This window comes from Tamandua tetradactyla, chromosome 2 (assembly GCF_023851605.1).
Source record: "Tamandua tetradactyla isolate mTamTet1 chromosome 2, mTamTet1.pri, whole genome shotgun sequence".
NCBI lineage: Eukaryota > Metazoa > Chordata > Mammalia > Pilosa > Myrmecophagidae > Tamandua > Tamandua tetradactyla.
In genome coordinates this window covers 154,024,711-154,168,889 of record NC_135328.1, presented here as the reverse complement: position 1 = coordinate 154,168,889, position 144,179 = coordinate 154,024,711, and the positions used below count along the sequence as shown (strand labels likewise).

Below are 144,179 nucleotides of genomic sequence, written 5' to 3'. Positions count from 1 at the left end.
TTGTGAAAACCTTGTGTCTGATGCTCCTTTTATCTAGGGTATGGACAGAGGAGTAAAAGAACATGTATACAAAATAAATAATAATGGGGGAATAAGGGGTAAAATAAATTGGGTAGATGGAAATACTAGTGGTCAATGAGAAGGAGGGGTAATGGGTATGGTATATATGAGTTTATTTCTTTTTACTTTTTATTTTTTGGGGGGGGAGTGATGCAAATGCTCTAAAAAATGATCATGGTGATGAATACACAACTATGTGATGATATTGTGAGCCACTGATTGTACACCATGTATGGACTCTATGTGTGTGAATATTTGTCAGTAAAATTTTTTTTAAAAATGAGTGAAGTCCTAACATGTTACAATATGGATGAACCTTGAAAACATTATACTAAGTAAAAGAAGCCAGGCATAAAAAGACAAATGTTGTATGATTCCACTTACATGAAATAACTAGACTTGCCAAACTCACAGGGGCAGAAAGGAGACTAGAGATTAGCTGGGACTGGGGGGAGGGAGAATGGACAGTTAATGCTTAAGGGATACAGAGCTTCTGACTGGGTGATGAAATAGTTTTGGAAATAAATAGTGTTTTTGGTTACATAATCCTGAGAATGTAATTAATACAACTAAATTGCACACTTAAAATGGTTGAAATGACAAATTTTATATTAGATATTTGCTACCACAATAATTTTTTAAAAACTATAAACATAAAAGACAAAATTATAACCTGATTAACCTTTAGAATTGGAAACTAGGAAAGACACCAAAAAAAAACTAAAGATTCCTACTGGCCAAAGCAAAAAAGGAAATATGCTAATTACAAGACTCCCAGTACCTTTAAGAAAAACACAAATTGGTTATTTAGGAAAATGCCAGCTTTTTTGGTACTAAGAATAGCTTTCCCCACGAGTTCTTCATAGAGAATACCATATGATATTATGGATAATGTCCTTGACAACATCTTTACAATAAATACAATAATGAGTTTTGTAAACATATACACTTGCAATTCACACATTCAACTGCAGACAGCAAAAATCCAAAGAACATGTGAGTTCAAGAAGTTCTGTATGAGACCAAAACAAGGCAGTTCAATTCACACCTCTCTGAAGAGCTTGTTTGAATCAACGTATGTGTGTGCGTGTGTCCGTGTGTGTGTATACATGTGTGAGGGCATAAAAATGAATGGGTTGCATTTCCTTCAGGGAATCCTCCACATGTATTGTAATAGTGATTACACAGAAAGTCTTAGTTGTGATTTCTGAAATGAACCTGGGGTGCAGATAGTCTGTGTTGCTGACTAAAAACAGAGCACCAGAGAGAAATAGGGGATAAAATTAAGGACCCAACAAAGATTTACCTGGATGGTAAATCATCCTACCAAATGGAACAATATGGTTTTGTTAATATGATCACATAAACATTATTTTTAAATGTTAAAAAGCAAAATTCCAACCCATGAAAAAATTATTTTAAGAACAATATATAAAATGCAAATAAACATGCCAAAGCTATTCTGTATACCTTCGATTGTTTTGAAAATAAAAACAGTGATTCTTACAATTTAATTGCAAATAGAAAATCATTTTAATAATCTAATAAATAATGACCAGTGCTTGCAGTCAGAATACAGAGAGAAGCAAATGAGGCTGCTCCCTTTAAAGTATAGCTTTGATCATGCAATACAACATTGTGGTTTGAAAGATTTTCTTCTCTTCTTTATAATGGAAATAAAGTACCTTATAACTAAATATCTTTATTAGGTATTAAAGGAAAGCAATGAGAATAAAACAGACTTGGAATGAGGTGGGGTTGTTAAGGAAAAAGTATTAGTAAAACATGCACCAAAATATACGAAGACATCAAATAAAATACTATTTGGAATGTCATCCAGGTAATATTCAGTATGCAGCTTAAAAGAAAGAAGAAAATATTCAGATGCTTCTATTTAAGTCAGAAGTAAAATGAAAAACTAATATACCTCCTGCCAGAAAGGCAAGAATTCAGTTTGGCTCATCAGTAATTATTCCTGGATTTCAAAATAAAAGCAAAACTATTAAATCCATTTGATAATCATCTATGATAATTTTTGCTCATGAAATGATTGTCATAATACAGATTTGAAATTAATGGTGGCTAAGACCCAAGAGCTTTGCAAAAGTAGAATGTATTGAGTACAAGTCTTAATGAGGGCACAAATGGGATGATGATTAGTGAAAATGGGCTGTATGTCTTCATAAGACTAATTACAGAAACTAGAAAAAGTTCACTGGAGAAAAATGTAGATCGACTTTTTAAACATTTTAACTGCTGTGACATACTGTGAGGAAATTATTGATATCTAAGTTACAATGCTGATTTTGGGCAAATTCCTCAATTTCAGTTTTAACTAGAATTAAAATATTTTCATCAGAATACTCCTTCCTTTACTTATAGTCCCATTCACAAAATGCCTTTGAAATTAGAGCTGAATAGTAAATTAATCACTATCACGTCACTAGAATATAAGCTCCATGAGGGCAGACTTGTCTATTTGCTTTACTGCTATATTTCCTGCACCTATTACAACATGGTTCATAATTGCAGCTCAACAAATATTTGTTCAAAGAACAAAAGAATTTTTCATAGAGGATGTCATTTAGGCACAGAAGCAAAGTGCCCTCAAATCTGGGAAATATAGTTATCCTCTGGGAGTGAAACTAATGGTAAATAAGATGTACTAAAAAATCATATCTATCTGTAAAATAACCCAAAACAAGTCCTGAAACCTAGAGGGCCCAGCCTCTCCAGAACATCAGATAGTTCCATCTCCCTACCCCATGTTAGTGACAGACCCTTCCAAAAATTTAGAAAAAAAAATTTAGACTGGCCATAGCCCAAACACCCCTAAAGAGAGGGCAGGAAAGATCAAAGGTGATGGTGGAGTTATACATGAAGATAGGATTTAACAAATGAATATGAATGCTGAATCATTAAATTTATCTCTTTTAATCTCCAGTATCCTACAGCAGCTAGAAGTAAAAACCTAAAATTGTGGAATTGGAAACCACGTCAAACTCTGAAATATATTCTACAACTAATTGTGGTGCTGTGCTTTGAAATGTATTGCCTTTTTGTATATATGTTATTTTTCACAAAAAAAGAAGGAAAAAAGTCAATTGTGATGATAAAAAAATATGTAAGCTTTCTAGCCTCCTATATTCTGGAGCAGCTAGAAGGAAAAATCTGAGAGGAGCATATGGGAGCCCATGATAAACTCTGGGATCTGTCCTGTAACTACTTGTTGAAGTGCTTTGAAAACTATTCCTTTTTTATTTCTTTGCTTCGTATATATGTTATACTATACAATAACAAAGATAAAGAAAATAACCCAAAATATTACCTATATGTGTGAGCATGAGATTGTTTGATTTGGGACTCCTAAATATACTGGGGTGTAGCATCAAGGAGTCATGCTATAAATATGATGGTAATCAAGAAAAGGGAAGCCGAATTTACTATAGCATATGCTACTGGAAAAAAACTATGCAACAGAATGGGGACTTGGGAAATAGGGAATCAGCAAGGTTTTTTTTTCTCTAACTCTTTTACTAGAAAGTAAGCTCCATGAGGACAGAGATTCTTTTGTTTGTGTGGGTGAATGGATGGACTTTTCATTCATTCATTTATTCATGTATTGAAGAATCTGTCCATGTTAATCCAGCATCATTTATTCATGTATTGAAGAATTTGTCCATGTTAATCCAGCATGATTCAGGAGTGAATGATTGAATGTGGCAGACAGAGGGCTTCTGGCCACCAGAATGATACATTCTATTGTGGGACAGAGTTGGCTGAGCCAAGTTCACCATGACCCAGTTCAGTTAGCAAACACTTATTGAGCACCTACTATTAAATAGTTCTCAAATGGCATGCCAAGACTAATGGGTATTATGTTTGTTAGGATGTAGGATCTGCTGGCTGTGCTAAAAAAAATAAAATAAAATATAGCAGTGACCTAAACAGGATAGAATTCCATTTCTTCCTTATATACGACTCTGGACTGTCCCAGGAAATGTAGGGCCAGTGTGGTAGTTAGGTTCAGGTGTCAGGTTGGCCAGGTGATGATGCCCCCTTGTTCTGTTTCCGTGGACTTAAATCATCAGTTTGTGAAACTCATGTATGGCCAATTACATTTTCAATCAGCTAAGGGGAGTGCCTTCCACAATGACTGAGGTTTAATTTAATTTAAAAATTTAGCTGGAGGCTTAAGAGAGAGAGAGGTCAGAAGAGACCTCAGCAGCTCAGCATACCTCATCTCAATACTTGCAGTTCAGCCCAGATGCTTGGAGATGCATGCAGAAAGGAATCACCCTGGGGAAAGCCACTGGAACCCAGAAGCCAGGAGAGAAGGCCAGCAAATGTTGCCCTGTGCCTTCCCATGTGACAGAGAAATTCAGATGAAAGCTAGCTGCCTTTCCTCTGAAGAACTATAAATTTTTAACTTAGTAAACCCCCTTATTAAAAGCCGATCCATCTCCGGTATACTGCATTCTGGCAGCTTTAGCAAACTAAAACAGTTAACTTACTAGTAAGGATAAGTCAAGCTATGAGGCTTGAAATCTCAGTGGCTTAATATTTAAACATTTTTTGGTTTCTCAATCCACCCAGCCCCCGCCATCACCTCCCTACCCCGACACCGACTCCTGCTCACCTAGCAGTTGCTGTAGGTGTAAGCGCTCTCCAGGGTCACACCTCTCCCTTCAAGCACTCAGGGCAGGAGCCAGACTGCTTTCATCCTCGGCCCAGCACACTGGCAGGGCAAAGGCCAAGACCTGACAGTGGGCTGGTACAGTAATAACGGGCCCCTTTTAGATTCAGACAGCTCACCACTCCCAGGGGCAGTGGAAGAGAGAACAGCCCGACCTGCCCACGCCCATGCTCCTTGTCCCACACCCCAAAAGGGATGCCACTGAAACAAAAGGGGTCAGGGGACTGCAGCATGAGTCCGCTACACCCCTCTTACTTGAGAACTAATACAAAACTGCAGCAGACTCCAACCAGGGGGGACCTGTTCCCCCTCATCTCCCTCTCAGCGCCAGCTCAGGCCTCTGGCCCCTACGTGGAGATCACGGAGCAGCCCAAGCCGCTGGGTGTGTGCTTCCACCGCAAGTGCCAGGGCCGCTCAGCGCGCGGTATCCCAGGCCTTTGGAGCACGGACCCCACCAAGACCCACACACCATCAAGACCAGTGGCTACTCAGGGCCAGGGACAGCTCGCATCTCCCTGGTTACCAAGGACCCTCCTCACCGGCCTCACCCCCACGAGCTTGGGGGGAAGGACTTGCCGGGATGGCTTCTATGGGGCGGAGCTCTGCCCAGACTGCTGCACCCACAGCTTCCAGAACCTTGGGGTCCAGTGTGTGAAGAAGCGGCACCTGGAGCAGGCCATCAGCCAGTGCATCCAGACCACTGATAACGCCTTCCAAATGTCCATGGAAGAGCAGCCAGGGGACTACAACCTGAATGCTGTGCGGCTCTGCTTCCAGCGGCAGTACGAGAGCCAGCCCTCAGGCCCCTCGGCCCGCCGCCCGTCCTCTCTCATCCCACCCTTGACAACTGTGCCCCCAACACTGCAGAGCTCAAGATCTGCCGAGTGAACAGAAACTCCGGGAGCTGCCTGGGTGGGGGGTGGGGGATGGGGGATGAGATCTTCCTTCTATGTGGCAAAGTGCAGAAAGAGGACATCCAGGTGTGTTTCACGGGACCAGGCTCCTTTTCCCAAGCTGAGGTGCGCCAACAAGTGGCCACTATGTTCTGGACACCTCCCTATGCTGACCCCAGCCTGCAGACTCCGTGCAGTCTCCCGATCTGGGAGCTCAGTGTGACCATGGAATTCCAGTACTTGCCAGACAGATGATCGTCACGGGATTGAGGGGAAATGCAAGAGGACACACAAAACCTTTAAGAGCATCATGAAAAAGAGACCTTTCAATGGCCTCACTGACCCGCCTCCACCCTGGTGCATTACTGTTCCTTTCCACAACTCAACCTCCACCCCCAAGCCAGCTCCCCAGCCCTATCCCTTTACACCACCCCTCAGCACCAGTAACACTGAAGAATTTTCCCGAAGTCCTGCCCCCGGTCCGGGTCTCTGCCCCAGGCCCCAGTGCTGCTCCCACCTGCCCCCAAGACCACCCAGGCTAGGGAAGAGACATGACAGAGGGCCTACTACAGCTGCAGTTTGATACTGATGAAGACCTGGGGGTCCTACTCTGCAGTACACAACTAGCTGTGTTCATGGACCTGGCATAGTTGAACTCTGAGTTTCAGCACTTGCTGAACCAGGGTGTTTCCATGGCTCCACACACAGATCAGCCCATGCTGATGTGTACCCTGAGGCTATAACTTACTTGATGATGGGGTCTCAGAGGCCCCCTGACCCAGCTCCCACCACCATGGGAGCCTCGGGGCTCCCCAGCAGCCTGCTCTCAGGAGATGACGTCTTCTCCTCCATGATGGTCATGGACGTCTCAGCTCTTCTCAGTCAAATCAGCTCCTAGGCGGTGGGGGTGGTGACACCTGCCTTACCCAGAGCACTTGATTGAACCCCCACAGCATTTATGGATTCCAGGGGTACCCAACCTTCTTTAGGTGATGTCATCCTCAAAAGAGAAGTACAAATTTATTCATTTATTTGAAGTATCTGTATCTCTTTCTTTTTGGAGGTGCTTAAGCAGAAGCAGTAACGTCTCTGGAGAGGGGGTAGTTGGGAAGCTCAGACTCTTTCTTCCCTTACCCTGATGTCCAGGCCCTTTTCTCTGTAAGGAACTCTAGGGGCCCCCATCCATACCCTCCAGCTTCTAGTACTCTCCTAGAAAGATGGACAGTCTGGAGCTATGGCCTTAGGGGCCACTAAGCCTTACTATCAAGTGTCTTCCTCCATTATATGTCGAGTCAAAATAATGCTCCTCTCCTGGCCCCTCTGTGGCACTGGCATTGTCTTTGTGCCTAACACCAGCATTTGAGAGGTCCTGCCCTGCTGAGGTCCCTCCCAGCTCCTTTGTTGTTCAGCTGCTGCTGAAGGGAGCTGGTAGGACAGCACAGGCTCTCTCCAGGAGCCAAAGGAGGTTTGGTCTGAGATCTCCCTGTTCCTCCTTTCCTCAAGTGCCTTAATAGTAGGGCAGGTGGTTTGGAGAATGGTGGGAGTGCAGGCTGGTCGGTCTCCAGTCAAGAGGCATGGTTTTTACTGAAGAATCAAAGCAGTTGGACTCTTACTCTTTCCACTCTAAACTAATAAATGTATTGTGAAGCTGAAACAAAAAAAACTGCAGCAAAGCAGTTTCAGAGTCTTAAGCTCTATTCTGTATCTCATCAGAACCCAGGAGGTGATGGAAACTGTCTCATGACAGCCACAAGGACATGTGGGAGATGGCCCCACAGCAGCTCTACACAAGCCTTTTGTGTTCCAGAAGGATCACAAAGTGTCCAGCAAAACTTAGATTAGGTGCAGTTCTAGCCTTTTCCTCCAAAGTCTACATGGATATGTGCAAGATCTCCAGGGTGCCATGGCAGAGCTGTTTCCTACATGTGTGTCTCCACCATGTCCACCTGCACCAGAGGAAAGGAATCAAGCCTGCAAGTTATGCTTCAGCCCAGAAGTGATAACATGTGTTTTGGTTTGCTAAAGCTGTCGGAATGCAATACACCACAGATGAACAGCTTTTTTAAAAAAACGGGAATTTAATAAGTTGCAAGTGTACAGTTCTAAGGCTGTAAAAATGTCCAAACTAAGGCATCCAGAGAAACAGACCTTGACTCAAGAAAGGACTGATGATGTTCAGGGTTTCTCTGTTAGCTGGGAGGGCACATGGCTATGTATGCTAGCTTTCTCACCCAGCTTCTCATTTCAAAAAGCTTCCCCAGGGTGTTTTCCTTCTGTGTCTCCAAAGGCCTCTTGTCTGCCTCAGCTCTGAAGCATTTTCCAAAGTGATTCCCTCTTAAAGGACTCCAGTAGGAGACCCATCTTGAATGGGTTGAGATGCATCTCCATGGAAACCACCTAATGGAAGTGTCCTACCCACAACTGGGTGGGTCATAAGGATCCCATCTAGCAATATTGAATCAGAATTAAAGTACATGGTTTTTCTGGGGTACACAACAATTTCAAACCAGCACAACTAAATACAACCCTGCCTAACCACAGAAGGGAAATGTGGGGGAGCACAAGGATGTTTGGTGAACTGTGATAACTGGTTCTGCAGTAGTAGTTATGCCATTCAAGCTGCAGGGACCAGGACCCTCCCAGGGTATGTGCCTTGTTCACATCGTCTGAGGTGGCTGCATGCTAGCCAGCAGAAAGGAGAACAACCGTAAAGGCATACTCAATTATGTCAGCTCATATCCACTAGCCACATGGCCATGCTGCTGCAAGGTAGGTTGGGAAATGTAGTCCTCATTTTTGGTGTACATGCACCTGACTACAGGTTCTATTACTGCAGAAGGAAGGAAGGACAAATACCAGGGACAGCTGGCAGAATCAATCACAGGTGTCATGGATGTGTTGGGATCCTTTGTAAAATGTTCTGCAAGCAATCTGGTGCCAGTAAAAGTTAAATATTGAAGTTTGTAAATGATTTTTTTACAATTTACAATTCACATCTCTCTGTCTTTCATTTTGATGTGATTCTGAATGAAGACAGAAGAGTTGCAGCTGGCACATCTGGGTAAATGAGCCTAACTTTGGTGGGGCCACATGAGTCTCATCAGGCAAACATGTCACAGCAAGGGGGGGTGTGGGGCAGGAGGAGGAATGCAAAGAACCACTCTAATTAGGGAGATGGAAAGTCACATCATCCCAGGCACATGTTCAGAAACGAGAATTAGAAAGCTGTTTGTGCAACAAATACAAGCAAGTTGGTGTCATCAGCCTTTAAAGCACAAAGGGATGGGGTGGAAAGGCCTGTGTGAAATGCTCTTAAGGATCACGCAGCTCCCTTGACAGACCGGTCATCCTCACCAAGCAAACCCCAGATGACTACCAGTTCAGCTTCCCAAGGACCCAAAGTCGGAAGAGCTATGGAGTCACTGTCAATGAATGTTGTTGACTGTAAGTAAACCTGTTAGGTTTGCTGATCATGATATTGTGAGTTAGCTCCAAGAGAGTTCACTGATGCACTGAAGTTTTGAAAATTGCCATGCTGAATACAAGTCCCTAGAATGAGCTCTGCCTGTGCATGCAGGCTCCCCTCTAAGAAATTTCTGTTGTAGGTATGCCTCATGGCAGCCGAAGTAGTTAGCTTGATACTGTTCAACTCCATACCCTGAATAATCGTGTTCACACCAGAATAACTGCCAATGAAAAGGCGCAATTTGATTGCCCACACAACTATCCCTTTGGGAAAGGAAGTGTAACTGAATTCCCCAAGTGTTACAGAAATTTTTAGGGTATATAAGCATACAAATTCCCAAATATCTTTTCCCTAGCACTAAAATAATAAAAACATTTGAGTATTTCTGATTTAACATCTCTGATCTGAGAGTCCTTTTTTAGGGAGATTAAAAGGACAGATATCATGCCAACACAGAAGAATGGAAATAAAATAAACTTTATGGAAAAGCCAAATCAGAAATACATTGTAAATATAATAAAAGGTGCAATGCATCCTACCTATTGATTTTTTAAAAGTAATCTTCTCGTGTTCTGTGGAAATTATAGACATAGCCATTCTCAATGAATGTATAATTTGGATAGAAAAAAGCCCAGAGTTGGCAGAGTACTCATCTCTATCAGTTGGTCTTTGGTTGTTTTCTAAAACGAAATAGAGCTGAAACAATTTCAAAGCTCTGAGAAAGTGAGTTGCTTTGAAGAGATACAAAATAAAAATGAAACACCTGCAAAACCTACAGAGAAACATCTGTAGCATCATAAGCCTCCAGCTACACTGGCTGATATTTTGATTCCAGCATTCCAGTTCAATGTTTCCACTTTAGGAACATAAAAAGTCTTTCTTTTTCTCGTGTCAAAATATTCTTCATTGCTTAGAGCTAGCTACAACTCAAGTCTAATGGTCCAAGTGCAAAGACCACAAAGAGGTAAATAATGGCAAAGAACATCAAGCTTTTCTTTATATTATGTATTTTATTATTACTGGTTCTGTTATAAACTCAAACTTTTGACAGAGAGCAACTCAGTATCTATACAGACAACCCATCTAACCCCATCTCAAAGTCCTGTAATCTCTTTTTTTTTTTTTTTTTAACATGGGCAGGCACCGGGAATCGAACCCGGGTCCTCTGGCATGGCAGGTGAGCATTCTTACCTGCTGAGCCACTGTGGCCCGCCCAGTCCTGTAATCTCTTAATATGAACACCCTTCTCTTTCATGCCCTTAAGCTATTATGTTCCAAGAGGATGTGATGGATCTTATCTGATCACCTAGAGTGTCTCCAACCTTAACTTTTTGAAATGTTTCCTATTACTATCCAATAGAAACTTCCATAAGAACTACATCAAATAACCCCCTTTAAGATATCTGATTGTCCTCATCAAAGCTTCATACATACCATTCACCATTTAGTTCCTGCTTATCTTCAACAATAACAGCTACTAATATTGTCTCTTAGGGCTTTTTATTTGGTATTGGGGGTGGGAGGACAGGGGTTCAAGTATTGCTTGTTTAATCTCTATAGTCTCTTAATCTAGGGCAATCCCTTGCCTTTTTCTTTCTTTCATGACTTTGACGTTTTGAAGAGTTTTATAGAATGTCTCAAATTCTGGTTGTATCCGATTGTTCCTCATGATGTCATTTGACTTATTCCTCCATTCATTGATTTTCTGCAAGTTAAGTCTAGAGTGTTGTCATATATATAATTTCAAATTTTCTAGTAGCCACATTTAAAAAATTTTAAAACAGGTAAAATTAATTTAAATACTATATCTTATTTAACTCAATATATATTATCATTTCAACATTTAATCGATGTTTTAAAAACTATTAATGAGATATTTTACATTATATTTCTCATGAAAAATCTTAAAAACCTGGTGTATATTTTATATTTACAGCACATCTCAATTTGGAAAAGCTATATTTGAGTGCCCAATAAACACATATGGCTGGGAGCCACCATTTGGACAGTATAGGTCTAGATTAAATTACAGGTAAAATGCTTGGGCAAGAAGGCTTTCTAGGCAATGATATGTAATTCACTCTGCATCACAACTGACCACTACCAGTGGTATTAACTTTGTTCACTGTCAACACAGTGATGACAAAATCTTTTAACAAAGAAGTAACTTCCAACCCTCCACCCCCCCACCCTGTTTGCAATCAGTAAATAACCTTGGGGGTACTTTGGTAACATGCAAATGTTCTTTTGTAGCAGCTGGAAAATTTTTAATTTAGACTGGATATTAGATAGTTTAAGGGATTGTTTTGCTTTTTCTTAGGTGTGATAAAGGCATTTTAGCTAGGTAGAAGAATGTCCATTGTCGGGTGTGGATGAGACAGAGGTCACATGCTCGCTGTAGAGATATAGTAAAGCTGTCTCTGTGGGACTAGGCACCTGATGTCCTGAAAAGACTTAAGTGTTGCAAAGCTGCTTGAGTTTGGGGCAGAAGGAGGCCTTGGGAAACATATTTAACTTTTGAGCATCCAGGGACAGGGAAGCAGATGGTTCAGCCCAAGCTTCCTCCTTCCCTGTTCTTCAGTTACACTTTTGTTACTCTCTTTATCTCATAGCCCTATAAAATAAACAGTACTGACCCTCTTGGGGTCTTTGAGTCTCCATCAGAGCTCAGAGTCCCACCTGGCCCCAGCTTTAACTATATCTTTATCTCTTGTCTTTCTTAATTTTTCCCCATCGCTTCCCTTCAGTCCCGACACTGAGCCGTGCTGGTCACAGCAGTTCTTAATAGGAAAAGGTGCAGAAATTTTTAGGAGTGAAAGCCATGACATTGGCAACTTTCTTTCATGCTGTATTAGCAAAAAATTTATATTGCACACATAGAGAGAGAGATGAAGCAAATACGTCAAATGTTAACAAATTTTGAATCTAGGTGGAGAGTATATGGGCATTTCTTGTACCATCTTTTCAACCTTTTGAAAAATTACAGAGTAAGAAGCTACAGAAACCACTTCCTCCACTAGAACAACTATTAAACAGGCAGGAACTATCTGAATAAACCATTTTGAAATTCCAGAGTCCAGCAGAACACAGTGCAGCCTCCAGATAAGAGCTGGAGGGAGAGGCTGGTGAATTGCAGTACATACCAGTAAACTGCACTTTCTGCCCATCCCCCAACTTCACAACGGGCAACACTGGGTCCGGCCTCTGGCACAACTGCTATGACTAGAGTGGGACTTCCCCAAGATCCAAGGATGTACAGGCTGATTACTGATCACTGCTTTTGATTAGCAACTTCTAATCACAGTGGGCAGCCATTGTTCCAGACTGCCCCAGACAAAGGCAATGGAGGAGGCTTAGACAGCAGGCTTCCTCAGAGCTCCAGAGGACAGTTAAAGAGCTGCATTTGCTAGACAGGTGCCTGGTCAAGAAAGCACGGCTTTGGGGAGCCATAGGAGAAGCTCCTGGTGCCCTTCCTTGCCCCCTCTTATCCTTTCCCCAGGAGGATTTAGTATTCCCTTTGTGGATCCCTAGCCTTGTTACGGCTGGGAAAGACTGAATTGGGAAACTCCTCTCCAGTATGTCTCCCTGCCAGAATTTGCCCTCCAGGGAAAAGCCACTTGAGATAGTAAAAGGGAAGTAAGAAGAAATTGAGTCAGGTGGCCTAGAATGAAGGCTTACCCACTTTAAGTACTATAGTGTAACAACCAGGAGAGGGAGAAGGTCTGTGACCTAGAGAGTAAAAGAGGCATTCAAATTCCCATGAATAGGAAAATACTAAGGCCACTAGCAAAGCACAAGCCCAAGACAAGACACAGGCCCCAAAAAGACAGGGAGAACTCTGAAATATGCGTTTAACATAGGCAGACTATCTTGATAGGCGAGCTGAACTCTGAAGGAGAGCACCAGCTAATGAAAAGTGAATTTGCAAAGACTGAAAGGTGTTATATGCTTAGATTTGCTTGGTTTTCTTACCTCACGGTACTTAAGGAAATCCCTGACATATCACTAACTGGAAATAAACTCAAGAAACAGACATTACAGGCAATAAATTCCAGAGTTAATATTTTAACTATTGAAGTGATTAATTCAGTGATTTAAAAAAAACCTCCCAACAAAGAAAATACAAACATTCTAAGAAGAATTAACATCAATCCTACTCAAACTCTTTCAAAAAAATTGAATAGAAGGGAACACTTCCTACCTCATTCTATGAGGCCAATAGCATCCTCATACCAAAGCCAGATAAAAGATACTACAAGAAAATAAAATTACAGACCAATATATCTTATGAATATAAATGCAAAAAACCTCAATAAAATATTAACAAACTGAATCCAACAGCATATTAAAAGAATTATACACCATGATCAAGTAAGATTAATCCTAGGTATGCAAGAGTGGTTTAACATAAGATCAATAAATGTAACATATCACATTAATAAACTGAAGGATAAAAAAATACATGATCTATCTCAATTGATGCAGAAAAGGCGTTTGACAAAATCCAGCATGATTTCCTGATAAAATCACTTAGCAAACTAGGAATAGAAGGAAATTTCTTAAATATGATAAAGAGCTTATATATGAAAAACCCATAAGTAATGTGCCAGTTTGAATCTATTATGCACTCCCAAAAAGCCATGCTTCAACCCTGATCCAATCTTGTGGGAGTGGCCATACATTTTAATCCTGATTCAAGACTGAAGGTGGAAATATTTGATTAGATTATCTCCAAGGAAATGTGGTGCACCAAATTGTGGGTGTGACCTTTCGATTAGGTGGAGATGTGACTCCACCTACTTCAGGTGGGCCATGATTAGTTTACTGGAATCCTTAAAAGAGGAAACATTTTGGGGAGAGTTAGAAATGACAAAGCCAATAGAAACTTCAGAGCAGAACTGACACAGATGCCGACACTTGGAGAACAAGAGATACAGATGTTTGGAGATAGTTGAAACCCAGCAGACATGGCCAGGGGATGTTAAGCAAGCCAGAACCTGGAAAGAGCCAAGGGAAGCCAAGAGATAAAATCCAGCCCCAGAGAAGCAAGGTGAGGAACCCCCACAGGAACAGAGCTTGAAAGCAATGGAGCTCAGGAGCAAGGGACCAGCAGACACCAGCCATGTGACTTCCCAGCTGACAGTGCTATTCCTGACCCATCAGCCTTTCTTGAATTAAAAATGCTTTCGTTTGGAAAATTGTATAAGCTTAGAACTGTAAACTCGTAACATATTAAGCTCCTCTTTTAAAAAAACTTCCCAATTCTGGTATATCGCATTCCGGTAGCTTACAAACTAAAACGGTAATATCATCCGTAATGATGAAAGACTGAAAGCTTTCCCTCTAAGATCTCAAACAAGACAAGGATGCCCACTGTCACCACTGTTATTCCACATTTTACTGAAGTTCTAGACCGAGCAATTAGGCAAGAATAAGAATTTAAAGTCATCCAAATTGGAAAGGAAAAAGTAAATTTTTCACTATTTGCAGATGGCATGATCCTATATACAGAAAATCCTTAAAAATCTGCAACAAAGCTAGTAGAGTTGATAAATGAATTCAGCAAAGTGGCAAAGTATAACACCAACACCTAAAAATCCATAGTTTTTATATGTACTAATAAAGAATAAATTTTTTTAAATTCCATTTACAATAACAACTAAAAGAATCAAATATCTAGGAATAGATGTAAAAAAAGGATGTAAAGGACTTGTACATATATATCAGTTTGCTAAAGCTGCTGGAATGCAATATAGCAGAAATGGGTTGGCTTTTACAAGGGGGATTTATTAGTTTACAATTTTACAGTTCTGAGACCATGAAAATGTCCCAATTAAGACATCAACAGGATAATACCTTTTCCAAAGAAAGGCTACTGGCATCCAGGGTTCCTCTGTCACATGGGAAAGCACATGGCTGGAACCTGCTCATCCTTCACTCAGGTTTAGCTTCTGGCTTCAGTGGCTTTCTCTCTGAATGTCTGTGGGGCCTCTCTAAGCAACCCTGGGGCATTTCTCTTTAAGCTCTCTCTCTCTCAGTGTTTCCCTATCTGAGCTCTCTGGGATTTTTTTCTGCCTTTTAGACTCTCATAAAGGGCTCCAGTAAAGGAGCTCTTGAATTGTGTGTTCTAACTCAATTGAAACCACCTAATCAAAAGGTCCTACCCATGACAGGTCTGTTCCCACAGGGATAGATAAAAAGAATTCGGCTGTTTCTGGGGTACAAAACAACTTAAAACGAGCACAACAACAGAAAACTAAAAAACATTGCTAAAAGAAATCAAAGATGACACAAATAAATAGGACATTCAATGTTCATGGATTGATGACTAAATATTGCTAAGATGCCAATTCTACCCAAAATGGCTTACAGATTCAACACAATCCCAATCAAAATTCCAGTAGCCTTATTTGTAGAAATGGAAAAGCCAATTATCAAGCTTATATGGATAATTACATGGAATCTTGGATAGGGCATGAAATCCTATTGGCTTGTAAAATTGTGATGCCCCAATACATACAAGAGTAATTTGGACACAGAATAAAAAAATATTTGCAAACACCCTTTGGGGGACTGGGGAGAAAGGTGGAAATATTAAACTTCCCCATCTGGGGAATTTCTGATATTCTTGCAAGCAGTGGGGACAATCAGTTCAATAGGCTGAGCCCTCAAACTTGGGGTTCACCCCTATGAAACTTATTCCTGCAAAGGAGAAGCTAAGCCTACTTATAATTATGCCTAAGAGTCATCCCCAGAGAACCTCTTTTGTTGCTCAGATGCGGCCTCTCTCTCTAAGTCAACTTGAAAGGTGAATGTACTATCCTCCACCGTCAGTGGGACATAACTCCCACTTTCTTGAGTTTGTTTCTAGTTAGTGATATGTCAGGGATTTCCTTCAGTCCTGTGAGGTAAGAAAACCAGGCAAATATAAACATATAACACCTTTCAGTCTTCGCAAATTCACTTTGCATTAGCTGGTGCTCTCCTTCAAAGTTCAGCTCTCCTATCAAGATAGTCTCCCTGGCAATGTGGGATGGGACTCCCAGGGATGAACCAACATCATGGGACTGAGAAAGACTTCTAAACCAAAAGGGGTATGAGAGAAATGAGACAAAAAGTTTCAGTGCTGAGAGATTTCAAACAGAGTTAAGGGGCTATCATGGAGGTTATTACTATACATTATACAGATATCCCTTTTTAGTTTATGGGGTATTAGTGTGGCTAGAGGGAAGTACTTGAAACTGCTGAACTGTATTCCAGCAGCCTTGATTCTTAAAGATGATTGCATAACTAGACAGCTTTTACAATGTGTTTGTATAATTGTGAAACTCCTGTGTCTAGCACTCCTTTTATCCAAGTTATGGACAGATAAGTAAAAAAAAGTAAAATAAGGATAAAAATAAATAAATAATGAGGGAGGGATAAGGGGTAAAAAAATATTGGGTAGATTAAAATACTAGTGGTAAATGAGCGGGAGGGGTAAGCAGTACAGGATGTATGAGTTTTTTTTTTCTTTTTATTTCTTTTTCTTGAGAGTGCAAATGTTCTAAAAATGATCATGATGATGAATACACAACTGTGTGATATTGTGAGCCACTGATTGTATACTTTGAATGGACTGTATATATGTGAAGATATCTTAAGAAAAATTTTGAGATAATTTTTATCTCAAATAGGAAAGATAAGAGGCCACAAAGAGTCAAAGTCATCTTTAAAAAGAAGTACAAAGTTTGAAGACTCACACATTTGATATTAATATAAAGCCACAGAAATCAAAACAGCATAGTAGTGGCACAAAGACAGACATATAGAACAATGAAATCAAACTGAGAGTTCAGAAATCAACCCTCACATTATGACCAATTGAATTTTGATGAGGGGGCAAGGACCATTCAATTGACAAAGAATAGTCTCTTCAACAAATGGTGCTGGGAACCTGGATCTGCATAAGCAAAAAAAATGAAGATGGATCACTACCTCATACCATAAACAAAAATCATGTCAAAAATGGATCAAAGACCTAAATATAAAAGTCAGAACCATAAAACTCCTAGATGAAAATGTAGGGAAGCATCTTCAGAGCCTACGTGGTAGGCAATGGTTGCTTGGTCTTTACAGCTAAAGCACAAGCAACAAGAGAAAAAAATAGATAAACGAAACCACATCAAAATTTCAAACTTTTGTAAGAAAAAAAGGTAAAAAATAATGAAATGATAGAGGCAAGGGGGATATATGATGTTTTGGGTGTTCTTTTTCACTCTTAATTTTACTTTTATTCTTTTTTTTTGTAATGCAAATGTTTAAAAAATTGACTATTTGTACAGGATAGTGTGATGCCCCAATAAATCCTAGAGTAATGTGGCCAGAAGATTAAAAAGTATTTGCAAAGTTCCATTAAAGCACTGGGGGAAAAGGTGGAAATGTTACACTTCCCCATCTGGAGAAGACATGATAAATTCTCACAAGCATTGGGGACTAACAATTTGATAGGCCAGGCCCTTGATCTTGGGGCTTGCCCTTAGGAAACATATTCCTGGAACAGAGAAGCTAAGCCTACTTATAATTATGCCTAAGAGCCACTCCCCAGAGAACCTCTTTTGTTTCTCATATTGGCATCTCTCTGTAAGTCAACTCAGCAGGTGAACTCACTGCCCTCCCCCCTATGTGGGACATGACTCCCAGGGGTGTAAATCTCCCTGGCAACATGGACAGGATGCCCAAGGATGAACCTGGCCCTGGAAGCATAGAACTGAGAAAGTCTTCTTGACCAAACGGAGAAGAGAAAATTAACAAAATAAAGTTTCAGTGGCTGAGAGATTTTAAATAGAGTCGAGAGATTATTCTTATGCAATATATGTGCACCTCCTTTCAGTTTTTGGTGTATTGGACTAGCTAGAGGGAAATACCTGAAACTGCTGAACTGTAATCCAACAGCCTTGATTCTTGAAGATGACTGAGTAATAATAGAGCTTTTAAGGTCCGTTGGTATGATTGTGAAAACCTTGTTACTGACACTACCTTAATCTAGTGTAAGCACAGATAAGTAAGAAATAAAATGTAAAAAATAAACAACAGTGGGGGGTCGGGGGTGATGGAATGTTTTGGGTGTTCTTTTGTTTTTATTTTGATTTTAACAAAAACATGTACAGAGCTCCTATTTGGAATGATAGAAATGTCTTGGTAATGGATGGGGAAATGGTAGCACAGCATTGCGAACATAATTAACAGCACTGAAATATATGTCTGAATGTAGTTAAAAGAGGACTGTTACATTGTGTGTATGGTATTAGGATAAAATTTTTTTAACCATCCATGAAACTGCCTATACAAACAGTGAACTCAAAGTTAAACCATGGACTACAGTTAAGAGGACAACTAGAAAAATGTCCTGTCACCAATTGTAACAAATGTACCACACCAACGCAAGCTGTTAAGAATAGGGCAGTACATGGAAATCCTGTATTTTGTGCATGATTTTTCTGTAAATTCACAATTTCCTTAATAAACATTTTTTTAAAAATCAATCGTGATGACTAATACACAGCTATATGATGATACTGTGAACCACTGACTATATAATTTGGATGATTGTATGATATGTGAATATAGCATATACCTCAATAAAATTGCATTAAAAATTTTTTTAACTTTTATGCATCAAAGGATTTTATCATGAAAGTAAAACAACAATCTACCTAATGGGGAAAAATATTTGGAAACTTATCATGAAAATAAAATGACAATGTACATGATGGGGAAAAATATTTGGAAACCACATATCCAATAAGGGTTTAATATCCAGAATATACAAAGAAGTCCTACAACTTAACAACAAAATGACATACAACCCAATTTTTTTTTTTTTTAACATGGGCAGGCACCGGGAATCGAACCCGGGTCCTCTGGCATGGCAGGCAAGCATTCTTGCCTGCTGAGCCACCGTGGCCCGCCCCAACTCAATTTTAAAAATGGGCAAAAGACTTGAATAGACATTTCTCTAAAGAAGATATGCAAATGGCCAAAAAGCACATGAAAAGATGCTCATCATCATTAGTTATTAGGGAAATGAAAATCAAAACCACATGAGATACTATTTCCTACCCACTAGAAAAAGCTACTGTTAAAAATATGAAAAATTACTAGTGCTGGAAATGATGTAGAGAAATAGGAACATTCATTCATTGTCAGTTGGAATGTAAAATGCTACAGCCCCTATAGAAGACAGTTTGGCAGATCCTCAAAATTTAAGTATAGAATTACCATATGACCCCACAATCTCACTTCTTGTTGTTTACTCACAAGAATTGAGATCAGGGACTCATATCGCTATTCACACACCAAAGTTCATACTGGCATTATTCACAATTGCGAAAAGATGCAAGTAGGGTAGGCCACGTTGGCTCAGCAGGCAGACTTCTTGCCTGCTGTTCTAGTTTGCTAGCTGCCTGAATGCAACATAGCAGAGACGGATTGGCTTTTAATAAAAGGGGATTTATTTTGTTAGTTCTTCAGAGGAAAGGCAGCTAACGTTCATCTGAGGTTCTTTCTTATGTGGGAAGGCTCAGGGTAATCTCTGCCTGCCTTCTCTCCAGGCCTCTGGGTTCCAACAGCTTTCCTCGGGGTGATTCCTTTCTGCATCTCCAAAGGCCTGGGCTGAGCTGCAAGTGTGGAGATGAGGTATGCCAAGTGCTTGGGATGTGTTACATTGCACTGTCTCATTTAAGCACCAGACAATTAAATTAAACATCATTCATTGCAGCAGGCATGCCTTCTAGCCGACTGCAGATGTAATCAGCAACAGATGAGGTTCACGTACCATTAATCTAGCTACCACACCTGCCATGCCGAAGACCTGCCCACGTAAAAAAAAAAAAAAAAAATGCAAGCAACTCAAATGTCCATTAACCAATGAATGGATAAATGCATACAATGGAATATTATTCAGCCATACAAAGGAATGAAGTTCCAATACATGCAACAACTTGGTGTACCTTGAAGACATCATGTTGATTGAAATAAGGCATACACAAAGGAAAAATATAGCATGATCTCACTGATATGAAAAATATTTCCAAATATTTTTCCCTATTAGGCAGATTGTCGTTTTACTTTCATGATAAAATCCTTTGATGCACAAAAGTTAAAAAAAATCTTAATGCAATTAAAACTTATATGAAATAATTAGAATCAGCAATCTCAGAGAGTCAAAATAAAGAATATAGGTTACCAGGGGACAGGGTGAAGATAGGGAATAGGAAGTTAATGCTTAAATTTTACAGCATTTCCATTTGGATTGATGGAAAAGTTTTAGTAAAGATGATGATGATGGTAGCACCACATTGTGAGCCTAATGAATAGCACTGAATTATATAACTGAATGTGTTAAAAGGGGAAATTTTAGATTGTGTATTCATCACTAAAATAAAAATCCTTTAAAAAGTCCATGGCACTGTTCAACAAAAACAGTGAACCCTAAGGGAAATCATGGACTATAGTTAAGAGTACAATAAAAAGAAAAATATGCTTTCATCAACTGTAACAAATGTACCAATAATATAAGATGTTAATAATAGGATGGTACATGGAAACCATGTATTTTATGCATGATTATTCTGTACACCCACAACTTCTTTAATTAAAAAAAATAAGGTCAGGGATAACATTTCTTAAATAATCATAAGAGTACTTATTTTATTACTATTGCAGTCTGAAGTCTGTCTGAAGTAAACTCAAGCTTCAGACCCCCTGAGCCCATCTGTGTCTTTCTTTCTCTCCTTCTTCCTTTCTTTCTTTCTCATCATTCCTTAATATCCTTCGAGCTCCGTTTCAATAGGAAGCAACATTTGGCGCCCAACGTGGGGCTCGAAGAAGAAGACTCCAAATCAATATTAAGGAACCAAGGAAAAGTCTCATATAGAGGCACGTGTGTCCAGCCGATAAAAGAGGACTCGAGTCATATTGGTAAAGTAAGCATTTTCCTTGGATCATCAGGGTAACGGGTAATCATAATAGGCGGCTGGAGGAGTATGTGCGTGTGTTAAAGCTACTGGGGTGCCTGTTAAAACATCTGAATTAGTAAGCTTATTTGATCTCATTCAAAAACATTGTTGTTGGTTTCAGTCTTAAGGCCATAATGTTTTAAATCTTAAGTAATGGAAATTCGTTATGAAGGCTTTGCAGTAAACATAACAAAACGGGGAAAATATTCCTGTTTCTATTTGGTTATTGTGTTCAGTCAGGCAATGAACTACCTGGCTCATGCTTTGTCTTAAATTCTAAGTTGTGTTTCTTCTCAATCTCCCACTACCACTTCTTACCCTGTTTCGACAGTTGCTTGAGCCGGACTCGGCAACTGGTGCCCAAACAGGGAGATAATAAGGGAACTCTTAAAGCATAAAGTGAGGAGATGCTCCAGGGACATCCACTACAAATACTACAGGCGGGCCTTTTTGGGTTGAGCAGTGGCCCTTATCTGTAAAGAGATTTGAGGCTCTGACTCGGTTGATTTGGGAACAGTTTGGAGCAGGACGTTTAGAGGAGTCTTGTGGTTCTTGGAATTCTCCAATATTTATTGCAGGAGGGAGGTCAGGAAAATGGAGAATATTGACTGATTTGATAAAAGTTGATACTGTGGTTCAGCCTATGGAGTCATTGCAGCCTGGCTTGCCCACACCAGTTGTAATTTCTAAGAACTGATTTATTATGATAGATTTTAAAAATTGCTTCTTTGCCATGCCTTTGGCAGAGCAGGATAAAGAAAAATTGGTTTCTGGGCTTGTTCTTGATGGGCTGCCTTTATATAGGGATTCATGTACACCTGAGTCAGAAAGTATTCAATGAGAAAGGTGCCATACCAAACGGGGGTCAGTGCTCATTGATGGTTCCTGTGGCAGGTTGGTCCCCAATGGGGTGTGCAGTTCGGGACTGTAGTTCTGACTCAAGGTATTCTGTTAGGTTACCTTTGTTTAGTCTGAATGATTATTCTATGAGATTTATACCAATACTACAGGTAAAGTCTTGTGACAGAGAGTGGGAATGGTAGCCTCATCTTCTTTTGTTGGCTTAAATTCTCGACAGGCAGTGGTTTGGAAACTGGCCATGAGTTTAGCTCCTATTCATATTTTAAAAAGAAATATATTTTATTACTATTGCAGGGACAATATTAAAAGTTTTTCATGCATTACCACATTAATCCTCAAACAAATAATTCTCAAACAAACCCTAGAAGGTAGGTGCCATTATTATCCTACTTTCCATGACAAAGAAACCAAAGCTCCAGTGGTTAGGTGATTTGTACAAAGTTACAGGTATAGTTTAAAAACTATGGGTAAGTGGCAGCATAGGAGATGACCCACAGGGATGAGCCTTGCCCTGGCACCATGGAATCAACAATGCCATCCTGACCAAAAGGGGGAAAAGAAGTGTAACAAAGTATCAATGGCTGAGAGTGTTAAAGTTGTCAAGAGGCTGCTCTTATGCAAATTTCAGTTAGACATTGCTACCTATCATGACTTGCCAACCCCCAACCAAAACCATTCCAGTCAATCCTAAAGAACACCTAGGGTAATATATAAGATTCTACAAAAATTCCATGCCCTAGGATAACTTTCTGAAAACCTACAACGTCCAAATGGGTCCCTGGAGCAGATAAGTCCTGAAACCTACAGAGGCCAGCCTTTCCAGAACATCAGCTAATTCTATCTCCCTACCCCTTATTATTGACAAGCCTTCCAACGTGAAAAAATTAGAACGAGCATAGGCCAAATATCCTTAAAAAGTGGGAGAAAGATCAAAGGTGATGGTGGAGTTACACAGAGAAGGTAGGGTTTAATAACGGAGTATGATTGCTGAATCATTATATTTATATTTCTTTTAGTCTCCATTATCTTAGAGCAGCTAGAAGTAAAAACCTAAAATTGTGGAATTGTAACCCATACCAGACTCTGAAATCTGTTCTATAATTAATTCTTGTGCTGTGCTTTGACATTTATTGCTTTTCTGTATGTATGTTATTTTCACAAAAGAGAAAGAAAAAAGTGATGATAAAAATATATATATTTCTTCTAGCCAATGTTCTGGAATAGCTAGAAGGAAAAATCTGAGATGATGGTATGGTAGCTCATGACAAACTCTGGGATCTGTCCTGTAACTACTTATTAAAGAGTGCTTTGAAAACTAAAAAAAAACAACAACAAAAAAAAAAAACTATGGGTAAGATTTAAATTGAGTATGTCTGACTCAAAATCCATGTTCTGAATCATAAAAATATATTGCCTTCTCAAGCATTCAAAAGAAATAATTATAGCTTAGAACAGTAAGGTTTCTAGGTCTTTTTAAGCTCAATGTTTACTCGAAAAGACACAACAGCAGTGGGATGTGAATTTGGAGAGACTAAAACCCTAATTCAGGACCACAGAATACTAGGCTAACCCACCGTGACTTCAACCAAGAATACCCAACCACCGGCAGGAGCAGAACTTGCCCAGTCTTCTTACATCATGTACTTTGGCATCTGCTCAGCCTAATGTTTCCAATAAATATGACGATTTTCTCTAACCACCCATAGACAAACAGCCAGCATAACTAATTTCAAATACTACTGACCCTTTACGCAAGTTTGGATTTCAACTTACTTCTCTGATTGGTTATAGAATAATAATGATGATGATGATACTATTTATTGAACACTTACAAGTAAATAGAGCTGGGACAGCAGCATAAGTCCAGAGCCCATATATTTTTTTTAAACTTTTTTTTATTAATTAAAAAAAAATTAACAAGCAAAACATTTAGAAATCATTCCATTCTACATATATAATCATTAATTCTTAATATCACATAGTTGCTTATTCATCATTTCTTAGTACATTTGCATTGATTTAGAAAAAGAAATAAAAAGACAACAGAAAAAGAAATAAAATGATAATAGAGAAAAAAAAACTATACGTACCATACCCCTTACCCCTCGCTCCCATTTACCACTATTTCAAACTGAATTTATTTTAACATTTGTTCCCCCTATTATTTATTTTTATTCCATATGTTCTACTCTTCTGTTGATAGAGTAGCTAAAAGGAGCATCAGACATAAGGTTTTCACATTCACAGAGTCTCATTGTGAAAGCTATATCATTGTTCAATCATCATCAAGAAACATGGTTACTAGAACACAGCACTACATTTTCAGGCAATTCCCTCCAGCCTCTCCACTACATCTTGAACAACAAGGTGATATCTACTTAATGCGTCAGAATAACCTCCAGGATAACCTCTCGACTCTTTGGAATCTCTCAGCCATTGACACTTTGTCTCATTTTACTCTTCCCCCTTTTGGTCGAGAAGGTTCTCTCAGTCTCTTGATGTTAATTCTCAGCTCATTCTAGGGTTTTTCTCAGTCCTTTGATGCTGAGTCTCAGCTCATTCCAGGATCTTTGTCCCACATTGCCAGGAAGGTCCACACCCCTGGGAGTCATGTCCCACGCAGAGAGGGGGAGGGTGGTGAGACTGCTCATCATATTGGCTGGAGAGAGAGGCCACATCTGAGCAACAAAAGAGGCTCTCTTGGGGGTGACTCTTAGGCCTAAATTTTAAGTAGACTTGACCTATCTTTTGTGGGGTTAAGTTTCATGTGAACAAACCCCAAGACTGGGGGCTCAGCCTATAGCTTTGGTTGTCCACACTGCTTGTGAGAATATCAAGAATTCAACTTGGGGAAGTTGAGTTTCTCCCCACTCTCACCATTCCCCAAAGGGGGCTTGCAAATACTTTTCCAGTCACTGATCAAATCATTCTGGGATTCATCAGGGGATCACTCTGGACAAATCAACAAAATCTCATGTCCTACCTGAAATTCCAAGCACTTATGACATTCAATCAAACTATCTACATGAGTTATATTAGGAAATCAGAGCCCATATTTTTAACAACTCTACTTCAGGATATAAAGCACCATTCCCAGAGATCTTTGTGTGTACTGGAATAGAGGAGTGGAGATGGGATGAGGGCAGGATTGGCTGCATGAGCATCTGTGTAGAAGCAACTTCATCTTATTACCCTTTGGGGAAGCAAGAGGAGGGGAAGAAAAATTAATATTCATTGAGCACCTTCTACATGTTGGTGTTGGACTATGCTATCTAAAATTTATTATCTTGTTTAAATTGTCCGACAGCTCTGGAGTAAGTATCTTGATTTTACAAATGAGAAAATGAAACTCAGAAAATTAAGTAACTTATCTAGAGTCTTACAAATCCTGCTAACATAGAAAAAGCCAATAAATACTTGTTAAATGACTGTATGAATGAATATATATATATATATATATATAATTATATACAAATATAAATTTCATACCCTAAAAAAATAAAAATACAGAGGCTGTCATACATAACCAAAAGAAAAAATTTGCCAGCCAAAAGAAAAAATATAACCAAGTACCCAAGGATCCTATATCATAACTGAGGCAGTCCTGACTTTGGGGCATATTTGGAGCTCCTGATGGAAAGGAGGGAGTGAATGAGGAAGCCAGAAGGAAAAAAAGGGAAAGAGCCTAAGGCTAAATCTGCACATCTGAGCAGACACAAGAAACCCAAGGTAACCCAAGTGAGTTCAAAAAACAAGGGTCTCTTCAGGTAAGTATAAGACACCTGAGACTCAGAATTAGCGCACTGAAGCTACAAAAGTCAGCATTATCCCATAAAGCAACTATTTAAAAAGTTGAAAAAATAATCAGACTTTAGCTAGAGATATGAATGAAGCTGATTTGGATAGGACTAGCATGAATCAGAATACAGGGTAAAAGATGTTACGGTACATATTTTAAAACTTCAACTTCTGTGTGAGACCAAATGAAGGGACAAAATTTACATTTTGGGTATAGCATTATCTAATGTAATTTGTATGATCAGTTTAGTTGAACTCCATAAGTACATGGTATCTTGAATAGGGCGTGAGATCTTGGTTTGCCCCTGTTATTCTGATGCTGCAACATATCCCAGAGTGTTTTGGGAAAAGAATAAAGTATTTGCAAAGACCCCTGAGGGCACTGGGAAGAAAGAAGGAAATATTCAATTTCCCCATCTGGGGAGTTCCTGATATTCTCGCAAGCAGTGGGGACAACCAATTCAACAGGCTGAGCCCTCAATCTTGGGGTTCACCCATCTGAAACTTATTCCTGCAAAAGAGAATCTAAGTTTACTTATAATTATGCCTAAGAGTCACCCCCGGAGACCCTCTTTTGTTTCTCAGATGTGGCCGTTCTCTAAATCAACTTGGTATGTGAACTCACTGCCCTCCCCTCTACATGTGACATGACTCCCAGGGGTGTAAATCTCCCTGGCAATGTAGGACAGAACTCCTGGGATCAGCTGGGACCCAGCATCATGGGACTGAAACAGACTTCTTGACCAAAAGGGGGAAGAAAGAAATGAGACAAAATAAAGTTTCAGTGGCTGAGAGATTTCAAGAGGTTATCCTGGAGGTTATTCTTATGCATTATATAGATACACCTTTTTAGTTTATGATGTATTGGAGTTACTGGAGAGAAGTACCTGAAACTGTTGAGCTGTGTTTCAGTAGCCTTGATTCTTGAAGATGACTGTATAATGATATAGCTTTTACCATATGACCGTGTGCTGGTTTGAAATGATGTATGTCCCCTAGAAAGCCATGTTTTAATCTAAATCCCACTTTGTAAAGGCAGAATAATCCCTATTCAATACTGCATGTCTGAAACTGTAATCAGATCATCTTCCTGGAGATGTGATTTAATCAAGAGCGGTTGTTAAACTGGATTAGGTGACGACATGTCTCCACCCATTTGGGTGGGTCTTGATAAGTTTCTGAGTCCTATAAAAGAGGAAACATTTTGGTAAGTTTCTGAGTCCTATAAAAGAGGAAACATTTTGGAGAATGGAAGAGATTCAGAGAGAGCAGAGAAGAACAACATAGCCATGAGAAGCAGAGAGCCCACAAGTCAGCAACCTTTGGAGATGAAGAAGGAAAACCCTCCCAGGGAGTTTCATGAAACAGGAACCCAGGGCAGAAACCTAGCAGATGATGCCTTGCTCGCCATTCTAGTTTGCTAGCTGCTGGAATGCAACACACCAGAGATGGATTGGCTTTTAACAAAAGGGGATTTATTTTGTTAGTTCTTCAGAGGAAAGGCAGCTAACTTTCCACTGAGGTTCTTTCTTACATGGGAAAGCATAGGATGGTCTCTGCTGGTCTTCTCTCCAGGCCTCTGGGTTCTAACAGCTTTCCCTGGGGTGATTTCTTTCCGCGTCTCCAAAGGCCTGGGCTGAGCTGTGAGGGCTGAGTTGTGAGTGCTGAGATGAGGTATGCTGAGCTGCTTAAGCTGTGCTACGTTGCACTCTCTCATTTAAGCACCAGCCAATTAAGTCAAATGTCATTCACTGCAGCAGGCACGTCTCCTAGCCGACTGCAGATGTAATTAGCAACAGATGAAGTTCACGTACCATTGGTTCATGTCCACAGCAACAGAACTAGGTGCCTTCACCTGACCAAATCCTGTGCCTTCCCATTTAAGAAAGAACCTCAGTGGAAAGTAAGCTGCCTTTTCTCTGAAGAACTAACAAAATAAATCCCCTTTTATTAAAAGCCAATCTGTCTCTGGTGAGTTGCATTCCAGCAGCTAGCAAACTAGAACAGATTTGGTACTGGAGAGTGGGGTGCTGCTGCAGTTTGCAAATACCAGATATTTTGGAACGGTTTTTTGATGGCTAAGGGGAAGATTTTGGAGGAATCGTGAAGAGAATGATCGAGAGGTCCCGGAGTGCTTGAAGAGACTGTTGGTATAAAGGGAACCACTGCCAATCTGGACAAAGGTGGACACAAAAGGGAGAGATTGGAGTTTGCAGAGTAAGAACCATGGAAGCTTGAGTCTGAAGCCAAGAAACCTCGGCCAGGAGAGTGGACCCACCCATATACATGGAGAGGGTAAGTTTACCCTGAAGGGTGAGGATGAGTCTCCCACCTTGTTGCAGTGCAGGAGTTGTGCAGCCTCAGGCCTTGGAGAAGGAATAGCATGCTCCTAGGGGGACTGGGGAGAGCCTGGCTGCCACCACATGGAGGTGTTGAGTGTGTGCCCCGGAAATGGCAGAGAGCCCAGGGGTGGCCCTGATGCCTGGAGAGAGTGGAGACAAGAAAAAGGTGGTCTCCTCGATGTTCCCCAAGGTTCATTTGGAAAGAGGTGGGCCACTGCATAGGCCCTCGAAAGGGTGGGACTGCCACTTTCTAAAGCCGAAGGATGAATGACTTTCAGACTTTGAAATCCAGTGGTGTTTGCCTTGCAGGTTTTACATCTGTGTTTCTTCCAATTTCTCCCCATGGAAATGAAAACTGTCCCTTCCTTGCATATTGGCACCAGACAACTTGTTTTGAGATTCACAGGTCCACAGCCAGAAGAGAATTTTTTTGCACCTTAATATTGTTTAAGGTGATGAGAGTAGTTGCCAAGTTGACAAGGGGTGGACATGTGATAGTTAGATTCAGTTGTCAACTTGGCCAGGTGAAGGCACCTAGTTCTGTTGCTGTGGACATGAGCCAATGGTACGTGAACCTCACCTGTTGCTGATTACATCTGCAGTTGGCTAAGAGGCATGCCTGCTGCAATGAATGCCATTTGATTTAATTGTCTGGTGCTTAAATGAGAGAGCTCAACGTAGCACAGCCTAAGCAGCTCGGCATACCTCATCTCAGCACTGGCAGCTCAGCCCAGGCCTTTGGAGATGCAGCAAGAAATCACCCCAAGGAAAGCTGTTGGAACCCAGAGGCCTGGAGAGAAGGCCAGCAGAGATCACCCTGTGCCTTTCCACTGAGGTTCTTAAGAAAGAACCTCAGTGGAAAGTTAGCTGCCTTTCCTCTGAAGAACTAACAAAATAAATCCCCTTTTATTAAAAGCCAATCCATCTCTGGCGTGTTGCATTCCAGCAGCTAGCAAACTAAGACACTCGCCATGTGCCCTTCCAGCCAAGAGAGTAACTGTGACTGTGTTTGCCATGTGCCTTTTCACTTGAGAGAGAAACCCTGAACTTCATCGGCCTTCTTGAACCAAGGTATCTTTCCTTGGATGTCTTAAATTGGACATTTCTATAGACTTGTTTAATTGGGACATTTTCTCAGCCTTAGAACTATAAACTAGTAACTTATTAAATTTTTCTTTTAAAAACCATTCCGTTTCTGGTATATTGCATTTGGGCAGCTAGCAAACTAGAACAGACCATGTGATTGTGAAAACCTTGTGCCTAATGCTCCTTTTATCCAGGGTATGGACAGATGAGTAACAAATAAGGATAAAAATAAATAAGGGTAAAAAATTGGGTAGATTGAAATACTAGCGGTCAATGAGAGGGAGGGGTAAGGAGTATGAGATGTATGAGTTTTTTCTTTTCTCTTTTTTTTCCTTTTTTTTTTGGAGTGATGCAAATGTTCTAAAAATGATCATGGTGATGAATACACAACTATGTGATGATATTTTGAGACACTGATTGTATACCATGTAGGGTGTGTATGTCTGAAGATTTGTCAATAAAAATATTAAAAAAGAAAAACAAGGGTCTGGTACAAAACATGGACAGGTGGGGACAGGAAGCAAATCCCAGGGGCAGTGACTGCTTGTGAGGCAGGCATTTGAGCATGGCTTTAGGTTGTGCCCCATGGCCTAAGCTCAGTTATAGGGCATGACAGTACGTTGGAGCCAGGGTGAGGGGTCTACAGTCTACAGCAGAGGTGACTGGGGGTAGGGGAAGGTAGGGGCCTGGACGTTTATTCTGCAGTTTGTGAGCCTCTGCAGGACACTCACATGACCTGTCCTTCACTAGTCATTTTGGAAAAGCAGGTGAATAGAGTCCCCTCTGGTCTGTATAGCCCTCTGAGCTAATTAGAAAAACTGCTCTCTCTGGGTAGACACAGGTACAAAGCTTGGCAAACAGACTCAGGTCAGAGTGCAGCCCTGATTTTTTCCTTCACCAGACATGGGTCATGGCCAAACTGTACAGCTGTACCCAGAAGCCCAGGAAATAGGGCTGTTGGAGGATCTGTATCAGATGTCCCGTAGCATGACTACAAATCTTTGGGATCTCACCTGCCTCTTTTTCCAGCTCCGTGTGGATTTCAACCTCAGGCAGACACACCCTACCAGCACCTGGCCTCCTGCCCGGGGTGCCCCTCGATGCAGCCCTTGGCTCAGGAACACCACCTGAGGCCCCAAGACACTCTGCACACAACCCAGGGGGTGGGAGCAAAACATCCCCATCTCTCAGCTCTCTCCCCATCTCTGCTTCACACCCCTCATCCCTCACTCTTGCTCTCTGGGGTTGCATTCCATTAGAAAATGATATCACATATATCCTGTGTCTCAGGCTTTGCTTTCTGGGAAGCCCAGGCTTACAGAGAATAAAATGGAAGTTATGAACTCACTCCCTGGAAAAGTGCACAAATAAACTCTTCCATAAGGATTTCATTGGGTTTATGGATCCCCTGAAAGCCAGTTTAAGAACCTCTATTTTAAGAAGAAATAAGTTACCATTTCTAGATATAAGCTCATTTTTTTTTCTTAGCCCTGGATATATCCGAGTGACTTCTGATTCTTAGTGTGCTCAAGAGTTGGGCAGGGAAAGGGAAATGCAACACAGACACAGAGCAGCCTCAGAACATTCACCAGAGGCAAAAATCAGAACCACAGTGAATCAGCTGTCAGAGATTACTGATCTCTGTGTTGCTGTTTGTTTGTTTGTTTGTTTTCCCAAGGGGCAGACATCAGGAATCAAACCTGGGTCTCCGGCGTGGCAGGCAAGAACTCTGTCTGCTGAGCCATCATGACCTGCCCTAAATTGGGTTTTGAGATGGAAAAGGTGTTTCTCCTGGTCACTTGGGCTCTTTACCAGCTGTACCCAATCTCAGCTTACATATTTTTTCCCCCCAAAAGTCCTTTGCATCTTGGCAAGAAGTCAAAACAATAAGAGTAACAAAAAGATTAATTACAAAACCTTCCATACTTCAGAAACCAAAGACAGGAAGAGCTATTTGCACAGATCCCATCTCCAGCCTGCCCTGCTGAAAGTATCCTTGCTATGCAATCGAATTATCTAAAATCACTGTACTTAATCCCAGCATACAGGGAAAGAAAGCACCACCCAGGATTTGCGCAGGTTCTTATAAAATCAGGCACTCCAAAAGCAGAAACGCATGCCCTTTTAAGGACCTTGAGAGGGACCATTCCACTTCCTGCCTTTACAGCTCTCCCTCTGCTCCAGAGAAGGAAGTGAGAAGAGTCCCCCAGGCCACAGGTCCTTTCTGTAATGAATATACATTTTAGGAGCTGGAGGAAAGCATTAACAATTGCTGAATGCACAGCTAAGGCCTTGTCCATTCATGCCATCATTTTGACAACCTGTCAACTGAAAACCAACATGACATCCAAATACTGCCCAGAAAACCCCGAGAAGGAAGTTGGACTTTAAGTCAGCACTGTGCCCCTGCTCCCTATAGAAACACAGCCGACAGGATGGGCACACTGCATTTAACCCACCTCACACCTCCCAAAATGTCCTCCTCTCCTTTGAGACCCCGTTGGAAAGGGAGTCATCAGTCTCTGCACTTGCAGCACTGCAAGCCAGCGCCAGCAGCAGGAAGTGTGGACGAAAGTCTCACCAGAATGTCAACTTTGGCTGAGCTGTCTTCTGACAGCGTGTTAACTGAACAACGATCAAAAATATGAGCTGGTGTAGCCTGGCAAACCGGTTCCAAAAACTTGAGCCTCCAGGGTTTAAAGCAGCCCTTCTGACATTTAATGGTTTAGGGAGGATGGATCTGGAAATTGTGACACTCAGGAAACTAAAAAAATAACAATACAGTGTTAGAGTCACATTTCCAGATTATATTAAAATGTGAGCTGTGGGTGTTAAATTGAACAATGAAGCATTCCAAAATCAAAGTAGCATTTTCCTGCTGTAAATATCAACCTAAACAAATTTGGGCTATGCTGCTGCATAAAGTATATGGAAAAACCTCATTCACACATTCACTTGTTCTTTCAAATATTTATTCAACAAAGATTCAGTCATTAACATTTATGCAGGCAAGATTGTAGGGCACAAGTTTTAAAACTGCTCTGCTGGAAGCCTGAAATTCAGAGGGGATCTTCGTATTAACTGAGCCCACCAAGGAGTTCTTTGGGGGGTCTTTGGTCAACTCATATTAACTGAGCACCTACCAAGCATCCAGAGTGGAGTTCTGAGAAAGTCTTCAGTTATTGTGTATTAACTGAGCACCTACTACCTGCCCAGCACTGTTCTAGGTGCTCAGGATATAGCAGTTAACAACGCAGGTAAAAGTCCCTGCTTATGTGGAGTACAATTTCTACTGGGAGAAAAGACACTAAACAAATTAATATGCAAAATATATTGTTAATTGGAGAGTAATAAACACTGAGGGGAAAAAAATAAAGAAGGAAAGGGGATATGATGCCAAGGCATAGATGTTGGGATTTTAAATTGGGTGGCTCAAGAAGGCCCCATGGAGAAAGAGACTTTCAAGTAAAGCGCTGAAGGAGAAGGGCTACAAAAAATCCAGTGGAGGGTAGAGTTTGGGGAGAGGGACAGGCAGAGCCAGCTGGACCAGTTGAACTGATTCGCTTCTCTTCTTGCACCTCTGCTTCAACTAGGGTAGCCCTGTTTTGATTGGTTTCAAATACAGGTACTTTAAATGAGATTTTGCTCTGTTCACTGCTAAAAGAAAAAAAAAGCTTGAAACCACCTGGTCTGCTGAACAGAGCAAAGGCTTGTAGTAAGACAGCCATGGGTTCAAATCCCAGGTAAGTCATTCTCTGCCTGAGTTATCTTGGGCTTGTCACTTAACCTCTCTGAACTGAATCTCACTCTCCTCATGCACAGCATAAGGAGGATTAGATAATGAGATCACCCTGAAAGAAAAAGCACTGAACACTGTTTGGAACTTACTGGAGTTCAGAAGATGGTGTCTTAGTTTCCTGGCTACTGACAAATAACACTGTGAAGTAGCTTAAACAACGAGAAATTATTGGCTCACAGTTTTGGAGGCTAAAAGGTTTGCTTCCTCCCATTGTTGGTAGCATTCTCGCTGGTTGATTGGCAGTCCTTGGGTTCCTTGGCTCTCCCATCACATGGTGATGTCCTCTCTTTTCTCTTCTGGGTCCTGCTGACTTCCAGGCTCCCTCTGACTTCCAACTTCATGGTTTTCTCCCTATTTGATTGTGGTATTTTCCTTCTAGAATTCTCTGTGTATAATCAATAAATAAGTAGTTTACTGATTCTATGCTATCCACACCTTTTCCTATTTTTGTGGTTTGCCTTCACATTCTATTGATGGTGCTTTGAGTGACAGAAGTTTTTAATTTTAGAGGAAGATTAAATTTATTTTTGTATAATTATAAGGTCTCCAGTAATAGGATTAAGGCCCATCCTGATTCATTTGGGCATAGAATAACTATAAATAACATCTTCAAAATGTCCTATTTACAATGGGTTCATACCCATAGAAATGCAGATTGAAATTTAAAACTTAATTTTCTTGCGATAAATAACTCAAATTCACCATGGATGATTTCCATCTCCCTTTTCCTTTTTCCCTACCACAGTTAGCCCTCACACAAAGAAGTGTGAATATGGTACCTGACTTCAAGGAAATTACAAGCTAGGAAGTTAAGAGAGATTTACTAAATGGCCTTTAAATCTGATGATTAAAATTGATCAGGTTCTCTCTCAGAGGGCAGTTTCAATCAGGGGATGAGTGAGGTAGGAGCAGAGGCGAATTGCAAAAGTACAAGTACTGCAAAATAGCCAATGTAGACTATACCTTATATTTGGTTGTCAGTCAAAACAAGGGGCTGATGATGATTTCAAAAAACAGTGCCAATACTTAGATTTTTTAGGCTAAGAGTATTCTGTGTATGCCCATAAGTAGAAGGAAAGTGAAAGGAGAGAGAGATTTGAGACAGAAACGATTATAGTTAGAAGACTGGAAAAGAGATTTTATTTTTTTAATCTATGAAAAGAGCTCAGGGAAGGCTTAGAGAAAGTATCAGTATACACCATATACTAATAATTGGAGTCAGACGTTGTTAGCACCACACTCAATGGTCACAGTTGGTACAGCTAAGTGTGGCCACATCTTCCAGGATGGCATCAAAGTAAAGAAAGAAGAATGCTTGGATATTGATTTGTGAAGTCTCCCAGAAAGTGCTCTTTCTCTGGGTGCTTCTTTAACACCATCTTGGCATCTTAGCCTGACATTCATTGCCAGGACACTCCGTGGTCTCATTTTACTTAGTTTTTCTCTTCCCAGACATTTAGCCCACTTTCCCTTCAGTTGAGCCTACAGCATGGTCTCTGACCCATTTCTACTGAATATGTCTTCAGTCTCACAGTTTAACTTCTAAACTCCTTTAATGAAAACACTTTCCCACTCATATCCATGGTACTCATCATAGAGCATTTGACAAACCTCTTTCATCCATAACATCATAACATTTATCGTCTGAAATCAACCATAAACATAAGATGAAAACCAGCATGATAATCCAATCACCACCAACCAATGACATCTCAAACCTATGCTGCCTCATGGATGCTTATTCGTCCGGTGAAAAGAGATTTTCCTCCCAATAGGTGGATGTAGCTGGCAGGATTTTGTGGAGGGCTCAGTTACCATGATTTCGTTACTTTTTTGAGCAATTGAGTTTGCAGCCTGGAGCGGCAATGGGTGTAGAATAACCAGGTGAATCTCCAGATCTTGTCAAAGTATCAACAGCCAAAGTAAGGAGATACTAGATGCTGGGGTTCTAGTGAGGGTATGAGGGGGCCTCGTTGTAAAAGGGAACGAGCTGGGTAGAGACAGTACAATGGGCCAAGAGAATGAAAAGGCAGGAGGGGCGAAGGGGAGGGGCATGGAAGGACAGGCACCCTTGGAGTGAAAGGAGCAAAGAAGAGTAAAATAAGGAGGTTCAACGGTGAGATCTAATGCTCGAGACTGCAGGCTGAAATAGAACAAAGAGAGCCCTGGAGTAAAAGTAGAAAGAAGGCAGAGAAAGAATTAAGGACTGATCCTTGAAGAACACTAGCATTTAGGGGTTGGGAGAAAGACACCAGTGAAGTTAGAAAGGAGCATATTAGATACCCCTCAGGCCTCTAGAGATTGAAGAGGCAGGAAAACCATGTGGCCAGGGTGTTGGCAGACTCACAAGTGTAGATACTGACATCACAGACAATGATCGCAGGAAACAAAAAGGAAAACTGGGTGAGGAAATGAAGTCACCGAGAAAGCTGGGAGAGTGGCCAAGAGATGGAAACAGTCAAGGATGGTGAGAGAGGGGCAAAGCTGCTGAGTGACGAGGGCAGAGCACTGCACAGAATGACACAGGGGAACGAGATTCCACTTGCCCCACGGTGCTGGGCAACAGAAGTAAAGTCATTTGGGATGCAGGTTATACACAGGCTGAGGGGGAAAGGAAAAGCTGCAAGAAGAAAAGGAAAATGATAAGATCTTGAGACCCTTAAAAACGAAAGTGAAATGAGAAAGAAAAAGAGAGCAGTGAGGAAGTGCACAGGTGAATGAAGAGTCAAAAAAATGATAAAACTGCCGTCTCTATAGCTAATTTAATAAGACTTACAGCATAATTGAGTGAGTTTATTAGATGGAACAGGTAGGACTGTAGCCTGGTGTGCTGGTAATAAATCAAAGAGATTTCTATGAATTGTATTAGAGATCAAAATGAGCACATACAAAAAAACTAAAACTTTCAACCCAAATCCTTTTCGTGTATACACATATCCTCCTAAAAAGCCTTTACTTTTTAGCCCTTCATATCATTCCTTAGCATCGAGCAAAGTTTCCATAAATAAGAGCCAGGAAGCATGTGACCAGAAAGGAGGGTGAAGAAATCTGGAGCGTCCAAGTTTGGGAAACAGCGAAGGAGGATGGGCTGTAAAGGAGAACTGACTACTTATAATATAAGAGCCACCTGCAAGTTCTGATCCAGGGCATCATTCGAGGCCAGCCACAGGCAAGGCTGTGAGTGGGAGTTTGTGGTCTGTGGTCTGTGTCCTCTTCGGGGCCACGTGATGTACTACTGCCCAGGACCTTCCAAGGTACCTCCCTGGAAAGTAGCACCTGGGGGTGCCCTTCTCTCCTCCCCATTCCACTTATATCCCTTCTTTCAGGTGCTCACTCTCTGCCAAAACCAGTGTGATGAGTGAATATGGCTAAGTAATCTCTGCCTAAAACCTGAGCCCTTTAAGTGACTGGCTCCTTATCATTCAGGCAGTTCTCAGTTCAAATACCACCTCTTCAGGAAGGCCTTCCCCACTAACTAACATCTGAAATGATGGTACTGATTTGCTTATTGCTTATGGTCAGTGTCCTTTGCTAGAAAGGACACGAGGACAAGCACCTGTGACCTCCAAAATTTGCACAGCATCCAGACAGGTGATTAGTATGCATTTGTCAAATGAATGAATAATAATATGGGCCTGCTGATGTAGAGGAGGATTTGGTGCCTAGCAGGTCTGGTGGGAGATGGTTTCCCTCAAGCCGAGTCTTTCACTATCATTCATAAGTTATCCCACTCTACCTGTACAGAAAGCTGGTCTGGGCCAACTCTTAGACTATGAGGTCTATTCTAATAAAAGTAAAATGAACATAGCATAGCTTCCATTACTACCACCAAGAAAAATGTGACCCCTCCATGTGAATCAGCAAAATAAGAACTGAAATAATTCTTTCCTGAGAAAGGTTTAGAGTTCAAATAGAAGTGAATGTGAGAAAATTATAATAGAGATTCTTCCCCAGGGATGGGAATACTGCAAAGTAGCACATTTGAACTGTGCAAGAGTTGATAGCCTTCTTTTCCTCTCGTTCCCTCTCTCCCAATGCTGAGGGTTCATCATTAGCAGACATTTCTGATCTTTCCAGTTAAAGGTAGTTTCAGACCTTTAGCTATGACCTGCAGTGCCACCATCAGGACACTTAAAGAACTGCTCCATGTTTGTCTGCACCCCAGAAACATACCAAGAGGGGTTCCAAGGTGGGGGGAAACCAAACATTGCTAACCTCTAACCTTCATGAACTTTTAACAGAGAAAAAAAAAATACTCACAAGATCTTGAGGGCCTCCAGGAGAGATCAAGGACTCTCCTCTCTAGGTACTTGACCAAAATGACAAACCCAAGACTTTGGTTTTAACTCCAGCTTTGTTTACAGCCTATGTCCTTGAAAGGTCACCTGCTTTAGCCAACACACTGTTTCCAGGTGTGAAATAGAAATAATGTTGCCAGCTTCTTAGAGGGACTCTGCAGGGAATTGGGCACAGAAACAAAATTCTGTCAAGAGTATTAAGTAAAAGGATAACAAATCACCTGAATCCATTTTTGGTTACAGAGCTTAGAAAGTTCTACATGCATACTATCTAGACAGAGGGGAGAGAAAGAATAAAATATGTAAAGCAGAAGCATCTCACAGACTCAGCCAGGCAATGCAAGAGATAAAATAAAATCTGGTGCATTATAAATGGGCTATTGGAAATGCATGGGTAGCCAGTGGAAGAATTTTCACCTGCCAATGCAGGACACCTGGGTTCAATTTCCAGCCCATGCACTCAAAAAACAAAAACAAAAACAAAAAAATTCAACAAATGGTGCTGCAATAACAGGATATTCACATGGAAAAACAATGAAATGTGACCCCCACTACACAGCATGCCAAAAAAGGACTGTTTTTCTTAGGGATCCAAACAAATCTCTTAAATATTGCCTGCTCCAATCACTGCTAGAAAAAGTAATATAAAAAAACTCTTTGCTTAAGGAAAATCCTTTAAATGTTTAAGCCTATAGAATAAGAAAAGGAATATGAGAATTCTAACATGAATTCCACAAAGAACATGAGTAAGGTAAAAGCAAATATCCCAACTGAAAAGTATAGATACATAAACATCACTACATAAATATAATTACATAAGATATAAAACCAGTAAATGTGAAACATGTTTAACCTCTCAGTAATTAAAGAAATTTAAAATTACATTTCTTTCCTATCAAGGATGTACAAAACAATAAAAAATCACTAGCACTGAAATTAACTCACTAATCGGGAAAATAAGTACTCTTTCTAGGGGAGCAATTTGGCAATATCTATGTAAATCCTTAAAACGTTTTGGTTCAGGGTTTTCTGACAGCAATTCAACTTATTCATCTTATGGAAATAATTAAATAATTAAAGATATATTCAAAGATTCAGCTATGAGTACCATTTTCCAAAGGAAATTTGGAAAGATTCCAATATCTAACCACAGGTGATTTCTTGAAAAAAGAAAAAAAAAAAAAGATATATCTATTCAATGGACAACTATGCAGCCATTAAAAATGTTGGATGCCTTTATTGACCCAAAGATGTTAAAACATTATGTATGAAAAAAGTTAAGTAACAAAAAACTTACGTATTTAGATCCAATTCGGCAACTTTATTATTTATTTATATATACATCTCTCTATATGCATAGTAAAGGGACTAAAACAAGATACTCCAACATGATGACAGGGGTTGTCTCGGCAGTTGAGACTGTAAGTTAGCTATATAAATGTTTTTCCTTTTACTTTTATTTTCTGAGGTTGCTACAATGAAAATATACTGCATAGGTAACAAGAAAAACCAATTAAAATGATTTTTTGTCTTTATTTTTTAAAGATGTATAACAAAGCGTTTAAGGATAGAATATCATGCTGCCTATATTTTAATTTAAGATACTTAGCCAAAAAGAGAGGAAACAAATTGTTAATGTAAAATATGGGTGATAAGCATATGGATGTTCAAAATACCATATATCCTACTTATCAGAAAGTTTGACATTTTTCATAATTAAAAGTTTAAAGTGTTTAAAAAAAAGATTATTTCTTAGATTGAATAGAAAAAAAAAATTCCAAAAAGAACCTCTCAGAACTGAGTAGAAAGAGCATTCAGGAGACATGGAGCTCAAGTACCATCACTAGCAGAACATCTCACCTGCATGACAGGTGCGTGCTGTCCCTGCCCAGGGCAAGCACCTTCACTAATAAGCAGTCATGAAGCTCTAAATTTCTCCAGCTACAACAAAATGTATATTCAGAAGGAAGGCTGAAAAAGTGGCATTTCAGGATCACTTCCCATGTTAGTAGAAAATTTTAAAAGGCAAAGATATTTAAATAGGTCTTAATTAATACACCCAGGTATCTGAAGTAAAAGAACAAGTTCTATGTAGTTCTTAGCAGGCACAGGAAACACCAAACCACTAAACCAAGGCAAGAACCACATTTGTAATGGTCAGAAGATAGATACAGCAATTTCTTCATTGAATTAATCATGTTCCAGGATCTGTTTTCAGGATTCTATTACAACACTGACTACATAAAAAGAATATTAAAAAATACCTAGTCTACAAACACGTGAGAGCAGAGCTGATGGAAATAACACAGCCTAGAGAAACAACAGAAGCTTCAGAGCCAACAGAAACTTAACAGCAGAGCTGACACAGACATGAACACTTGGAGAACAGAGATACGATGTTTGAAGATGCTTGGAGCTGAGCAGACATTGTCACGATGATGTAAAACAAGCCAGAACCTGGAGAAGAAAAGCAAGGGACCTCCACAGGATCAGAGTGAAAGCAATGGAGCCCAGGAGCAAGGGACCAGTGTGCCTTCCCAGCTGACAGTAGTGCTGCAGATGCATCGGCCTTCTTTGAATTAAGGTCCTCCCTATACAATGTAGAATCTCTCTCTGGTCACTCTTACCCTGGAATTCAGCCATCTTCCTGGAAGTTAACATCATATTTAATGGTGAAAGACAAAGCTTTCCTTCTAAGACCAGGAGCAGACAAGAATGTGCACCTTTGACATTTCTATTCAACATTGTACTATAGATTCTGGCCAGGGCTTTAGACAAGCAAAAGAAATCAGAGTCTCCAGATTGGAAAAGAAGTAAAACTATTTCTATTTGCAGTTGACATGACCTTGTACAGAAAAATCTTTGGAAAATTTAATAATTAAGATGACATTAATCTCCAAATTGATCTATAGATTCAACACAATCCTATCAAAACCCTAGCTGGTTTCACTGCAGATATTAACAAACTGATCCTAAAATTCGTATGTCAATTCAAGGGATCCCAAATAATAAAAACAATCTTGAAAAAGAATAACAAAGTTGGAGGACTCATTCTTCCTGATTTCAAAACTCACTGCACAGCTGCAGTAATCAGAATAATGTGGTATTCGCATAAGATAGGCATTTAGAAAAATGGAATAATATTGAGAGTCCAGAAATAAACTCATACATTTTATAATTGATTTTCAATAGTGGTGACAAAAAATTCATTGGGGAAAGAATAGACCTTTCAACAAATGATGCTGGGACAATAGGACATCCACATAGAAAAGAATGAAGTTGGAGCTCTCCCTCACACCATACACAAAAAATTAACTCAAATGTATCAAAGACATAAATGTGAAATCACAAAACTTCTAGAAGAAAACTGCCAAATAATCAGATGTAATGACCGTCAGTTAAGATGAGCCAAACTGAAGGTAACAATGAAGACTTTGCATAGGACATGGCTACCGAGGATGCTGTGAGTCCTAGACTGCAACTCCCTGCAGAAAACTGCAATTCACTGGCTGTGCACCAAGTCTGGTGTGGGGAGGCAGTTTCCCTCCATGACATCTGCTAAAGGTTTGTAATTGCCTAAAGTTTTGTCTGGTCTGAAAGATCATATGTAGAATTTTATGACCTAGAGCTGAACTCTAGGGTAAATCTCTGTGATCTTGGATTAGCAATGATTTCCCAGATAGGACACCAAAAGCATAAGTGATCAAAGAAAAAATAGATAATGTGGACTTTATCAAAATTAAAAACATTTGTGTCCTGAAGACACTTTGGAGAAAATGAAGAGAATCCACTGAATGAGGATAAAAATTTGTAAATTTGCTAAGGGACTTGTGTCTAGAATATATAAAGAACTTTTACAACTCAGTAATAAAAGGAAAATCCAACTTAAAAAATGACAATGGACCTGAATAGACCTTTCTCCAAAGATACACAAATCAACAAAAAGAACATGATAAGATGATCAACACATAAGCCATTAAGGAAATGTCATCCAAAACCGTGAGATACCACTTTACAGTAGGAAAGCTTTAGTTAAGAAAAAAAATAAGAATCAATGAGGATGTAGAGAAACTGGAACCCTCATGCACTGATGATATGAATGTAAAACGAGGCAGGCACTTTGGAAAAGTTTGACAACTCCTCAAAAAAGTTAAACAGAGTTAACATATGATCTAGCAATTGCACTCCTAGGTTTATATCTCAGAGAAATAAAGACATGCCCATACAAAAACTTGTACATGAATATTTATAGCATCGTTTTCCATAATAGCCAAAGAGTAGAAACCCAAATTTCCATCAACTGATAAATGGATAAAGAAAATGTGGCATTTCCATATAACAGAATACTCAATGAAAAGGAATGATACACGTGACTCCCAGGGTTGAGCTTGGTTCTGGTACCCTGGGATTGACAATGCCTTCTGGACTAAAAGGAGGATAAGAAATGTAACTATTTAAGTTATCAGTGGTTAAGAGAGTTCAAATGGAGACGAGAGGCTATTCTGGAGGCTGCTCTTATGCAAATGTCATGGTCAGGCTCATGAGTCAACTTGGCCAGGTGGTGGTACCCGTTTGTCTGGTTGGGCAAGTGCTGGCCTGTCTGTTGCTATGAGGGCAATATCAGAGAATTAAATCATGATCATGTCGGCTGCATCCACAGCTGATTCCATTTGTAATCGGCCAAGGAGAGTGTCTTCTGCAATGAGTGATATTTACTCTAATCAATGGAAGGCTTTTAAGTAGGATTCTCTCTTCCTGCTTCGGCTGGCAAGCCTCTCCCGCGGAGTTCATCCAGACCCTCCATCAGAATCGTCAGCTTCACAGCTTGCACTGTGAAGATTTTGGACTCTACATTTCCACAATTATGGGAGACACTTTTATAAATTTTATATTTACGGATACTTCCTGTTGATTCTGTTTCTCTAGAAAACCCTAACTAAAACAGCAAACTTCAACTAAATACTGCTAATTGCCATGGTTTGCCATATTCCAACTAACATCATGCCCATTAACTATAAAGAACACCTAGGGCTTTAACTGAGACTCTACAAAAATTTCATGTACTAAGTTTACTTTCCTGAAGTCTATACCAGAGGGTTCCTAGGTGAGATAAGTCCTGAAACCCAGAGAGACCAGACTCTCCAAGAATATCAACTAATTCCATCCCCCTATTCTATATTGTTGATACCCCTTTACAACATGAAAAAGTTAGAATGGGCATAGCCCAAAAAGCCCTATAGACTGGGAGTAGGATCAAAGGAGGAGGAGTTATAACAGAAAACATAGGCTGTAACAAACGAGTATGACTGTTGAATCACTACAATGATATTTATTTTAGCTTCCACTGTTTTGGAGCAGCTAGAAGGAAAACCTGAAAATGTGGAATGGTAACCCCATACCAAACTTTGAAATTTATTCTGTAATCGCTTGTTAAAATGTACTTTGAAAATTATTGGGTTTTTTGTATATATTTCATAAATTTTTAAAAAAAGCTTTTTAAAAAGGGAATGATCCATGCAACAATGTGGATTAACCTTGAGAATAAACAAACTAAAAGAAACCAGTAACAAAGGCCATAAGTTTTATGATTCTATTTATGTGAACTGTCCAGAACAGGCAAATATAGAAACAGAAAATAGATTACTGGTTACCAAAGGCTGGGGACAACGCGATGGTTAGGAGTGACAGCTAAAGGGTATGGAGCTTCTTTCTTGGATGATAAAAATGTCCTAAAATTGACTGTGGTAATGGTCACACAACTCTGTGAACATACCAAAAATCTCTGAATTGTACACTTTAAGTGGGCAAACTGTGTGGCATATGAATTATATCTCAAAGTTGTAACAAAAAATCTCATGCGTAAATAAAAGACAACTTAAAATCCTAAAAAAAAACATGACTATAAAATACAACAAACTATACTATATCATTAACCCAAGGATTTCCCATTTACTTCAGCATCGCAAATTATAACATCTAAAGTTTTTGATTCTCTAACTCTTTCAGATGCAGAATATACATAAGACCACCAGGTCAAAGCCTTTTTTACAGAGCACCTCTGTTCTGCGGCACTAGGCACTGTATCTCTTCTCTCCTTCCTGTTTTGCTTTGTGATACTTCTCGTAATCACTGTACAGCTCCTTAAAGATGTCCCTCACTCCTGGCTGCAAAGAGACCCTCAAAAAATGGATGTCTCGTTCAATGCAGAGGTCTAGGATGAGGTAAATACCCTCCTGTAGAAGGTCTTTCACAGCTGGATACAAGGTTACCTGGGAAAGAAAAGCACACCGTCATAAGAACAAATTGGGGAAAGGGTTCGAGCAATACATGCCATCAATAATTCCTCAGAAAAACTGACAAATAATTTTAACTTCTACCCCAGGTTGAGAAAAGAAGATAGATATCTCATTTTTTATTTTTAGTTTTTAATTTTGACATTTCACTTTTAAAATATAATTTTGCACATAACTTAAATAATTGAATATTCATATTTTAAACCTCGAAGCTGCATTAACTTTGGGACAATGGCAACAGCATTTACTAAGTGATTGTGTGACCCCCATCTCACCCCAGAACAAGGCAAGCAGGCAGGCAGGCTTGAAAGCTCTCAAAACAGATCATCGATAGACCTATATTAGTAATTAGATCACATCTTATCACTCAAAATTGGAAGCAATTAAGGAAATATTACTTAATAGGTATTTTTCTTATTTCAGTCATCAGCAACACAATGGACCCAAAATTCCTAACTGCCCCAAAACTGTTGAACTGGTCTCTGTGACTAAGGATGCAATCATTCCCAGAAATTCCAGGTTAACTAAAATCTAGGACAAATCAGGAAGGGGAGGCAATCCAGCTCCAACCTGGCTGTATCTGATACTGCACCCACACTTTTAAATCAGACCTTCAAGTCAACCCCTTGCCAAAAAAGGCCAAGAGCATGCTCTACTCACATTTACCACATCTATTCAGGTATCAGCTGACCTTGGAACTGACAAAGAGCTGAAACCAAAAAGCAGTAATGAGGTACCAACTGACGGTCTGGAATTTGGCCGATTCTAATTACCTGAAAGAGTTATGACTATCTGCAAACATCTAACTTCTAAATAGGACATATTTTATAAACTAGGAAAGGTTTGATGAAGGCAAGCATTGGTAAATATATTCCTAAAGAAGCAATTTGTGTCTGTCACTAGGATGTTACTATACATCAAAGTTATGGTCCTTTTCATGTGATCGTTAAATAATTTTTTGACAGGTTACCATATTAAATTTTACCATTTTATAGATGATGACAACATTCAGTATGATATCGGGGAGGGAAAGAAAAAACAAAATAAGTCCTTAAAACTACTAGGTGAGTGAAGACTTTGTAAGTTGACTGCCCGTTTAATAATCATTAACTGAACAAATCTACTTCCAAAAGAAAAAAAAGATTAATTAACATTCCCAAAGCCAGCTAGTTAAGTGGAAGAACTGAGGTTTGAACTAAGGTTTGAACTGGGCTGGTTTGAGTCCAGAGATCCTGTCTTTCTTTTTTTTTTTTTTTTTCAGTTTGTCTAAATTTATAATTTTATTTATTTTTTTATTAATTAACGGAAAAAAAGAAATTAACCGAACATTTAGAAACCATACCATTCTACATATGCAATCAGTAATTCTTAACATCATCACATAGATGCATGATCATCGTTTCTTAGTACATTTGCATCGGGTTAGAAGAACTAGCAACACAACAGAAAAAGATAAAGAATGTTAATATAGAGAAAAAAAATAAAAGTAATAATAATAGTAAAAAAAAAAAAACCTATAGCTCAGATGCAGCTTCATTCAGTGTTTTAACATGATTACTTTACAATTAGGTATTAATGTGCTGTCCATTTTTGAGTTTTTGTATCTAGTCCTGTTGCACAGTCTGTATCCCTTCAGCTCCAATCACCCATTATCTTACCCTGTTTCTAACTCCTGCTGGACTCTGTTACCAATGACATATTCCAAGTTTATTCTCGAATGTCGGTTCACATCAGCGGGACCATACAGTATTTGTCCTTTAGTTTTTGGCTAGACTCACTCCGCATAATGTTCTCTAGGTCCATCCATGTTATTACATGCTTCATAAGTTTATTCTGTCTTAAAGCTGCATAATATTCCATCGTATGTATATACCACAGTTTGTTTAGCCACTCGTCTGTTGATGGACATTTTGGCTGTTTCCATCTCTTTGCAATTGTAAATAACGCTGCTATAAACATTGGTGTGCAAATGTCCGTTTGTGTCTTTGCCCTTAAGTCCTTTGAGTAGATACCTAGCAATGGTATTGCTGGGTCGTATGGCAATTCTATATTCAGCTTTTTGAGGAACCGCCAAACTGCCTTCCACAGTGGTTGCACCATTTGACATTCCCACCAACAGTGGATAAGTGTGCCTCTTTCTCCGCGTCCTCTCCAGCACTTGTCATTTTCTGTTTTGTTGATAATGGCCATTCTGGTGGGTGTGAGATGATATCTCATTGTGGTTTTGATTTGCATTTCTCTAATGGCAGGGACATTGAGCATCTCTTCATGTGCCTCTTGGCCATTTGTATTTCCTCTTCTGGTAGGTGTCTGTTCAAGTCTTTTCCCCATTTTGTAATTGGGTTGGCTGTCTTTTTGTTGTTGAGTTGAACAATCTCTTTATAAATTCTGGATACTAGACCTTTATCTGATATGTCATTTCCAAATATTGTCTCCCATTGTGTAGGCTGTCTTTCTACTTTCTTGATGAAGTTCTTTGATGCACAAAAGTGTTTAATTTTGAGGAGCTCCCATTTATTTATTTCCTTCTTCAGTGCTCTTGCTTTAGGTTTAAGGTCCATAAAACCGCCTCCAATTGTAAGTTTCATAAGATATCTCCCAACGTTTTCCTCTAACTGTTTTATGGTCTTAGACCTAATGTTTAGATCTTTGATCCATTTTGAGTTAACTTTTGTATAGGGTGTGAGATATGGGTCTTCTTTCATTCTTTTGCATATGGATATCCAGTTCTCTAGGCACCATTTATTGAAGAGACTGTTCTGTCCCAGGTGAGTTGGCTTGACTGCCTTATCAAAGATCAAATGTCCATAGATGAGAGGGTCTATATCTGAGCACTCTATTCGATTCCATTGGTCGATATATCTATCTTTATGCCAATACCATGCTGTTTTGACCACTGTGGCTTCATAATATGCCTTAAAGTCAGGCAGCGCGAGACCTCCAGCTTCGTTTTTTTTCCTCAAGATACTTTTAGCAATTCGGGGCACCCTGCCCTTCCAGATAAATTTGCTTATTGGTTTTTCTATTTCTGAAAAATAAGTTGTTGGGATTTTGATTGGTATTGCATTGAATCTGTAAATCAATTTAGGTAGGATTGACATCTTAACTATATTTAGTCTTCCAATCCATGAACACGGTATGTCCTTCCATCTGTTTAGGTCTTCTGTGATTTCTTTTAACAGTTTTTTGTAGTTTTCTTTATATAGGTATTTTGTCTCTTTAGTTAAATTTATTCCTAGGTATTTTATTCTTTTAGTTGCAATTGTAAATGGGATTCGTTTCTTGATTTCCCCCTCCGCTTGTTCATTGCTAGTGTATAGAAATGCTACAGATTTTTTGAATGTTGGTCTTGTAACCTGCTACTTTGCTGTACTCATTTATTAGCTCTAGTAGTTTTGTTGTGGATTTTTCCGGGTTTTCGACGTATAGTATCATATCCTCTGCAAACAGTGATAGTTTTACCTCTTCCTTTCCAATTTTGATGCCTTGTATTTCTTTTTCTTGTCTAATTGCTCTGGCTAGAACCTCCAACACAATGTTGAATAATAGTGGTGATAGTGGACATCCTTGTCTTGTTCCTGATCTTAGGGGGAAAGTTTTCAATTTTTCCCCATTGAGGATGATATTAGCTGTGGGTTTTTCATATATTCCCTCTATCATTTTAAGGAAGTTCCCTTGTATTCCTATCTTTTGAAGTGTTTTCAACAGGAAAGGATGTTGAATCTTGTCAAATGCCTTCTCTGCATCAATTGAGATGATCATGTGATTTTTCTGCTTTGATTTGTTGATATGGTGTATTACATTAATTGATTTTCTTATGTTGAACCATCCTTGCATACCTGGGATGAATCCTACCTGGTCATGATGTATAATTCTTTTAATGTGTTGTTGGATACGATTTGCTAGAATTTTATTGAGGATTTTTGCATCTGTATTCATTAGAGGGATTGGTCTGTAGTTTTCTTTTTTTGTAATATCTCTGCCTGGTTTTGGTATGAGGGTGATGTTGGCTTCATAGAATGAATTAGGTAGTTTTCCCTCCACTTCGATTATTTTGAAGAGTTTGAGGAGAGTTGGTACTAATTCTTTCTGGAATGTTTGATAGAATTCACATGTGAAGCCGTCTGGTCCTGGACTTTTCTTTTTAGGAAGCTTTTGAATGACTAATTCAATTTCTTTACTTGTGATTGGTTTGTTGAGGTCATCTATTTCTTCTTGAGTCAAAGTTGGTTGTTCATGTCTTTCCAGGAACCCGTCCATTTCATCTAAATTGTTGTATTTATTAGCGTAAAGTTGTTCATAGTATCTTGTTATTACCTCCTTTATTTCTGTGAGGTCAGTAGTTATGTCTCCTCTTCCATTTCTGATCTTATTTATTTGCATCCTCTCTCTTCTTCTTTTTGTCAATCTTGCTAAGGGCCCATCAATCTTATTGATTTTCTCATAGAACCAACTTCTGGTCTTATTGATTTTCTCTATTGTTTTCATGTTTTCAATTTCATTTATTTCTGCTCTAATCTTTGTTATTTCTTTCCTTTTGCTTGCTTTGGGATTAGTTTGCTGTTCTTTCTCCAGTTCTTCCAAGTGGACAGTTAATTCCTGCATTTTTGCCTTTTCTTCTTTTCTGATATAGGCATTTAGGGCAATAAATTTCCCTCTTGGCACTGCCTTTGCTGCGTCCCATAAGTTTTGATATGTTGTGTTTTCATTTTCATTCGCCTTGAGGTATTTACTAATTTCTCTTGAAATTTCTTCTTTGACCCACTTGTTGTTTAATAGTGTGTTGTTGAGACTCCAAATATTTGTGAATTTTCTGGCACTACGCCTATTATTGATTTCCAACTTCATTCCTTTATGATCCGAGAAAGTGTTGTGTATGATTTCAAGCTTTTTAAATTTGTTAAGACTTCCTTTGTGACCCAGCATATGGTCTATCTTTGAGAATGATCCATGAGCACTTGAGAAAAAGGTGTATCCTGCTGTTGTGGGATGTAATGTCCTATAAATGTCTGTTAAGTCTAGCTCATTTATAGTAATATTCAGATTCTCTATTTCTTTATTGTTCCTCTGTCTAGATGTTCTGTCCATTGATGAGAGTGGTGAATTGAAGTCTCCAACTATTATGGTATATGTGTCTATTTCCCTTTTCAGTGTTTGCAGTGTATTCCTCACGTATTTTGGGGCATTCTGGTTTGGTGCGTAAATATTTATGATTGTTATGTCTTCTTGTTGAATTGTTCCTTTTATTAGTATATAGTGTCCTTCTTTGTCTCTTTTAACTGTTTTACATTTGAAGTCTAACTTGTTGGATATTAGTATAGCCACTCCTGCTATTTTCTGGTTGTTATTTGCATGAAATATCTTTTCCCAACCTTTCACTTTCAACCTATGTTTATCTTCGGGTCTAAGATGTGTTTCCTGTAGACAGCATATGGAAGGATCCTGTTTTTAAATCCATTCTGCCAGTCTATGTCTTTTGATTGGGGAATTCAGTCCATTAACATTTAGTGTTATTACTGTTTGGATAATATTTTCCTCTACCATTTTGCCTTTTGTATTATATATATCGTATCTGACTTTCCTTCTTTCTACACTCTTCTCCATACCTCTCTCTTCTGTCTTTTCATATCTGACTCTAGTGCTGCCTTTAGTATTTCTTGCAGAGCTGGTCTCTTGGTCACAAATTCTCTCAGTGACTTTTTGTCTGAGAATGTTTTTATTTCTCCCTCATTTTTGAAGGACAATTTTGCTGGATATAGGAGTCTTGGTTGGCAGTTTTTCTCTTTTAGTAATTTAAATATATCATCCCACTGTCTTCTAGCTTCCATGGTTTCTGCTGAGAAATCTACACATAGTCTTATTGGGTTTCCTTTGTATGCGATGGATTGTTTTTCTCTTGCTGCTTTCAAGATCCTCTCTTTCTCTTTGATCTATGACATTCTAACTAGTAAGTGTCTTGGAGAACGCCTATTTGGGTCTAATCTCTTTGGGGTGCGCTGCACTTCTGGGATCTGTAATTTTAGGTCTTTCATAAGAGTTGGGAAATTTTCAGTGATAATTTCTTCCATTAGCTTTTCTCCTCCTTTTCCCTTTTCTTTTCCTTCTGGGACACCCACAACACGTATATTTGTGCGGTTCATATTGTCCTTGAGTTCCCTGATACCCTGTTCAAATTTTTCCATTCTTTTCCCGATAGTTTCTGTTTCTTTTTGGAATTCAGATGTTCCATCCTCCAAATCACTAATTCTATCTTCTGTCTCTTTAAATCTATCATTGTAGGTATCCATTGTTTTTTCCATCTTTTCTACTTTATCCTTCACTTCCATAAGTTCTGTGATTTGGTTTTTCAGTTTTTCTATTTCTTCTTTTTGTTCAGCCCATGTCTTCTTCATGTCCTCCCTCAATTTATCGATTTCGTTTTTGAAGAGGTTTTCCATTTCTGTTCGTATATTCAGCATTAGTTGTCTCAGCTCCTGTATCTCATTTGAACTATTGGTTTGTTCCTTTGACTGGGCCATATTTTCAATTTGCTGAGCATGATCCGTTATCTTCTGCTGGCGTCTGGGCATTTAGTCAGATTTCCCTGGGTGTTGGACCCAACAGGTTGAAAGATTTTTCTGTGAAATCTCTGGGTTCTGTTTTTCTTATCCTGCCCAGTAGGTGGCGCTTGTGGCACACGTTTGTCTGCGGGTCCCACCAGTAAAAGGTGCTGTCGGTCCTTTACCTTTGGAAAACTCTTGCCGTGGGGGAGGTTCGCCAGCCGAAGTGGCTTGGAAGAGTGCCAGCCGGCCCGTGGGTCCGAACGCGGGGAGCGTCGCCGGCCGCCGCAGCCCGGGAGAGTGCCCGTCCAAATTTCCTTGTCGGCCCGGGGCGCCAAGCGTGGTGGGAGGGTGCCAGCCGCTGCGGCCCGGGAGAGTGCACCGTTCCCAGCCGGACCAGGGAGTCACGTGTTTGGAAGGGACCCCCCCGGTCACCGTTCTCCGCGGTCTGGAGATTTCCGATCCAATTCTCTCAGTTGGTCCGGGGGGCTGCGCGTGGTGGGGGCGCCAGCCGCCGCGGCTTGAGGGGACCGCCTGCCCAATTCTGCCAGCTGGCCCAGGAAGGAGGAGGGGAGGGACTCCGACTGCTTGCTGCCCCGCCCGGTGAAGCCCGCGCCCCTCGGCGATCTCACCGGAGCAGGTTCTCCCAGCCAATCAGCCGTTCCAGGATGGGGTACGCTGTCTTTTTGATCTCTGTCGTGGCTCCGGGAGCTGTTCTGTATCGTTTCTACTCCCCTAGTAGCTGTTCTGGAGGAGGAAAGGTGAGGATGGCAAGGCTGTCGAGGACGGCGGCGGAGGAGCCGGTGAAGGCGGAAGAGGGCACAGTGGTGGTTGGAGAGCCGCCGGAGTAGGAGGAGAAAGGGAAGGATAAGATGGCAGATGGAGTGTCACCGGAACAGAAGGGGAAAGAGAAGGGCAAGATGGCGGTGGGAGCGCCGCCGGCGGAGAAGGGGGAAGAGGAGGGCTAGATGGCGGCGGGAGCGCCGGCGGAGAAAGAGGAAGAGGAGGGCTAGATGACGGCGGGAGCGCCGGCGGAGAAGGGAGAAGAGGAGGGCTAGATGGCGGCGGGAGCGCCGGCGGAGAAGGGGGAAGAGGAGGGCTAGATGGCGGCAGGAGCGCCGGCGGAGAAGGGGGAAGAGGAGGGCTCCAGAGCTCCTGTCTTAACAATTACTTTCCATGTTATCTCATCAATAAAAACACAGCCACACAGCCTATAGCACAGAGTCCTAGATGGCAATAAGGAAGACCACAGTACTGAAACCACACAACTATTTCACACATTTATGTTTCAGATGACTTATTTATAGAACAAGAAAAACGTCACTTCCTACAACACTATGATCATTGACCAATAAATGAAAACATCTCTAAGTAGCTTTAAAAGACCTTAGATAAGAGGAGCAGAAGTTATTTACTCTATGCTATCAATACATAGGGACAGTTACAAATTTAGTCTAGAGGTAAAAAAAGAAGATCAAAGGAACAAAATTTGCACTGATATGCTTCCACTGCTACAAATTATTGTGCAGAAGAAACATCACAAACTTGCCACTTCCTCTAATACTGCTGTACAACGTTATTTGCCGTAACTATAGGTAGATTCCCTACCACTGACACTCAACTTCGCAGAACTACAAGGGAATGCAAAGGATATTTATTTAGCTGTACTTGCTATCTAGCATTTAATTAAATGTATGAATGTCTCCCAGCTTATATCCATAGCCAGGCCAGTCTAGGAAGATTTATAGCTCTCTGTAGATGCTTCTAATGCATATGGTATATTTTCTTCATAACTGAATTTAAAACATAGACAGTGCTACCAACGGTTATTGCGATGCTATAGCTTTAGCTTATTCCCAGTAATAACTGATTAGCATAAATCAGACATGAATCATAAGGCCAGGAAACCAGAGACTTTTCATAATGTAAATCTCAGGATAATAATTAGTAACTCAAGGGTTCAAATTACTGCTTCCCTCCTTGGCCCTTAGGTTAAGTGATATTACCATGTCCATGTCTCATTACAATTTCAGTGAAATAAAAAATAACACCAGTGGGCGGGCCACGGTGGCTCAGCAGGTAAGAGTGCTTGCCTGCCATGCCCGAGGACCCGGGTTCGATTCCCGGTACCTGCCCATGTAAAAACAAACAAACAAACAAACAAACAAACAAAACACCAGTTTTTCTTTCCATGAAAACTTGCACAGTAATATTCGGAGTCCAAGGAAAAAAATCAAGGTTCTATAAAACGCTAAAAGATTAATAGTAAAGCAAACTACAAGCCCAAATCACATTCAAAGAATAAATTAAAGCTGCCTGCTGCAGCTTTTACTGCCACTGGTCTGAGCGAAGACACAGTCACACTCAGAAACTGCCTGCTGCAGCCATTCTCATATCCCCACCCAGGCATGGGCATCTCCACCCATCAAGGGGAGCACTGTCAGTGGGCTGGAAAAGAAGCTAGTAGTTATAAATTGATCCTGAAATAGGGACAGGGATGAAAGCTAATGCAGCTCCAGCAGTTTTCTGAGGAAGCACACTCAGCCCAATCTCCTTTGAGAAATGTTGACATTTTTAATGTAAATAAGTTTACCAGCGATTCTACTGCTATTCTTAGAAGACTTACTGAGCAGGAATATTTTATGTATAGAGATATAAAAAAAAAGATATAAGTGTGTATCTATACATGCACAAGCAGATACATATAAACCCACATATATGAACATATTGGCCTTTAAGCCCATGTCGTTCAATTTAAACAAGTAGAATTTATACAGTTCTGGATGGATGAAGTCTTGTAACTTATTATGGAAGATTCCTCAGGGTCTTGAGGAACTCTGACAATTGCATACTGACATCCCAAAGTGAGACACTGAACAATGAATTATCTAGATATTGAGTCCAAAAGTCAGATTAATTTGGACAAAAGGTATTTTTGTTTAATTTAGCCAAACCTCTATTCCCTTCTTGTCATCGCAGGCCCATGGGCCCTCAGGTAGCCAGCCTCTATGCCACTTGACCCCTCCCACCACTGTCAGCGGTGACAAGACTAGTGACAAGTTCTTAGCAAAAGGGCCACCAATGCATGGTTTCTCTACCTCCACCAAAACATAAACTTTATTTCTCTTATAATCCCGAGGACTTAAAACAGTGTCAAGTACTATAGGCATTAGGTGAGTATTCAATGACTGATGGGCACAGAAAGGCGAGCTGGGCAAAGAACAGAAACTAAGTGGCAGAAGAAAAACTACACAGTCAAGAGGAAGAGATGCTGGAGAAGCCAAGATGGTCTGGGTGCAGGGTGAGGTTACAAGCTGGCAGATAGTAGGAGCCAGCAAATAATGATACAGAGGGGGAGGGAAATAAAAGAAAGTTGAAGGTAATAAGACAGACAGCTGGAGTAAGACAGAAAGACATAAAACAGATAATATCACTCACCTGCTCAAAACTCTGACACTCAGAATTGATTCCTATGAGGCCAGCTAGGATCTGGGCCCTGGCTGCTTCCCTGTCCTGTCTCCTCCCAGTGACCCCTCATTCACCAGCTGTACTGGCCTGCTGGCTGTGCCTCCAACACCACAAGCCTGCTCCTATCTCAGCTTTGGCACTTGCTGTACCTTCTACTTAGAACACTTTTCCCCAGAAAGAATTCTGGTTCTGCTCAAACGCCATAACTCAGTCTCCCTAAACACTATCCAAAACTGCAACTCTCACCATTCTCCATCCTGACAATTAATACTGATGTGACATTATATATTTGCTTACTATCTTTCTCCCCCACTAAAAGGTAAGCTCTACAAAGCAAGCGTTTTGCCTATATTTTGTTCACCACTGTAACTTTAACATATAGAACAGTGCCTGCTGGCAAGTAGATTCTCAATAAATATTTGTTGAAGTAGGAAAGGCAACTGAGTCACAAGAATGACTAATCTCAAGAGGAGAGATCCATGAACTCCTGCTGCTGAGGGAACCCCAGAATCCTAAGATCTAGAACCTCTTTCTAGTCTCCATGAAACCTGTTCTTGGATATGGTAAACAGTCCATCTGCTTTATCATTCAAGAGATAAACTAAAACAAGCCCCAAGATCTGTGCTAGGAGCAAGGAAAGAATGATTACTGAGCACCTTCTACATTCCAGGCGCTGCTGAATCCTCTGCACATGGTCTCACTCAGTCCTTACAATAAATCTGCAGGGAATCTACTACACATCTTAAAATGCAAAAGGATGGTCTGCTGAAAGAATTATCTGGTCCAAAATGTCGATGGTGCCACTATGCTGAAGTTGAGAAGTGCTGCTATAAAGAATTATATATGAAAATGCTTAGTAAGAGACATTTAACTTTTTACCTTCTGTGTCTCAGTCACATACTGGGCCACCATAAAAGGGGAAAACACAGTAAACTCCTCAGCTTTTGCTGCGATGTGGCTGTACATCCTTTCCACTAGGCGAGCACATTCTAGGACCACTGTCAGATCATCTGTACTTCCTACACAAATCAAAATAGATCCAAACTGATTAGTTTAAACATAGTGCAATTTAACTCTTCTACGTTTATACTATTAATGTAGATTATCTCATATCTTCCATGTTTTTCCAGATTTTTCAACTGGCTTATTTTGCAGACAGAATAAGGAAGAAATGATATGCTCAAATATTTATCTATATAACTAAGGAAAGAACATGAAGTTCTCAAAAATCCATGTTTTTTTAAGGGTCTAACTAAAATAGATAATAAAGATTTTTTTTAGAATGAAATTTAGAGTTGCTATTGTGTTTTAATAAGGACATGATTTCTATAAAGAGGGCTTAAAATTAAAATTTTAAAAAATGGCTTACTGACAACATGTGATGAAAAAGATAAGATGCCCTAATTATGGCTTTGCTTCCTTCGGTTTCAGAAATTATATAGGGCTTTCCTTTTATAGTATAGGCAGATGGATTTAAGACTCAACCAGCATTACTAGATATCCTCCTGCCATCCTTGATTTATTTCTGACTCGTAGTTCTCCCGACATTACAGTGCCAAGACTATTTAGGTCCTTATTGTAAATCTGTTCCCAAGAATTCTAACAGTCCAGGGTTTCACCCCTCATCCCCCAGCCCTTCACAGCAGAGTCTGAGAGGATCTGAACGTAAGTAGGGAAACTAGTAAATTTCAGAACACTTTTCCTGGCTTATGTTCAGCACAATGATATATTCATTTTTGTAAAATTCTCGGAAGTGCAAACTAATCTGTAGTGACAACAAAGTAGACCAGTGATTTCCAGAAGGTGGGGCCAGCGGGGGAGAATGGACTGTAAAGAAGAATAAGGATCCTTTGGGGAATGATGTATTTAATGTCGAAACTCATTTGACTATTTATTTTAAACGGATGCAGTTTATTACACCTCAACAAAATAGAGTGTTAAAATGCACAGCACCTTTTTTTGAAGACCCTGAATATATCACCAAACTTCTTACACAGATCCCATTTTTCTAGATCAATTTAATTTTATGAAGAAACTGTATAATCGTTAACATTCTCACTGGACATTTCAATACGCAATATACTTTAGTCATGTACTTCAATATTGAATACTTAACATTTGTTCTCTTTTAGACTGGTCAATCTACATACACTGTTAACAAAATAAATATCTGGCATTTGCTGATTCAGCCACAGATTTAAGGTATGGTCATTAAAAGGAATGCCTTTGATACCAATAGACAGAAAAGACCATAGTTAAAGTTCTACCCAGTTAAGCTATTAATACAGAGAACCAGGTCTTGGCAGATTAGAGATGACCAAGTTACCCCCAACAAGGCTTTCAGTGGAGAGCCACGGATGTGGGACTCATTTGGATGCTCCATGGGAAAACACAACAAAGGACGTGTTTACACCTGCAGGTGGGTGCAAAGAGTGTGACCCAAGGCTACTGCTCAGCCAGGCCTGGAAGGGGGCTCTCCTCATGCTGCCATCTCCCCATCTCTTGTCCAGGCAGACAGGAAGGACCATTCAGAGCAGAAATTCTTTGTTGCTGACCTCAGACATGATCTTAGAGGCAGTCCTGTAGACAGCCATACCAACTGACTGAGGTTTCCGTGTGAGATGAAACTTACCTATTTGCCTGTTCTGAAACAGTTTCACAACATTAAGCTGACACAGTTTCTGGACCAGACATGGAAGAAAGTGACATATCTAAGTGTGTGACTGACTGGTCCCCAAACCAGATAGAAGTCATTTGGGGATTATTCTCCAGCATTAGCAATGCCTTTTCTCTTTTCTCAGTTAAGGAGATATCATTGAAAAGCAACAAGTTTGAACCTATTATGCTGGTTCATACTGGGAGGGAAGGAGTTGAGTCCCAGATATGCATTTGTAGTCAGTCAAGAAGTACTGCCACAGGTTTTCCATGACACCCTCACAGCTGAATTGCAAATACTTCTCTGTGGCTCCAGAACATCCCATCAGATATCCTGTTTTCAAGCTGAGCACATTACATGGTATGGGGCTGTCACAAATTCAAAATAGTGCAGCATAAGTCTCAATTTATGCATAAATTTTTTTAATAAATGATAATCTCCTGAAAGATAAAAATTCAGCAAGAATCAAAAAACTTCAAAGCCAATAAATGAATTGTACATGCACTGTTTGCTACTGCCATATGGCAGTTTCTATGTCACTGGTAAACAAAAATGACACTGCTGAATTGTAAGCTTCAGGAGTCCATCCCTTTTATACAATAACTGATTTTTATAAAATCAATGTGTAAGCTCTATCACTGCCTCCTCCCTTTTTTTAATCTCCCTACAACTTGGGGTTATAGTCATTTTTATATCCCCTGTAACAGAATAAGTGCTCAATAATTAGTTCCTGAATCTATACTCCCATCCCCCACCTCCAAAAAAGTACTATTTCAATTAGGAGATGTCAGATGTAATCACTGTTTTGGATACAGTGAAAAGTGGCAATTTGGAATTTTAAAAAATTGTTTTGAGTACTCATTTGATGATCTGAGCATTTTCCTTACTTAGACTCAACTGGATAGTTTTCTTTTCAGCAACATATATGGCCAGAGACATCCCATGATAAATACATTTGAAACAGTGCATCTGATACTGTTACTTTGAATTACCTTTGTCTTTCTGTCGCCCTTCATGCATAACTGAAAATACCAATCTGTTAAAAGAGTTCAAGAAAGAAGGGATGGCTTTCAGCATTATCTGTAATGATAACAGAGAAAAGAAAACTTATTTTTTTGGAAATACTTGTTCATTAAATTCTATTTTAAAGGTGTGTACTTGTTTCATTCTTACCTTTCTCCATCAGGAAGCTCAGAACAGTTGTGAGTAACCAATTACAGCAATGTCCCTTCACCTACACTTTCTAGTATAATTGCTCATTCACCCTTGCTGTATAGTTTTTACCCTTTCTTTCATGGTTTGTGGCAGGGCTTACACATTGCATAACCTCAGGAACCTAGTGGGGCAATCTGGTTGAGAATCTGCTAAATTTTGTTCCTTTTACAATAAACAATCTCTAATTCATTCTCAAAATGAGTAGAAATAAATAATAAAAGAAAAAACAAGAGTAGCTACTTATTCAGCTATAATTGTGATTAGGAAAGAAGGTTACATAAAGCAAAGCCACTTAAAATGGGAACTAATATGCCAATTAATAGTGACAAAAAGACCTGATTGAGGCTTTATCTTGAAAAAATGAGATTAAAAATCTAAAACAGGTCTCCTTTTATACCTGACCACTACTGGTTCATGATACACACTAATTCTACAGTGTCACATGTGGTAGCTACTAGCTGTATGTGGTTACTTAAATTTAAATTAATTAAAAGTAAATATAAGTTAAATTTCAATTCCTTAGTTACACTAACCACATTTCCAGAGGTCGAGACACCTGTAGCTAGTGGTTACTATACAGGACAATGCAGGTATAGAACATGTCTATCAGAACTTTGCAGAAGTTCTATCAAATGGCACTGTTCTAATTTTTGGAAAGAAAGAGTAAATCAAGTATTGGGATTACTTTCTTTAGTGTAATTTAACCAACCAAATTTCTTAATAGCACAATACCTTCATGTCATATCAGACTTATGTCCACAGAGGTTTTATTTTTGCAAAAATTTAGAGTTTCATTAATCCTTGACTATTGTGCTGATTAAAAGCATAAAAATCTGGGTTAGACTATCTGGTTTCAAATTCTGGCCATTAATGCAATCTTAGGTAAATCACCTAAACTTTCTGTGCCTTGGTTTCTCCATCTGTAACATGAGGATATGAGCATGTCATGAGAATTAAATAAGTTATAACACGCAAAGTCAAGAATAGCACCACTGCTGATCTTTCGGTTGGGTATTCTGGCTGTGCTAACTTCTTGCCCTACCCTCCAGGTTTATTAAAGCAATTTCTAGCCTGGTGTTTATATCAATTCAGACCTGCCATGGACATCATCGATACTATGATCACACACAGCAGGATCTCGTATTTAATGAGGCACCCGCTTACATTTGCTGTTGGGTTAATAGTTCAAACAGGTATAGGGAGTAAGGCAGTTCAAGTTCCAATTTGCTTTTCCCATGCAAGCCCACATACAATATCTAAGTGTGAGCTACTAACAATATCTAAGTGTGAGCTACTACTATTAGTTACAAAACTCATTTTTGTAATATCATAGCATTATTCTTGTAGATTTTCCTTTCACTAAATGGTCTAATTCTGCAAAATGGTGACCTGTTAATGGTTTTGCAGAAAATTCAAGCACTTCCTAATATGACTTGCATCAGTTTCATGAAATTGTGCATCTTTCGCAAGATTTGCAAATTCTATGTGCAGACTGATCTGCATTGCATTTATATTTTACAGCCACACTAAAATCTAACAATTGGCAGAGAGACTTAATAACAAAATGCTGTCAAGATTGGCAAGGCCAAAGACAACTGTTAAGTGGGGAAGATCTTGGAGTGAGAGCCAAGTTTATAAGTGCTTAGTTTGCTAGAGAGTATGTTTTAAAAACTGCATTGCTCACAAGTTTCACTAAAGCACTTAAAAATATCTGAATGTGCATGTGTATATATTCTATTTATGAGTTCCAACTCATCAGTCACATGTACCAGTGTGGCATGGTGAAAAGATCACTGATCATAGGAATTAACAGTCAGCTAGGTGACACTGTCCGAATCATTTTGCCTTTCTGAGCCTCACTTCTTTTTCCAATAAAAGGGATTACCACCTACTTCAAACACTTGCTTGTATGGGTGAAATGAGACTCCCAGCAAATGTTCAATACATTATTAGTTGAAGTGTAATCTTTTCTATGGGATATTTATTGTTAGTTTCAGTTTAACATAAAAGGCAGTATCCTTTAAAATTGGAACTTGAACTGCCTTACTCCCTATACCTGTTTGAACTACTAACCCAACAGCAAATGTAAGTGAGTGCCTCATTAAATATGGGACCTGTGAAAACAGAATTTCTAATGAGTTTCCTTAAACAGCTAGCATACAAACACTGTTTCAAGTGTCTGATCCAACAAAGATCCAACAAATAAACATGAATATTTTTGTGTTTAAAAAACTACTTTGACACTAGAAATTACTGAAACCAAAAAATGTGCTTAGCAAATCATCATTTTTACTATCCTCCAATGGTAATGTCTAATTGCTGTTTTTTTGAAGGCTGAAATTGCCCTGTAAAAAAATAGAAAAAGCTACATGTTGCACTTTTCTTTCTCACCTTAGGGTGACACTGCAGGATTGAAAAGAGTACATTGTGTATCCTCAAGAAGATGCTTCCATACTCCGGGGGCTTCAGATGATCCAAAGGGACCGTTAAAAGAATGCTGAAGGCCAGACTGACATGGTGGGGGTTGTGAATGATCTCCTCCCCTCGCCGCAGCAAGGAAGCCAGGGTGTCTAAAACAGGCCCAACCACTGTAAGGAGCAAAGACTGTTCCTGACAAGCCTCTCGGTTTTGCAGCTACAAGGACAAGAAAGGAGAAGGGGGAAAAGTAAAGATGATTCTCTAAAGAAGCAAGGCAAAAACTGAAACACTGAGTATCGAGGTAAAAATGTCCAGACTCCAAAATAATGTAGGTCAACAGGCAGGAAGCCAGAGTTCAATCTCCAAGGACTACAATTTTTGCTGGATTCATCTACCACGAAGAGAGGTAGTTTCTTATAAAGGAGTTGATTAATCCAACTTCTCAGAGCAGTAAGACTATATACAATTTTGTCTTATTGTATCTCAAATATACATACAGTATGTTCTGCCAAAAAAAATCCTTAGTTCTACCTGACTATAATTAAACTCCATGTGTTAAATTTCTTAAAAATTAGCTCTAGTTAAAGATTTTCAATTATTCTAGAAAATAACAACAAACTCAAAATGCAAGACAGCTCGAGTCTAAACTATGTTACCTGGTAGAGAGTCCGCCTGTCTACTCAGATACTAATAAGCACCTCTGGTGAGGTCTTTTGGGGTCCCAAGGTCTTTAGAGTCCTGAGGTCTCACCCTGTCTCTCATAACACTCATCGTTTTCCAGGATATTCTGGCTGTGCCGACCTCCTGCTCTACCCTCTAAAGGTTACCTAAGCAGTTTCCATCCTGGTGTTTATATTAATCCAGACCTACCATGAACATCATGAGCACAGTTGTGCTGATGGGGGACCAACACAACTCCCACTTTCCCCCATGCAGCCCACACGCTTCTCCTTCTGATGCTCATTACACATATGAGGTAAAGATGATATATTTCATCTCCTAGTTCATCTACCCAGGAAAATGACAAAGCCACCAAAAAGAAAAACACTAGTGAATATTAAGTTTATTGTTTAGGATCTTTTGTCCTGAGAATACGCGAGTCCAGGGCAATTCTCTCAGGTAGCAAAGACTAGAATTAGAGCTAGACTTGGGGATAAATAGACATTGCTCTTAAGAACCCAAGTATAGGAATAATTATTTCATAAGCTTTGGAGGGCAAAAAACTGAGATAGTCCCAAAGTGAAGAAGGTTTTTGTTGTAGTGAAACAAGAAGTTGAATGGCTAATCTGTATATTCACAAGGTGCCAAAATTTGACCGCTGAGTAAGATAACAATAACCTCCTATCTGCAACATTAATATATTTTACAAAGACATTTTTTCGTCAATGTATCATAGCCCTTAAACACATACTCAAATAAAAGAATGAATGTACTAAACTGACCACATTTTGGGGAGACAAAGAAAGCCCCAGAATTTCTTCTCATCTTGCCTAATAACAGGCTGCCATAGCAGCCTCATCTTTACACAAGCTTCTCTTCACTATTCCTTTTCTATGCATCCAAATGCTGCTAAGTTCTTCTTTATACCAACTCGGCACCACAGTTTTACTGACAACCCTTAGTATGTTCTAAGGGACAAAAACAATAGGGCACACAAAATTAGCATCTTTCTTTACAGCCATCTTCAAGAAGTAAGCTCCAGGAATGCCCTGTGCATGCAATCAGAGAGCGGCCAAACCAAAAATTCTGACTTTTGTCCTTATAGGAAATGGCTACTAGAAACAGAGAGGGGTAATGTGACTCCAGAGGATACTTACAGTTAGAGCTGTGATGATCTGGGGGCATGCAAGCCAGAACAAAGTTGCTTTCTCACCACTTAATGGGCAGTTCAATAGCAACTTGATCAGTGTAATAGCTGACAAAATAGCCTGAGGCAAAAGGGGAAAAAAATGAGAAGTAACCAACTCTTTCTTAAGAAGAACTGTATCTTTAAAAGATGCCTGCTCACTGGTATTCTAGTGATAAATAGAACCCTGTTAGGATCCTGATGAGAGGGGCATGGATGAGGCTTGGTTTCCCTTAAATACCGAGGGTGATGCTCTTCATATCACCAAGCAGACAGGGAATAAGTGAAGAAGAGGAGCAGAACTATGGCAAAAGAACAGTTCCTTTAATAATGTCTCACTAAATAAAACATTAAAATATACAAGAACATTGAAATAAATGAAATGGGACAAATCATACAGTGATCTAATTGATAGAGAACCCATCTTAATAAGATACCAGCACCAAAAGGGATGTCAGCTATCACTTAACTGTGCAAAAACCTGCAACTTGCTAAATGATTCTCAGGGGTTGAGATTCAAGCAATGTGACAAAGTAAAGCAAAATTTTTCAAAAAGTATGATTGAAAAAGTTTTTACTAAAGAATAAACAGAATTTAACTTTTTTATGTGTTAATATTATGAGCATGAAGTATCTAGCATTTCATGAAATAAAGCATGTTTGTAATTTGAAATAGCCATCCTTATACTGTCCAGAGTCCCACAGATCTTTCCCTTCCACAAACTCTTTCTTTACTTAGTCTATATCTGTTTGATTTTTTCTGTTTGTTTAGTTTTAAAGGTGGCATCATCTCTGATGAATTTTTTCACTTGAGCCAACATCATTGTCATGCCTGCCATTCACAAGAGAAAGACTACCCACTTGTAGATCTGCTGTCCACATGTTCTTGACTTCTAATCCTTGAAGGATATACTGCATCACCATCCTAAAGTCTTCTGTCGATCCAACCTCTAACATGTGGGTAAACAAGTCTCCCAAATCAGGTTCAATATCATGAATTACCTGAATAGGAATGTCAGGATCTGGATGAAAAAAGAAAGCAAAACTGTTAAAATATGACAAAGGGAGCAAGTTAAATGATCTGTAATGTAGCCATATGATGAAAAACTGTGCAGTCATTAAAAATCACTATGTGGGTGCACGGGTAGTTTAGTGGTTAGAATGCCCGCCTTCCATGCGGGAGACCTGGGTTCGATTCCCGGACCATGCACCCCCCCCAAAAAAAACCAAAAAAAATCACACTGTTAGGGACATGGAAAATACTAAGTACTGAGTGAAAAAAGCAGGACATACAACATTTATACCATGATCCTAGTCTTATAAACATAGACAGTTGCATTTGCATGTATATGCACATACATAGTAAAAAGACTGACAAGGCCAAGCAACAATGTTATACAGTGATTAACTCTAGACCATAGGACTACAGATAACTGCTACTTTCCCTTTACACACTTTTCTATTTTTCTTATATTTTTTAATAAAATCAGGAGATGTACAATATATATCCAAAAGAATTGAAAATATGGACTCCAACAGATATTTGTACATCAGTGTTCACAGCAACACTATTCACAACAGTTAAAAGATGGACGCAACCCAAGCGCCCATCAACAGACGAGTGAATAACCAAAATGCAGTACAAACATACAATGGAATATTATTTAGCCATAAAAAAGGAATGAAATTTTGATACAACAACATGGATGAACCTTGAAGACATCATGCTGAATGAAATAAGCCAGACACAAAAGGAAATATTCTATGATTTCACTTATATGAAATTCCTGGAATAGGCAAATTCATAGAAACAAAAAGAGTACAGGTTATCAGAGGTGAGGAGGAGGACTGGGGAGTTACTGCTTAATGGGTAAAGAGTTTCTGTTGAGGGTGATGGAAAAGTTTTGGTAATAGATGGTGGTGACGGTAATACAGCATTGTGAATGTAATTAATAGCTCTAAATTGTACACATGAAAGTGTTTAAAATGGGAAATTCTGTGTTGTACATGTTATCACAATAAAATTAAAACAATAAGTTGGGAAGGATGGATGGGTGGAGTGGTATTTTTAAATAGATGAGAATACTGAACAATCTAAAGAATCCCAATTTTCTTTGGACACCATCCAATTCTGTTTCCCACTTCATACAGGAGAGCCTTCTAACATTTCCAGGGTCCTCCAGCCCAATGTTTCATGAAAAAGCCCAAAGTTAAGGCATTCAAGGCCCTCTGTAGTTGGATCCCAGGTTATTATACGAGACTAATATTTTAGCTCCCATCACACCATTCCACATTATCTCCTTATTTTCCAGCTTTGCTTACCAGTTATGGCATGGAGGGGTGGTGGGGGTGGGTAGGAGGGGTCTGTTCACACTCTTTAAGAGATAAGGATCTGAATTCAAGATGTAAGACCCTAGATTTATGACTTAACCTCTCTGAGCTTCATTGCCTCATCAGTAAAATGGGCATAGTAGCAAAAACTCATGTGGTTGCCAAATAAAAGAAAGGACAGACAGAGACTGACTTCCGGCCTGACAGCCTGAGGAGCTCCTCAGTGAATCTTGTAAAAACTATTTTAAAAAAACAACAACAACTATTTAAATTTTGTAAATAGTCCTAAGGCAAACAGTAGATAGAGATAAATCTATGAAAATTCAGTTTAAAAAAAAGGCAAGAATCTGTGGTATTTGAACAAAAACCACTCCCTCCCTCCCCCAATTCAGCAAAGACTCTATCCCGGACTCATGTACCAGGAACTTTGGGTTCCTTCTCCCCCCAGCTTCCAGATGGAGGGCTTCCTTCCAGTGGGAAGCAGGATGTCAGGGCTGCTCATCCTGCCCCCAGCTGCCTGGGGCTGGGGCTATGCCCCAGATGAGTGAAGCACACTCATATTAGGATCCTTATCACCCTCGCTCCAGCTCAGGAGGCAGAGCTCCATGCTAGGAAAGGCAAGCCAGGAAGCTGCTCCCCCTCCAGCAGCAGAAAGGGTATGTGACTCCACCCTTACCTTCCAGAGCCCAGGCCCAGGGATTTGCCTGGAGGGAGAAGCAGTCCCAAAGGGACAGGCTTCTTTTGCAATAGAGTTTGTAGAAGTTAAAGCCCAAATGGGAGGTTGTGGTCAAAGACCACTGGGAGGCTTCCAAGACACAGGATAGACTTTAGGCCCTGTAGTTTGCAGGAGGGAACCCATACTAAGATGGCTAGGTCAAATATCAAACACCCACCCCTGAAACTATTCCTTCAGATGAATCATAACTTGACTGGAAAAGTCCGTAGAACAATTAATACACCAAGGTGCTGCTGAGCAATCAGCTTAACAACTTAACAGCTGGGAATTGGTCAGGGAAAGAGTGGAGGCAAGCCCACCAGTACACTGTCATTCCATCATCCTGGGGTGATGGTGGGCATCCCCACATCTGTACCTCCCTGAGGAGCCACAGCCTGAGACTTAACTCTATGTAGGGGATGGGGAAAGGGGGAGACATATCTCGTGAAATAATCCAGGCAGTCACCAGACAAACAAATAACAAATCCCCAAAGGATGGAGGACAAGTTCCCAGAGTTGTCACAATATGTTATCCAAAAGTCCAGCTTCCAACAAAAATTTACTAGGCATGCAAAGAAAAAGGAAAGTATGACCCATATATTTGCAGGAATAAAGTAAGCAACAGAAACTGCCTGTGAGTGACAGATATCAGATTTACCAGAAAAAGATGTCAAAATAGTCATAAACATCTTCACAAAACTAAAGGAAAGCGTGGTTAAACAATAATGAAGAGATACTTATTTGTTAGTACACTATCTAATTCAACCTGTATGGTCAGTTTATTTAAAGAACATAATTACATGGAACCTACACTAGAAAATGAGATCTTGTTATTCTGAACAGGGTAATGTGATATTCCAATACATCCCAGAGTATTGTGGGCAGAAAATAAAAAGTATTTGCAATGTCTCCTTGAGGGACTGGGGGAAAAGGTAGCTATATTAAACTTCCCCACCTAGGGAAGACCAGATATTCTCACCAATTTAATAGGCCAAGCTCTCAATGTTGCGGCTTGCCCTTATGAAACCTATTCCTGCAAAGAAGAAGCTAAGGCTATTGATAATTATGCCTAAAAATCACCTCCAGAAAACCTCTTTTGTTGCCCAAATTTGGCCTCTCACTAAGCCAGATTTGCAAAAAAATCACTACCCTTCCCACCACGTGGGACATAACTGCCAGGGATATATGTCTCCCTGGAAATGTGGGACTCCCAGTGATGAGCCTGACCCTTGCATTATGGGATGGAAAAAGCCTTCTTGACCAAAAAGGGGAAAAGAAATGAAACAAAGTTTCAGTAGCTGAAAGATTTCAAACAGAGTCAAGAGGTCATTCTGGAGGTTACTCTTATACATTATATCAATACTGCTTTTTAGTTTTTAGTGAGTTAGAATAGCTAGAAGGAAATACTGAAACTGTTGAACTGTAGGGCCTTGAGTCTTCATGACGATTATATAACTTTATAGCTTTTATGGTATGACTGTGTGATTATGAAAACTTGTGACAAACACTCTTTTTACCCAGTATATGGACTGGATATGGACTTTTTATCCAGTATATGAGTAATAAAATAAAAATAAAAATAAAAAAGTAAGAATGGGGGATAAATTGCATGGTATGTTCTGGGTGTTCTTTTTTATTTTTTAATTTTTTTTTCTTGGAGTAATGAAAATGTTCTAAAATTAATGTGGTGATGAATCCACAACAATATGATGATGGTGTGAGCCACTGATTGTACACTTTGGATGATTATATGGTATGTAAATATATCTCAATAAAATTACATTAAAAAAAATTGCATCCAAAAAAGAATAAAGGTATGAGGACAATATTGCATCAAATGGATATTATCAATAAGGACAGAAATTATAAGAAAGAACCAAATGGAAAGTCCAGTGTTGAAAAGCAAAATAACAGAAATAAAAAAATTCACTAGGGGGCTCACCAGATTTGAACTGGTAAAGAAAGAACAAACATAATTGAAAATAAATCAATAACAATTATACAAGCCTTCGGAGAGGAAAAAATAATGAAGAAAACTGAAGAGGGCCAGAGAGCCTCAAAGAAAGGTGTGATACCTGTAAGTGCACCATTATGCACATAATAGAAGTATCAAAAGAAGAGGGAAAGGCACAGAAAAAAATTTTGAAGAAATAATGGCTGAAAATGGATTGAAAAATAACCCATACATCCTGGAAGCTCCACAAACAAAGCAAAGAAATCCTCAGACACATCATAGTTAAAATGCTGAAACTAAAAGACAAGGGGGAAATCTTGAAAGCACCAAGAGAAAAACAACTCATTACTTACAAAGATATGCCAATAAGTTAAGAACTAACTTCTAAGGAGAAACAACAGGGAACAGAAAGCAGTAGGATAATGTATTCAAAGAGTTCAAAGGAAAAACTATCACCCAAGAATGCTATATCCAACAAAGCTATATTTAGAAAATGAAGGTGAAATAGACATTCCCAGATACACAAACACTGAGTTAATTTGTTGTTAGCATACCTGCCTTACCAGAAATACTAAAAGTTCTTAAGACAGAAAACCTGATGGTAATTTGAATACATACACACACACACACAAACAGTAAAGGTAATTAGGCAAATATAAAAGTCAGTTTAAAAGCACATTTTTTCTCTTTTCTTCTCTTAACTGATTTAAAAAGCAATTGTATAAAATAAAATGTATATAATGTATTGTTGGGCCTGTAACAGAGAAATATAATATATGTATATTTGCTAATAACAGCACAAAGGAGATAGGTGGGAGAAAAGCTGTACTGGGGACTTCCGGAGAAGATGGCGGCTTAGTAAGACGCGCGGATCTTAGTTCCTCCTCCAGAACAGCTACTAGGGGAGTAGAAACGATACAGAACAGCTCCCAGAGCCACGAGAGAGATCAAAAAGACAGCGTACCCCATCCTGGAACGGCTGACTGGCTGAGAGAACCCGCTCCGGTGAGATCCCGGAGGGGCGCGGGCTTCACCGGGCGGGGCGACAAGCGGCCGGAGTTCCTCCCTTCCCCCTTCCCGGGCCGGCTGAGAGAATTGGACAGGCGGTCCCCTAAAGCCACGGCGGTTGGCGCCCACACTACGCGCAGCCCCCCGGACCAACTGAGAGAATTGGATCAGAAACCCCAGACCGCGGAGAACGGTGACGGGGGGGCCCCTTCCAAACACGTGACTCCCTGGGAATGGTGCACTTTCCCGGGCGGGCCGCAGCAGCTGGCACCCTCCCGCCACACTTGGCACCCCGGGCCAACTAGGAAATTCGGACGGGCACTCTCCCGGGCTGCGGTGGCCAGCGACCCGCCCCGCGTTCCGACCCAGGGCGGGCTGGCACTCTTCCAAGCCGCTTCAGCTGATGAACCTCCCCGATGGTGAGAGTTTTCCAAAGTTAAAGGACCCACAGTACCTTTTACTAGTGGGACCCGCAGACAAACGTGTGCCACGAGTGCCACCTACTGGGCAGGATAAGAAAAACAGAACCCAGAGATTTCACAGAAAAATCTTCCAAATTGTTGGGTCCAGCACCCAGGGAAATCTGACTAAATGCCCAGACGCCAGCAGAAGATAAAGGATCACGCTCAAAAAATTGAAAATATGTCCCAGTCAAAGGAACAAACCAATAGTTCAAATGAGATACAGGAGCTGAGACAACTAATGCTGAATATACGAACAGAAATGGAAAACCTCTTCAAAAACGAAATCGATAAATTGAGGGAGGACATGAAGAAGACATGGGCTGAACAAAAAGAAGAAATAGAAAAACTGAAAAAACAAATCACAGAACTTATAGAAGTGAAGGATAAAGTAGAAAAGATGGAAAAAACAATGGATACCTACAATGATAGATTTAAAGAGACAGAAGATAGAATTAGTGATTTGGAGGACAGAACATCTGAATTCCAAAAAGAAACAGAAACTATCGGGAAAAGAATGGAAAAATTTGAACAGGGTATCAGGGAACTCAAGGACAATATGAACCGCACAAATATATGTGTTGTGGGTGTCCCAGAAGGAGAAGAGAAGGGAAAAGGAGGAGAAAAACTAATGAAAGAAATTATCACTGAAAACTTCCCAACTCTTATGAAAGACCTAAAATTACAAATCCAAGAAGTGCAGCACACCCCAAAGAGATTAGACCCAAATAGGCATTCTCCAAGACACTTACTAGTTAGAATGTCGGAGGTCAAAGAGAAAGAGAGGATCTTGAAAGCAGCAAGAGAAAAACAATCCATCACATACAAGGGAAACCCAATAAGACTATGTGTAGATTTCTCAGCAGAAACCATGGAGGCTAGAAGACAGTGGGATGATATATTTAATTTACTAAAAGAGAAAAACTGCCAACCAAGACTCCTATATCCAGCAAAATTGTCCTTCAAAAATGAGGGAGAAATTAAAATATTCTCAGACAAAAAGTCACTGAGAGAATTTGTGACCAAGAGACCAGCTCGGCAAGAAATACTAAAGGGAGCACTAGAGTCAGATACAAAAAGACAGAAGAGAGAGGTATGGAGAAGAGGGTAGAAAGAAGGAAAGTCAGATATGATATATATAATACAAAAGGCAAAATGGTAGAGGAAAATATTATCCAAATAGTAATAACACTAAATGTTAATGGACTGAATTCCCCAATCAAAAGACATAGACTGGCAGAATAGATTAAAAAACAGGATCCTTCTATATGCTGTCTACAGGAAACACATCTTAGACCCAAAGATAAACATAGGTTGAAAGTGAAAGGTTGGGAAAAGATATTTCATGCAAATAACAACCAGAAAATAGCAGGAGTGGCTATACTAATATCCAACAAGTTAGACTTCAAATGTAAAACAGTTAAAAGAGACAAAGAAGGACACTATATACTAATAAAAGGAACAATTCAACAAGAAGACATAACAATCATAAATATCTACGCATCGAACCAGAATGCCCCAATATACGTAAGGAATACACTGCAAACACTGAAAAGGGAAATAGACTCATATACCATAATAGTTGGAGACTTCAATTCACCACTCTCATCAATGGACAGAACATCTAGACAGAGGATCAATAAAGAAATAGAGATTCTGAATATTACTATAAATGAGCTAGACTTAACAGACATTTATAGGACATTACATCCCACAACAGCAGGATACACCTTTTTCTCAAGTGCTCATGGATCATTCTCAAAGACAGACCATATGCTGGGTCATAAGGCAAGTCTTAACAAATTTAAAAAGATTGAAATCATACACAACACTTTCTCGGATCATAAAGGAATGAAGTTGGAAATCAATAATAGGCAGAGTGCCAGAAAATCCACAAATACGTGGAGACTCAACAACACACTCTTAAACGAGTGGGTCAAAGAGGAAATTGCAAGAGAAATTAGTAAATACCTCGAGGCGAATGAAAATGAAAACACAACTTATCAAAACTTATGGGACGCAGCAAAGGCAGTGCTAAGAGGGAAATTTATTGCCCTAAATGCCTATATCAGAAAAGAAGAAAAGGCAAAAATGCAGGAATTAACTGTCCACTTGGAAGAACTGGAGAAAGAACAGCAAACTAATCCCAAAGCAAGCAAAAGGAAAGAAATAACAAAGATCAGAGCAGAAATAAATGAAATTGAAAACATGAAAACAATAGAGAAAATCAATAAGACCAGAAGTTGGTTCTATGAGAAAATCAATAAGATTGATGGGCCCTTAGCAAGACTGACAAAAAGAAGAAGAGAGAGGATGCAAATAAATAAGATCAGAAATGGAAGAGGAGACATAACGACCGACCTCACAGAAATAAAGGAGGTAATAACAGGATACTATGAACAACTTTACGCTAATAAATACAACAATTTAGATGAAATGGACGGGTTCCTGGAAAGACATGAACAACCAACTTTGACTCAACAAGAAATAGATGACCTCAACAAACCAATCACAAGTAAAGAAATTGAATTAGTCATTCAAAAGCTTCCTAAAAAGAAAAGTCCAGGACCAGACGGCTTCACATGTGAATTCTACCAAACATTCCAGAAAGAATTAGTACCAACTCTCCTCAAACTCTTCAAAATAATCGAAGTGGAGGGAAAACTACCTAATTCATTCTATGAAGCCAACATCACCCTCATCCCAAAACCAGGCAAAAATATTACAAAAAAAGAAAACTACAGACCAATCTCTCTAATGAATATAGATGCAAAAATCCTCAATAAATTCTAGCAAATCGTATCCAACAACACATTAAAAGAATTATACATCATGACCAAGTAGGATTCATCCCAGGTATACAAGGATGGTTCAACATAAGAAAATCAATTAATGTAATACACCATATCAACAAATCAAAGCAGAAAAATCACATGATCATCTCAATTGATGCAGAGAAGGCATTTGACAAGATTCAACATCCTTTCCTGTTGAAAAACTTCAAAAGATAGGAATACAAGGGAACTTCCTTAAAATGATAGAGGGAATATATGAAAAACCCACAGCTAATATCATCCTCAATGGGGAAAAATTGAAAACTTTCCCCCTAAGATCAAGACAAGGATGTCCACTATCACCACTATTATTCAACATTGTGTTGGAGGTTCTAGCCAGAGCAATTAGACAACAAAAAGAAATACAAGGCATCAAAATTGGAAAGGAAGAGGTAAAACTATCACTGTTTGCAGAGGATATGATACTATAGGTCGAAAACCCGGAAAAATCCACAACAAAACTACTAGAGCTAATAAATGAGTACAGCAAAGTAGCAGGTTACAAGATCAACATTCAAAAATCTGTAGCATTTCTATACACGAGCAATGAACAAGCTGAGGGGGAAATCAAGAAACGAATCCCATTTACAATTGCAACTAAAAGAATAAAATACCTAGGAATAAATTTAACTAAAGAGACAAAATACCTATATAAAGAAAACTACAAAAAACTGTTAAAAGAAATCACAGAAGACCTAAACAGATAGAAGGGCATACCGTGTTCATGGATTGGAAGACTAAATATAGTTAAGATGTCAATCCTACCTAAATTGATTAACAGATTCAATGCAATACCAATCAAAATCCCAACAACTTATTTTTCAGAAATAGAAAAACCAATAAGCAAATTTATCTGGAAGGGCAGGGTGCCCCGAATTGCTAAAAACATCTTGAGGAAAAAACACAAAGCTGGAGGTCTCGCGCTGCCTGACTTTAAGGCATATTATGAAGCCACAGTGGTCAAAACAGCATGGTATTGGCATAAAGATAGATATATCGACCAATGGAATCAAATAGAGTGCTCAGATGTAGACCCTCTCATCTATGGACAGTTGATCTTTGATAAGGCAGTCAAGCCAACTCACCTGGGACAGAACAGTCTCTTAATAAATGGTGCCTAGAGAACTGGATATCCATATGCAAAAGAATGAAAGAAGACCCATATCTCACACCCTATACAAAAGTTAACTCAAAATGGATCAAAGATCTAAACATTAGGTCTAAGACCATAAAACAGTTAGAGGAAAACATTGGGAGATATCTTATGAAACTTACAATTGGAGGCGGTTTTATGGACCTTAAACCTAAAGCAAGAGCACTGAAGAAGGAAATAAATAAATGGGAGCTCCTCAAAATTAAACACTTTTGTGCATCAAAGAACTTCATCAAGAAAGTAGAAAGACAGCCTACACAATGGGAGACAATATTTGGAAATGACATATCAGATAAAGGTCTAGTATCCAGAATTTATAAAGAGATTGTTCAACTCAACAACAAAAAGACAGCCAACCCAATTACAAAATGGGAAAAAGACTTGAACAGACACCTACTAGAAGAGGAAATACAAATGGCCAAGAGGCACATGAAGAGATGCTCAATGTCCCTGGCCATTAGAGAAATGCAAATCAAAACCACAATGAGATATCATCTCACACCCACCAGAATGGCCATTATCAACAAAACAGAAAATGACAAGTGCTGGAGAGGATGCGGAGAAAGAGGCACACTTATCCACTGTTGGTGGGAATGTCAAATGGTGCAACCACTGTGGAAGGCAGTTTGGCGGTTCCTCAAAAAGCTGAATATAGAATTGCCATACGACCCAGCAATACTATTGCTAGGTATCTACTCAAAGGACTTAAGGGCAAAGACACAAACGGACATTTGCACACCAATGTTTATAGCAGCGTTATTTACAATTGCAAAGAGATGGAAACAGCCAAAATGTCCATCAACAGACGAGTGGGTAAACAAACTGTGGTATATACATACGATGGAACATTATGCAGCTTTAAGACAGGATAAACTTATGAAGCATGTAATAATATGGATGGACCTAGAGAACATTATGCTGAGTGAGTCTAGCCAAAAACTAAAAGACAAATACTGTATGGTCCCACTGATGTGAACCGACATTCGAGAATAAACTTGGAATATGTCATTGGTAACAGAGTCCAGCAGGAGTTAGAAACAGGGTAAGATAATCGGTAATTGGAGGTGAAGGGATACAGACTGTGCAACAGAACTAGATACAAAAACTCAAAAATGGACAGCACAATAATACCTAATTGTAAAGTAATCATGTTAAAACACTGAATGAAGCTGCATCTGAGCTATAGGTTTTTTTTTTTGTTGTTGTTGTTGTTTTTTTTTGTTTTTGTCTGTCTGGTTGTTTTTTTTTTTGTTTTTTTTTTTTTTTTTACTATTATTACTTTTATTTTTTCCCTATATTACATTCTATATCTTTTTCTGTTGTGTTGCTAGTTCTTCTAAACCGATGCAAATGTACTAAGAAACGATGATCATGCATCTATGTGATGATGTTAAGAATTACTGATTGCATATGTAGAATTGTATGATTTCTAAATGTTGGGTTAATTTCTTTTTTTTCTTTTTTTCCGTTAATTAATAATAAAAAAAAATAGACAAAAGACTAAAATAGACATCTCTCAAAAAAAGATATACAGATGGCCAGAAAGCACATGAAAATATGCTCAACATCATTATCCATCAGAGAAATGTAAGTCAAAAGCACAATGAGATACCAGTTCACACCCACTAGAATGGTTACTATATAAAAAACAAAAGCAGAAAATTACAAGTGTTGTAGAGGATGCTGAGAAATAGGAACATTCATTTATTGTTGGTGGGAATGTAAAATGGTGCAGCTACTTTGGAAAACAACTGGGTGGTTCCTCAAAAAGCTAAGTATAGAATCACTATATGACATGGAAATCCCTCTTCTGGGTATATGACCCAAGGAGATATTTTGCACACTGATATCCGTAGCAGCATTATTCACAATTGCCAAAAGATGGATGCAACCCAAGTGTCCATCAAGAGAAGAATGGATAAACAAAATGTCATCTGTACATACAGTGGAATATTGTTCAGCCGTAAAAAGGAATGAAGTTCTGATACATGTGATGAAATGGATGAACCTTGAAGACATCATGTTGAGTGAAATGAGCCAGACACAAAAGGGCAAATATTATATGACTTCACTGCTATGAGATAATTAGAATGAGTAAATTCGTAGAGTCAGGAACTAAAATACAGGTTAACGGAGGCCAGAATGGTAGTAGAGAATGGGGAACTAATGCTTAACTGGTACAGAATTTCTGTTTGAGTTGATGGAAAAGTTTTGGTAACGATGGTGGTGATAGTAGCACAACATTGTGAATGTAACAAACACTGCTGAATTATGTATTTGAATATGGTTGAAAGGGGGAAATTTGGGGTTGAATATGTTACTAGAATAAAAATGTAAAAAAATAAAAAAATAGGACTGAAAAAAAAAGCTGTACTGGGCTAAGGAAATGAGTATAGATGATAAAGTAATTATAACAATGCATTGTTGGGTTTGTAAAAAGGGGTAAAGGAAATAAGGTAATAGAGCTACATGAGAGTAATATATATGTATCTCAGTGGAATTAAGCTAGTATAACTCTGAAGCTGATTCTGATAAGATGTATATACACTAAAAAGTACTCAAAGAAAGGATACAAACTCCCTGTAGTGTTTATTACATGCAAGATGCTCAGCATTAGTTCCCCCCGCAACCCCCACCATTTCCACATGCCCCATCAGTCCTTCAAAGGCACTGCTTACAAAAGCTTGGCCTGTATGTAGTTTCCCAATCCACAGTCCCACATTGTTCGTTCACTTTATAGCATCTCACTTTCTCCATCCTGTGATTTGTGTGAATGTCAATTTGCTTAATAAAATAGGTCAAAAACTCAACCTAACTCATCTCCAGAGTAGGTTATAGGCCCATATATATAAGAAGCATTTTAAAATGAGTCTATCCTACTGTCAGAAAGCATTCTTTCTAAAAACTTATTTTATAAGCTGAAACCCACCTCAAGTTACCTCCTAAGGCTCAGATAATAACTGCTGGCTCATCTGCATGGCTGCTCTTCAGTTTTCTGAAGCAACCAGAACCCTCTCTCTACCTGCCCAAGGCCTTCGGTCATTTCTCACCTGGCCCTTTTTTCCAGACCATCTCATCACTCTCGTTACCCTTCTCTAGATAGAGTCTAACAGGGTCACTCTGGACCAAAATATGAAGCTCAGGGCTTGTGGTCTGAGAACAGCATAGCCAGACTGGCTCTTCCCTCAGCCTCAGACCCTATGCTCCAACTGACCCATTGACCAAGCCAAGACCATGAGAGCTTTATCAAGAGTCAGAATCAGCAAAAAGTCCAGAAGACACACAGTTAAAGTTTAAAAGCTATCCAAACTTCTAAGGGTTAGTGGGGGAGAGAGCATGTGGGAAAGGGGTAGGCAGGGAGGGGGGTTGTTGTACTGTATTTATAAAAAAGTCAGAGGAGCCAGACATTCAGGTCGCCAGCTGCCACTTTTTAGGACATTGAATTAGAGCTCTGTAACTAGTTTCATGATTAAATTTTAGGCACCATTTAGAAGATGAACACCACTTCCTAAAAGAGTTGCTGATAGAATAAGATCAAGAATGTGATACCAAAGCCTTTTAAACTAGTCTACAATCAAGCCAGGGAGACAGAAGGGTTATTGAGAAAGAGACACTAGCAGTGCTATTTGGGCCACAACACTTAAATTCTGGCTTTGGCTCAGGCAGACCAGGTGGCTTCACGTTCTGGAAGGCCACACTTAACTCTTGGGCATCTGAAATAGCCTATGATCTCTCAATAAAGAAATTAGAACATGCAGGCCAACTCATCATAGCTCATCCACTTGGAAACAGAAATGCAGTCATATATTTTGAGGATTAGGCTTGGCTAATAGACTTCCCCAATCTTCCCTTAAGACTATCCTAATGCTAACCCCAAACCCTCAGACTTTTAAATAGTTAAGGAAGAAACTATGTTAACCTTTAACCTAGAGGACTAGAGAGATCAAATCTTTCTGCATGAAGACATTAAGTTTCTAAACATTAGGCTTGATACAGATCTTGGTTAGGCAAGACCTGGAAGGGGAACACCTGATGAAATACTGCAGATGAAATCAGAGGCTGAACCTCTGCAGAACAGTGTCCCTTCTGTGCAAGAGCCAGAAAAAGTCCAGAGTTGAAAAGTAAAATAACAGAAATAAATACTGAAAGGAATAAGGCACGTTTCCCTCCCTCAAGGAAATTTATGAGGTTCCCTATAAATTAAGTCATCTGCACTTTTTAAAAATTGAGATTTCACATCTTTTTGAAATCAATTTATGGCACTAAAAATCTGATACAGAACAACCTACTAATAATGATGTTCTCTCACTATCAGTGATTATTTTAAAAACGAAGTTATTTTATCTCTATTTATCATTGGGACCAGGACAAGTTAAAGGCTAAAAAAGGACAGAGAAGTAGATTTCAAAACCATAACTTCCATAGAAAAATTTCCAAAATACTATTAAATGAAAACACAAGGTGGTAAACAATGCACATAGAATGTTGTCCTATGTGTAAAAAGCGGAGGAAACAGTTTTAAAGATAATGTCTACAGATATCGGAATTGAATACCTGTAAATCAAGACTGGGAGGGAGACGTTTTCACTGGATTATCATTTTGTAACTTTTGAAATGCATACCATGTGCTAATTTATTACCCGTTCCCAAAAAAGGAGGGATGGCAACTCATTAGGCAAATCCCCAGGCTACCTTTTATCAAAAACACTATAATATAGATTTAGCTCAAGAGGAAATATCATACCTGCAAGAACTTTTCTGACAGAATGAAATAAGGAGCTAAAAGCAGAATCCTTCTTGGGATGTAATTCTGGGGCCAAAAAGAACAAAGTTAAAAACTGCAAGGCTGCCCGAAAAGACTGAATGTTTCCTGCTAGAGTTGGCAACTCAGATAATATTTGAGAATAAATACTCTGGTACAAGGCAGTATGGGAAAACAGCATTTTGTCTATCTGGGAACTCTCTGCCCCTCTGTTCCTGGAGTGCTGGCTCATGTCTGCCTCAAAGAGGGTGGTGGCTGATGAGATGAGGGTTGAAGGAAGGTGCAGGCCCAGAGCCCCATGCTCCCAGCAGAGCTGGAGGACGGTCCCAGTCTGGAGAATGGCCTGCTGCAAAAGCTCAGGCAACACTTCTGAGGCCTCATGTTGCTGCTTCCGCTCTTTGACAAAAGGCCCCAGGACTTGGCACAACTTAGCCAAAGATATCAGAAGGAGTTGCCTGTCCAGAGAATTCTGATTTTCCAATCGTTTGCCTGATGCTGCCTCAGTGTATGGTTTGCAACTTGAGAGGAATGCGATGATTTTCCCAAAATTGAGCACCAAGCTCAGCTTTATCTGGATGAGCATCTGCAAAAGTTGTTCTAAGAATGTCCCTATCACTTGAAGGAATTCCTGCCAAGAGGAATCATCCTTCTCAAGAAGCAATCTACTACTGGTTTTGAACAATGATGTCAGTATGATTTCAAAAATATCACTAACATACAGAATCTTGAGCACTGAGCGGGCATTTTTTCCCCTTTGCAGGTAACCAAGAAGCCGGTAGGATTTCATTAAAAACTTGAGGGTGAGTGAGGAGGAGCAAGCGCTCCCCAATGTGGTGATGGCCATGGACAGTAACAGAAGAAAGCAATGCACGTGATAAGGAGTCAAGAGACTGTCTAGATGCAGAGCAGAAATAACTTCCAAAAGCTCCATGATGCTCTCTAACTGCTCTTCATCCAGCTCGATGGGGAAGCCACTCTTGACCAAGGACAGTAAATTTGGGGCAACTTCTTCTCTTGGGTCTACACCTTCAGGTCCAACTCTTGCAAATCTGGTTTCCCAATGAGCCACAACCGTGTGGTCCATTTCAAAAAGCCAGGGTAGCTGCTTTTTAAGAAGATTCTTTTCACTCTGGATATCAGAACACAGAACACTAACACATTTTGCATTTATACACATTAAGAAAGCAGAATGAAGGGACTGCATTTCTGGAAAGAGAGGGCTGTGAAGGAGGGCCTTGGAAATTTTTTCCAGTGTGATATATGGTTCTTCATCTGCTGAGTCTTCGTGGGCTTTGCTCATTGGTAAACTCCTTAAAAGGATACTGGCTAGGTAACTTGTATCATCTGGACAAAGATAGGACATTAAAACTGTGAGATTTGACACAATCAGATGCCAGTGTGCTACGGGGTAAGTAAGATCATTCACTGTGCCTACATGGCTATCCCAGCAAGCCATCGTCCCTTGAGTCAAGCTTTCTTTGCCAGAACGAAGAATATAAGCAGCATCAGACCTCAAAGTTTGGAGGGCTTCTTCAGAATGGAAACAAGGGTGCATTAAAGTCCTTTTCATTTTCTGCAGATAGAGCTGTTCTAAGCAATACCTGCCAAGAGAGTCAAACTGAGCTGTAAGCTTTCCTATTTTCTCCCAATGTTTTGTTTCTACACCTGGGAGCAACAAAGGGAGGTCTGAGATCTCCAGAGTAACATTTGTAAGGGCTCCAGACATGGAATGATACTGGCTACAATTTAAGCTGAGCATGGTGTCGACCTGGGCCCACGTACATGAGAGCAGGAGTGCAGAATCACTGACCTTCTGTAACCAGAACTCAAGCTCTGGGCCCTGGGGGTCCAGGATGAGGTCCAGCAGAGGTTGCACAAGCTCTCGGAGCATCTTCTCCATTGTGCTCTGGGTCCTTCTGATGACAGGCAAGGGGGTACTGGTGTCCAGGCTCCTCATGTTGAACATGATGCAGTGCAGCAGCAAGCTCAGGGACAATGACTTCAGGGCCATGTCCATATCACTCCGCAAATGAGGCAAGACCAAAGACTGGAACTTCTCCACAATGAGAGACCACGTGTCCAAGACCTGATTCAGAGGCAACTCCAGAAGACACTCACAGATCACTGTGGAAGGGCCCGAAGTCAGGACGGGCTGCCTCAGCTCCTCAGCTGCTGGACGACAGATCACACCTAAGACTTCCTCAAACAATCGTGGCACTTGTCGGAGTTTGGCATAAGTCTGGAACAGGGTGTTAATAAGCGCCTCCTGAGCTTTTTTGGTTCGAAACTCTGCTACTTCTGCATCAATCCATGCTGACGCCACCAGGTCATCCAGGTCTGGCTCCAAAATCAAATGGTTCAGAGAGATCAAAATCTTGAGACAGCGGAACCAGGATGGCAGGGATGCCTGTGAGTGGTTGATCAGCAACTTAGCCAAACGGCAGTAAAAATGGAACTGAACCTCTCCGTGCCGGATCCTGTCAGCAGCGACATTGTAGATATTATTGTTGACAACTAAGTTTAGAAGCTGTTCCACGACCAAAAGCTCTGTGGTCCAGTCTGATGTTGTCAGGGCTTTTATCTGCTCTTCCTGCAGATGTGAAATCCTCAAGCAGCCAAACAGCTTAGGGAGCACATGGAAGCAAAGAAGTTGGTTCCCCTCCTTAAAGTAAGACTTTAGAAAGAGCTTATATAGCAAGGCCACTGAGTTGGCCACAACAGTTGCATGAAGGGATGGTTCACAGTAGCCAGTATCTACCAACTTGGCAATCATGGCACCAGTGGGAGTTAGAAGATTTTTCATAGCCCCTATCTTCGTGTCACCTTGCTGCTGTTCTAAGAGCTCTTCTTTGTAGGAAGAAAGCAGCTCAGGCTGAAAAGCTCCACCACAAAGGAGGGCCTCAATCTGAGTCCTAATGTCTCGGCTCAGGGCCTGGCGCAGCTGGCCCTGGTCAGCCTGTGTCCATGTGCCCACAGAGAGCAGGTGCCTCAGGACCAGGCAGGGCTGGAACAGGTGTCCGATCACTTCCCCAAATGCACGTTTCGGGTTGACCTGCTGCTTCTGGATCAAAAGGTAATGGCTGAGAGCCAGGTGAATGACCTCAAATAACTGGGCCACCACAGCTCCTTCTGGTTGCCTACAGGACAACCAGCAGAGCTGGCTCAGTAATGCCACCATCAGCTCCTGTTTGGCCGTGTAGATGACAGAAAGGGCAGGCACTGAGAGGATGCCCTGGCAGCAGCTCAGGACAGCACAGATGTTTCTTTGGGATCCCAAAAGAGAGAACTCAGCTATTCTTTCATTTATGATCTGAAGATTAAGAGAAAAAAGAAAGCTCATTACTGACTCTAAACCACAAATACACAAAAAGAGTACCACAAAATCAATGAACTTACTCCTTGCCCTCATCCTGAGAAGAAAAAATGTCTATATTATCACATGTAAATGATCTTGAAATCTACTTAGCAAACCAAAGGAAGGAGAAGTTCCTGCTTTAATTCCCTTAAAAATCAATCTCGTATTGTGAGCCATTGATTATATATACTATAGATGTACTGTATTATGTGTATGAATTTCTCAATAAAAATGTTTTTTTAAAATGCACATTATGCAATATTACAGGATTCCCTCCATAGAATACATTTTAAAGTTTAGTTTCTTTGTCAATTGACCTGATATATATCCCATATTACTTAATACTTAAACTGGTTTATTTATGTAGATAATAGTAAGACAATAAAATATCAAATTCATAGAGAAAATAATATGTAACTATAGCTCTTTATTCCTATTACATTAAGCAACACAGACTACATTTTATTAATGCATAGATATATGCATAATTCTGAGCAAATCATTTTACCGATTCACCATGAAATGTTCTTTAATTTTTAATTGTACTTAATAAATCGAAATAGAAAGTTCAAAAAAAAATCTATCTCCTACCAATACAAATTCAGAAAAGGTGTCAATGCCTTTGTAAATCTGTTGTGCTTTTAAGGAGCCGGGTTTTGTAAGGCTTAACTCCAAAGATCATTTCTTCTTAAATCTTAAACCTACAATTCAACTTATATGCTACCGGATGGATGGATGGTGCTACTTAGGTTATGACCCTATGGTCCAAAAATATTTTTATAGTCAATTATATTTTTTCTATTAAAAACCAAAGTAAAAGGCACTTTCTTAAAGGAAAGCAAAAGTTGCTGGTTACTATGTATTAGGCAGTAGACCCACATTCTACTGTTGCTGAAATTCACAAATTCACAGACTCGGGAAATGATGATGGCTGGGCAGATTCCTAAGTTTATTCACACACTGAGTAAGTAACTTGCTCCCAGCCTTACAACATGTATCATATCTATCCTGGGTGCTAAGTTATAAGTAGCCCAGTGAGATAAGTATTATTATACCCATTCAACTGACTGCTGGTCATGAACCTTTTCTGGAAAAGCTGAAACAAAAAAGCTCAAGGCCTTAAGTTGCCAGCAGACTACTACAGTGGTCTTCAAATTTTTCTGATTTTAGAATTAAACTTGCCTACTTAATTCTTCACTGTTACTAGTCTCTACTGACTTTCTCTTTCTGCCTCCACACTCAGTGTGAGGCACTGTATGGGTTAAAAGCACAAGCTTTGGAATTAGGCAGATCTCCTTTCAAATTTCAAATCTGTATGACCTCAGGCAAGTTACTTAACATTTCTGAGCAAAGTTTCTTCACCTGTAAAATGGATGGAGCTAAAATCCTTTGAGGATTAAGGGTGATCATGCACCTAAATACTTTAAGCACAGTGCCTAGCACATACCAAGTGCTCCTGGCCATAACGTCATTAGCTATTCACATGCCATTTCAAAATACTCAATTTTGACAATCAAGTTCCTATTTTTGATTTGAAACTTCAGAATCACCCAGTCAAAACATTTGAGGAAACTTCTATATAGATTTTGGTCTCCAATGTCTCAGTAAGTCCAAAAGGGAGGTGGAAAAAAATCAGAATAGAATAATTTGCTGGCTGCCTTCTCCAATTAAAAAAGGTAACCTCCATCGGTTTATGAAACAGCTTTACACTTTCCCTGACTATTTAATAGCAGAAAGACCTCAGCACAGTGTAGAACATATAATATGAATTCAGTAAATATCAAGCATTATCATAATTCTAATAATTATCATTATCCCCTTCTGCTCCCCTACCTTACTATTTCCTGTTATCTTCATATAAATGATCCCAAAGCATATAAGTCTCCAGTATTAAAGGTGTACTTTTGAGACCGACTATATTATTTTAAAACTCTTTTCAGAACTTAGCTGTAATTTCAAAAAAATACACTTAAATAGACTAACTCAACTTTCTAAGCCAACCAAATTACAAATTCAACTTCCAAATTCAAAAATGTCAAATGATTCACTACTAAGAACCACCATTTCTAAGTATCTTTTTATCCACATTTACATTGTGAAACAATAAATCAATTTTGGATATCAGAATTGACTTGCCTGTGTAAAATTAGACAGTAGCAAAGAGGAAATGAGGAAAATGCTATTGAGGGTAGGGGTAGGGAAGAAATCCGGTTCATGCGTATAGACACAAACACAAGTAAACTTGTTAAATCTTCTATCTCCCAAAAAACTGAAAATGGGAAATCAATACAGATGTATATACTATATATAGTACAAAAGACGTTGTTAATTACCTTGACTAGTGATATCTGAAGGTTAATTGTCTTCCCATTCTTGAGGAAATTCTGCAATTTTCTGCTATGTAGAATGTTATCTATATAGATCCAAAGTCTGTCAACAATGTCTTCCTTCAGTTCAAGTTTTTTCTTATAAAATGCAACCAATGATTGTCTTGCCCAGTCAAGTAACACCTGAATTTGGAAGACATACACTCCAAAAATAAATGAATTTGACAAGAAAAATGTTGGACATTTATAGGGACATTTAAGACATAACCAAATTCAATTGCCAAAAAATAAAAAATAAAATTCCTCTTACTTAAAACTTACTTTTAGTAATAAATTACATAAATGTTTTAGAATCTTAAAATGTTTATTATCAACGAATCAATGCAAAGGGGGAAAGACTTTATTTTTTTATCTTCTTCTGCGGCCAATAAAAAATTTCAAGCAAAACTCTAACATGTCGTATCCCATTCTGTCAAGTTACATTGAGTTTTCAAAGTTAGAAGCACAACAGCAATTGGTCAGAATGGCCACATAATGAATCACACAAACAGTGAAAAGCCAAGTAAGAGTGAGATGACCAGGGTTTATATCCTGGCTTGACCACATTATCTGTAGATTAACCTTTAAATCTATTCGCCTCATAACGAAAACAGAGACAGTCAATCTGAAACAATGTGAAAGTATATTATGAACAGTAGTGTTGTATGTATATAGTTTCCATTGCTGGGATATGTTTTCTTATTCATAAAACAGCTGGGAAATGTAGTGAGTACTCAGCTCATGCTATCAGAATTGTCAATAATAGTATGAAGAGTGACAGAAACTATGAGGAGAAACAAAAAACTCTCAGAATAAGCACACCTTGCCTACCCCCCAACTCTCCCTTCCATCTTACTCTTATGTATACATAACTGTCAATCTGCCAAGATGATTCTCATGTTGGCAGCTTGGATCACAAACTACTTGATATGATAGTCAATCTACATACTGTACCTCGCTGTCATTGTTACATATATAACCCATCTTTGACACCTTCTGTGCTGACTTCTTTATTACAAGGATAGGGGTTTATGTTACTCCAATCCCATGAACTCATGGTCCTCGTCTCTCTATTGCATTAACAGTGTTCTCTAGCCAAATAAGCCTAAGAAATGTTAACCAAGCACAGTGTCTTTCTTGGTAGTCTAACCTATTTCTAGAATGGCTTAATACAAATATTAACGCTTCTCTACTACCCAACCTTCAATATATCAAATTTCAAAGATTATTAACAAAGCCTATAAAGCACTTGCTTATAGAGCATCACTTGGAACTTATAAACAAAGAGAGCTATCAACAGACTTTCAGAATCTAACTTCTGTAACCTAACACTTAATTCATAATATAAGTAACGCTTCCAAACATAAAAGAAATGCTAAATTAAGTTCTAAACAGAAAGATTTTGTTAATGAACACGTAACTCAGAACTCTCCTCACTGGCATTACTTATAAAACTTCCAATGAACTTTCCTCCCCAATCTTTTCTCTAATCTTTTCATTTTTAACTAAATACTAATATGCAAGTTACACATGTGATAATTACTTCAGGTTGTAAAAATGTAAGTTTCACATGAAGCTTACTTGTTCTTTATTTGGAAGAAAGCACTGGTGGGAAATCCAAGCAAAGTGAGCTAATTTTAGTTTATCTTCCCAGGAAGTTGTCTTGCTCTTAAGTTTCAAGGAAATGCCAGAATAAACAGCAGCCATTGCTACACTTTATCTACAGTTGAAAACAATGGGAAAAATATTACAATACGGTCAAATTCAATAGGCACCAGAACACAAACATTATGAACTTTATTGTCTACATAACATACACATTCCTTTAAAAATGTTTAATGAATTATAATACATCAACAAAAGCATGGGGCATAAATCTATCAAAAAAGATGCATGACCCTGCGGATTTTCTGGGGGAAATTCAGACAAAGACAGATAGAAGATGAGTTACACACACACACACACACACACACACACACACACACACACACACACACACACACACACACACATACACGCATCCCTGCTGTGACCAAACTCAAGAGTTCGCCCAGAGATGAATATATGAGAAGTCATCCGAGTAAAAAATCAAGTGTTCAGATTACTTTGTGAAGAGATTCAGTCACCTATGGTTTTAGTTTTAAAGAGAAATGTTAAGGTTCTGCACAAATCTAAAACAGACTATGTGTTATATATTAGGACCAGCTTCATTAAATAGTTCCAAGCGATAAAGAGGCAGTAACTGGGAAAAGTCGTATTTCTTCAAGTGAAAGAGAAACAGGGTATTGGGCCGCCCACGGTGGCTCAGCAGGCAGGAATGCTTGCCTGCCACGCCAGAGGACCCCGGTTCGATTCCCGGTGCCTGCCCATGGGAAGAAAAAAAAAAATTTAAAGAAATGCAGTATTAACCCAAACTCAAAAGAAATATTATTTTAGTTGCAAAAGTAACTCCCCACTATAAATTTAATCACTTATGTATACAAATAAAAACACTGCTTCCAAAAGTCTAGAAAACATTCATACAATAACAGACTGTAAAAATGTAATACAAGATGAATAAGGAAATCAAACATCAACCACCCACAATTACTATAAAACTGACATAAATTTAGCTTTGAGGTTCCTGAAAGTCATAGTAAAAAGGAGAAACATCAGGTTAAGTCATATTCAGTACATAAAAAGCAAGCAAGTAGGTCCTCAAGAGAGAAAAAACTACTGAAATAAAATTATAAATAACAAAATGGGGTAACACAAATTCATGATTCTAATGTAAGCTCTGTCAAGGAAAAAGAATTTGATATACTGAAGGATGCATCTGGCTGCATTTTAAAAATCTGTGGGTCCTGAAATCTTAAGAATCTACCTTAAGAATTTATCTTACGTACGTAACTACATAATGGATGAACAAACACCAGGTGAAGAACACGTGTTCAGCATAGTATCCTTCATTCAGTTTTTAGAGAACAGGAACGGCCGAGTCCTGTCAGTTTGCCTATTTTGTCAAAATGTCCAACACCAATTCAGCAACTATTTACTTAAACTTCTAAGTGCGATACATTCAGACAGCCATCGCGGCGGCTACAAAGTGTATAATAAATGTTTGTTGACTTGGCTACAAAGATTCCCAACATACATTCCAAGGGTCTAACCACAACGTCCCCGCTCTAGGAGACGCCACCGTTCTTCACAAAAGTCACAAAAAAAAACGGTGTGAAGAGAAGTTTTAGAAGCTAAAACACTGTCGCAATGAGTATCCTGCAAAACCTGATGAAACTGAATAACAAGAATCACGAAAGAGTAACCATAAGCCAGGAGAAAGGTAAGCGGCAGCCAACGTAGCTCTCACTCAGCACTGAGTGACTGCAAGAGGGGCCGCCCCGGGTCGGGCTTCGCAGGGGGTACCGGAGCTCACCTCCGGGTCTGCCCGGTGCCTGCGGACGGGAACACAGGCTGCCGCTGACCGGAGCGGGACAGCAACCGGCCCCGCACTCCCTCGCCGGCCCCACCACGTGGGAGCCCCGAGCCTCCCCGCTCTTTCCGCCCAGACGCCAGCGGCAGCAGCGCGGCGGGGCGGGGCGTCCGCGCACGCCAGGCATCTGCAGCCGATCGCCGAGGCGCCTCGCCCATTGGTGGAGACGGTTGCGCGTTGAAGGGCCTGAGCGGCCCAGCCCCGCCGGCCAGCTCCGTGTCAGTCAGTCATGGAGCGGTCGCCCGGAGCCGCCGCGGTGGCGACGGGCAGCGGGACTCGGGGGCCCGGCTGAACCGACAGTCGGTGGGAGAGCCGGTGGCAGAGACGACGGAGGCGGAAGCAACCACATCCCGGAGGCGGCGGCGGCAGGAGGAGCCGGAGCCGCCTGGGATGTTCAGTGAGTGCGGGGCGCGCGGGCGGGCAGAGGCAGGGAGGGGAGGGGGTCGCGAGCCGAGCGCGCGCGCGGGCGGGCGGGCGGAAGGACCGGCGGGCGCAGAGCGGGCGGGGAGGGAGGTGTCGCCGCCCGCCCGCGCGTCTCCGAGCCGACGCGGTGAGGCCTACGCGGGGCACGCGCTGCGCCGCCGCTCCCGCCGCGTGGGGGTGGGGGAGGCGGCGGCGCGCGGCCGGGCCCCGGCTCTGCGCTGCGACCCCCGGCTCCAGGGCGCTGCTGCCGACGCCTGCAGCGTGCGGCCCTCCTACCCGCCTTCTGCTCTTCTCCCTGCGGCTCGCTCTCTCGAATCCCCAGCTGGCTGCCGGCCGCGTTACCTGCACTCAGCAGCTACACACTGGAGGTGCTTCGGGTTCTCGCAAAGGGGTGGGTCCTCCGGGTTGTCTTTGGGGATGTAGGATAGGTGATGAGAGGCAGTTACCGGGAAAGGGTCCAGAGCGCAGGACAGCCAGGGATGGAGCAAAGGACAAGGGAGTAGAGATCCAGATTTCTTTTGCTTTAAGGAAAAAGGGAAATGTCTTTTAGCCAAACTCGATTAAAGTTAGCACGTGGTGATTGTGCGCGGATGGATGGGAAATCGATCTCCTTCTGCATGTGATACAGTAGATCTAGAGTTAGACTAGTTGTTGCTAGAGGATTCTCATCTGTTAGCCAGCCTTTTAGGTTATTTAACTAATGACAGCAATATAGGATGTGTGCATTCAGGAGGGGGTACCTATTTTATCAGCCTCTACTCGCGTATCTCCAAGGCTTTTGAAAATATAGTAGAAAAGATGTTGGTCTGAATTAAGTTGATGGTTAGAAATAGTGTCATTTTAAGAGTTAGCGGAAGTGAAGTACAGCCCAGCTTTAATGCAGTTCTTCTCCCAATTAGTTTGTGAAAGTGTCGTTATAATGCAGATCTCACAGCTTGTATGGTTGTGGGATCAAAAGGTAAGTCTGCCAGTCCTTTTTAAAATTAATCTTAAATTATCTAAACTCTGACCTTGCAGATTAAAATCTCGAAATGGTAACTCCAGCTAACAAGCAATTGTGTGCTGGAGTTGAGAGGAACAGTGAAGACAAGAGTTTGTCTCCTCTTAGGTGATGCAAGTTATCTAATGTACGGGAGGTTGGGGAGGGGCGGGGGCGGGGGGCGTATGGTACACGAGCCTTAGCCCCAGCCCTGCTGGAAAGCAGGAGTAATAGTGCTTATGGGTTAGATGCATTCAATCACATCTTTTAAAGGAAAAAGAGTCTTGATGTAGTAGTCCGTAGAGTTTGGTGAGGAATAGAGTAGGATTGAAACTATGTAACTATCTGTGTAATCTCTCTGAGCTTTAGTTTCCTCATATGTAAAATCCCATAATTGATAGTTTAAAAATAGACTTGTTCAAAGGTGCCAAAAAAAAAAAAAGGAATGATGAAAATGCCTGACATCTAGATACTCGGTAAATATTAGCTATTATGATTTCCTTTTTGGCACAGTACCTTCTAGCCTCCTTATAGGCTTAAACATTTTTTGTGTTAAATATAAATCCTTCCTGCCTTGAAAAGCAGTGTTAAACTAGAAAATCAAAGGTGGACTTGCCTAGACTATTCTTTTCTTTTTCATCAACAGTAAAGCAGATGAGTGTACCTTGCAACAGCTCTGTTGCGCCCACCTTTAGATATCATTTATGTGTGCTTCTGTGACTATAAAACTAAGCAAAATCTTCACTTAACGACTCAGTAATTTATGTATATTTGTACATGTGTGCTTTCCCCAAACATTTTTAGCACCTGTAAAGGACATCTCTGGGGAAAGGGAAAGTTTTTTGTTTGTTTGTTTATGATGTGTTTTAGCTAGAAGGGAGTCCTGGGGATCATTTGCTTAACTGGCATTACTCAGTGGACAGTACCGGAATTCAAGTTTCCATCCTTTCTTTTGCGTGTCAGACAGCTTCACAGGTAGTATCTGTTCCAATCATTCTGTCAAGGATTTATTAAGCCCCTACTGTTGTGCTCCCCCAGGAAGACCTTGGTCTAATGTAGAATCCTATGAGCCACAGGATACTGTATAAAGAAAGAGCTCAAGGTGGGGGGGGGGGGAGAAGTGTAACAAATAAGGTATTGGTGGCTGAGAGGGTTCAAATAGAGTCGGGAGGTTACTCTGGAGGTCACTCTTACACAAACTTCAGTTAGACATTGCTACCGTAACTTGCCAAACCCCAACCAGAAACATTCCAGCCAATTCTAAAGAACACCTAGGGTGTTATATAACGTTCTACAAAGGTTCCATGCACTAGGGTAATATTCTAGAAACCTACAACCTCCAGATGAGTCCCTGGACCAGATAAGTCCTGAAATGTAGAGGAGCCAACCTCTCCAGAGCATCAACTAGTACCATTCTCCTATCTCATATTATTGGCAGCCTTTTTCAGCATGAAAAAAATTAGAATGAGCATGTCCCAGATGCCCCTGAAGAGTAGGAGAAAGATCAGGGTGATGGTAGAGTTGATACAGAGAGGGTAGGGTTTAACAGACGAGTGTGGTTGCTGAATCATTCATTATATTGATATTTCTTTTAATCTCCAGTGTCTTGGAGCAGCTAGAGGGGAAAACCTAGAATGGTGAAATTGTAACTCATACCAAATTCTGAAATCTGTTCTATAACTTATTGTTTCGAAGTGCTTTGAAATTTGTTGCTTTTTTGTATATGTGTTATTTTTCACAAAAGGTAAAAAGGATTTCTTCTAGCCTCCAGTGTTTGGAAGCAGCTAGAGGGAAGACTGAAATAGTGGAATGGTAATTCATGATAAACTCTGAGGTCTGTTTTGTATCTATTGTTGAAGTCTACTTTGGAAATCATTACTTTTTCTTTCTTTTCTTTGTATATATGTTATGTTTTACAATAAAAAAAAATTTTAAAGAAAGACGTCAGATTCTGCAGCCAGGTTACCTGAATCCAGATCTTAGCACTGCAGAGCTCTGGGCAAGCTTTTCCTGACTTCTTTGGTCTCCAGCTTTCTCACCTAAAGAATGATAACACACCTCATAGGGCTTTGGTGAGGATTAAAGGAGAGAATCTATGTAAAGCACTTAAAATACGGTCTTGCTCGTGGTAGACTATCAATAAGTGTTAGATATTAGTTGTGGTAGTGTAGGAAACAAACACTAGTGTGGTGAGTATTGTGAAAGAAGTTAATTCCTGGCTGCAGTAACTAGACGAGGCTGTAATCAAGTAAGATTTGAGGAGGAAGAGATAGCCAAACGGTGAGGCATGAGTGGGATTTAGCCAAACTAGGTTGCAGTGATGATGAGGGTGCCTCCGGATTATGGAGGGACATTGCCCAAAGCCTTTGTGGTGAGAATGTGGGATGGGACCAACAGGTGGAGTAAGGAGAACTAAGAAATTGGTCTAGTTAGGTAAAAAAAAAAAAAAAAGGCCAGATCAGAGTAATCTCGAAAGGACATGCTAGAGAGATTGAATTTTTTTAGCCTTTACGCTAGTGGAGAAAATAGAAAGTTAAGTTGGGCACAGATAACATCAGATTCGCCTTTTGGAAAGATTGTGCCTACAGGAGTGTGGCATTAGGAGTGAAAATGGGAATGCCCATCTAGTTGTTATTGCCGCTTCATGTCTGCCTCGTGACTCCAAAGATTGTGTGGCAGAAACGGACGTTTTTAATCCAAAGCCTCAAGGTCGGAAAGAACTTAGCAAAATCATGAAGAAGCCCTTAGATCATTCCAGGCAACCATCGCTTTTGAAAATTATCTTCAAATATGTATGTATAAGCCCAATTGTAAGGCAAAATTTTCCCCAATATATATTTCTCTGAAAAGAGAGTGTCATCTCATATTCACCAATCTTATTCCATTACTTAGAACAAGGGGCTGTTTGAGAAAGAGAAATTGGGCTGAAATAACCTTAGTCAATGCTAATTTGGGGATAGTTATTCCATCAGTCTTACCAAATCAGTTAGACAAACAAACAAAACCCGGTAAAGATTTAGTAATTATTCCTGAAGAGCTGTCTCACAAAGCACAAGAGTGAGTTGTCATTGAAAACAGGGTTTTTACAGATCGCAAAAAAAATCAGTATAATAACTTATGAGAAAAAAATTCTGCCTTCCTGAGTGAGTACTTACGGCTTGGGTTGAGATTTCCAGTGATAGCATCATGTGTGGATTGGAGAAGGCTCTATCTTAGCTGATTTAGTAGATGTGAAGGTGATGTGCTCTAGAAAATAGAATTCAGTGATTCAGAGTGGCTTACGTGACCACAGAGGCACGTCTTGGTTTGTCAGGCTGCTATGACAAACACCACAGACTTGGTGGCTTAAACAAGATTTGTTGGCTCAGTTTGGAGGCTAGAAGTCCAAAATCATGGAATCAATAGGCCATCCCTTCCCCAAAGTCTATATGTGGCATTCTGGAAGTGGCCTGCCCGCAATCGTCCGTTACTTGTTGATTTATTTCAGTGTCCAAATTTCCTTTGCTTATCTGGACTCCAGTTATATTGGACTAAGATTCGCCCTGATTCACTTTGGCCTCATCTGAGTCCTGTCGTTTGGCAAATGAGACCACACCCCCAGGCCAAAAGAAATGGGGTGTTAGAACTTGAAGTTGCCATTTACAAATAAATGAGTTCACATTCACAGAATCCAGGGTTAGGGCTTGAACATGTCTTTGTGGGGACAGACCACAACACTGATGTTGAAGATGTATATGAATAGAGTAAAATTGTTTCATGAAAGAAAATTGAAAGGAATATTTCTGTATTAATCAATTGCTTTATGTAACATTATTTAAATGCACGTGTAAATTAATGAAGATTTTAAATAGACATTTGACTATTTCATCTATAACCCTAGACGTTTTTTTGTGTTTTTTTTTCCAATTTAAGTTGACCAAAAAAGCATTTTCTTTTAAATTTTCTCACTGGAAAGGGTAAGCTTGTCTTAGGTTTGAGATTATGTTTTAGTTAGGCATTTTACAGAAATTAGCTGATGCTCTGTTTCTCTGCTGTAGCAAATTCCCTTTTCCCCTTCTCATGTTTTAACTTTAAAAAGATTGAAAGGGTGTTCGGGTTTAATAAAGGTTGAAGTTTTATACTGGCAAGGTTTAGAAAACACTATAAAAAATTTCCATCCTTCTTGTTTAGCAGTCAAATAAGACATCCTTCCTATAAGAGGTATTGAAGATTATCTGTATCGTAGTACCTTTGCACAGTTTAGTAATATTAAATGTAGCTCTATTTTTAGAAAAAAAATACTACCTTTTAGAAATGTTGTGATTTAACAAGCAAAAGTATAATTCAAAATTTTGCTAGTTACCATTTTCAAACAAGATGCTGAGGTGTTAGTTTCACAGAGTAGTGTCATGCTCTAGACTGTGCTGTCCAGTAGAGTAAACATTGGCCACATGTGGCTACTTGAATTAAAAATTAAATAATATTAAAAATTCAGTTCCTCACATTTTGTTTGCCATATTTTAATTGCTTTGCAGCCACATGTGGCTAGTGGCTCCTATATTGACCTGTACAGATTTAGAACATTTCCTGTATTGCAGAAAATCCTTTTTGACAAGACTACTCTGCAGTGAAAATTGAAGATCATTCTGCTCTGAGAAACACATAAGTGTTTTAATGTCATTAAAGCATCTATGAAACCTCACTTGCTGCTTTTGAATTCAGTTTCAGGAAGTAGTGATAAGCATAGCAAAGCACATCTTCACCCTCATTCTTTGAGCAAAACATTCTTTTTTTTCTACTATGGTATTTGCAAATAAAGCAGATGTAAAAATTTTCTTTATATAGTCAAAAATAATAAATCATGTAGATATCCATTCTGTAAGTGTGCCATAACCTTCCATGTTAACAAAGTTTGATATAGAAATAATTATTTGTGCCATAAAACAGTATTAAGTTAGGAATAAAATATTAATGACTTTGAGAGGGGTTGGTCATAAAAACCAGAGAGATCATGAACCTGAAGTAAACTGTCAAGACCTTACAGCAGAAACTAGAAAACACTCACTTTATTTTTAACATGAATTTCAGCGATACAAAAAAATCCCTCCCTCCTGGGAATTCTCCATTTGTTTCAAAGAACTGAGGAACTGTGAAGGCTAGAGCAGACAACCTGAATTGGTGGGCAGGGTGATTTTATGTTTGGAAATAACATAACCAGAGTTGAAATTTATTCTGGCTGTGTTGTGGAAGATGACTTAAGGTCAGGCCAGAGGTAAGAAAACGGTGGAATAGTCCAGTTAAAGAGTTATTTGTGCTATAAAATAGCAGCATTGAGAATGGAGCAGAAGGAATGGCTTCAAGAGAGAATTAAGATGGAGACTCTGAGAGTTGGCTAATTAGCAGTGAGAGTGAAAGAGAAATGAACTTTAAGACAATGACTGAGATTTTTGCTTTAGTAATTGATTAGACCATGGCACCATTAAGCTGGCTAGGGAAATCAGAAGGAACAGGGTTTGAAGGGAGGATAAATTCCATTTTGAGCATTTTGAATTTTAGGTGTTTGTGATACCCAGGAAGAAATGTTTTTTAGACTATTGAGCTCCGGAAAGTAGTCTGACTAGAGACTGTTAATCTTGGGACAAGAGATATGATATAGAGAATGTGAAGAATGAAAAGCAAACCAGAATGGAAGAGAGGGAGCCAGAAAATAGGCTTGCAAAAGGGAGTAACAAAGGGGGAGCAAGAGTTTCGTGGAAGGAGACGTGCTCAGCAGCATCAAATCCAGCTGAAAGATCATGTAGTATAGTGGAAAATAACCATTAGATTTGGCAGGAGTTGACTAATTTCAAGTCTTAGTAAATAGGCCACTGAAGTAGAAGCAGGGTTAGCTGGCTGGGTAATGAGACTGATGAGGGTTTGGAATAGCCAGGGGTTGGGGAACTGTAGGGAAAATAATCCACAAGAAGACACTTCTGGAACATCCCTGAAGTCCCAGGTGATATTGGAGAAAATAAATTTCTAGTAATATCTGTGTGCCTGGTTGTGTAATTTTCCATAAACCTCTAGGTTATACTATGAATCCTAGGCTTCAGCTATATGCCTTATACATGTGCCCTTTATTCCTAAGACAACGTGGGAAAGAGCATAACTTCTAATTCAAGTGTACTATTTAGACACTACATCTGAACAAAGATTAAATATGAAAGATTATAATTTTAGAATTATATGACATATAGCTAAAATTAGAGTGCTATGGCTCATTTCTTTTTCAGGTGTAATTTATATATTTTTAAAGTTAATTGATTACACTTTATTGTGATGATTAATGGAAAAGCTAAATTTCTGGGTCCCACTTAGAGTGCCTTTTGATAGACAGTATGGCAGTTTAGACCCAAGCACCCCTCAGATGTACACTTGAACATAAGTGGTAGGGTTAGGATGCAATCTGTAATCACTGGAGAAAGTTAAGTAGCTATTGCCCCATATTATTAACTTCCTCCTCATCATCTTAAGAATGTGCCTAAATTTCGTGTGCCCTTGCATTCCTATATAGCTATAGTTAAATACTAAAGAATTTGGCTCTAGTCTTTCCGGCACAGTTGTTACTTTGAGACAGGAAGGCGATCACATCCTGATTCTATATAGCAACTTTGTTTAAATATTTGAAGAGGAGACACCTGTTTTTATATGACAAAGAGATGCACATTATTTCAGAATACTCATCTTAATTTGCAGAAAACTTAATAATGTGATATGAAGAGAAGAGTCTGGGATCATTTGTTTTTACCTTTAAGATTTAAGGTACTCCCCTTTTATGTAAATTGAAAATTTGGGGGAATCCTGAAATTAACAAAGATTATATCATTATATCCAAATCCAAGTTAAATTTAAAAGATTTTATAAGTATGGAAAAAACTAAGCAGATAATTGCAGTGTGGGTCTTATGTCTGAGTCTTTGAGAAAACTTGGGTCTATATTTTAAGGAGTTACTTTGTTCTAATGGGTCCATTTATGGATATGTGTGCTATGGAATCCGTGTTGAGGAAGAAAACTGATTTCTCTGAAGGACTCCATTCATTAATTATTTATGTCACTTGAAATATGTGTGCACTAGAATAGAATCAAGTTAAGTTGATTGGATCATGCCTCTGGTATTTCAGTTCAGTGTGATTAGAAAAGAGAGAATTCCAGACCTTCTGCCCTTAGGATCCTTGTCCCTGCAATCAGCTCACTATCTAGCCTCAGCAAAGGTCTGTTAGCAAATGGTTGTTTTGATTTAGAGAAACTGTCTTTTGGAGCACCAGTTTGGGCAAATTGATTAGAATCAGTATTTATAAACTAGCTTCTTATAGGTCCAAATATGGCCAGTTTTCACTGTTGTGCATTCCTGCTGCTATCTGTTGACTCTTTCATAACTTTCAGACATGCATATACATTGTTCCACCTTGAGGACACTGTGTCATTATGGGCCATGTTCTCTCTCTAACATACCTCCCAGTCCGTCATTCATAGATCTTTCACATGCAGGGGTTTCTCCCAGTCAGAGAGATTATTTCTTATTCTTATCTGACTTTGAGTGCTCATAGACACACATTCCCATGGCAAATGAGAGATTGGCAATAGGAAATCTGAAGAAGTTTTGCTCAACTAAAATATGAGGAATTGGACTGATCTGGGAAAGTTTGGGGGAGCGGGAGTTCATGAAGTTAAATAAAAAGCAGCTTTCGCTTCTGTTCCTGGTGCCTACCCATGCAAAAAAAAAAGATTAAAATCAGCTTTAGCAAGGTGCTAGGCAGGGGGATTGACTAGTCTTACTGTGACTCAAACTGGGAAAGGGCAGTGCTGTCACTGGGTGCTCATATGTCTCTGTATGAATTTTAAGATTTTTTTCAAAGTACAATGCTGAATTGGAATCTCCAGAGCTGAAATTATTTACATACACACACACACCCACTCACAGGGGATTCTTATGTGTAGTAAGTTAGAGAACCTAGAGAATCACTGCTATAGTCAAACTGATAAAGTAATCTCATTAGTAACTACAAAGAAACAGTTATCTGTCTTCATTGATAACAGATGATTACTTAGAGCAAGGCTCCCCATTCTCAAAGTATTAGAATCCTTATAATAATAAAACAATAAAAAAATCTTAATTAAAAAATGAATCTATGTCATCAATATAGTGAAAAAATAATGTCCCATAACTAGTGAAGCAAATTCCAAAGCAAAAGAATGATTCAGTACTTGGAAATTTATTAGCTTGCTTCATTATATCATTGAATCTCAGTTGTATAAGGTCCAGTGTCCCTCCTTTTTAACAAACATTTGTACTCTCTCTGGTAGTTCAGAAATGAAACCCATTTATAATATACTCTTTCTATATACATAGTTTAAACTAATATAAATAATACCCTAACATTTCAAATTTATATATACATATATATTAAATGTATATATGTTCATACATATATACATACACCTATTTGCCCTGATGTCTGACTTTTAGAGAATTGAAAAGTAGGACTTCGAGGTATAATTTAATGGATCTGTCACAAATCAGTTTGGAAGGGAAGGGTTATTCACAAATTATTTGGGGAACAATGTGTTAGCTGCAGTATCTGGGTTAAAGCGTTGGTTATTTACCACGCATCATACACAAAAATAAATTGCAGGTGGATAAAAAATAAATATAAATAAGCATTTTTTAATGTTTAAGAAAAAAAGTGAATAGCCAATTTTTAGAAAGAGGGAAACTTTGTATTTTAAAACAGAATGGAAGAAATCACAAAGGAGAAAGAAGGTCAGTGTGTGTAATTGAAAACTTGAAACATTCAAATAAATTATCAAAAAGTAGATCTTTCATGCAAAATGATTGGGAACTCTTGATTTAGAGAATGTTATTTTTGTGGAAATGCTTGCATATATCAGTAACATTGTACACATTCTAAAATGGATACTTTTTTTTTTTGCATGGACAGACACTGGAAGTTGAACCTGGGTCTCCAGCATGATCTTTTTTTGATCTTGAAGAGGAAAATATTTTTTACATGGCAGATGTGAACGTAGAAAATTAATACAACTATCGTTGCTTCATCTAGACTGGAGTGTTCTTTACCACTGGCAAAGTAGTGTGTTAGGCCTGTGCCAGTACTGGGAATTCCTGTCATCCTTGATGAGAAGTTTAGTAGTCAAGGAAAATAGTCTTCTTTTGGAGAGCCCTCAAATTAGCATAAATTATTCAAAAATAATATACCATTTTCATTTCGCTTCCTACTACTTTTTTTCTTATAATAATTTATGAGACATTCCAACACACACACATACACGTGTGTGTGTGTGTGTTGGAATGTCTCATAAATACATATGTATGTATGTAGAATGAAAGAGGTAAATATTATGATTACAATGAAAGCCCATTACTAAAATCCTTGCTGGTACCCTTTTCCTGACTATTTAAAAAAAAGGAAGTATGATGTTTCGCTTCCTCATTATTGACTTCTTACTTTCTCAACATCTTATCCATTTCCTAAATTTTTTAGATCTTTGATTCTGTATTGGCTCCTGCCTGCTTTTTGACCATTTCACTGCTAATTAACACCTCTCTCACAGAGTAGGCAGGGAAAATAAATGACCCTAAAATTCAAATTGGTTGTGTTTGTTCCTTGTTAGTATCTATAATGAAGAGTTTCATGTGGCTGATTGAAATCGTGGTATTAGATAAAGTTTGGGGGTTATCTGTGGGGTTTTATTACCCATGCTATTCCTGTTTTGCATAATTGAAATTGGCAGTATTCTCATTGGAAAATTAGATTAAATAGAAGAGAGCACTAGGTTGATACTTAGAAAACTTAGTTTTGTGTCTTAACTAGGCCACTTAATTAGCCGTATGAATAGTCTTTCTCTACTAATTTTACCAGTCTGTGATATTTGGGGTTGGATTAAATGATCTTTAAAATCCCTTATCATTCGACATTTTGTGGTTCTTTATATATTACATTTTTCTCTTCTTCTTTGGAGGTCATGAAACGAGTACGCACAGAGCAGATTCAGATGGCAGTGTCCTGCTACCTCAAACGCCGACAATACATGGATTCAGAAGGTCCCTTAAAACAAGGATTGCGACTGTCACAGACTGCTGAAGAGATGGCAGCTAATCTCACAGGTAGTGCTGGGGTCTCCTCTTGTGGTATGAACAGGAGAACGCAAGTTAATGTCTCTATGGAGTGCCTTCTCCTTTTCTGCTGAGAGAGCACTGAAACAAATACAGACTGTCCAAAACTTCTCTTCTAAATGTTTGGCACAACCTACTATACCCCTTAGTAGCAGCAGTTATCTCACTTTTCTCTTTTCTCAGACCACTTTTGCTTTAAGGATTTGCACATTAATGATGAGACAGTTTAAACCTCAGGATGCCCACAGAGGAGAGGTTCATGACCCCCCTCTGAGATGGTAGAAGAAGCTTAGTTAAGCATCTGTCTGCCTTCTTATTCTTTATGGTCAGATCCACCCACATTTCCTTCCTTCAAACTCCACTTATTACTTTTGACAAAAACAGAGGCAGATGATGGACTTGGAATAGAATAATTATTGTTTCTAGTTGGATAACTAATTTACAGGGCCTCTGTCCCACCTTCAGTAATTCCTTATAAAGTTGCCATCACAGCCTTTAATGTATATTAAGAATCTCCTGCTGTCCTGCATTCATTAGAAATGGGGAGCAGTAATTTTGTACTGTTGTTGATAGGAAATAGCAGTATGCACTATTAAACCTTTCTTCCAAAACTTATTTCTCTTAGTTTAAATATAATGGCTTATTAGGAGATGCAGTGCCATTCCTGGAAAACCACCAGGAAAGTAAGGAGCCTGAAAAGTGATTATCCTAAGATTTTGTCCTGTGTGTTTTTGTTATTTGAGTGATCTGAATAATCATGTATTCATTAACATGAACATTTGAACATATGCCGTGAGCCAGGGAAAAAGTTTTAAAGGTAGCTAAGATTTGATCCTAGCTTCTGAGGACCTTAAGGTTCTAGTTAAGAAGTGAGGCAAGTAAATCAGTGATTATGAAGAGTATAATGTATTATGTTCTGTGACAGAGGTGTGCCTCATATACTGTATAAGCAAAGAAGATGGCCATCTAAATTTGACTCTTGGGTCAATAAGGTTTCCCAGAGGGTCTTGTGGTTCTTAGCATATAGTAGGAACTGTATCCACTTTTTAATAATCATTAAAAAACAGATAAAATGAGTTGTGTTTCAAAGAAACCATTAGAAGCTTATGGGGGGGTGGACAAATGAGAGGACAATATCTTGAGTTACCAAATGTGAATTTCAGAAAGATCGCTCTGGTGGTATTGTTGATTGGAAAGGGCCCGGATTCCAATCAGGACCTAGTTGGAAGGCAGGAGTAGCAATCCAGACAAGAAGTGAGGACAGCCTGAGTTAAAGAAGTGGTAATAATAGGAATGGAGGGGAGAGGATAGACTTTAGGAATCTGTAAGACTTAGTGACTAGTTAACTAGGGGCAGGGGGTAGTGGTGCAGTGCAGGGCAAAGTTAAGGAGAGGAAAGAATCCCACTCTTCCGTATGCAGACTTCTGGCAAATCCCTGTCCTTCTGGCTCTCTTCCCCTCTGCCTTTGGCATGTATGAGGACTTTCTGAGTTCTATAGGGTACATTGACTATCTTCTCATCCATATCCCCCTTTGCATGCATTTTGTCTTGTAGCTTCCTTTGTCCTGCTTCATTAATTCATCCCTCCATCTATATTCCGTCTTCTGAAAATGTGTTAATGTTTCATCCAGACTGCTATTAAAGATGGCTTCTTTCAATCCTCCTACACACACACACACAAAAAGGGTAAGGGAATTTTTTTTAAAACATAAACTCACAGAACTGATAATAAGTGCATATTCATATACTGAATATTGAAACTCTGGCCTTTTCCTCCAATCCAGCTACATAGAACACTGGCTGCCAGGCATAAATCCTCCTGAAAGAGGATTAAAAGATTCTTGCTTAGAGAATCTCAGCAGCCCAAGAGAAAAGACCTAAAGATATTGACATTGGGAAATTGCACGTCCTTGTTGAGAAGCTACACTTTTTATGCATAGAGCTTTTGAGTGTCTCACTTTTAGTTATGAGCAGATAGCTTAGAGATTATTAGACAGTGGAAGAAATGTATCTAATATGAAAGTGGAAGATAGAGACATTTAAAAATAAATGACTTGGAGAAAACAAACTACAGGAAGAATACTTTAGAAATATACGATCATTGATATCTTTGAAACAAGAATCGTATGTTAGTTTTAAAAAGAACAGAAAAGAGAAGGGAAAGGGAGCAAAATAAAAAGATTCAGAGAACAACAAAAATTTGTAAATTAAATTCATGATAATAAAAATGAAAAATAACTAGTACCAGGGTTGAAAGCTGAAAAAACTTCCCAGAAAATAGAGCAAAAAGACAAAGAAATGGAATATAGGAGAGAAAATTAAAGGATCTGTTCAGGAGATCCACCCTTAAAATAGTAGGAATCCCAGAAAGAAAAACAAATGGGGGGAATCCACAAAATAATTCAAGGAAATTTCACAAAACTGAAAGACATGAATTTCCAGATTGAAAGAGCCCACTAAATACCCTGACAATGATTGAGAATAGACCCATACAAAGGCACATACTGTAAAATTTCAGAACACTAGGTTTGAAGGTTTCCAGGTAAATCTTTCATGAGCTGATATAGGTACCCTTTCTCATTCATCTAATTATCTTTTTAGATTATGCCATTTTATTTCTTTCCTATCATTTTATTGAGTACTAAGAGGAAAGGAGATAAACATGTGGCATCAGCCAGTAATATTTAACCACCAGACCTGACATACTTTGAAAAACTACTGAAATGTCAGTTGATATTGATGATACTCAATACCCTCCTTCACCCTATCCTGCCATATATCAGGTTAATAATTCTTTCCTATCCACCTTTTGCCTATCTTTTCCTCCCTAGTCCAATCAGAATCTGGTTGTGCCAACATAGTGTCTGCAGCCCCTTGCCAGGCTGAGCCCCAGCAATATGAAGTACAGTTTGGACGCCTGCGGAATTTTCTTACTGGTAAGTACTCAGCACTAGGAACCTTTTCTTATTAAGAAAGAATAATTCACGCATCCCTTTAGAGCCTATTTGCCAAGCATATGTTGGGGACAAGGGATTCAAGGGCGGTTTAACAGTCCTTGCATTCAGAGCTTATGGTCTGTTGGATTCCTGAGAGATTTCAATGACGAGGCTAAAATTTACAAAGGTCATGACTGGCATGTGGACATTCAGTAAATTTGTGTTGGGTCAGTGAAAGTTGAAAGAGCCGTGTAGAGAAATGTGCATTGATATCAGTATATACTAATAATATAAACCATCTTAAAATGGTCTTTTCCGGGCAGGCCACGGTGGCTCAGCAGGTAAGAATGCTTGCCTGCCATGCCCGAGGACCCGGGTTCGATTTCCGGTGCCTGCCCATGTAAAAAAAATGGTCTTTTCCCTGTATTTCCAGAAATGCAAGACAGTAGTCCTCAAAAATCAGCAAGATAAAAAAATTAGAAGTTGTAGTTTAGGCCAGTGTGTGGATGGCGAAATGACCACTAAAACACAAAATCAGTACTTTTGAGTTCTACTCAGTACTTCTGACTTGCCTTTGTTCCTCCTGTGTGAAGTGAAGAAGACAGCCAGAAGGCTAAATCAAATGATCTATTCCAATCCTAAATTGGCTGATTATAAGTTTAATGAAAAAATTATTACAATAAGAGAAAATACATCAATTCTGGTTATTAATAAAAAATTTTATGGGAATACCTCCCATATACAAAACACCATAAAGTATAAGAAATAGAAAACTTTCTCTGCCTTCAAAGGGTTCAGGATAATTAGCAGGAATTGGTTAGTGATAAATAGTTAAGATACTTTGAAGTTACTTTAATTTTTTTTCCTGATTTGAACAATCCCTGGATTGATAATTTTTTAATGATAAAGATGCATATGAATTGATTAATATATAAGCCACAATAACATTCCTAACCTTAGTCATACACAATTAGAGTTTCCCTAATTTTATTTGACCCCCATAATGGTTAGTATTTTAAAGGAAAGAGTTTATTGTCTAAAGTTGGGGGAAATGTCCAAAACAGTTATAGGAGATAAAGATTGCTGAACGATGGAACTGGTAAATAGAGAATGGTCTGTTAAATTGTTACAAAAGTGAAAAATCATGAAGAGTAAAAATTTTTAGTAAAAGAGTTGATTGTGTTTAAACTGGAAAGAAAGTAACTCTGTTAATATCCTCATGTCATAAGACTGTTAAATATCTCAGAACAGTGACAAGCTGCTTTCCATCCCCACTTAAGATAGAAGACAGAAAAAAGATTTATAATATAAGAAGGATTTTATCCAGAGGTAAGCAAGATCTGGAGACAATGAGAGTTATTTTTAATCAGTAGGATTGGTTTTTGATGCTTCAAAGTAATGTATTTTTATTTTTTTATATCAGTTTTTAGAAAATTATTTTACTTGGTTTTAAAAATATGATTACTTGCATTTCTCCATAGTAGATTTCTCTGGCCATTCTAGTGGTGGGAAAGCTGGTTTAGAAAGAAATACCTAGTCAGGGCATAGGTGGTTCAGAGCCCTGGATTCAATTCCCAGACCATGCACCCAAAAAAAAAAGATGTATCTTGTCTTTTGCAGCCCTTCTCTTTCATTCATTCAACCTATGTGTACCTACTGTGTGCCAGGCCAGGTATTGTGATAGGGTGTCTTGATTTGGACCGTATCTACTGGAGCATACCATCTAATGAGAGAAACAAAAAAGTGAACCACCAGATATACAGTTATCATGTGGTGCATCTGTGCTCACATCAGGGGAAATGGCTCTTTTCATCAACCTTACTTTCATTACAAACGACACAGGAATAACCCAAGTGACATTTTATAGATTTTTGTTTGTATTTGTTTAATCACTGACGCATGCTATAATAGAATAGACTGATTGGTATAATTTTATCATTATAAAACTGAGATGTTTTCTTGCAGAGAAACTTAAATGATTTTTCTTGGTAAAAAACTTTTCTGTTCAAATCCCTTTCCCATTTATTTCTTGATAGTCTTGATGTTTTTCTTAAACATTTAATAGGGCTCTTAACATAGACTAGCTATTGACCGTTTGTATTTGATGGTGCTGTTTTTTCCCCTAATATGTGCTATACTGTTTTTTATCATTTCATGCATTCCTATGCCCAGAACTTTACATTTCTATGTATTTTAATCTACCAACCTTTCCTCTGTGATTTTTTTGTCCTGTTTAGAAACTGAGAAAGTTGTTGTTTTGACTATAATTTGTTTCTTTAACCACTGATCACTGCTTTTCCTGGAACCCTTTCTCTGCCTTCAGGTCTCTGGAGAGCAGTCAGCTCAATCAAATGAACAAGTATTGCCTGAGCACCAAGATAAAATATAAAATGTAGTCATAAATCTTATTTGGATGCTTATCCTAACAGAAAAGGAAAAGTTTTTAAATAAAAATTTTAAATAAAATTTGAATGTAGAAGTGTTTTCACAGACCAGCATAACATCAATTGCTAAATTGTGTACGTATAGGAATGGTGTTTAGGACTGAAATAAGGTAATTTAGACTAGGGTAGTCAGAGAAGTCTTTACTGAATAGAAGATAGGATTTTAGGTTAGCACTTGAAGGATGGATTATATTTCAATAGACCATGAAGTGAAGCAGTAGGAGTATTCTGGGTAAGTGGAACTGACACGAGCAAAATGGCAGAGATGACAGCTCTTTCTACAGAAACAATGAAGGAACCAGTTTTGTTTAGAATTGAGCTTTCAGATTGGAGATAAAGCTCAACACACTGGGACCAAACTGTGGAGAGACCTGACCACCAAGCCAAGGTATGTGAGCCTGATCCTGTTTCAGGACAAACATGGACAGGAATATAAGTCTGAAAGCAGTTTATAAATTGTTTTATAAGAGGGAGTAGCTAGGGGGCCGACCAATTAGTGTTTGTTTTACTACAATACTTGAAAGATGAAGCAAATGAACCAGAACTGGATAGTGGTATGGGAATACAAAGGAAGGTCTTAAGTCCATAATTAAAACTATCAAGTTAGAATACCCAAGGCTCAGGACTAAAGGAAGAAGACTTTGGTTTTGAGACTGGGGTAATTAAGGTATAGTAAAGAAAACTAAACAGTCAGAAAGGGTTATATTACTGAATTGTTGTGAAGATGACATCTTATTGTATAGCTTGCAATAGAAAATTTGGGGTTCAAATATAAAAGAATTACAGACTGGTGATAAAGAATTCAGCATCATCTACATAGAAGTGCAAATTAAGGTCTTAGGAAATGTTAAAATCTCAAAGGAAGAAAATAGAGAAATATAAGAATGTGGAAGGCCCTCCTGAATACATTTTTACTCTGGAAGCTGAGATGTCTTTAGTGGAGAGATTCTGTGAGATTGACCTGCTGCAGTAGGCTCTTTTATTCAGCCCTTATAGTGGGAAGAGCGTGGGCTTTGAAGTGAAATAGACCTGGATTGGAATCTTGGGCAAGCTGTGCGTCTTCAGCAGGTCTGTGGATATTAGGTACCTGGCTCACAGGAGGTGCAACCTAATATTAACTCTTTAAAGTCAAATGAGCAGTTGAGAAAGGAGAGGAGGGTGAGACCCAAAAAGGAAGGAATCTTAAAAGTAGAATCAGGGAGTAGGATATTTAAGAACAAAGGACAGGTGTGGTCATCAGCAGGGTCAAACACCAAAAAAAAGGTGAAGGAGAATGAGAACTGGCAGGGTCATTTTGTATTTAATTTACTTTTTTTTTTTTTTTAACCTTATCATGAAATATAACATATATACAAAAAAAAAGTTTCCAAATACATTTTAACAAGTTGTTATAGAACAGATTTTAAAGTTGGTATAGGTTACAGTTCCACGATTTTTCTCTTTTTTCTTCTAGCTGCTCCAAGATGCTGGAGACCAACAGAAATATCAATATAATGATTCAGCCATCACACTCATTTGTTAAATCCTATCTTCTCTGTTATAAAGCAATACATTTCAAAGCACATAGCAACAATTAGTTATAAAACAGATTTCAGAGTCTGATATGTGTCACAATTTTTAGGTTTTCATTTCTAACTGCTCTAAGGTACTGGAAGCTAAAAGAAATATCAGTATAATGATTCAGTACTCATACTCATTTGTTAAACTTGACCTTCTCTGTTTAATTGCACCATCACCTTTGATCTTTCTCCCACTCTTTAGGGGTATTTGGGCTGTGCCCATTCTAACTTTTTCATGTTCGATGTGGCTGTCAATAATATGGGATAGGGGAATGGAACTAGTTGATATTCTGGAAGGGCTGGCCCCTCTGCATTTCAGGGCTTATCTGGTCTAGGGACCCATCTGGAGGTTGTAGGTTTTGGAAAGTTACCCTAGTGCAGGAAACCTTTGTAGAATCTTATATAATGCCCTAGGTATTCTTTAGGATTGACAGGAATAGTTTAATTGGGGTTTGGCAAGTTATGGTAAGTAACAATGTCCAACTAAAGCATCCATAAAAGTGACCTACAGTGTAGCCTCTTGACCCTATTTGAACTCTCTCAGCCACTAATACCTTATTTGTTACACTTCTTTTCCCCCTTTTCATCAGGATGCCACTGTTGATCCCACGGTGCCAGGGCTGGGCTCATTCCTGGGGGCTCGTTTCCCATGCCACCAAGGAGACTCTCGCCCCTGGATGTCTTGTCCTACATAGGATGGCAATGGTTTCTCTTACAGAGTTGGGCTTACAGAGAGAGGCCACATCTGAGCAACAAAAGAGGTCCTCCAGAAGTGACTCTTAAGCCTGTCTATAGGTAGACTAAGCTTCTCTGCTACATACATAAGCTTCACAAGAGATAGCCTCAAGATCAAGGGCTTGGCATATTGATTTGGCCATCCCTGATGTTTGGCACAGTATCCAGGGTTTTCCTTATGGTAAAGTTTAATAGTGCCATAATTTTTCTTCTACCCCTCAAGGGAATTTTCCAATACTAATTTAGTGTCTTTGTAAATTATTTCAGTGAACTCCATGAAAAATGTTTTTCTCTAATTTACCACCAGCAGAGTGTGGGACCAAGTAGATGTTCATTACATATTCAGAGGAGAGGTGTATGGAAGGAAGGAAAAGTGAAGTTTTCAGAGGATATGTGACTTTTGTAATTAGAAAAAATATTTTAAGTGAGTATATTCTAAGCAAAATATAAAGGGCATGGCATGATTGCAAAGGAACAAATAAAACATATGGGAGTTAAGACATCTCTGAATCTTCTTCTACATATAAAATATGTTGATCGAAATTTCTTTCCATACCTAGCCGACTGTTCTCCTCAGATAAGAGAGAAAAAAAATGAAGCAGTTTTGAAACCATGAGCTGAAGCAACAGTGAGTTTCAGTAAATTTTAAAGTAGTGTTACCCTATTCCTTAATGGGCCAGTTTTTTTCTAAACTTACTAAATTAAGATACATTTTATTTTGGAAAATAAACCTAAAACTAAAATTTTAAGGAGCTGAAAATGATCTTTCATCACAGAAAAATATAGTAAGTCTATTATCAGGGTGGTGCAAGGATAGCTCAGTGGTGGATTTCTCGCCTGCCAGGTGGGAAACCCGGCTTTAATTCTCGGACCCTGCAGTTCCAAAAAAAAGAAAAAAAGGAAACTTCCTTTGGGATGCAAGGGTAGTTCAGTTGTAGAATTCCCGCCTGCCCTGGGTTCAATTCCCAGCCTATGCACTTCCCATAAAAAACAAACAAAAAACCAAACAAACAAAAAAATCAACAAATGGTGCTGCAATAATGGGGATACTCACATGGAAAAAGAAGGAAATGTGACCCCCGTAATACAGCATACCAAAAAAAAGTCTGTTATCTACCTGTAGGTATTAAAGCGAGGGGAGTGAGGAAAGCAGAATGTGGGCAGCTCTTCAGCTTGTACAGATGATTTGTCACTGTCTTGGCCTAAATGGACCTAGCAGTATATTTCAAAAAGGATTTGTCATTATCTCTATTCCCGACCTTTCTCTTTAAAGGGCAAATTATTAATATTTAGAATGACAAAGGAGAATTATTGTAATCTAATGTATGTAAGCTTAAACAAAAAGCACCATGATAAAAACATTGGGGAAAAACTTGTACTTGGTTTTGCTTACTTCATCCTTCTTGTCTGTGTTGTCTTGATGGAGACGATTATTTCATTCGTTAATTACTGTTTTGTTTTTGTCTTTGTATCTGAATAAGATACAAAGAACTACCTTTATTTTATTTAATATAAAATTATAAAATATAATTTTATATTTAATAAAAAGTAAATATAAACAAAAGTACCTTTGATTTATTTAATATCCATTGTTTTGAACTCTGCTATTTCTGGAGTACCTATTAGCTATTAGTATTTATGTCTATCATGAGTGCACGCTCACTTTGGTACGTTTTACTTGCAGTACAAAGATTTCCTTTTAAAAACATTCATTTCCTTAATTTTCACATTCCCTGCTGTTATGCTAAATATCAAACGTTCTTTGACAATTTTTGTGCTGAGGTGTTTGGGGGGAACAAAGGTAAAATGAATCTGTCACTACATGAGAAAGTTTGTTTTAAATTCAGTTCAAATGTGCCTTACTGAATTTTTTTCCCATTTACATTTCAAATGGTGATTGGATTACTGTTTGATGTACGTCATTGGAGATCTGCTTATTTGTAAATAGCCTTTTGCTCATTTGGAAAAATAAACCAATGAACAATATTTTTCTATTGTACTTTTCAGAGCTGAAGGTTGTATTCAGTTTGGAGAGTAAACAACTTAAACACTGACAAAAACAGTCTATTATCTAAAGATTGAATCTTTTTTGTTTTCCATAATTGGTATTTTGGGAAAGAAATTTTCCAGAAGCCTTCTAAAGAATTACAGCTGCCTTGTACTTTAAGTTCATCTTGTAACTATGTTTGAGTAGGGATAGATTTATTCTGAAGTGTATATATTATGCATATTAATTCTACTTGTGGTAAGTGAAATAGGGTATTTAGCAAAGATAGTATATTATCTTTAAATTAGGGAGGCAAAATTGTATCATGTAGTATTCTTAATGGTGAACCCTATATGGAATCATTTTAATGAAGGAAAAAAACAAGTGCTAGTAGCTCTTAAGTGCTGACAGAGCACTTTTATATTCATTTATTTAAATATTTACAAACATTAAACTAAATATAAAACCTTAATGCAAGATGATGCAATGGTGGCTTAGTGGCATAATTCTCACCTGCCATGCTGGAGACCTGGGTTCAATTCCCGGTGCCTACGCATATAAAAAAAAACTTAATGCATAATATATTTCTGTTTGAAACCTAAACTCATTTACAAATAAAATACAAACAAAACCACAAAAGCTATAAAATTCAAATTAACAGCAATTTAACATGGTTTATTGGTTTTACCAAAATTAAATTGTTGCTCACAGTGGGAATATGGATGGCATTGGTGGCTATGACACAGGTTATTTTTAGTTTGTCTTACCAGTAAGACAAGTTGGTAAGTATGCAAGATAACTTGCAAGTATGTAAGTTGTCTTGCATACTATAATGATTTGAATAACAAATCATGATTCAGAACCTTTGTTCCATCATAGCTTGCTATTTGGTCTTAACTTTCCATGAACACTTGTTTAATTGTTAAATACACCTCTGTTCTTTTCCCATCAGCCCATGACAATTAAAGCAGTACACTTTTTTGAACATTCTTTGGCACATAGTTTCTTGGTGTCAAAGTCTCAAATTAGTAAATAGGTTTTCTTAGTGATTCATTTATGATTATCACTGCAAAAGAGAAGGTTTTACTTCTTAAGGAACAAGATAAAAATGAATACAGCAACAGATATGGAACAATTATGGATAAATGTTATCTTAATGTTAGAATTTGCTAGCCTGAGTAGCCAGACATGTTAATGAACCCACAAAATAAGTACTTTGATTTTACTTTAGGTGATGGATGCCAAAAGTAATAGCAAAACACAAACTAAGAGCACGAAAATTGGTTGTCAGAGTACTTACTTACTAAATAATCATCCAGATGATTCTAAATATATGTATTTCATTGTTTTTTAGATATTCCAAAGAATATATCTGAGGTCTCATGGAAGTCTGAGGTCCCTAATTTGAGAAATACCAGTGTATTGGGAAAAAATACTAAATCTTGAAGACCTTGAGTACAAGATAAGGCCTTGCTACTGAATTATTATAAGAATTTAAGCGAGTCACTTAACCTCTCTATGCATCGAGTCCTGATTTGTGGCAGATTTCAGGTCCAGGTTTGCTTGACTTCAGAGTCAGTGCTTTTGAGTCAGTGCTTTTCCTTCTTTATGGAAAAAGGCTTGGACTTTGAAGTTCCAAAATTTGAGTTGGAACTCAAATTTCAAATAATAGCCTCAAAATTGCAATCCTGACAAGAAAGTGTAATGTGATGGTGCTTTCCCCATTTAGACTCATATTATTCTATGAGATTATACTGATTACAAGGCCCTCATTTCTTTGTCATTATAGATTCTGATTCCCAGTACAGCCATGAAGTGATGCCTCTCCTCTATCCTCTCTTTGTCTACCTCCATCTCAACCTGGTCCAGAGCAGTCCGAAGAGCACAGTGGAAAGTTTTTACAGCCGCTTCCATGGAATGTTTCTGCAGAACGCTAGCCAGAAGGATGTCATTGAGCAGCTACAGACCACTCAAACCATCCAGGACATCCTTTCTAACTTCAAGCTTCGAGCATTCCTAGATAATAAGTATGTGGTCCGTCTCCAAGAAGACAGCTACAACTACCTTATCCGCTACCTCCAAAGTGACAACAATATTGCTCTGTGCAAAGTCCTCACCTTACATATTCATCTGGATGTGCAGCCTGCCAAGAGAACAGACTACCAACTTTATGCCAGTGGCAGCTCCTCACGTAGTGAGAGCAGCGGCTTAGAGCCCACTGACATGCCCACCCCTATTCTGCAGAATGAGGCTGCTCTGGAGGTCTTGCAGGAGAGCATTAAGCGAGTCAAGGACGGGCCTCCTTCACTTACTACCATCTGTTTCTATGCCTTCTATAACACAGAGCAGCTGTTGAACACTGCAGAAATTTCCCCAGATAGTAAGCTGCTTGCTGCTGGGTTTGACAACTCCTGTATAAAACTTTGGAGTTTAAGATCCAAGAAGTTAAAATCAGAACCCCATCAAGTAGACATGTCCCGTATCCACTTGGCTTGTGATATTCTGGAGAAAGAGGTATGAGTATCATTTTTTATTCCCCATGCCTGCTTTATTAATTTGCTTGGAGTATTCTTTCCAAGCATGGCACATACCTTATAGAGAATGGGACTTCTTCATCATATAGCTAAAACTGCGCTAATGCCATATATACTGTAGCCGTTGAATTCCTACTAATGCCTAACCTTGGAAGTGATAAATGCCTAACCTTGGAAGTTATAAAAACTATAATTAACAATATTAACAACATTACTAATGAATGGTTAGTATTTATTACTATCTGAAATGCAGATAGCATCACTACGCCTAATTAAAGACCCTTAACTAATACTGATTTTAGTTGAGACCCACAGAAAATATTCTTGTGCATATATATGCATGTATGTACAGGTCTAAATAATTAGAAGCACATTACTAGGTCAAAGGGTCAGTGCATTTTAAATTGTGGCAAATATTGTCATTTTCCCCCAAGTTGTGCCATTTTATATTCTCATCAGCAGTTCATGAGAATACTGGTGTCCCTATACCCTCCCCAACACTGGTGTTTTTAGTCTTCTTGAGGCCAGTAAAAATCCTCTGGCCTGATGTACCTCGGGGCGTTGTTATACCCATTTTTAAACATATACAGGAATTATAGTTAAATATTGATCCATCATTAGTATAAATGATCTGGTCCCAGATTTTGTTTTGTTTGGGGATGGCTATTGGAAAGGGCAGGTCCAGTGGCTTAGGTTTCAGGTCACAGAAAATCATTGCTTCAGAATACACATGGGTGAAGGGAGATAGAAATTCAGCTTCACATAGTTAACGTTCCTTGAGTGGCCCACAAAAGCTGTGAGCCAAAACATTTTTGTCATATCCCCAACGAAATTCAAGTGGCTCTACGTCAAGTGATTTGAAATGGAAAATTCTTTACATGGAGTTGAAAAATTAAGGAGCATTACAGTTGCTGATAAAGATAGCAAGAATATTGGATGTGTTAAATACGCCTTTTTTTTCTGTCCTGTTTTCTGAATGGCCTTAGAATTTCTGATTCTTGCAACTAAAACGATATAATTAAAAGAATTCATTATATGAGTAAAGAGTTTAGATTCCTACATACAAACTTTAATTTCAATTTCATACTGCCCTCCAAAATATTTGTCATAGCATTTTTATTTGCATTACCAGATTTCTCTTCCTTGGAGACAGCTCTGGCTATTTAGAAGTTCTTCACATACAACTGAGAGATCTGCCCTCATTTACTTTCAATTTTCTGTAAATACATTTTTTTTAAATAAAAAGATTATTCCTACTGACATTGCTAGCTTTGGAGATACAGAGTTGAATTATTCTAGAAATTAAAAATTCTTATGTAGGAAGATAGCAAATATGGTATCCTAGAAAGAACATAGTAGACTAAAACCAAAAATCTTGAAGATTCTAGCCACCACCACTAAAACCACTAAAAACCAGCTCTGTTACTTGTTCTGTGGAGGTTTCCAGGCATTGGAAGGAGTGTCTTTAAAGACCCAGAAGTAAAGAATAGCATGAGGAATTACAGGAACTGAAAGAAATGTAATATGGCTGGACTTGGGAGGGGGTTAAAACTTGGAAACAAGTAAGTTATCACCATTTGAGAAATTACAGTAACCTAAATTAGTGGCAGTGGAAAAGGAAGAAAGTGATGGACTAAAAGGTGATTTAGAAGGTAAAATGGAAAGAACTTGATTGGATTAATGTAAGGGATAAAGGAGATAGAAGAACCAGGGATGGCATCTGTGTCTCAGGCTTGAAAAACTGGTTGGATGGCAGGAGGTAGCATTCACTGTGATAAGGAACAAAGGAAGTCATAGGAACAGTTTGTTTTGTTTAAGTATCTTTTCTGGCTTATTCTCCATTATCCATATTGAAAATTTTATAACTTTCTAGCTTCTGTTTTTTCTAGAACAAACTATTTTTGTAACTTTAGTACTAAAGTTTAGATTTACTGTTGGGGGAAAGAAGGGCTTCCTATTTGGGATTTCTAAACCACCACCCACCTTTGCCCCTGCCCATGTCGTCTCAGCAGTTTGGGGAAATATTCTTCTTGGTTTCTGAGAAAAGAGCGTGGGGAGGGGTGTGAGGGGATGGGGGCCAGGTGTAAATCTGCTGTTAGTTCGGTTTTTTTTGTGCTTTTTTTTTTACATGGGTAGGCACTGGGAAGCAAACCCAGGCCTCTGGCATGGCAGGTGCGAACTCTGCCACTGAGCCACCGTGGCCACTTTGTTAGTTGGTTTTTGATGTTTCTTCAGTGAAATTCTGGACTTTCTTTTATCCTTGTAGAATTCACAATTAAAATTGTGACTCCTAAAGCAGGGATCACAAACTCATATTCCTGTAGAAGTCAGGCACGTAAAAGCAAATATGAAGCCACCTCAGTTAAAGAGACAATAGGAAGTAAGGAAACACGGTGACAGCCAAATTAAAAGCCCAGTTTGCATCCTCTACCTTAATCTTTTTGAGGAAATTCAACTGTTTCGTAAATTATTGGATAAATATTTTAACAGTAGATATTTAAAAGAGTGATCAGACCCAGCAATTCCATTTCTAAGTATGTATCCAAGAATTCTGTTTCTAGGTATATGCTCAAGAGAATTTAAAACCATGTCCAGGAAAAAAATGTGAACACAGATGTTCATAGTAGCATTATTCATAGTAGCCAAAAAGTGGAAACTTCCCATCAACTGATGAATTGAAAAATGAAATGTGGTGTGTACATGTATGGAATATTATTCTGCCATAAAAAGGAATGAAATACTGATATATGCTACACATATGCCATGGATGAATCATGAAAATATTATGCTAAGTGAAAGAAACTAGACACAAAAGTCCACATATTGCATGGTTCCATTTATATGAAATGTCCAGAATAGGTAAATCCATAGAGACAAAGTAGATTAGTGGTTTCCAGGGGCTAGAGGGAGGGGGAAATGGGAATGACTGTTAATGGGTACAGAGTTTCTTTTTGAGGTAATGAAGATGTTCTGGAATTAGATGGTGGTGATGATGGCATAACTCTGTGTGAATGTACTAAAACCACTGAATTGTACACTTTAACTGGTCAATATTATGGTATATGAACTATTTTAAAACAAAAATAATGTAAAAAAACTGTAATCAGAAGCTCCAGTATATAACATTTTTTCTATAAATTATGTCACACAAAACTGAAGTTGCAGCACTGCCCTGATCCTTATGTGATCTCCTAGTTAAAGATAATATAGATTACTCCTTGAAAATTTGTTCAGTTTGGCACAGGAGTCCCACTTTTCTCACCCATATTAGTAACCCCTCCTATTTCAGACACTCAAAGTGAACCTTCACTTTCTATCCTTTTCTCTACAGTGAAGTGGGGATAGGAATGATGTCAGACTTTTACCCTTGCTGATTGTTCACTGCGTGTTATTAATTCTTGAACAACATGAACAAACTGCTGATACCAAATTAAGGATTTTCTGTTCTTTCCAGTTATGTGTTCACCGCCACCAAGACTACCAACCTTCTGTCCCCTTACCTCAACAATCAAGTATCTATATTCTGTTTGCTTAATGTCTGGCAATCTTCCCCTCTCCCCAAATCTGCTGATCTTCAGGTTTGAAAAGTTAAGAAGTCAGTGTATTCAGCAATATTCATTCTGTAATTTGCATATGAAACTCGTATAGATCAGTGCTAATAGAACTATGATGTGAGCCATATACGTATTTAAAATTGTCTAGTAGCCACATTTAAAAAGTAGAAAGAAATAGGCAAAACTAATTTAGTAGTGTATTTTATTCCACCCAGTACAGCCAAATTATTACTATTTCAACATGTAAGAGATATAAAAAAGTTATTAATGAAATCTGTTACATTTTTTTTTGTCCTGAATCTTAGAAGTCTGATGTGTACTCTGCACTAACAGCACATATCAATTCACACCCTTCTAGTTAGGCTAGTATAAGCCTCCAAGTCTTAACCCATTTCCGAGTCTAGCCACATTTAATTTCTTTCAACTCTAGTTGACAGCTAGTGAAACAGCTTAAGGCTAAATTTCAAAACCAAAAAGTACCCTTGATCTAGAGAAGACTGGGGTATGAGTTGAAATGCTTGGAAAACCCTAGGATAGGAGCAGGTTTCCAAAGCAAGGCTGAGATTTTTAGGAACTAAAATCTATAGCACAGGTACTCAGACTACAGCCTGCAGGTCAGATCCACAGAGTGCGTAAGGCAGTATTTGAAGATGTATTAGAAGATCTGTTTATATTTATTTTTCTTAATCTTTTTAAATTCCTATTTCTAGACATGTTTTGTAATATGCATAATATAGTTTGTTACATGCGTATATTTTACAAATTAAAAATTCATATTTGGTATGCAGGCCAGTTGATTGTGTGGTGTCCAGTCAGAAACGTATGGAGTTGGTAAGGGGTGCACAGGTCGTTCAGTGGTAGAATTCTTGCCTAGGTGCAACTCCTGGCCCATGTACAGCACCCCCACCCCCACCAAAAATGTATGGAGTCAGAGTGTTATCCTTTACCTCCCGAAAGGAGAGCAAGAATCTGTGTGAATGGGCATGTGCAATAAATAAGCTGCTCTTTCAGGGTGTCACCTCTATTGCATCAAGGCCCTTGTGAGACTCGATTGAGCCACAGAAGAAAACATGAGCCACAGGAGAAAACATGGCTAGGTTATATTAGGCTGTGGTCCTGGCAAAGAGCTGATAGTGAAACCAGCAGGAAAGTTCTGGTTTCTCCATTTCTTGGTCTACAGAGTCAACCAGGCACTTTTCCACAGGGTTGGGATAATCATGAAGATCCCTGGGGAACCTCAGCTTGACTTTCTTAGTGCATTCTCTTCAACCCAGCCCTTTTTGGCATCTCTGAATACAATCTGTAAGTCCCCACTGAGGAGGTGAAGACCTACTTCCATAACTTCCTATCCCAAAGGAAGAGCCCTTAAGCCTCAGAGATAGTAACATGATCTTTAATTTCACAGTTAACTTTCAAAAGACCTTTGTGTAATTCATCCTGGGTCATTTTTTGCTCCCACAGTTCTTATATAAACTTTCTGGTGTAGAGCAGTGAGTCATTCTTGAAATTTTAAAGTGTTGTCGTAACCTCTTTGGAAAGGAAAATTACTAATATTCTTAGTAGCATTCAGTAGAACCTTAAGTTCCCAGATGCTTATTTTTTTAATGCTGAGTGACTGGAATAGCTATCTTGAATATTCATGGACGTTAGTATGTCTTTTCTCTTCACTTTTTCTTAAATATGTACACATTAGAGGCATTAATTTAATTTTTTTTTCTTTTTTCCTTTTTTAACATGGGCAGGCAGGGGGAATCGAACTCAGGTCTCCTGCATGGCAATAGCAGGCGAGAACTCTGACTGCTGAGCCACCGTGGCCCACCCGGCATTCATTTAATTTTGAATTTAATAGTTCTCAAATAGAAATTAAATGGTTGCCCACCCATTTCGTACACAAGAACCAGAGGCTCACGATGTTTCTTTCAAGACAACAAAGCCAGTTGGTTCAAGAATCTTCATCTTGCTTCTCTTTCTTCTAGTGTTTAGTTAAAATCTATGTTAATTTATGAATTCCAGGATGGAGACAGCTGTAGTTTTGAGGAGTTTGTCTGTAAAGGAATAAAGGGAAAACAGATTTTGAAAACAATATACTTGTAGTGAAGGGAGAGAAGGGGACTTACTCTCTGAGTATCATTAGTGGCTTTCTTTTTTGGATACCGACAGTTTAAGGCTAGTGGCAAAGGTGTGTGTTTAATTTATTGAAAACTGCACCTTTCTAGCTTACTATTAATTCATAAATGTCCAGATTTTATTTTGGCTAAATTCACATAGTCACTCTGTATTAATTTTGCTTTAAATTAAGCCACTTCTACCTTCATCATTACCCCTAGTCATAGGAATAATGAACTTGTCAGGACTTTTTTTAAATGGAATACAAACAGGAGAGCAACATGGCTTATAAAGCAGCTATCAACTGACAGACAAAGACGTGCAGATAGAATAAGATAAGAATCTTTAACTCTTAGATTCAAAAGCCGGTCTCTTCAAATGACATATTAGCTTAGGCTCTCTTTTGATCTGCTTTTGAAGTATATGTTATCCTCAACCCAAAAGTAAGATCTGCAATCTTTACCCTGTAATGATAGCCTTGCATTTCTGTCTCTTGACCTGATGCAGTTTCAGCTGCTAGATGAATTTAAAGAAAGTAATTTGTAAGTTCTAAAAGATTTTCTGTTCAGTTATGAGCTGGGAACACTTTAAAAACAAGATCACTGTTATTCACTGGGTAGATGCCAGTTTCCCAAGCAGTCCTCTTTCTCTTTTTCTTGCTCTCCACCCCCACTCCCAATCCAGGCTTTTCCTTATCAGACCACTAAACAGTTTTTCCTTCCTTTTCTACTCCCATCTTAACATTTTTATACAGGATGACGAGGAGGATAATGCGGGCACAGAGATGAAGATACTGCGAGGACACTGTGGACCTGTGTACAGCACAAGGTTCCTATCAGATAGCTCAGGGTTGCTCTCTTGTTCTGAAGACATGTCCATCCGATATTGGGACCTGGGAACTTTCACCAACACTGTGTTGTACCAGGGACATGCCTATCCTGTGTGGGACCTGGACATCAGCCCATATAGTCTGTATTTTGCCAGTGGTTCCCATGACCGCACTGCAAGGCTTTGGTCATTTGACCGGACGTACCCACTGAGAATATATGCAGGACACCTGGCAGATGTGGACTGTGTCAAATTCCACCCTAATTCCAACTACTTAGCTACAGGCTCTACCGACAAGACTGTCCGGCTGTGGAGCGCTCAGCAGGGGAATTCCGTGAGGCTCTTCACAGGCCACCGAGGTCCTGTGCTTTCTCTTGCATTTTCTCCCAATGGTAAGTATTTGGCATCTGCTGGTGAGGACCAGAGGTTGAAGCTGTGGGACTTGGCATCTGGCACCCTTTATAAAGAATTGAGAGGCCACACAGACAATATCACCAGCCTTACTTTCAGTCCAGACAGCAGCTTGATTGCCTCTGCCTCCATGGACAACTCCGTTCGCGTTTGGGATATTAGGAATACTTACTGCAGTGCTCCTGCCGACGGCTCCTCCAGCGAACTCGTGGGTGTGTACACCGGACAGATGAGTAATGTACTGAGTGTTCAGTTTATGGCCTGTAACCTTCTTCTAGTGACTGGAATTACCCAAGAAAATCAGGAACATTAATTTTTTATTTTTGTTTTAATGGATTGGGGCAGTGGTGGAAGGCCTCAGGATTGCAAGTCTTACTACAAACTGAGAATAAATCACTGACTGACTGTGAAAAACACTTCCCCACTTTTTTTCTTTTCTCCTGTTTGCAGACATCCTTACTATCCCACACCTTCATTCAGCCCTCCTCAAATGTCAAAGGACTGAGGTGGGGGGAAAGGGTGGTGATGAGTCACATGAGATCAAGAATTAAGATGCTTCGGAGGTCAGATTGCAAGTTCTTACAAAGATCCCACTATGACCTTGTGCAAGTACCTTAATGTCTCTGTCTCATTTTTCCTGTCTATAAAGCTGAGATAATACTTACCTCACAGGGGTGCTGGATTTGATTAGAGGAAGATTGCAAAGCACTTTGAAGATAAGCAGTGCTATAAGTGTTAAGTATTATCAGTCACTTTGGTTGAAGGGAAATCCTTATTTGTTTAGGAATACTGGGGTGGGAATTAGGAAAGGGGAGGGGGATAATCCTGGCGCAAAAAAAAAAGTCTTTCCTTTTCCGTAATTACAAAGAACCAGGATTTTTTTTATTATTGTTATTATAATTATAATAATTATTATTATTGCGGAGGAAATCTAGCACTGGCAGAGGGTACTTTCTCTGCTTTTAACTTTCAGGTTTGACTCCTGGCACTGGCTGTGATACTTGGAATTTTGAGGTTCAGGGAATTTAGAGAATTTGGTAGCACAGTGTATTGGGAGAAAGGGAAAATTTCTGGGTGAAAGATTGATCACTCTGGCTGACATGATCCTAAAAGTGGGTGGGTAGATTTCCTTGAGAAAGTTTTGGGCTCTTGCAGTGATGGTGGGAAAGAAAAATTCTTTTCATGGCTGCACTTCTGTTAATAATTCTCCCCCCTGAAAAGAAAGATTGTGGTAAAGAAATGAAAATAAATTGAAATTATAAGTAACAAGATAGAATTAGAAAATATTCAATTTCCAAATGACAGTTTTTTCAGAGGTGTAGCTTCTTTAAAATTTCTTTTTCTCCCGAGATTATCCGCTCCCACCTCCTGCACTGCAATACCAGTTTAATGAACACTTTGTGAAAAAAATCTTAAGTACATATGCACGCATATAAAGCTGTGCTTTGAGAATAAAGCAAGTTCTAATTTGTGGAAAAAGGATTAAATATTTCTTTTTTCTGAAAAGAGTTATTTTGTATTTTTGTTTTCTATTAAAATGTATTTAGTTTCAAAAAAAAAAAAAAAGTGTTGGCATCCTTTTTTAAACCTGAGGAAAGGAGGGTATGTGGTTTGTCCTGGGGTAACATGCATCTCATTGCTCTTCAGAATAACAGCCAGTGATGTGAGGTAGTCTGGCCCAAACAAAGGCACATTTTTATCTGCTCTTGTATCCTCTTCAGCTTACTTTGAATGGTGATTCCTCTTGGCATTCCCTTAGATCACTGACAGCAATTAATACTGTTTATACATTCAAGATTGCCAGAGGTTGGCCAGAGACATGTATTTTACCAAGTTATTTCTTAAGTTTCTACTTGCAGCTACCTTTAAAGACTTTGTTATAAAATCTCTAAGGGGCATAAGAACTGGATTATTTAATTAGCACAGACTGTTCATTGAACAACTCATGATAAAGACTTGCTCAACATTAAATGATCTCAAACTTAAAATATTAACTTTGATCTGTTATGGGTACAACAGATTCTCTTTGATCAAAAATCAGAGTTAGAGATCATTTTACTAGAATTCACCTGTCTTTCAAATTAATGGACTTTTATTTGGTAGAAAAATAATGCAAGCTTCTTTCTCCATGTCATGTGATATGATTTCTACATTTAAATCCTCACAAATAATTAGATTAGATTTTATTCTCAGTCATTAAAATTAAAAGTCTGCTTCCAAACATAATTTTTTAGCAAAGACACCAAGAATTATCAGAAAATTACAAAGACTCCAGAATTCTGTGCCAATTTTCTTTTTGACTTGACTCAAAGATGCTAGTTAATTGGAAATGTTTCTTATTCATAAAAATACATTTGAGATATTGGAAGAAGGATCCTTTGGTAATTTAGCAATATAGCATCACCTTCCACATGTTCTGCATGTAAAGTTTAGAATTCAAATGTGTTCTTATCAGTAATAATTGAACTCTTGAGTTAGATTTTGTGGTATGTTACTAGAAACAAAATTCCTCAGTTGGGTCAAGTCATCCTTGGAAATGAAAGTATCACTGACTTTGGATGATTTGGAAAGGTTTTTTGTTTGTAAATGCAGAATTTCCATGATTAAACACCAAAGTGTATTTGGCTAGTCAGTCATCACATTACCAACCATGCCATACTTGGCGATTTCAGTTCAAGATGTTAATGGCCTATATTTAGCCTTTTTTTCCTTTGTGAGCTAATCTTAATGTAGGATGATTTAACTTTTAGAGCGCCCTTCATAGCTTTCCCAAATCCTTAGAAGTATCAGAAGGAATATGTAGGTGTGTTTATGTGCACACAGGTACATAAGCATGTGGTTACACTCTTCAGTTTGCTCTCTGTCATAATTTCATTTTCTCCTCAGAGCAGTCCTGGGAAGTCGACAGGACTGATGGTATTACCATTTTGTAGACGGCGTGCCTTGAGCCCAGAAAAGCTGTATTATTTATCCCTACCCAAAATACAATATTCACATTTTTTTAAATGTGTTATTAAGATTTAGTAGCCTCAACTTCTAGCTGGAGAGTAAAGCCCTGGAAGTAGAAAAGAATTTTAAGAAATCCTCCAAAAGAGAAATATGAATTATTTTATTTAACAAGCGTGTATATAACACTTACTATAGGCCAGAAACTGCTCCAAGGCCTTTATGAAAATTGACTTATTTAATCCCCTTAACAACTCTATGAGGTAAATATCATTATTATCCCTATTCTTCAGATGAGTAAATTAAGGCACTAATGCAATAAGTCACTTGCCATAGGTCACACAGCCCGTAATTGGCACCAGAAGTTGAAACTGCTGTCTCCAGAGTTCATGCTCTTAACCATGCTATACCATCTCCTTTGATTAACCCAATATCAGGTAAAGAGTGAACTGAGTTTAGTAGTAACTAAATGCCCTTAAAAATAGGTGCAAGACTCATGCCAAATAAATTAGCAGCAACAAGCAGGATCAGGACCTAGCAGTAAATAGAAACATGAGAATGTTCAGTTTTTTTGAACCACAATGACAAACTTCTGCAGTATTAGATTACTGGTATAGACAACCATCTAAAGGATGGTTGTTACAAAGTGGGAAGTGTCAAAAATACCAACTGAAATTTCTTAGACTGACAGGTTCAGAGAATCTGACTGATTTTAATTTAGCAGGAGACTATCCAAAAAGGAAGAAAGAAAATTAGAATAAAGGAAAGTGATGAGTACAGAGCAACAGAAATGAAAGTTTTTATGTTCAAGATCCACCGTCTAAGGAGATGGTAGTATTACTAGATTTTCATTTGTTTTATGTTTAAAAAAAGTCTTAGTTGTGTAAAAAAAATCTATTGAATATGTAGGTTTCTAATTTTGCTATTGCCCACATAGGTATTTAAATATACGGATTAAAAGATGAGCCTGTACTTCAAATGGTCTCGGTTGCATGTTTTTAAAAAGTGCTCATTATATCTATTCCCAGTCTACACCAAAAATTCATATTACAGATGTCTACATAGAAGCCAAAAGACTGAAACTGTCCTATAGTAAACAGAAAATTTCCATTATAGAATTTAAAGAAGACAGACACTCCTCTTTAATTTGACTCCTTGGAGGACAACATAGTTACATATGACTGATTCACATATTAAATAAATGTAAGAATGCCTACTATGAGCAGACATTATGTTAGAGGGTGGAAATACAGTGGTAAGCAAAACAAATTTGTCCTTGCTTGATTTGAGTTTATAACCTAAAGATGGAGACAGATATTAATCAAATACCATAAGTAAATACATAATTTCAAACTGTAGTAAATACTATACTGGGTACTATGGGAGAATATACCAGGGGATCTAACTTAGGTTAAGCATTCAAGGCAGGTCTCTGAGAAAATAATAATTGAGCTGAGACTTGGAGGATAAAGTAGGTATAAGGCAGAATTTGGGAAAGAATGGTCCAGATCCCCCAGCGGGAAAGAACTTGTACCCAGAGAAAACCAGTTTGGCTGAGGCAGCGTTGAGTAAGGAAAAACGGCATGACATGAGATGGATGGCTGGCAAGGCTTTGGATACCATCAGGAATTTGGCTGTTATCCTAGATGGAATGGAAATCATTGAAGAGTTTAGAACATGAAAGTGATGCAATCCAATTTAATGTTAAAATCTACTACTTGGGACATGGATTGAAGAGTGTGAAAAATGAAAGCAAGGAGACCAATTAGATCATTGCAGTAGTCCAGGGGAAAGATGAAAGCAACATGGGCTAAGGTGGCCACAGTGGAAATGCAGAGAAGTGAACAGATACGAACGTTATTTTCAAGATTGGTTTGTCTGGGTTTTGTGTTGGTTTGGCTGGGGAAAGAGAAAGAAGACATGAATGAACCACATGTTTCTAGCAGAGCAAATTGGTCAGTAGGAATTTATTGTGATGAAAACTAGAGAAAGAGGAGTTTTGGGGAAAAAGACCAAGAGTTCAGTTTCGGAACTTTGACGTTGGAGGTGCCTAAGAGAGAACGAAATGAAGCTACCAGGTAGGTATTTGAATAGACATGCCTGGAACTCAGAAGAAAGTTCTGGGCTTGAGATATCAATTTGAGAGTTGCATCCACTAGAATGCTTTCTGCTACAAGAAATAGAAATTTGACTCGAAGTATTTTTAAAATAAGGAATTTTATTGTTTCACATAACAAGAGTCTAGGGTTTGGGTAGGTTTCATATGCAACCGTTTTGGAATTCAGTTCTGCCCTCCTCTGGTTGGTTTTATCCTCAGGCTGGCTTTTCCCAGGGTTTTGAGCGGGATACTGTACCTGTTTGAATCTGTGATGTACCCTAGAAAAGCCATGTCCTTTAATCCTCATTCAATATTGCTGGGTGGGAGCTTTTTGATTACCCATGGAGATGTGATCCACCCAATTGTGGGTTGTTGCTTACTGGAGCCCTTTAAGAGGGGGAAAAAGCTTTAGAGCCACAAGAGCCCATGCAACCAGAAACCTTTAGAGGTGAAGAAGGAAAACACCTCTGGGGGAGCTTCATGAAACAAGAAGCCAGAAGAGAAAGCTAGCAGACTTTACCATGTGCCCTTTCACCTGAGAGAGGAACCCCAAATTTCAGTGGCCTTTCTCAAGTAAAGGTAACCGCTTCTTAGTGCCTTAATTTGCATATTTTCGTAGCCTTGCTTTAATTTGGGCATTTTCGCAGCCTTATAACTGTAAACTTGCAACTTAATAAATTCCCCCTTTTAAATACCTTTCTGGTATATTGCATTCCGGCAGCTCGCAAACTGGGATAGCTACCAATAGCAACTATGACCAGAGACTCCCTCAATTATGTCTAGTGGGAATGTGAGCTCTCTTCCATTCCTCATCCTTAAGAGCAAGGAAAAATTTTTCTAGAAGCCCCCTGAAACCTCTCCAATTGGAATTAAGCCTGCTAACCCATGAACCTGTCCCTGACATAGGAAAGCCAGTTTAGTTTTTGCTAATCAATAACTCTGGAGTTGAGGTCATATCCCCAAACCTGACATTGCTTTTATGCAACAGGAAAAGAATGACACTGGAGTCGATCACAATGTTTCTACAAGGAGCCTTGACATCTGGTTGAAATATGAGGCCTTGTAAATAGATGTGATTACTAAGGGTAAGCATATAGAATAGAGTGCAAGAAGCTTAGGGTTTAGGATGGAGTTCTAAGTTTACTAACAGAGGTCAAAAAAGATGAGCATCTGTATTAGTTAGGGTTCTCTAGAGAAACAGAATCAATAGGGAACACTCACAGATATAAAATTTATAAAAGTGTCTCACGTGACCACGGGAATGTAGAGTCCAAAATCCGCGGGGCAGTCTGTGAAGCTGATGACTCCGATGGAGGGTCTGGATGAACTCCACAGGAGAGGCTCGCCAGCTGAACCAGGAATAGAGCATGTCTCTTCTGAATCCTCCTTAAAAGGCTTCTGGTGATTAGATTAAGCATCACTCATTGTAGAAGACACTCCCCTTTGGCTGATTGCAAATGGAATCAGCTGTGGATGCAGCTGACATGATCATGATCTAATTATATGAAATGTCCTCATTGCAACACACAGGCCAGCACTTGCCCAACCAGACAAACAGGTGCCACAACTTGGCCAAGTTGACACATGTCCCTGACCACGACAGTCCACCCCTTGTCAACTTGACAGCTATATAATATCACCTTACACCATACCCAATTTCCAAATAGAAACAATAAAACACACATTTTTTCTTTTACCTGACAATACTCAACTGTCCTGCATATAACTGGAAACACATTAAATCTCTCCAGAATAGGGTGCAAATCCTTGGGCAACATTCATTTTTAAGCTTGATATCTCACAACTTAAATAGTATAACATGAACAAAACAGCATTACAGTTCTTGTTTCTGTAACTGATCACGTGGTCGAAGTTCATATTTATGATTACCTTCTTCCACTACCCATTCCATACTCCCTTTATCCTCAGCAAGCAGCTGGCCATGGTTCTTTGCCTGGTGGGATGACCCAAACCTTCATTCCTGAAGTTTCAGAGCCATTGGTAGTCCTGCCTGGATTGTGTTGTTGCAGTTTTCCATTGATTTTAATCACAGGGCATGGTAGTACTAAAAGACGCCCTAGGAGATCTATATTCCAAGAAAACTGTTCTTTACCTCCATTATATAGTTGCAGTCCCACTTCCTCCTGAGAGTCAGGGTCAATTACCCCAGACAATAATGTAATCCCCTTCTTGGCTTGTTGATCCAGTGGCATATGTAGCCCAAAGGGATCAGGTGGCAGTCTTAACTTCCAGTTCAGTGGAATCATTGTTGTTTCTCCTGGAAGAAGCACTCCCCATTTTGGAACTAAAACATGTAGACCAACAGAACTCAGGGTCTCAGGGACAGGAAGCAAAATTTCCCTAGTGGATCACTAGGGGTGATAATGAGTGGTACCACTCCCATTTCCACCCCTTGGTTGCTGGACCCATGGATCATGGCTATGGAAGAAGCAGCACCATACAGTGGATGCTGATTAGAGCATATACAGCTTCCTGGAGAACATTACCCCAGCCTTTCAAGGTATTGCCACCTAGTTGGCACCGTAATTGAGTTTTCAAAAGGCCATTCCACTGCTTTATCAATCCAGTTGCTTCTGGATGATGGGGAGCATGTAAAACCAGAGAATTCCATGAGCATGTGCCCATTCCCACACTTCATTTGCTGTGAAGTGTGTTCCTTGATCAGAAGCAATGCTATGTGGAATACCACGACAATGGATAAGGCATTCTGTAAGCCCATGGATGGTAGTTTTGGCAGAAGCATTGCATGCAGGGAAAGCAAACCCATATCCAGAGTATGTGTCTATTCCAGTTAGAAAAAATCGCTGCCCCTTCCATGAAGAGAGTGGTCCAATATAATCAAGCTGCCACCATATAGCTGGTTGGTCACCTCGGGGAATGGTGCCATCTCAGGGGCCGAGTGTGGGTCTCTGCTGCTGGCAGATATTGGGCACTCAGCAGTGGCTGTAGCCAGGTCAGCCTTGGTGAGTAGAAGTCCATGTTGCTGAGCTCATGCATAACCTCCATCCCTGCCCTGCCACTGTGACCACTTTGTTCATGAGCCCATTGGGCAATGACAGGGGTTGCTGGGGAAAAAGACTGACTCTTTCACTTGATTATTAAAATCTTCCTCTGCTGAAGTCACCCTCTGATGTGCATTCACATGGGACACAAATATCTTCATGTTTTTAGCCCACTCAGAAAGGTCTATCCACATACTTCTTCCCCAGACCTCTTTGTCACCAATTTTCCAATTATGGTCTTTCCAAGTCCCTGACCATCCAGCCAAACCATTAGCAACAGCCCATGAGTCAGTATACAAACACACCTCTGGCCAGTTTTCCTTCCAAGCAAAATGAACAACCAGGTGCACTGCTCAAAGTTCTGCCCACTGGGAGGATTTCCCCTCACAACTGTCCTTCAAGGACACCCCAGAAATGGGTTGTAATGCTGAAGCTGTCCACTTTTGGGTGGTACCTGCATATCGTGCTGAACTACCTGTAAACCAGGCTCGAGTTTTCTCTTCCTCAGTCAATTCACTGTAAGGAACTCCCCAAGAGGCCATAGCTCTGGTCTGGGAGAGAGAAGGTAATGTGGCAGGAGTGGAAACCATGGGCATTTGGGCCACTTCTTCATGTAACTTACTTGTGCCTTCAGGACCTGCTCTGGCTCTATCTCATATATACCATTTCCAGTTTACAATAGAGCACTGCTGCACATGCTCAATTTTATGGCTTGGTGAGTCAGACAACACCCAACACATGATAGGCAACTCAGGTCTCATGGTAACTCAGTGGCCCATGGTTAAGCATTCAGTCTCTACTAAGGCCAGTAGCAGGCCAAAAGCTGTTTCTCAAAAGGAGAGTAGTTATCTGCAGCAGATGGTAAGGCTTTGCTCCAAAATCCTAAGGGTCTGCGTAGTGATTCTCCTATAGGGGCCTGCCAAAGGCTCCAGACAGCATCTCTATTTGCCACTGACACTTCCAACACCATTGGATCTGCTGGATCATATGGCCCAAGTGGTAGAGCAGCTTGTACAGCAGCCTAGACCTGTCGCAGAGCCTCCTCCTGTTCAGGTCCCCACTCAAAATTAGCAGCTTTTCTGGTCACTCGATAAATGGGTCAAAGTAGCACACCCAAAGGAGGAATATTTTTTCACCAAAATAAAAAAGATCAACTAGGCATTGTGCCTCTTTTTTGGTCATAGAAGGGGCCAGATGCAGCAACTTCTCCTTCACCTTAGAAGGGATATCCCAACATGCCCCACACCACTGGACACCTAGAAATTTCACTGAGGTGGAAGGCCCCTGTATTTTTGTTGGATTTATCTCCCATCCTCTCACACGCAGATGCCTTACCAGTAAGTCTAGAGTAGTTGCTACTTCTTGCTCACTAGGTCCAATAAACATGATAACATCGATATAATGGACCAGTGTGATGTCTTGTGGGAGGCAGAAACAATCAAGGTCTCTGCGGACTAGATTGTGACATAGGGCTGGAGAGTTGATATACCCCTGAGGTAGGACAGTGAAAGTATATTGCTGACCTTGCCAGCTGAAAGCAAACTGTTTCTGGTGGTCTTTACTAATAGCTATTGAGAAAAAAGTATTTTCCAGATCAATAGCTGCATACCAGGTACCAGGGAATGTATTGATTTGCTCAAGCAGTGATATCACATCTGGAACAGCAGCTGCAATAGTAGTTACCACCTGGTTGAGCTTACAATAATCCACCATCATCCTCCAAGACCCATCTGTTTTCTGCACAGGCCAAATAGGAGAGTTGAATGGGGATGTGCTGGGAATCACCACCCCTGCATCCTTCAAGTCCTTAAGAGTGCCAGTAATCTCTGCAATCCCTCCAGGAATCTGGTATTGCTTCTGACTTACCATTTTGCTCAGTAGGGGCAGTTCTAGTGGCTTCCACTTGGCCTTTCCCACCATAATAGCCCTCACTGCATGAGTTAGAGAGCCAATGTGGGGATTCTGCCAGTTGCTCAGTATATCTATACCAATTATACATTCTGGAACTGGGGAAATAACTACAGGATGGGTCCAGGGGCCCACTGGACCCACTGTGAGATTGACCTGAGCTAAAACTCCATTGATCGCTCACGTGGCCTTCATAAGCCCCCACTCTGACTGGTGGTCCAGAGTGACGCTTTGGGTCCCCTGGAATTAATGTCACTTCTGAACCAGTGTCTAATAATCCCAGAAATATCTGATCATTTCATTTTCCCCAATGCACAGTTATCCTGGTAAAAGGCCATCAGTCTTCTTGGGGAAGGCTTGGAGGAAGATTAACAGTATAAATTTGTGGCAGTGTAACAGGGTTCTCCCCCAAAGGGACCTGGCCTCCCCTTCATTCAAGGGGCTCTGGGTCTGTAAACTGTTTCAAGTCTGGAAATTGATTAAGGGGCTGTGACTCTGTGTTTTTGTAATTCAGGTTAGACTGGTGTTCACTTGACCTAGGACTCTTTTGTTTATACAGCTCCAACAAGAATTTAGTAGACTGCCCTTCTATTGTATTTCTAGGTACCCCATGATTTACTAGCCAATGCCACAAATCTCTGCGTGTCATATAATTTTGACACCTGCTTTGAGTTTGCTGTCTATTATAACAGCCACGTCTACCCTGTCTTTGGCGATTAAGTGCTGCCACCTGGCTTCTGCCAACTTGGGATCCTGTCATCCCCATTGTGTTTAAGGATTCCAGCTCAGTGACAGCAGTTCCTACAGTAATATCTGACCTACAGAGAAGTGCAACCCCAGAGCTCTTTAGGGATGATGGTGCTAGTCTCACAAATTTATTTCTCACCGTTCTGGTAAAAGGTGCATCCTCTGGACATTCCTGGGGTGTAAGAGCAGGCTTTGCATGATAAATCCACTCCTAACATTCCAATCTCTTTAAGCCTCTGGATCCCATCATCTACATTATAGCAGGGCAGTTCTGGTATTTCAACTCAGGTAATGTTGGCCACCTTTTGATCCATGTTTCAAGCAACCATCCAAACTGTTAATAACTTTCTAACCACTCAAGCTATAACATTGAATGAAGAATATCTGCTGAGTGGGCTCATATCAATAAATTCAGCCTGATCCAGCCTTATATTCCTCCCACCATTATCCCACACCTTTAAAATCCATGCCACACACATTCCCCTGATTTCTGTCTATATAAATAGGAAAACTCACACAGTTCTTTTGGAGTATAATGTACCTCCTCACGTGTGATACTTTGTACCTCACCTTTACGGGTTTGTTGGGACTTTAGTCTAGTTATAGGTCTGGAGGAAATGAAGGCTGGTGGCGGTGGTTCATGAAAAGAATTAGAAATATCTTCCAAGCCGTTTGCTTCAAGGCCTTCGTTTGCAGTTACATATGGTGAAACAGGATTAATCACTCTAGGGCTAATCCCTTCAGGAGGAGGTGGGGGGCCAACTCCTCAAGGCAGGCTAGAGGTGGAGCAGTTACGTCCTCAGGGCAAACTATTACAGGGTCATCTAGAGAAGACTCAGCATGATCTAGGGTTTCAACCTCACCCCCAATGTCGTTATCAATCCATATGTCACCATCCCATTTTTCAGAGTCCCACTCCTTTCCAATCAATGCCCTCACTTTAACTGCAGAAACCATGCAAGATTGAGGTTTCAGTTTACGTTGTAAAGTTACTACTCTAACAATAAGATTCTGAGTCTGATTTTCAGAGATCTCAAGTCTATGGCTACAGGAAATAAGATTTTCCTTCAGGATACTCCTAGAAACGTCTACATCTTTCAGACAGCACTTCAGCTTCTTGTTTGAAGCCTTAAGCCCATCCATTTCACCCCTTAATGTAGCCAGTGTATCTAACAACACCAACCAACATCTCTATAACTCTTATTTCTACAAAACTCTGCAAAGGTGTCAAAAACATTATCCCCCAGAGCCTGGCTTCGTACAAGCGAAGCATTAGGAGAATCAAATGGTGATATTTTGACTATCTCTTTTGCCAACTCACTCCATGGATTGGGAGTGTCATTCTGATTATGGGAATCAGAGTCCTTAGTGTCTTTCAGTCCAGTCAGAGTAGAAAAATATTCATAAAACCCATTTTTAAGATTCTGTTTCTTAAGAACCACTCCTGGTACCAAGATGTATTAGTTAGGGTTCTCTAGAGAAACAGAATCAATAGGAAACACTGACAAATATAAAATTTATAAAAGTGTCCCACATGACCATGGGAATGTAGAGTCCAAAATCCGCAGAGCAGGCTGTGAAGCCAATAACTCTGATGGAGGGTCTGGACGAACTCCACAGGAGAGGCTCACCAACTGAACCAGGAATAGAGCCTGTCTCTTCTGAATCCTCCTTAAAAGGCTTCCCATGGTTAGATTAAGCATCACTCATTGCAGAAGACACTCCCCTTTAGCCGATTGCAAATGGAATCAGCCATGGATGCAGCTGACGTGATCATGATCTAATTCTATGAAATGTCCTCATTGCAACAGACAGGCCAGCACTTGCCCAACCAGACAGACAGGTACCACAACTTGGCCAAGTTGACACATATCCCTGACCATGACAGCATCCAACAAAGGAAGAAAAGCAGGCGAGGGCAGGGTGCAGAAGACAAGAAAAAATGTTTCAGAATAGAAGTGGTTAGCTGTAGTGAATGCTACAAAGGAGCTAAATAAGTCAAGGATTAGAAAGTGTCCATTACATTTGATGGAGAAGTGATTGATAACCTTAACACCAACAGTTTGGGTTGAGCAGTGGAAGTGGAAAGAGGATTGGCATGGACTGAAAAGTATAAAGTTAATAAAACCACAAATATGGACACTTCATTTAAGACAGGTGACGTGTCACAGTAGTAGGGATAGGACAGATTTTTTACTATGGAAAAGAAAGAAAATGGACTCCTATCTCACTATCCACAAAAATCAATTCCAGGTAAATTAAAGACCTAAATGTGAAAAGCGAAACTATAAACCATTTTATTTGTATTAAAAGCTCTTTTAGAGCTGTTTTTTACATTGATTTTTATAATAGAAGTGAAATATTTTGGCATTGGTATTCCTAAAACTACACTGAGGAAAACTTTTTGATTCAGTGTCACCGATATTGTCTCCAGCATTTTCTTCCAAGCCACCAACAGGCATTCTTCAAGTTTTGATGTTGCCACCCATCTTGATCTTAGTAGAAGGATCAATAGAAGACTTTTAGACAACAACCAGGCTTTGTGTTTTTTCTTTAAAGTCTCCAAAAAAATATTTTGCTGACCAAACTATCTAGTGGTTGCAGTTATGCAGCCATGCCACCTAAACAGACAACCCAGTTCATACATGCACAGGTAATGGCAGCTTCATCACAACTACAACCTGGACAAAATTGTAAGATGTTGCCCTATTTTAAGTCTACCCTATCCCAATCTCAGAAATGTTCAAAAATTCTTTTAAAAAATTATATCTTAGACTCAATGAGATATAGTATAGAAAACAAATATTTCACTGAGCATTAACCTCTTTATATGTGAAGTACTCTGATAAATACATATATATATTTTTTTTTCTTTTTTTGCATGGGTAGGCACCAGGAATTGAACCCAGGTCTCCAACATGGCAGGCAAGAATTCTTCCACTGAGCCACTGTCTCACCAGCCTCTGATAAATACTTTTTGAAATACTGGTCACAACTCACTAAATAATCTCATGATCCCTAATGGGGTCCTTATGAGCAAACTGAAAAGTACTGCACTAGAATCTGTTTGAATGCTGATGAGAAGAACCTAAAAGAGATGGGGCAAAGGTTGAGGACTCACATTTCCTGACTTAAAAGCTTACTACAAAGCTCAGTGGTCAAAACAGCTTGGTACTGGCATAATGGTGGATAGATGTATTGACCAATAGAATAGAATTGACAGTTCAGAAGTAGACCCTCACATCTATAGCCAATTGATTTTTGACAAAGCTGCCAAGTCCACTCAACTGAGAGGGAACAGTCTCAACAAATGGTGTTGGGAGAACTGGATATCCATATGCAAATAAATGAAAGAGGACCCCTACCTCATACAATATATAAAAAATAACTCAGCTAATGTTTGGGCCAGTTCAAGATGGTGGCGCAGGAGTCAGCTGCTCAGCTCTCAATAACCCTCAAGGTGTCCTAGGAGACTCTGAATAAGCACTTTAGGGCTGCTCAGAAAAACATCAACCATGAGAAAAGCCACCTCACTGTGGTGGTGGCGAAGCTTGAGAAGACTTGAGCGGCTGCCCTGCTGTGGACTCTGTGGCCAGCCTGCTGGATGGCACAGTGGAGAAGTTCACTGTCCCCAAGAGGAAGACTGTGGACTCCATCCAGACCAAAGACTAAGAGTGCCACGCTTGCAAGCACAGGATTGAGCACCTCAAGGAGCACAGCAATGACCAGCCAACAGCCAGATAGCCGCCAGCCTGTGGAAGGGGAACCGCATGGACCACATGATGGTGGAGCACTTGCTGTGCTGCAGCTACTACTACACTCCAGTGAGGCTGGCCTGGAAGAGTGGCATTGAAGACTTAGTGAACCCTGAGATATTCCTGAGGCCAAGGAGGTGGAGGAGTGGTAAGATTTTGTAACTTAAGCCAACTATCTGAGATGCTTCTGAACAATACTTTCACCTTTCCAAGGAAACTTTTCTTTAAAGACTGACTTAGACACTGAGGAGAACTCCTAGGACATTTCAAAAATAGGAATTAGGGTGGGTCACGATGGCTCAGTGGCAGAGTTCTTGCCTGCCATGCCAGAGACCTGGGTTCAATTCCTGGTGCCTGCCCACGTTAAATAAAAAAAAAAGAAATCAATTGTTTCTTGAGCTTTCCTCCTTTTTACTAATTACCAGACTTAGAGACAAGGGGCTGGTCCCACACCAGACCCACAGTGGCCTCAGCCAGGAGTATGGTGCTATCCTGGACAGCTCGTGGCATGGTGCCAAGATGTCATCCTTTGGCTGCTGCCCATTTTTTGCTGCTGACAGGCCTGGTCTGTCTCATGGCAAGTCCATCTGCTGAATTAGTCTGTGCATAGGATTCAGTGTCACGTCATCTACACCACCTTATTTCTTACTTTTATAATGTTTTCACGTGGAAACCCACTGTTGGGAATTTCTGCAGAAGACTTGCCAGATGGTTCCATAAATTCGGAGTCTAAATACTGCTCAGTAGAGAAACTAAGAGTTGAGTCAAAATAACTACCAATGACTTTCCAACACATGAACCGTTGTAGTTTACACAAAACCAGATCACAGAGGTTTGTATTCAGTGCTAATTTTTGCATGTTAATGTTGACTAACTAATAACCTATAAGTTTAAAACAAATAAACAGACTTCCGGGTCAAGAAGGCAGCTTAACAACATGCACATTTTAGTTCATCCTCCAGAACAACTACTAAATAACCAGAAACAGTACAGAACAGCTCCTGGGGCCACGTCAGTGATCAGACACACAGTGTACCCCAGTCTGGACCAGCTGGACCAGCTGCGAGCACCCCCCAGAACCGTGAGTTTCCAAAGCTGCGGCGGCCAGCACCCCTCCCCCACAGGCTGCTTCCCAGAGGGGAAAGGAAAGGACTTTACCAGCAGTAGGGACTGGGCACAATTAAAGGCCAATTGTGGAACTAATTAACAAATTCTGGCTACTAAAAATAGGCCCCCAGCTTAGGTGAAACTGATCAAAGCAGAGGTTGCTCATTTTTGCCCTGGCGCCAAGGTGGCAGGACTGACAGAAAAAGGGGGGAAAAAAAAGAAGGAAACAGAGGTTTTTGTGGCTGTGCATCTACAAAGGCTTGACTGCCTCTGGATACAGCGGCAGGACTTTTCAGGCTGCAACTGCACCAGGCATAGGCAAAAATGAGCTCTTTTGGGGACTTATCTGGAGCTTGTGCCTTCCCCAGGGGAGGGGTGGAGCCCCACCCAGATAGAATCCCTCCATCAAGGAATTCAGACCCCAGGGCTTGGTAATTTGAAGCCAATAAAACCAGCCTACAACCTCTCCTCTGTCTCCACCATGCCCCCAGCAGGGAGGTCTGCCAAAGTTAAAGGTACCGCATCATCTTATGCTGGTGGGACCTGCAGTCAGACAAGCACCACATACTGGGCAGGATAAGAAAAACAGAGTCCAGAGATTTCACAGGAAAGACTTTCAACATGCTGGGTCTCACCCTCAGGGAAAACCAACGCAGGTGACTCTTTCTTCTTGATAGGAGGCCAGTTTGGTCTGGGAAAATCCAGCTGGGGTATATAATATCTAAGTAGACCCTCCTAAGTGTGTGGGGAGGGAGGCATCACACAAGTAGGGCAAGAAACAAGAAAACAAGAACTGAAAAATTCTCCTCTGTTAAACAAAACTTAAGCTAAAGGTCCAGATAAAGCTGAATGGAATGTCAAAGAACAGATAGACAACAAATTCATCCAGCAAGAAAACCCTAGATAAAAGAAGTGAAAGCAATCTCCAGAATAAACTAATTAAGGTAATTAAATGCCTAGACACCAAAAAAAAATAAAAAATCACACTAGGAAAATTGAAGATATGGCCCAGTCAAAGGAACAAACCAATAATTCAAATGACATACAGGAGCTGAAACAATTAATTCAGAATGTATGAACAGACATGGAAAACCTCATCAAAAACCAAATCAATGAATTGAGGGAGGATATAAAGAAGGCAAGGAAAGAACAAAAAGAAGAAACTGAAAGTCTGAAAAAACAAATCACAGAACTTATGGGAATGAAAGACACAGTAGAAGAGATGAAAAAAACAATGGAAACCTACAATAGTAGATTTCGTGAGACAGAACATAGGATTTCTAAACTGGAGGACGGAACATCTGAAATCTGACAAGAAACAGAAACTATAGGGAAAAAATGGAAAAATACGAGCAGGGACTCAGGGAATTGAAAGACAATATGAGGGGACTTCCGGAAAAGATGGCGGCTTAGTAAGACGCGCAGATCTTAGTTTCTCCTCCAGGACAGCTACTAGGGGAGTAGAAACGATACAGAACAGCTCCCAAAGCAACGACAGAGATAAAAAAAGACAGCGTACCCCATCCTGGAATGGCTGGCTGGCTGAGAGAACCCGCTCTGGTGAGATCGCCGAGGGGCGCGGGCTTCACCGGGCGGGGCGGCAAGCGGCCAGAGTCACTCCCTTCCCCCTTCCTGGGCTGGCTGGGAGAATTGGACAGGTGGTCCCCTCAAACCGTGGCGGCTGGCGCGCACACCACGCGCAGCCCCCCCGACCAACTGAGAGAATTGGATCAGAAATCCCCAGGCCGCGGAGAACGGTGACGGGGGGGGCCCTTCCAAACCCGTGACTCCCCGGGAACGTGCTCTCTCCCGGGTGGGTAGGTGCGGCTGGTACCCTCCCGTCACACTTGGCGCCCCGGGCCGTCTAGGAAATTCGGACGGGTGCTTTCCCGGGCTGCGGCGACCAGCGACCCTCCCTGCGTTCAGACCCCGGGCCGGCTGGCACTCTTCCAAGCCGCTTCGGCTAGCGAACCTCCCGGACAGCGAGAGATTTCCAAAGTTAAAGGATCCACAGCACCTTTTACTGGTGGGACCCACAGACAAACGTGTGCCACGAGCGCCACCTACTGGGCAGGATAAGAAAAACAGAACCCAGAGATTTCACAGAAAAATCTTCCAAACTTTTGGATCCAACACCCAGGGAAATCTGTCTAAATGCCCAGACGCCAGCAGAAGATAACGGATCACGCTCAAAAAATTGAAAATATGGCTCAGTCAAAGGAACAAACCAATAGTTCAAATGAGATACAGGAGCTGAGACAACTAATGCTGAATGTACGAACAGAAATGGAAAAACTCTTCAAAAACGAAATCGATAAATTGAGGGAGGACATGAAGAAGACATGGGCTGAACATAAAGAAGAAATAGAAAAACTGAAAAAACAAAGCACAGAACTTATGGAAGTGAAGGACAAAGTAGAAAAGATGGAAAAAACAATGGATACCTACAATGATAGATTCAAAGAGACAGAAGATAGAATTAGTGATTTGGAGGACAGAACATCTGAATTCCAAAAAGAAACAGAAACTATCGGGAAAAGAATGGAAAAATTTGAACAGGGTATCAGGGAACTCAAGGACAATATGAACAGCACAAATATATGTGTTGTGGGTGTCCCAGAAGGAGAAGAGAAGGGAAAAGGAGGAGAAAAACTAATGAAAGAAATTATCACTGAAAACTTCCCAACTCTTATGAAAGACCTAAAATTACAGATCCAAGAAGTGCAGCACACCCCAAAGAGATTAGACCCAAACAGGCATTCTCCAAGACACTTACTAGTTAGAATGTCAGAGGTCAAAGAGAAAGAGAGGATCTTGAAAGCAGCAAGAGAAAAACAATCCATCACATACAAGGGAAACCCAATAAGACTATGTGTAGATTTCTCAGCAGAAACCATGGAGGCTAGAAGACAGTGGGATGATATATTTAATTTACTAAAAGAGAAAAACTGCCAACCAAGACTCCTATATCCAGCAAAATTGTCCTTCAAAAATGAGGGAGAAATTAAAACATTCTCAGACAAAAAGTCACTGAGAGAATTTGTGACCAAGAGACCAGCTCTGCAAGAAATACTAAAGGGAGCACTAGAGTCAGAACCAAAAAGACAGTAGAGAGAGGTATGGAGAAGAGTGTAGAAAGAAGGAAAGTCAGATATGATATATATAATACAAAAGGCAAAATGGTAGAGGAAAATATTATCCAAACAGTAACAACACTAAATGTTAATGGACTGAATTCCCCAATCAAAAGACATAGATTGGCAGAATGGATTAAAAAACAGGATCCTTCTATATGCTGTCTACAGGAAACACATCTTAGACCCAAAGATAAACATAGGTTGAAAGTGAAAGGTTGGGAAAAGACATTTCATGCAAATAACAACCAGAAAAGAGCAGGAGTGGCTATACTAATATCCAACAAGTTAGACTTCAAATGTAAAATAGTTAAAAGAGACAAAGAAGGACACTATATACTAATAAAAGGAACAATTCAACAAGAAGACATAACAATCATAAATATTTATGCACCGAACCAGAATGCCCCAAAATACGTGAGGAATACACTGCAAACACTGAAAAGGGAAATAGACACAAATATCATAATAGTTGGAGACTTCAATTCCCCACTCTCATCAATGGACAGAACATCTAGACAGAGGATCAATAAAGAAATAGAGAATCTGAATATTACTATAAATGAGCTAGACTTAACAGACATTTATAGGACATTACATCCCACAACAGCAGGATACACCTTTTTCTCAAGTGCTCATGGATCATTCTCAAAGATAGACCATATGCTGGGTCACAAAGCAAGTCTTAACAAATTTAAAAAGATTGAAATCATACACAACACTTTCTCGGATCATAAAGGAATGAAGTTGGAAATCAATAATTGGCAGAGTGCCAGAAAATTCACAAATACGTGGAGGCTCAACAGCACACTCTTAAACAACAAGTGGGCCAAACAAGAAATTGCAAGAGAAATTAGTAAATACCTCGGGGTGAATGAAAATGAAAACACAATATATCAAAAATTATGGGATGCAGCAAAGGCAGTGCTAAGAGGGGAATTTATTGCCCTAAATGCCTATATCAGAAAAGAAGAAAAGGCAAAAATACAGGAATTAACTGTTCACTTAGAAGAACTGGAGAAAGAACAGCAAACTAATCCCAAAGCAAGCAAAAGGAAAGAAATAACAAAGATCAGAGCAGAAATAAATGAATTTGAAAACATGAAAACAATAGAGAAAATCAATAAGACCAGAAGTTGGTTCTATGAGAAAATCAATAAGATTGATGGGCCCTTAGCAAGATTGACAAAAAGAAGAAGAGAGAGGATGCAAATAAATAAGATCAGAAATGGAAGAGGAGACATAACGACTGACCTCACAGAAATAAAGGAGGTAATAACAGGATACTATGAACAACTTTACGCTAATAAATACAACAATTTAGATGAAATGGACACGTTCCTGGAAAGACATGAACAACCAACTTTGACTCAAGAAGAAATAGATGACCTCAACAAACCAATCACAAGTAAAGAAATTGAATTAGTCATTCAAAAGCTTCCTAAAAAGAAAAGTCCAGGACCAGATGGCTTCACATGTGAATTCTACCAAACATTCCAGAAAGAATTAGTACCAACTCTCCTCAAACTCTTCAAAAAAATCGAAGTGGAGGGAAAACTACCTAATTCATTCTATGAAGCCAACATCACCCTCATACCAAAACCAGGCAAAGATATTACAAAAAAAGAAAACTACAGACCAATCTCTCTAATGAATATAGATGCAAAAATCCTCAATAAAATTCTAGCAAATCGTATCCAACAACACATTAAAAGAATTATACATCATGACCAAGTAGGATTCATCCCAGGTATACAAGGATGGTTCAACATAAGAAAATCAATTAATGTAATACACCATATCAACAAATCAAAACAGAAAAATCACATGATCACCTCAATTGATGCAGAGAAGGCATTTGACAAGATTCAACATCCTTTCCTGTTGAAAACACTTCAAAAGATAGGAATACAAGGGAACTTCCTTAAAATGATAGAGGGAATATATGAAAAACCCACAGCTAATATCATCCTCAATGGGGAAAAATTGAAAACTTTCGCCCTAAGATCAGGAACAAGACAAGGATGTCCACTATCACCACTATTATTCAACATTGTGTTGGAGGTTCTAGCCAGAGCAATTAGACAAGAAAAAGAAATACAAGGCATCAAAATTGGAAAGGAAGAAGTAAAACTATCACTGTTTGCAGAGGATATGATACTATATGTCGAAAACCCGGAAAAATCCACAACAAAACTACTAGAGCTAATAAATGAGTACAGCAAAGTAGCAGGTTACAAGATCAACATTCAAAAATCTATAGCATTTCTATACACTAGTAATGAACAAGCGGAGGGGGAAATCAAGAAATGAATCCCATTTACAATTGCAACTAAAGGAATAAAATACCTAGGAATAAATTTAACTAAAGAGACAAAAAACCTATATAAAGAAAACTACAAAAAACTGTTAAAAGAAATCACAGAAGACCTAAACAGATGGAAGGGCATACCGTGTTCATGGATTGGAAGACTAACTATAGTTAAGATGTCAATCCTACCTAAATTGATTTACACATTCAATGCAATACCAATCAAAATCCCAACAACTTATTTTTCAGAAATAGAAAAACCAATAAGCAAATTTATCTGGAAGGGCAGGGTGCCCCGAATTGCTAAAAGTATCTTGAGGAAAAAAAACGAAGCTGGAGGTCTCGCGCTGCCTGACTTTAAGGCATATTATGAAGCCACAGTGGTCAAAACAGCATGGTATTGGCATAAAAATAGATATATCGACCTATGGAATCTAATAGAGTGCTCAGATATAGACCCTCTCATCTATGGACATTTGATCTTTGATAAGGCAGTCAAGCCAACTCACCTGGGACAGAACAGTCTCTTCAATAAATGGTGCCTAGAGAACTGGATATCCATATGCAAAAGAATGAAAGAAGACCCATGTCTCATACCCTGTACAAAAGTTAACTCAAAATGGATCAAAGATCTAAACATTAGGTCTAAGACCATAAAACAGAGGAAAATGTTGGGAGATATCTTATGAATCTTACAACTGGAGGCAGTTTTATGGACCTTAAACCTAAAGCAAGAACACTGAAGAAGGAAATAAATAAATGGGAGCTCCTCAAAATTAAACACTTTTGTGCATCAAAGAACTTCATCAAGAAAGTAGAAAGACAGCCTACACAATGGGAGACAATATTTGGATATGACATATCAGATAAAGGTCTAGTATCCAGAATTTATAAAGAGATTGTTCAACTCAACAACAAAAAGACAGCCAACCCAATTACAAAATGCGAAAAAGACTTGAACAGACACTTATCAGAAGAGGAAATACAAATGGCCAAGAGGCACATGAAGAGATACTCAATGTCCCTGGCCATTAGAGAAATGCAAATCAAAACCACAATGAGATATCATCTCACACCCACCAGAATGGCCATTATCAACGAAACAGAAAATGACAAGTGCTGGAGAGGATGCGGTGAAAGAGGCACACTTATCCACTGTTGGTGGGAATGTCAAATGGTGCAACCACTGTGGAAGGCAGTTTGGCGGTTCCTCAAAAAGCTGAATATAGAATTGCCATACGACCCAGTAATACCATTGCTGGGAATCTACTCAAAGGACTTAAGGGCAAAGACACAAACGGACATTTGCACACCAATGTTTATAGCAGCGTTATTTACAATTGCAGAGAGATGGGAACAGCCAAAATCTCCATCAACAGAAGAGTGGCTAAACAAACTGTGGTATATACATACAATGGAATATTATGCAGCTTTAAGACAGTATACACTTATGAAGCATGTAATAACATGGATGGACCGAGAGAACATTATGCTGAGTGAGTCTAGCCAAAAACTAAAGGACAAATACTGTATGGTCCCACTGATGTGAACGGACATTCGAGAATAAATGTGGAATATGTCATTGGTAACAGAGTCCAGCAGGAGGTAGAAACAGGGTAAGATAATGGGCAATTGGAGCTGAAGGGATACAGACTGTGCAACAGGACTAGATACAAAAACTCAAAAATAGACAGCACAATAATACCTAATTGTAAAGTAATCATGTTAAAACACTGAATGAAGCTCATCTGAGCTATAGGTTTTTGTTTTGTTTTGTTTTGTTTTTACTATTATTACTTTTATTTTTTTCTCTATATTAACATTCTATATCTTTTTCGGTTGTGTTGCTAGTTCTTCTAAACCGATGCAAATGTACTAAGAAACAATGATCATGCATCTATGTGATGATGTTAAGAATTACTGATTGCATATGTAGAATGGTATGATTTCTACATGTTGGGTTAATTTCTTTTTTTCCATTAATTAAAAAAAAGAGAGAGAGAGAAGGGGTAATTGGAGCTGAAGGGATACAAACTGTGCAACAGGACTGGATATAAAAACACAGAAATGGACAGCACGATACTACCTAATTGTAATGCAATTATGTTAAAACATTGAATGAAGCTGCATGTGAGGTATAGGTTTTTGTTTTCTCTCTATTATCATTTTAATTCTTATTCTGTTGTCTGTTTATTTCTTTTTCTAAATCGATGCAAATGTACTAAGAAATGATGAATATGCAACTATGTGATGATATTAAGAATTACTGATTGTACATGTAGAATGGAATGATTTCTAAATATTTTGTTAATTTTTTTAATTAATAAAAAAATAATAATAAAAAAAAAAGAAAGACAATATGAAGCACACGAATATATATGTTGCGTGTGTCCCAGAAGGAGAAGAGAAGGGAAAAGGAGGAGAAAAACTAATGGAGGAAATTATCACTGAAAATTTCCCAACTCTTATGAAAGACTTAAAATTACAGATCCAAGAAGTGCAGCGTACCCCAAATAGAATAGATCCAAATAGACATACTCCAAGACATTTAATAATCAGAATGTCAGAGGTCAAAGAGAAAGAGAGGATCTTGAAAGCAGCAAGAGAAAAGCAATCCATCACATACAAGGGAAGCCCAATAAGACTATGTGCAGATTTCTCAGCAGAAACCATGGAGGCGAGAAGACAGTGGGATAATATATTTAAATTATTAAAAGAGAAAAACTGCCAACCAAGAATTCTATATCCAGCAAAATTGTCCTTCAAAAATGAGGGAGAAATTAAAACATTTTCAGACAAAAAATCACTGAGAGAATTTGTGACCAAGAGACCAGCCCTGCAAGAAATACTAAAGGGAACACTAGAGACAGATACAAAGACAGAAGAGAGAGGTGTGGAGAAGAGTGTAAAAAGGAAGACTATGAGTAAAGGTAAAAAGAAGGAAATTTAGATATGACTTATAAAATCCAGAAGGCAAAATAGTAGAAGAAAGTACTACCCATGCAGTAATAACACTGAATGTTAATGGATTAAACTCTCCAATCAAAAGACATAGTCTGGCAAAATGGATTAAAAAACAGGACCCATCTATATGCTGTCTCTACTCAAAGGACAAGAGGCTAAGGACACAAATGGACATTTACACACCAATGTTTATAGCAGCATTATTAACAATTACCAAGAGATGGAAACAGCAAAATGTCCATCAACAGTTGGCTAAACAAACTGTGACATTTACATAAGATGGAATATTATGCAGCTGTAAGACAGAATAAAGTTATGAAGTATGTAACAACATGAATGGACCTTAAGGACATTATGCTGAGTGTGATTAGCCAGAAACAAAAGGACAAATACTGTATGGTCTCACTGATATGAACTGACATTAGTGAATAAACTTAGAATATTTTGTTGGTAACAGAGACCATCAGGAGATAGAAAAAGGGTAAGATATTAGGTAATTGGAGCTGAAGGGATACAGATTGTGCAACAGGACTGAATATAAAAACTCAGAAATGGACAGCACAATATTACCTAACTGTAATACAATTATCTTAAAACACTGAATGAAGCTGGATATGTGAATGATAGAGGGAGGAGGGCTGGGGCATAAATGAAATCACAATGAAAGATAGATGATAAAGATTGAGATGGTGTAATCTAGGAATGCCTAGAGTGTATAATGATAGTGACTAAATGTACAAATTAAAAAAATTTTTTTGTATGAGGAAGAACAAAAGAATGTCATTAGTGCAGTGTGCTGAAAATAGATGGTACTTAATATTTTAAAATTTCAACTAATGTGTGAGACTAAAGCAAAAAATGTTTATTTGGTACAAATCTATACTTTGACTAGTGCATCTCCTAATATAACTTATGTAGATAGTTGATTGAACACCTTAAGTGCATGGAACTTTGTATAGAACATGAGATTTTGTTGGTTTGTCCAGGTGATAACCTGATGAATCCCAGAGTGATTTGATCAGTGAGTGGAAAAGTATTTGCAAAGTCCCCTTTGGGGAATGGTGAGAATGGGGGAAAACCTAACTTCCCCAAGTTGAATTCTTGATATTCTCACAAGCAGTGTGGACAACCAAAGCTATAGACTGAGCCCCCAGTCTTGGGGTTTGTTCATATGAAACTTAACCCCACAGGGGATAGGTCAAGCCTACTTAAAATTAAGCCTAAGAGTCACCCCCAAGAGAGCCTCTTTTGTTGCTCAGATGTGGCCTCTCTCTCCAGCCAACAGAGCGAGCAGACTCACCACCCTCCCCCATCTATGTGGGACATGACTACCAGGGGTGTGGATCTTCCTGGCAGCGTGGGACAGAAATCCCAGAATAAGCTGAGATTCAGCATCAAGGGATTGAGAAAAACTCTAGAATGAGCTGAGACCCAGCATCAAGGGATTGAGAAAACCTCGACCAAAAGGGGGAAGAGTGAAATGAGACAAAGTGTCAATGGCTGAGAGATTCCAAACAGAGTCGAGAGGTTATCCTGGAAGTTATTCTTATGCATTAAGTAGATATCACCTCGTTATTCAAGATGTAATGGAGAGGCTGGAGGGAACTGCCTGAAAATGTGAAGCTGTGTTCCAGTAGCCATGTTTCTTGATGATGTTTGGATAATGATATAGCTTTCACAATGTGACTGTGTGATTGTGAAAACCTTGTGTCTGATGCTCCTTTTATCTACCTTGTCAACAGACGAGAGGAACATATGGAATAAAAATAAATAATAGGGGGAACATATGTTAAAATAGATTTAGTTTGAAATGCTAGTGATCAATGAAAGGGATCAGTAAGGGGTATGGCCTATAAAATTTTTTTTTTCTGTTTGTTATACTTCTCTGTTGTCTTTTTATTTCTTTTTCTGAATTGATGCTAATGTTCTGGGAAATGATCATGATGATGAATATGCAACTATGTGATGATATTGTGAATTACTGAGTGTATGTGTTGGGAATGTTTGTTTCTTGCAATTTTTTTTAATTAATAAAAATTTTTTTTTAAAAAAGATGTAATGGAGAGGCTGGAGGGAACTGCCTGAAAATGTAGAGCTGTGTTCCAGTAGCCATGTTTCTTGATGATGATTGAATAATGATATAGCTTTCACAATGTGACTGTGTGATTGTGAAAACCTTGTGTCTGATGCTCCTTTTATCTACCATGTCAACAGCCGAGTAGAACATATGGAATAAAAATCAATAATGGGGGAACAAATGTTAAAATAAATTTAGTTTGAAATGTTAGTGATCAATGAAAGGGAGGGGTAAGGGGCATGGTATGTATAATCTTTTTTTTTCTCTGTTATCATTTTATTTCTTTTTCTGTTATCTGTTTATTTCTTTTTCTGAATTGATGCAAATGTTCTAAGAAATGATGAATATGCAACTATGTGATGATATTGAGAATTACTGATTATTTATATAGAATGGAATGATATGTTAATGTTTTTGTTTGTCCTTAATTTTTTAAATTAATAAATAAATAAATTTAAAAAAACAAATAAACAAGCAAAAATGGATCAAACACTAAATAAAAGAACCAGGACTATAACACTTCTAGAAGAAAAGGTAGGGAAACATCTTCAAGATCTTGTAATAGCAATAATTTCTTCATATTTACACCCAAAGCATAAGCAATGAAAGAAAAAATAGATCAATGAGACCACCTCAAAATGTGTGCATCAAGACTTTGCCACAAAAGTGAAAAGTAACCTACTCAATTGGAAAATTTATTTGGAAACCACATGTCCAATAAGAGTTTACTATCCAGAATATGTAAAGAAATCCTACAATTCAACAATAAAAAGACAACCAACCCAATTAAAATTGGGCAAATGACTTGAATAGACATTTCTCCAAAAAAGGATATATAAATGGCTACCAAGCACAGAAAACATGCTCAACATCACTAGCTATTAGGGAAATGCAAATCAAAACCACAATGAGACATCATTTCATGCCTGTTAGTATGGCTACTATTTTAAAAAACCAGAAAATTACAAGCTTTGGAAAGGATGTGAAAAAATAGGGGCATTCATTAATTGCTGATGAGAATTGTAAAACGGTGCAGCTGCTGTGGAAGACAGTTTGGTAGTTCATCAGGAAATTAAATATAGAATTATCATATGACTCAACAAACCCACATATCCAGAAGAATTGAAAGCAGGGTTTCGAGCAGATATGTGCATACCAATTTTCATAGCAGCATATTTCCAATTGCCAAAAGATGGAAGCAACCCAATTATCTATCAACCAGTGAATGGATAAACAAAATGTGATATATACATACGATGGAATATTATTCAGCTCTAAAAGAGAATGAAGTCCTGCTGCATGCAACAACATGGATGAACCTTG

The 144,179-nt window shown here is 39.3% G+C and overlaps 2 protein-coding genes and 1 pseudogene across 6 annotated transcripts; 2 read left to right on the top strand and 1 right to left on the bottom strand.

Moving 5' to 3' along the window:
• The first annotated feature begins 4,987 nt into the window (after window positions 1-4,987).
• Window positions 4,988-6,547, top strand: LOC143657654 (transcription factor p65 pseudogene; annotated as a pseudogene).
• Window positions 6,548-42,874: 36,327 nt separating this feature from the next.
• URB2 (URB2 ribosome biogenesis homolog) lies at window positions 42,875-86,242 on the bottom strand. The gene is made up of 10 exons (XM_077149409.1): window positions 86,084-86,242; window positions 84,253-84,391; window positions 82,639-82,815; window positions 76,933-80,260; window positions 62,594-62,754; window positions 61,705-61,815; window positions 59,861-60,103; window positions 57,247-57,334; window positions 54,478-54,617; window positions 42,875-43,567 (listed from the first exon to the last, which is right to left on the bottom strand). Exons 2-10 carry the CDS (start codon window positions 84,376-84,378, stop codon window positions 43,370-43,372), a joined length of 4,572 nt encoding a protein of 1,523 aa, XP_077005524.1. The 5' UTR covers window positions 84,379-84,391; window positions 86,084-86,242; the 3' UTR covers window positions 42,875-43,369.
• A 59-nt stretch (window positions 86,243-86,301) lies between these two features.
• On the top strand, window positions 86,302-118,304 carry TAF5L (TATA-box binding protein associated factor 5 like). Of its 5 annotated transcripts, none has more exons than XM_077149410.1 (5): window positions 86,303-86,537; window positions 97,539-97,683; window positions 100,524-100,628; window positions 109,143-109,867; window positions 116,302-118,303. In XM_077149410.1, the coding sequence occupies exons 2-5, from the start codon at window positions 97,542-97,544 to the stop codon at window positions 117,097-117,099; spliced, it is 1,770 nt and encodes a 589-aa protein (XP_077005525.1). In that variant the 5' UTR covers window positions 86,303-86,537; window positions 97,539-97,541; the 3' UTR covers window positions 117,100-118,303. The 5 variants fall into 5 exon arrangements, with proteins under 5 accessions (XP_077005529.1, XP_077005525.1, XP_077005526.1 ...); XM_077149411.1 differs by lacking the exon at window positions 86,303-86,537 and adding an exon at window positions 86,855-86,931; XM_077149414.1 differs by lacking the exon at window positions 116,302-118,303 and having other exon boundaries at window positions 86,302-86,537; window positions 109,143-109,873.
• Window positions 118,305-144,179: the final 25,875 nt, after the last annotated feature.

Bases quoted from the DNA above. Each gene is read 5' to 3' on its own strand.
- URB2 (XM_077149409.1), bottom strand. From the start codon at position 84,378: ATGGCTGCTGTTTATTCTGGCATTTCCTTGAAACTTAAGAGCAAGACA. The intron at 61,816-62,593 runs GTGGGTAGTCTT...CTTTTGCCTCAG, and splicing joins TGTGGACAGCAGATCTACAA to GCTATTTTGTCAGCTATTAC. The intron at 57,335-59,860 runs GTGAGAAAGAAA...TTATCATTACAG, and splicing joins TCCTGCAGTGTCACCCTAAG to ATAATGCTGAAAGCCATCCC.
- TAF5L (XM_077149410.1), top strand. From the start codon at position 97,542: ATGAAACGAGTACGCACAGAGCAGATTCAGATGGCAGTGTCCTGCTAC. The intron at 97,684-100,523 runs GTAGTGCTGGGG...TTTCCTCCCTAG, and splicing joins GATGGCAGCTAATCTCACAG to TCCAATCAGAATCTGGTTGT. The intron at 109,868-116,301 runs GTATGAGTATCA...ATTTTTATACAG, and splicing joins GTGATATTCTGGAGAAAGAG to GATGACGAGGAGGATAATGC.